Consider the following 143726-nt stretch of genomic DNA (forward strand, 5'->3'; position numbering starts at 1 on the left):
TCCTGCAATTAATTCATTGCACAGTGATGTCTTCTGTCCTGTAATTCTTAAAATGGTATTGACTGCTATTTAACAATGTCCTCAAAAAGATCAAGCAGCTACAGATTTCTGTAGGTTTAACACTGGAAATGTTTCTGCGCTTCCCCTGGTATTCAACAGAAATGCCTTTTCACCTGATTTATTCAGTGTCAAAACTTAGTCCTTTTTGGCCTTCCATTCTCCTCTTGAGTACCTTGACTGCCTGACAGTTAGCTGAAACGAGAGTACTTCTCATTGGTAAGTTAATTATTCTCCACGTTTCCATGCTGGTTAATTATTTTCCATGTTTCCATGCTGGTTAATTATTTTCTGTGTTTAGCCTGAAGCACCTTAACTGTTTGTATTGACACAGAAAGAAATTATAAAATTGAGGATGTTCAATAAATATTTGTACACAGAAATGTAACCATAATAAATAGCTAATGAATGACCAACTTCGAAGTTAGCTACAGCTGCAGAGTACCCTTTATTTCATAGAAGCATAGAACAGTTAGGGTTGGAAAGGACCTTAAGATCATCTAGTTCCAACCCCCCTGCCATGGGCAGGGACAACTCACACTAAACCATGCCACCCAAGGCTCTGTCCAACCTGGCCTTGAACACTGCCAGGGATGGAGCATTCACAACCTCCCTGGGCAATTCATTCCAGTGCCTCCATTTCTATGGAAAAAAAAAAGAAAGATACATTTGTGTGATGCAGTTATACATAATTTCCATTGAATCATCAGTACAAAGCATGTGCTATTCAAACTTTTGAGTGGAAGACTTAGGACAAAAAAGGAGGTTTACATTCTTTATTATAGTCTTAATCAGAAAATATCTTTCTACAGTGAAACACATGAAAATGAAAGATGAAGTTTTATTATTTGTAAAAAAAAAAACCAAACCCAAACCAACAACCAACCTGAAAGCTTTTATTTTTTTTTTCTAATTTTTCTTTTTTTTTTTGGGGGGGGGAGGCAGGAAGACATTTCTTTTTTCCTGCCAGTGTGACTGGAAACAGAAAAAAAAATATTTGAACTTTAAACCATGTGGTTGCAGGATCTTTTCATTTATAGAAAAAAAAATAAAATAAAGTGAGGTTGTTGCTGCCTGTTGTGTGAGTTATTAAAACCACATTCACCCACCCCCCCCAAAAAAAAAAAAACAACAAACCCAAACAAAACAATTTGGCTATGTCAGTTTTCATGAGTGTTTTAAAATTATTCGACAATCAGTATTCAGATTACTTTTTTTTAACAATTCAAATGTCAAATCCTTGAGTGTAGAGTAAGTCAGCAGCTGATCAGTTGGGCAGTTGTTTGAAACGTGCAGTAATGGAATGAAGGAGACTCTTACTGTAGACTTAGGAGCTTAGTTCTCACAGTTTCTGTTGCCCTTTATTTTTGTAATCAAGTGAAATATTTGTGTAGAAATCCTCATATCTGCACCTATGGAACCTCATGAGATGATAGCAGATGCGCAGGCAGCTCTGCACTAACTTTAGTATGCTGTGAGCTGCAGCAGCACCACAAACCAGCAATTATTTTTAAAGGAAATTTGTAGTGGCAGCTTGACTCAGCTCAAATAGAAAACAGAGCAACAACATTTTGACAGGGATCAAAATCACTTCCAAAGGAAATTTTCATTTCAGAAAATACGGATGTTGTCAGAAAGTATGCAAGTGCCACTCTTTTCAGAATACATTGACAGTAAAAATAAATCTACCATAGACGCCTCAGGCCCCAAGAGATCAACGCCATAATCACATTAGAACTGAAAGACAGAGTCTAAATTTATATAACTACACATATGACAATAACTTAAGAAGTAATGGAAAATGAATTACTTCCAGCAGTTTTAAACTCAAGCATACTTTGTGAGTCTTGGTTGCTTAAGGTTGTGGATGCCCCATCCCTGACAATGTTCAAGGCTAGGTTGGGTGGGGCTTTGAGCAACCTGGTCTAGTTGAAGGTGTCCCTGCCCATGGCAGGGGGTTGGAACTGGAGGAGCTTTGATGTCTCTTCCCCTCGGTGGACCGGAGAGAAGGCAGACCAGCGGGCAGGGCGAGATGCTCCCTCAGCCAGCGCCGACGAGCAGAGCTCGGGCTGCCGACGCGCACCGGGTGCTGGCTGCGTGCTTCTGGAGACATCGGGAACGGGACCCCCGCCTCCGCGCACACCTGCGGGGCCGCCCGGCGGCTTCGGGGAAGGCGGCGCCACCGCCGCCGGGGTCAGGCAGCGGAAACTTTCCCCGCGCTCCCTCGTAAACACGGCCCGGCGCCTTCCCCCGGCCGCTATTTTGGACCGCCGTGATGTCACGGCAGCGGCACCTTCACCGCCCTGGCCGCAGCCCGCCCTCACCTGCAGGGACGGGGCAGAAAGCAGGGGCGCCCGAGCAGGGCGGCAGAGAGCTGTTCCCCTCCTCCCGGCGTCCGGCGAGGGATGCCGGAGGGGGAGCGGGGACCGCCGGCCGGGCTGCCGGGCGGGGCGGGGCCGGGTAGGGCAGGGCCGCCCAGCCACGTTATTAATAGCCGTGGCCGTGGCTTGTGGAGGGTAGAGCCGTGGGGACCATGCAGGGCAACGGGCAGCAAGCGGTGGCGGGGAAGGGCCATGAAGACCACCTCGGCGGGGTAGGGGCAGCTGATGGTGGGCTGCAGGGTGCCGCCGTGCCTATGCTGCCGGCCATGGAGGTGGCCGAGGAGCCGGAGAAAGCTCCGGGTGGCAAGAATAAGGACCCCAACACGTACAAAGTGCTCTCCCTGGTAAGGGCCGGGGTGTCGTAGGGGCCGGCGGCTTTCCCCGGGGCTCGCCTCGCCGGCGGTGCGTGTGAAGCGGCTCGGCTGCGGGCAGGTGTTTCGCCCCGGACGAACGGACAAGGCTCTGCCCGGCCCGTCGCGGATGGGGGAGGGGGCCGTGGTGGGGCCGTCAGGGTCTCCCGGAGGGCTCTCCCGCCGGTATGGGGCAGCCTCGGCAGCAGCGGCTCCCCAGGACGGCCGGGCGCGGTGCTGCCGGGCGGATCTCCCTTCCCTCCGCGGGAGTGCGCTCTGGGTGGATGCGCGGAGCTTGTGCGTGTTACCGCTGACAGGCGGCAGCCTGCCGGGAAGCGGGATTCGTGCTCTTCCACTTGGTTTATTTTGCGGTTTTCACAGCGCTCAGGGCTGAGTCGTCTCGATTCTTTTGTAGTGTTAGTGGTTGTCCCGTCTCCCACCGTGTCGTTTTAAATGGTTGGTGTAGAGGATGCCCCAGGGAAGGCTAAAGCAGGAAAATACGGTTGGAAATGCTAAGAAGAGTTCAAGAGCCAAAAGGCCAGAGAAAGTATAAAGGCTTAATTTGGAGTATAAAGTATAATAACTTAATTTGAGACACTTCCAGCCCTGGCTCAGAGGCCTTGATGGCCAAAGCCATTGTTAACAGGTAGGTCACTTTCCAGTTTTAGCACTGTTGCTGTATCATAATTATCCTCCCTGTAGAGATGTGAAAATAAGGCCTTCCAGACTGCCTGGAGTTATCATTATGATGCTAAAGTCATTACCGAGGTGAAAGAACTGCAGCATTCTTGGAAGGAAGCTTCAGTGGAGCTGCAGTAGACTTTTATTACATATATAAAAATATATATATATATGTCTCTATAGGTAGATTTCACTGCATTAAAGCTTAAGGATCAAGATGCCTTTCCAAATTTACCCATAGCTTTAGAATCTGGTTATCCTTTCAAATGAATTGTCTACCTCATAGCAACTGTGTTGGTTGTACTATCTGACAATGGATGATAAGTTGAACTTCCAAGTTTGTCAGAACATAAGGAACATACCGAAATTCATGTTAAGGTGTTCCATGGTAGTTTCCATGTAGAAGTTTTTTTTTTGGCAACTTTTCTTATGAAAAGTACTCTTAAATAAAAGCTTGTAGCTTGTTTCATTACTTTGTTCTGGGAAGGTTAGGTTATGCCATAAAAGCCACTGCAGTTGGATGAGCTTTTTTCGCCATCCAAAGCTCAGCTTTTTTCAGGCTTAGAAATAAGCGGTAATAGTGGAAATAGTGGAAAATAATCATATGCTATTAACAAACTAATGTTGCTCTGAGCTTTTTAGGCACTAGTACAGCGAAGTGATTAGAGATACATAGGCTCTTAAAGACTGGATCTGAACACAAGTTAAAATGTTTGCAGGCACTTATTCTTCTGAAATAAGTCCTTATTTTTCAAACCATAGCTGTTTGCTGTGACTTGGCAAAATGTTCATCCTGTGCTGACTGAAGTGCCAGGGTGAAATATACGTCATCTCTGAAGAAATAATTTAGAACTTCTACACATAGATGACTGCTGTATTATTTTTGGCAGTTGCAGGCAGTGATATAATTTAGAATATTCAGAGAGAACTTGAAAAGCTTTCTAAATACTACAGGTGTTACTGGATTGAGTAAACCAAGAATATATTTAATCTCAGGTTGCCCAAGGAAGTTGTGAATGCTCCATACCTGGCTGTTTTCAAGGCCAGGTTGGACGAAGTATTGGGTGACATGGTCTAGTGTGTGGTGTCCCTGCCCATGGCCAGGGGGTTGGAACTTGATGATCTTAAGGTCCTTTCCAGCCCTAACTAATCTGTGACTCTGTGATTCCAAGCCTCATGTTAGGAAGTGGAAAACTGGAGTTGGAAATGGACTTTTGTTCTTTCTCGCAAGCCAATGCATTGATAATGCCATCCCCATGTAAGAAGAAAGTGAGTAGGCTTACCTGCTTGGTGTTTTGGTTGGGCAATGTGAAACTATAAAAGTGACTAGACATAAGTAAGCTCTCTTTGCCTGTGTGTACTGTAGCTGCATGCACTGTTGCTTCCTTTATTTAAGCAGATTAAAAAATAAACCACCACCCCCCCCCCAAGAAAAAAACCACCCCCCCAAAAAAAAACCAAAAAACAAAACCAACCCAAAACCTGACTTTAGGTAAATTTATGATGTGTTTGGTTTTTTTTGGCTTTTTTTTTAATAAAAGCAGATGAGTGCATTTCTAGTGATTAGTGAATACTTGAATTACTACTTTTTCATTTTCCTGGGAAGCTCAGACTTTGTTTGCATTCCCCTCTTCCTGTTTGGGTACCTGCCACCCTGTAGATGCCTGTCTAATTTGTGAAAAGAACCTTGATGCTCTCAGCTTCTGTCCCTGAGCCAACCTTACCCAATTACAGGGAAACTGCAAAGTTCCCAGGTGCAAAAGTTTGTACCATGTGGACTTTACCCATGGGTTTTATTGGTTGTGCTAGAAGCCTCTGTGTTACCTGGAGGTACTCGGTGTGTTGGTTACGGGAAGATGTAAGTAGATGAGGAAGTGGTATGGAGTCACTTCCACTTCTAGCAGTGCTTGTTGTGGCAGGCATAATTTGAAGTTCAGCTGTAGGTTTTCATACCATGCAGATCGATCTTCTGTTGCTGCACAGGGAGAATTCTGCAAATGATGGGACAAACCCACAGTATTTACTAACCTCTGAGGCTAAGAAATCAAAGCATCCAGCTTTAAACAGTCATGAGAGGTGGTGATCCTTCTTCTCTCTGTTTATGCAGTTTCTGTGCACACCTTTTCATTTAGTGTCTTGCCAATTTCTGAGATTGTACCTTTGTCCCTCAAAGCCCAGTGAGTTGTCTGCAGGCTTCTAGTCCCTTCAGGCTCACCAGCTGCTGTTGTGTGACAGAGTAGTATAACTCTTGCTTGGGTTTGAGGCTTTCTATTCCAGTTTGCCAGTGACTCTCAGGCATTGCATTTTGGTTTGATTCACTCATCCATTAAAATAAACTTTTCCATGCATTTATAACAGCTGAAGGGGAAAAAAGTAAAAAAATAGACAAGGTTTCTTTTCAACAGTTTCAGGCTTCCTTTGTCAGAAGTGGGAAACTCATTTAAGGTAACACTTTGTTTAGAAAATTTCTTAGCACTTTTGCAGCTTCGTAATTCTTCATTAGAACAAAAAAAAAAAAATCAAAAAATTCCAGATAAGGTCCTGAACCCAGGAGAGTGTTAGCCTCCTATAAAGAATAACACTAGCATTTTGGTGTGTATAAAGGTAATGAATTGTTAAGTTTTAAAAATTGCTGTTGGAATACACTTAAAACTATTTTTAAGTCTGGGATATTTTTTCCTTGTACTTTTTTCACTAAAGCAGTCCAGTCTTTTTTTAAGACTAGCATTTGATGCATGTGCCAAACACTAAAGTCTTCTGAAATATTGTTTTGTTCAGTTACCTTCTGCAGCTTGCTGAGAGGGTAGATAGAACTTGTATAATAACCGTAAATTAGAACAGTTTTATATAACAAATTAAGACAGTGTAGCTCTTTGGCATGTGCTCTCAGAAAGCTGCTCTGTGTTTTACAGCTGGCTGCAGGTGCAGCAAGAAGCAATCCAGGGTATGTGGCTGCACTCCTGTAGGTTTGCTTACTTTCTCTTTTGAATGGTTGGTGAGCTCTTCATTAGCCTGATGGTCATACTAAGGTAGTGCATGGCATGGACAGGGCCTTGTAATGAGCTGTGATCTGAAGCCAGTGAAGGGTATCACGATAAAGATGACATCTTTGGAAGCCACTGCACTAGTCTGGGTTGCCTTTTTATCTAGCAATTAAAGTGTGCTGGGCTGTATCCAGTTGCTGGTAAGCCAAGAAAAGCTTTTGCTTTGGTGGTATTCCATCCCACGTGGAATACTGTGTCCAGGCTGGGGCCCTCCAGATCAATTCAACTGGAGCAAGCTCAGCAGGGTGCCACCAAGGTGGGCTGGTGCTCTCCTTGTGTGAGGTGAGGTAGAAGGCCCTGGGCTTCTTCAGCCTTGGGAAGAGGTGGCTTAAATGAGGAGCACCTGATGGCAACTTTCCCACAGTTGAGGGACAGCTCTGAGGTTGTCATCAAGAAGATGGAACCAGGCTTTAATGTAACTCATGTGAGGAGAGGAAAGACAATGAAAAGAAAGTGTTTGTACCCAAACCTTGTGATTTGGATCATAGTTATTCACTCCAGCCAACTTTGGCATAGCTGTTTTTATGAGTATTGGCCAGTTCTAAAGCACTGGAATTAAGGATTAAGTATTTTGTGCCTGAGTCTGGGAGATGTGGGCACCATGTTCAGTCTCTCCTCTAAACTTTTTTGGCCCATTTTAGCCTTTTTTTTAACTGTTTTGCTTTATGTGCCTTGCCTTTTTTTTCCCTTTTCAGTAAGTCCTGAAATGACTTTTCCCATGAGAGTGCTGGATTGTGCTTAGATAGAACTTTTTGCGTTCCAAGAAACTCCACACAGACTAACAGTAATTTTGAAGTGTCTGACTGTTAAGCGATTTGAATTTTTTAGCATTGAACAGCCTTTGGTGAAATATGAAGTAGAAAATGACAGTGAGAGGATGGCCATAGTTTAAGTAGACTTTGAAGTGCTTTTTGGCTCAGAAATATTAAAGCAGTTCTTTGCCAATCTCCAATATTTTAATGTTTTGTAGGAAACTCTGTTCCAGTATTTAGAAACAAGGGTGTGTTAAAGCAAGTGTCTTGCCTGTCCTCCTTCAACATTACAGCTCTCCAGCTCCAGTGGTGGCTTGTTTTAAATTCTGAAGACCTGATAAAAACTGGTGTTTGACAAAATATTCTTTTATTATACTTGCTGTTGATGCAATTAGATGCATGTAAGTAATAATACAGTTGTAACCATAAATGCATACAATAAATATGTTGCTATCCAATTTAATTCATGAAAAGAAGATTTGGGGGTTGGTGAATTTTTTACTGTTTCTCTTCAGTCAACTCATTTTTCAAGGAAGACCTTGCAAATAATTCTTGTTACGCAGAGAGAACCACAATTTCTTTACTCTTCAAGTGGGTACCTTCATGCTGGGAACTGAAGACAAAAATCATGATCTTGTTCTTGTACAGTAAAAAGCTAAGGAATACTTAGTGATTTTTAACTCTGAAGGGATGCCAGGGTTAACTTGTGTTCTTGCTTTACTTGCGCTTTGCTTCACAGAGCTTGTCAGCATATCCTATCCTAGATGACAGAAGCTGATATAAGGTAAAAAAAATTATCCAAATAAACACTTGCAGAAATTGAAGCTTTGTCAATAATTAAGAAAAAAAAAAACCCCAAACAAGGCAAACACAACAAAAAATCCACTTGTGTAAAAATCTTCACAGAGAGAGAATAGGGACCACTTTTGTTTATAACTGTACTCGGAACTAATTTTTATTGCCTAGCTATGTGGACTTAGGGTGCAGCTGAGCTACAGTCAAAGGTGTGATTGAGGTTTTGCTGAACATACTTCAGCTCAGTTTAAAATGTGTAGTTTAGTATTGCTTTCGGACAAAACAATGTGGAGTTTAGGACAGACTGCAGGATACTCTTATGTAGCTGAGCTGGGGCCATTTTGGAGGGTTATGTTGACCCTTCCGAGTGCAGTCTGTGAATGCTCCTGGCTTCTTGGAGTCCAGCTGGAGTGCAGAGTTTGGAACAGGCTGAAGTACACCCAGCTGTGTGACTTGGGTGCTTCTGTCAACACTGCTGTCTGGTTGGCTGCCTGAAAACATCCACATTGTGCCTAGCAATTTGAGCGTAGACTACCTGCTGGTGGGTTAGGCTGTAGTGTGCTAGGATCAGCTGTTTGGTCCATTCAGACAAAACAAATGAGCAATAGGGGCTATGATTATTATCAACATGTGCTCAGACTTCCTGCTTGGAGCGTTCAGAGATCTGTCTCAATCTATGCCTCAGGGTTTCTCTGTTTTGCAGTAATAGCCTCTGTCTACCTGTCAGGTAACTAGAAGAGGGGAGGCCCTACTGAAAGGGACATAAAGCCATACAGGTATGATAACGATGCAGATGCAGGCAGTGGCCTCATTGAAAAGGGACATTCTTACCATGCCTCACATGAACAAAGTGAGCAAAGCAGGTCTGGGGACTCTAGCTGTGTTTGGCCAATAGTCTAGATTGCCAGAGGTGTATATAGTGATGAGGCAGGTCCAAGGTCAAGGAAGGAAATAGTGTCTAAGTTGGGGTCAGGGTCAATGGAGTGCTTAGCCAGGATGGACACGACTGCAGTGTGGCTTTAGTTCAGGCAGAGGACAGAGGCAAGAGCTGGCTAAACCAAGGTGAGGAGTGACTGCTGAGGCTTATTCCAGCTTTTTGTTGAAGAGCTGCCTTAAAGGCTGGTTGAGGTTTCACAAACAGCAGCTCTCAGAAGCTGAAACATGGGAGAAGTGGCAGCCAGACTCCTGGGATGTGATAGCGTGTTCTTGGTCTAAAAATAAGAATGAACACATTAATAGTTTAAATGGGTAGGCCTTTTGTAGAGACAATAATTAACTTGAATTTGGAACAGCTTAGTTACTGTGCTAAAACTTAAATTCAGGCAAGGTCAAAGATACAAAAATTATGCAAGGCTTCCTTCCAACTCCTGCTTTTTGAAACTTTTTCTTTAGCATTCTAATATCAGTAGAATTACACAAGGAGTGAACTGTTCTGATTTGATTTGCTATGGAAGCTGCATTTCTGTTACTTTTGGCTGAAAGGAGGAGTGGAGCGAATTTAAGGCTTTGAAAACATGGAAGGTATGAGAAGTTTCTCACTTTGAATATGGTATTAGAAATTAATATATTGACTAACATCACTGTGGCAATATGGTCTGGGCAGTGGATAAATACTTGTTTTAAAGAATGTTCTGTCTGACAGAATTTGACAATCGCAGTAGTGTCCTGTTTGATGGAGCAGTAGTATGTATGATTTTCATAGAAGCTATTTTATAATGATCAGTATAGGAATGGTATTTTGACAATAGGACAGGAAATAAAACAACATAAAATGTACCATCTGCGCTGAAAAGCAAAAATACTTTTCTGCACATCTGTTGCATAGGTCAGTTGTATAAAAAGTTTCCTTTAAGGGTACTTATAAGACAGCAGTGGATTTTATTATAAATGGGATGTGGTGAAGGGTGAAGGAAAGCAGGGTAAGTAAGGAATTCTGGCAAATAGGCTGTTGTTTAACTGTTCAACACTGACTAAGTTAGCTAAGGAGAAAAGGGAAGTAGTGAGAAAAGATAAAATGTTGCATTTTCAAATGTATGTATGAATATTCATACATTCCAGGTATGTATGAACCTTGTCCCCGTTCTGCTGTGTAATGGCATATAAATAAATTAAGCTATATGAATGCCTTCTAATATGTGGTAGTATTTGTGTGCAAGTTTGTGTTTGGGTACCAGTTTGTGTTAAGTTCCTATTCTATGAACAACAAGGTAAGTATAGTGTTGTTACAGCTGTTTGCACTAAAGTTGATAATCAAACCCAGCCATTTATCTTCCATTGTGTTTATCTTTGGCATCATCTAGTGGCCCAGTTCTTCAGTCCTCTTCTGACTGCAACAAGTTTCCATGTTGTGAGGCATTAAAATTTGATAGTCTGCCTTTTGTATCGTAAAGGGCTGTATTAAAAGGGTGCAGTGGGAAATAATGGTCTCTCTGTTAGCCCTGACATCCATTTTTGGAAAATGGCCAAAGAATTCAAGGCTAAGGGTGTGCCTGTGATTGATATCAGTGTGCTTAGTGAAGACCCATGGTGAATAGCTTTGAAACCTTTTTTGTCCCATCTTCTTACCTTACTGCTTTGTGGTTCTACCATTTTTGATACTCCTTACATTCTTTTTACATTTGTTTTACAGGTTTATTTCACTTGCTTTATAAGGTTGCTCTGTCTTCCTGCTCAGCCTAATCTTGCTGTCATGGTGGCAGAAGCAACAGCATCTGCTAGGGAAAGGTGGAGGTGAACGTAGGTTTCTTTGGTATACTTAGTGGCATTATCAGTACCCAGGAGAAGCAGCCTCCTCTTACACTGTTCTTGTTTTGTAACTCTGGTGGTACTAGAATCAGAACAGCTTTAGCTTTATTCTTGAGAAGGGATTTTTGGAATAGGAAGTCCTGTTTATGATCTGTTGTGCTGAATGAAAGAATTGTATTTGCAAGTACAATATTTACACTTTTTCTCGTAAATCAAGATCAGTTTTCAGTCCTGAAAAAAAACAAACCCTACTTGCTGATTAAATAGTCTGCTCTGCTGCATAAAATAGTGTTTGCAATACAGTATTTACACTTTTTTCTCATAAACCAAGATCAGCTTTCAGTCCTGAAAAAAACCCTAAACCCTACTCTGGTGAAATGGTAGAGTCAGCTGCTATCTGTTTTCTGGGAATTTATCCAGAAGTTATTTCCTTTTATTTTTGTCTAGCATATAGTTACACTTTAGTTTGTCTCTTAAATACTCCCATGATGTAAAATGCATTGAAAACCAGAACAGCTAGATGTGCTTTGAGAACAACTGATGTATTAATACCTTCCAGGAGAATATGTACCTGTACAGTTGGACAAACAACAAATAAGACAAATATTTTAGATCCTAGCTGGCAAGTGCTAAGTCTTTCCTATCTTTCTGTCTCTTGTTAAAACCAGGTGCTCGAATAGTTCTGGAAGGTATTTAGAGAGCTATAGTATGATAATTCCCTGCTGAATGAACAAGTATCATTCTTTGGCAAGCTGTCCATAAAGGATTTTTATAGTATCTTACAGTTGCTCAAGCTACCTTTAAACTGTTTTTGTCTTTTGAATGACCTTAGGTTGCAATAGTATATAACATTCTTGAGAACATTCAATAAAAACAATGAGAGTAGACCTGCTGTGTGCTGCTATGGGAAGAAAAATCAATAACCCCTATGCATTTTTATAGCTTATCTTTTTAGCTCTGAGAAGGTTTTGGGTGTAAGCTCCAGCTTTTCCATCCACTGACTTAAGGATCATTCAGTCACCTTCAGCGTTTCAGGACAGCCAGGACCTGAGAGCCTCAGCAGCTCTCCTCCTGCTGAGCTCTAGCTGTGGAATGTGGGTCAACATAGTAAGTCTTTGAAGAGCATAAAAATATTTACAAATGTGGAAAGAAGAGATGGGTGGTGCAAGAAGAAGGAGGTGGTACACTTGTTACAGTTGCCGATAACCTGTTATTTTAAGTGATCTATTTAGGTATGTGGCTGTGTTGGTGTGAGTGAAAGTATCCATCTCTTTTCAGTTTAGTAAACATTATTAAGAATCCCCTACTTTTGAATAAAACTGAGCTGTTGGGCATTTATGCCTGTTTAAAAAATAACTTTTACAAGCATAAGTAAGTGTTCCATTGCTCCTGGCAAGTGTAGATATTTTCTTTTTTCTCTGTACACTATGCTTTCTGCATTTTTAACAATGACGTTTTAAACTGAAGGTAATTCGCTTGTCACTGGAAATTCATTATTTATTACTGTGCTCTTCACACTTTTGCAGGTGAATATCTTTCTCAAAGATATTTCAATGTGAAGGTCCAGGTCGTTAGTCATCTATTCTAGGTGCACAGAACAGTGAAAACATAGTATACCCTTCACAGATCCCAGTGGTTTTGGAAAATTCCATGTTTTTTTGTAATACTGGCATTACAGATCCAGTCTAGACATTCTCCCTTCATGGACAGACATGACACAACTGTGGGAGTCAATCATGGAGTTTGGAATGGAAAACCACTACTTTGGACTTTTTGCCATGTTAATTGCATAGTAGTTAATAGAAGTACCTTAAGTACTTAATAAAAGTACTTAAGAGACAAGGTTTATTGGCCGTGGAGCACCAGGGGTGAAGAAACAAAGACAGGAAGCAATAAAGTACGTGGTAGGTGAAGATTGAGTAAAATCAACACGGGAAGAAACGTAGTTCAGAATTATTATTCCTTGAAAGGAATATCAGTGCATTCTTCAGGAATTCTGCAAAGAAAATGCAGAATAGAGGAGTAGAGGGGAAGTAGGGGAGATGGATATAGCTGGGGAAGAGTAAAGAGAAAGGGACAGTATAATTGACTATGTAATGGAAGGAAGAGTAAAATACAGCAGCAAAGGGTAGACAACAGTAGCTAAGGCTGGTGAGAGCTTTCTTTGTATGTCACCAAGACCTGTATAGTTGACCAGTCTCTGGGCTCCGGTGTCTTACTGCCTCTGTGGCCCTTCCACCAGCCCCCAAAATCACTGCTGGGATATTCTCTTCTTTGCAGTTCTAGAGATGAATGACGGAAATAATTCTGCTCTCTAATCATGTTATCATCTTTCCATCTGCCCAGCTCAAAATAAAAGGCTTTTGAAATGTTTTCAGGATTACAGTTCTCCAGACACTCAACCACCTATTCCCAGCCACTATAATGTTTACAAAGCAAAGCTTTTATTGCTTCCTCCCACATAAAGGAAGCAGTGATGGGACAAAGATTCATCCCTAGATGACAATGTTTTTTTAAATTCCAAAACAAACTCTCTAAAAAATATTTTAAAACAAAAAAGGACACTTTCTTCTGTACAGTTGTTACTGTGTTGATTTAAAAGCTTTTCTCAGATACTATATTAAAACCACATCTGGCATTTTGTCCTACAAATGTCTCAAGTTAAAGGACAAAAAGTTCATGTGCTACTTTTGCATATAACAAGTCCAGTTTCTTTTATTTGCCTTCCTAGCAAGTGTTGGATTCACATATTCTTTCTTAATTGCACCTTTTCTCGTTCTTGAGTTCTTGCTTTCTCTTTTGAGGGGAAGAATTTGAAGGGGGGAGGGAGGGGGGCATGTAGAGAGAGAACTGGTAAGATTTTCTCCTTTTGTTTAAAGAGAGACTAAAGGTTGAAAGCAGGCAGTGTGGTAGTAACTAGAGACCAGTCTAGTGCTTGCCACAGGACGCTGCAGGGTTCTCATGAGGTTCTTGATAGTAAATCTTAAACTACATGTGCAGCTACTTGTTTCTATATAGATTTAAAAAAAACCCTAATCTTTACACAGCAGACTGTAGCATCCCAAAACTGAGCTACGTGTGTGTGTAAAATAGTTTAGGTAATATTGGCAGTCTGCTTTCTGCAGTGAAGTACCACCTAGCAAGAAGTAAAATGAATGAGTCCACATTGGGACTGCAGCAGTGAGATGAATTTCTGTACCTGGGCAGCCTTTAAAGCTAGCACAAATATTCCTTGTCTTCTGCAGAACTGATCATCTTGGAGCCTTTCCACCAACAATAAGTCAACTACTAGTGTGGCACCTCTTGCTGTGCCCAGTCAGGATGACTGCTGCTGTTGGCCAGTATTAATTGTTCCACATTGTTCCAGCTGAATGTTTGTGCTGTTTGCATCAATAATATCCACGTGACTGAAGTCATTCAGGCTCAAGATAAAGCTTTGATTGAAAACCTTATACTATGCAACCGCAGTTTAATGTTTACTCCACTAGGTTGGAGTTGGCTGTGCCAGACCATTATCAAAAGGTTTACCTCTAAGCTTGCCATTTTTGTGAAGCTTCTTTATTAAGCATTGAAAAAAGAAAGAAAAAAAAAAAAAACAAAACCAAAATGGGGGTGGAGAAGCTTTAGTATTTTGCAGTAAAATATTTTAAGACTAAAATTTAAGCTAGTAAGACCAATGTTAAGAAAGCAAAGGCTTGAATGTGACGAGTAAATGGAAGTTCCGGGATCTTCTTTATTATAGATGGACATAACATACCAGGTAGGGACCTGGACCATGTTTTCTCTTGTATGTATATATAAGAAATCTGAAAGCAGAACTGGTTTGTACTAGAGACGCAGAGAGCATTTTTGTAGTATGATTGTAGTATGCTGTTGTCTGTGACTGTATGAGGTTTCCAGAGTATTACTTGGGGAAACAAGTTGCACTAATGCCTCAAGTAGCATGTCCATTTTGTAGTGTTTCCTAGCCAAAAGAAATATGGCTCAGTGAACTTAATCCTTTCATGTTTTTGCTTGCTGTAATAAATTATGTTCATGGAAGTGTAAAACTGAAAATCTGGAATACAATGCACAGCCATGATTTTATAACATTTGATGCCAAAATATCATGAGTTATTTGTGCACTTCAGTGAGGATGTACTAATTTTAATTGGAAAGTATTGCAATGATACTACTTTGGGGTGGCCTTTATTTAGATTATTTTTGCTTTTTTTTTTTAATTAATTTAATGTCACAATTAAATTCCTGTTTTAAAAGTGCATTACCTACACTGAAGCTCCATGGGGGAATAGTAATAGTTTATTTAGCAGCACTGCAACATGTTTTTGTTATGAGGATGCCTTAAGTGGTTTAAGTGTCATAAGTCATGTAGCTGTTTGAAAGTATGGGATAAAGCTCTTGCAGGCAGAGTAGGTTTGGCTTTTGTTTAAAAGCACACCTGTGGTTGTATGTCAGAGGATGTTCTACTCCTTGATCTTAGTAGCAGAGCCTGGTGGGAGTTGAGAAGCAATATATTGTCACCCTGAAAAAGAATATTCCCAAGTTGCCTTTTTAAAAACAAAAGAATCAATTTGTAATTTCCAAATAATAATGAATAAGTTAAAAGGATAATAAGAGGTTTTGCTCTCTCCATGGATTTTTTTTGCAGGGCCTTAATATCTTGCATCTGATGTGCTACCTACCTAGCTGTGCATGTGCCCTTATCTAGGTTCATATGGAAGGTTCCAAGGTCTAGAATGATTTATGTGGATGATAATACTGTTGATACTGACTTAACAGTTAGTATGCTGCTTTTATTTTATTTATTTATTTATTTATTTATTTTTTTACAAAGTACGTAGCTGTGCAGTTGTGTTCATTCTTGACAGCCGGCTTAATGGAGACTTGCACCTTTCTTTCTATCAGTTGTATCCTATCTTGGTGCATTAATAATGCCAGGGTTTTTTGTTTTTGTTTTCCTTATTTTTTAATTTATTTTCCTTCTTTTTCTATCAATTCAAAGATAGATTTGAATTCAAAAAGTACTTATTTCTCTGCTAGACATGGTATTGAATAATCTAAGATTCTGGGCTTGTGTGGTTCAGAATTCTAGGCCATAGTTTCATCAGATTGAGTCTATAATTCCATTTCCTTGTGAATGTTATATATGTATTATTTTTGTTGTTGATTAATGTTTCGTATTTTAATAGTCACACCAGCCATCCTCAGGGTACTCAGTTCCCTGAGTTGGATGGCAGAGATGGGGAGCCGATTGAAATCCCTATAATTCAGGAAGAAATGATTGGTGTCCTCCTGTTCCACTTAGACATACACAAGTCTATATGTCTGGATGGGTTACGTCCAAGAGTGCTAAAGGAGCTGTCAGAGCAGCTTGCTAAGCCACTCTCCATCACTTATCAGTGGTCCTGGTCTAGTGAGCAGGTCGCAGGGGACTGGAGGTTGGCTAATGTGGCACCTTTCTACAAAAATTACAGGAAGGATGACCCTGGGAGCTGCAGGCCTGTCAGCCTGACCTCAGTGCTGGGGAAGGTCATGGAGCAGATGATCCTAAGTGAGATCATAAAGCACGTGTGGAAAAGTGGAGGGATCAGGCCCAGTCAACATGGGTTCATGGATGGCAGGTCTAACTTGACTAATCTGATCTATGATAAGCTGACCCACCTGGTTGATGAGGCAAAGGCTGGGGACGTTGTGTATTTGGACTTAAATAAAGCATTTGACTCTGTCTCCCAGAGTGTTCTCCTAAACAAATTGGCTGCTTATGGTCTGGATAGGTGTATTCTTTGCTGGGTTGGAAGCTGGCTAGATGGCTGAACCCAGAGAGTGGTGGTATATGGCATCACATCTAATTGGTGAATGGTCACTAGTGGTGTCCCTCCTGGCTTGGTGTTAGGGCCGGTGTTGTTTAACATCTTCATTGATGATCTGGATGAGGGGATCGAGTGCACCCTCAGTAAATTTGCAAACGATACCATGCTGAGTGGTGTTGATCTACGGGAAGGCAGGATGGCTCTGCAGGGGGATCTGGACAGGCTGGGTTGATGGACTGTGGCCACTGGTATGAGCTTCAACAAGGCAAAGGGCCAGGTCATGCGTTTGAGCCACAATAACCTTGTACAATGCTACAGGGTTGGGGAAGAGTGGCTGAAAAGCTGCTTGTTGGAAAAAGACCTGGGAATGCTGATTGGTGGCTGTTGAGCATGAGCTGTCTTGTGCCCATGTAGCCAAGGCCAACAGCATCCTGGCCTGTATCAGAAATAATGTGGCCAGCAGGACTAGGAAAGTGATTGTCCCCCTGTACTGGGCACTGGTGAGGCTGCACCTTGAATCCTGTGTTCAGTTCTGGGGCTCTCACTAGAAGAAGGATGTTGAGGTGCTGGAGCAGGTCCAGAGAAGTGCAACAAAGCTAGTGAAGGGTCTGGAGAACAAGTCTTATGAGGAACAGCTGGGGTAACTGGAGTTGTTTAGTCTGGAGAAGAGAAGGCTTAGGGGGGTCCTGATCACCCTCTACAACTACCTGAAAGGAGGTTGTAGTGAGTTGGGGGTTGATCTCTTCTCCCAGGTAACAAGCAATAGGACAAGAGGTAATGGCCTCAAGCAGCACCAGGGGAGGCTTGGATTGGATATTAAGAAAAATTTCTTCACCGAAAGGGTTGTCAGGCATTGGAACAGACTGCCCAGGGAAGCGGTGGAATCACCATCCCTGGAGGTGTTCAAAAATTAATGTAGATGGGGCCCTCAGTGACATGGTTAGTGGTGGTCTTGGCAGTCCTGGGGTAATGGTTGGACTTGATGATCTTAAAGGTCTTTCCCAGCCTATTTGATTGTATGATTCTATAATTTACACTTCACAAATCCAGAATATCTGAATTGTAATGCTGTACATTCCAGAAATTGCTTTCTTGCTGTGTTTGTTAGCTGCTTAGTGAACAAAACTGTCTAGTGAACTGTATGCTTGTTAAAGCCAAGACAAATAGTTTTATTTACTGAAGTGGTCACAGTCTTTAAGCTTGAGAAATAATTGGGCGTTTTTTATAATATGATGTGGCAAAAATTCATCCCAACATGATTCAGGCATTGTATTCATGACTCAGCAGGTTTTTTCTGATGAGGAGGAGGAATAAAGGGAGAGACTTTGTGTAGGCATGTACAAAAAAAAATCGTTGAAATATTGCTTGAAGGCAAGCTTTCCTCAGAAAATGATGACTGGGAAGGCGGTATCTCCCCAAATACTTCTGAATAAGAAAGTCTTCATTATTACAGTGCCTTCTCTTTCAGGTCTTTTGGCAAAGTACTGTATTATCTTCTACACTTGAATAGAATAGGCATTATAACTGCACTGTTGGCTTTCCTAGACTCTTTAATTATTCTATATGCATTGATAGTACATGCACTTTTCCTGAAGAGTTTATGAACCCATTCCAGTACTTAAGAGGTTAAAAGGAATCTTTCCCTGTGTATGAGTAGGCATTAGGTCTTGCCCTAAAATGCTGTGTTAAGGACAGTATGGTGCTTGTTTGATAACACTAATGCATTCAGAATCCAAAATAAACATGGCCATACTTTCTGGTCAGTGTCAGACATTGTGGTCAGTCTAATGTGACATCCCACAGTTGCTTACCATGGGATGGACCAACATCTAGTATGAACTGGATACTAGGAAGTGGGAAAAGGTTTTCCTGGCTAAGAAAATTTTAAGTATCACTTAAGGGCTATGCTTTCTGTAGCTTGTGGTCAATGGCAAAGCTTCACCTTCTTAGAGCAACCTAGGAGGAGGGAAGAAGCGGAGCAAAGAATTTTCTATGAAATTGATGTGTAACAATAAACAATTTACTGTTCATGGGAAGCAAGCACCATTGTGTCTACAGTAAGTAACTTTATAAAAAATTAAATACACAGGCCAAGTCCTGGGAATATCCATGTTTGTGCAGCAGTAATTAATTGCAAGCGATGTAACTACTCGTGCAAGTGAAAAATGCGTGTAAAAGCAATGAAATCAGCCTCCAAATCTGCATGTTTATCAGTTTGGTTACATTTATGTAGCATTCTAGAGAAAGTGAGGGCTTTCAAAAGCATTCAGTAGTCACTTCAGATTACCGTCTTTTTTTTCTGTCCCACAGGTACTCTGTGTTTGCATGTTAACGACAATCCTAGGATGTATATTTGGCCTGAAGCCTAGCTGTTCAAAAGATGGTAACTAATTTGCCTTTTATGTAGTAATATTTCTAAGCAATTCCTTTTTGGTTTCTTTTTTATTTGTTGGGTTTTGTGTGGTGGGTTTTTTTTTTTGTTTGTTTTTTGTTTTTGTAAATTAGCCTTGATATTATCAGAATGCCACCCTTTCTTGCTGCAGGACGAGGATGGGATGCATTGCTGAAAGCAGTTTCAGTTAGAGGGAAATGAAAATACCAGGAAATAAACCTCAGGTGTGCTCAGTACTTGTGTGTACTCACTTGAGAGGTAAACTGGCGCTCTGTGTGTGGTCTGGCAGTTTCCACATATCCCAGCCGTCACTGTGGTGATGTCGCATGGCTGTCTTTTCTCAGCTCACCGTAAAAAAACCAACCAAACAAAAAACCCAACCAATAACTTCTATTTCATGTTGTCCTGGAACATTTGTTTTTCATCTTTTCCAGTCAATGATGGTGAAAAAGTTGTTTGGTGTTTTGTTTCCATTTTTTTTTTTTTTTACTGTTTAGAATTGTAGTCTGAAAATGTTCCTTGTGGAATTCCTCTGGCTGTTTTCTGTCCTGAAAAATACATGCTTTTTTCAATGATGAAGTTTCTTCAGGTGGGAGGTTACAAAAGATGTGTTAAAAAATCAAGCTTTTCTTCGGGAGCAGCTATGTAGAATAATTTTAAAGTTGTTTGACAAATAGTCCTACCTACACTGATATTTTTTTCTTTTTTTTTAAAAAACTAAAAATCAGGTTATTAATTTCCTACTACAACTTGTTTGAAGTATTTTTCCTCATTTTGTTACAGCTTTGCAATACTGGCTCATTATCTCATTTTTCTAATATCACACACCTCAAGTTTGTATCTGGTTTGGAATGACCCTTCCTGTGTCTTGAGATAATACCTTAATTATTGTACAGTGGGATGCAGAACTGGGGCTCCTTCAGCTCCTCTGATTTGTATGAGGACAGACATTCAAACAGGGCATGAGCATGTGGGAATTGCAAGCATAGCTAATGCAGTCTAGATTCTAATTAATGTTCATTTATAGAAAGTGGAACATTTATCAGACATGAAAATGAAGATCAGTGCTCTCTGTAAAAGCATTTTACTATTTAAGGCATCCTTACTGAAAACCTAGGTTTAAAGTTCCTCTGACAGGTCTTCCATATTCTGAATGACACTTTTTCTGGTGATACAGAGAGGCAGGAACAGTTGCAAATAGAATTGTAGTGTTTTGTTTCACTTCTCCTTCCAATAATGAAACACCATGATCCTGCTAAAGCAGAGCAGAACCCTTTGTTCAACATGATAAAAAATATTTTTGTTCAGTAAGAAGAGAAACTAAATGGTAAACTTTTCCTTTGGCTGTTACTGTGTTTTGCAGCCATCCTGTAAGTTGTGTGGAATGACTATCTGTGTCATTCCACATGCTGACTGTATTAATTTCTTTTTGCATGTTGACTGATGTGGGCTCAGCCGCTAATATCTAACACTATTCAATATTACAGTGAAAACCTGCAAAGGTCGTTGCTTTGAAAGGACCTTTGGAAGCTGCCGTTGTGATAGAGATTGTGTCAAGCTTGGAAACTGCTGCTTAGATTACCAGGAAGCATGTATACAACCAGGTAAGGATGGCGAAAAGTTGTGGGGGTGAACTCTCCTGTTCTGTGATGTGGGACAGCTCTGTGTATGAGTGTTGTTGTGATCCAGTGGCCATGATCCCTGACCACTTTCAGACAGTGAATGCAAAGGGGAGCTGCTCATCAGTGGGGTGTTTCTGGCCGGTGGTCTCCCCCTCCTTGTGCTCTCTCCATTGCAGCGCAGGTGAAGTTGCAGTGGTGATGGTGGTGCTGGGGACTCCTATGGAAACATCAGGGCTCTGGTGCAGCTGTTGTACCCAAACAAAACTTGTACTTTACGCAGCTGGACTCCATAGGAGCTTACATAGCCAGTCGGCTGGCTTTCTTATAGCTCCTAATGGGGGGAGAGTCTGTGAGGGACTGTGCTGCTGCTCTCTCATTTGGAAAGAGGAGAACAACTGTAACTTGAGGTCTCAGCCAGCTTTTTGTTCTCTGTCTGGGGGTGAGAGAACAGTGACCTGCATTGTCCCTGGCACTGGGGACAACTCCTACATTCTCAGGCAATCCAGGAATAGAAGTGCATTCTGCATATTTTATCTTTCTGTCATCGCCTGCGTGAAAAAGGGGAAGGACAGAGCAGCTCTGTGAAAGCTGCCATCTCTCCTTATCCAGCTACTCAGTCCTTCTGCATTGTTACTCCCCAGCTTGAGTGTGAAGCAAAGGTCATGTGCTGGCCTCTGGGACAAGGCAGGGTGACAAAATAGATTCCACGGGTGGAGAATGATTGTGAAGTGAGAAGCAGTTCTCATGGTTTGCCAGAAAGTAAAGGTCAGATAGGCAAAGGTGTGAAAAGTACCATGGAGAAATTTGACAGGGAAAAGTGTTAGTGTGGGTAGGAACACTAAGAACAGAACCTGACTCTTTTTTCTATTTTAGTTTTGCCTTAGTACTTCATATGCAGCATTCTTTTCAGTTAATTATCTTTCTTCTCACTCCTCTTTACATGCATTTGTAAAATTTATCAATGTATTCTCACCCTGAAATTAGAAATTCCACTGTTGACTTTTAAAACCAAATGAGGAAACTAGGCTTAGATCCCCAAGTCAACTGACTGTTATTGAAAGATCTAAATTCTGTAAAGCTTTGAGTTTATGGAATAGTTGCATGGGATTTGCTCTCCACTGTGTTTTATTACACCACTCTCTCTCAACTTAAGGAATTCTTTAAAACCAAACTGGAGAGTCTGTCTCAGCAGTAAGAATGGGGATTTATTTTGTGGTGGTGGTTTGTTTTTCTTGTGTGGTGGTTTCGTGGTGTGTTTTTTTGTTTTTTTTTTTGTTTTTTTTTTTTTGTCCTTTATTTAATTAGTCTTAACATCAATGGAGAATCAAATTCTAGTTTACAAATAGTATCATGTAACTAGAACCATAACAGATTATTCGCTTTCCCTCTCTCTCTCTCGCGCTTTCCCTCTCTCTCTCTCTCTCTCGCGCTTTCCCTCTCTCTCTCTCTCTCGCGCTTTCCCTCTCTCTCTCTCGCGCTTTCCCTCTCTCTCTCTCTCTCGCTTTCCCTCTCTCTCTCTCTCTCTCGCTTTCCCTCTCTCTCTCTCTCGCTTTCCCTCTCTCTCTCTCGCTTTCCCTCTCTCTCTCTCGCTTTCCCTCTCTCTCTCTCGCTTTCCCTCTCTCTCTCTCGCTTTCCCTCTCTCTCTCTCGCTTTCCCTCTCTCTCTCTCGCTTTCCCTCTCTCTCTCTCTCTCTCTCTCTCTCTCTCTCTCTCTCTCTCGCTTTCCCTCTCTCTCTCTCGCTTTCCCTCTCTCTCTCTCGCTTTCCCTCGCTCTCTCTCTCTCTCTCTCTCTCTCTCTCTCTCTCTCGCTTTCCCTCCCTCTCTCTCTCTCGCTTTCCCTCCCTCTCTCTCTCTCGCTTTCCCTCTCTCTCTCTCGCTTTCTCAGAAGTAAAGATTTACTGACACTGGTAGTTATTGAAGTTCAATATTGCTGAAAGTGAGATTAACCACCTGGGAATACTTGTAGGGATTTCTAGTTGCTAGTCAAACTAGCAATCCTAGTTTGGATTCCACGTCTCTAAGATCTTCACTTAAGCATTCACTCAGCTGGTAAATTCATTCATTTTTATCCTCCTTGACTGCAAAGGCTCTACGTGTGTTTACTACTGCTAACAAAATTATCTTCAAATTATACCATGTATTGGAATATTCTGTTCAGAAAAATCAATATGTATTAGGAAAAAAGTCTCGACTAAAAACAGCAACGAAGCTGAAGTCAGAGGTCTTCCTGTGAGTTTATGTGTGTAGTCTCAAATAGTGGCAGAGTGATGCTTATACCTAACACGTGCTGAAAAAAGTTGGGAGTGCCAGATGGTGACTGGTAAAAAAAAACAAAGAACAAAACAAACAACAAACCAAAAAGTCGGTGCAAGTCAGAATACTGCTTCTCAATATTTTCTGGGCATTCCAAATCTAGATTCGTTTGGTTTTTATCTGGAGGAGTTTTTTTTGGGAGTGTCTTTGTAGTTCACATTTACCAAATTTAACCCACATAAATGACCGTATTTAAAAGGATTCTTTCTGATCTGTGGTATTGATAACCATGTGCTGCATAATTGTATTCAGACAGCTACACACTTGGATTATTTAGCCAGGGTGTTGAACTAGACATTTGACGGTCCCTTCCAACCCAAACTATTCTATGATTCTGTTTTCTAAAGTGCCAAAACTTGCAGTATTACCCATGCATGAGATACCCTAGGGTTGGTTTTCAGTAAGCATGCATTTGAGATGGAACTTAACATGATTCAGTTAATGAAGTCTGCATTTAGACCGATATTAATCATTGTGCCGTCCTTCTCTCTCATCTGTTTTTTAGCCCACATATGGACCTGCAATAAATTCAGGTGTGGAGAGAAAAGGCGACTGGAGTATCATTGTTCCTGTTCAGATGATTGTGTGGAAAATAAAGATTGCTGTGTCAATTATCGTGCTGTTTGTAAAGGTAAATATCCTCAACAAGTTCCTACAGTCTCTCATATATGTACCCATATTTGTATGAAAGGAGCAAGGACATAATACAACTTCAAAGCATCCAGTAAAATGAAAAAAACCTTGCATTTATCTATGAGAATGTACTGTCTTAAATCACACTCCTTTGTTTTAAGGAGAGGCAAGCTGGGTTGAAGAAGAGTGTGAGGACATTACTGAACCTCAGTGTCCAAAAGGGTGAGGATATTGTATATTTGCATAGCTCTGCTCTTTGCTTATGTTTCATTTTTAAGATTATTTTCCCTAATGTGTCTTCCTGGGACCTGCTTGCCTTTCTTATCATGGTGAAAGCAGCTGTCAGACAAAGGACACCTGTTCAGCCAGCATTCGGTAGCACTTGCTAACAGATCAGGTTGCTCCATCTCAGCAGCACTCTTGTATCCCAGCACTCGCTTGACTTGCAAGACATGCCTGTTACTGAACCCTGCTCTTTCACAGTTGCGTGTACTTTGGGCAGCTCTGTCTTGTGCCAGCCTCATTATTGTCCTACATGTGCTCCAATACCCTTTCTCCCAAATATTTTGGGACTCGACCAGCAATCTCAGGCTCCTAAGACTGCTTCCCTCACAGTTGCTTCTGAAGACCTTTCCTTGCCTGTTCTAGCCCCAGAGCTCCAAACTATGGGCAGATCACTGTTTCAGTTTCATCAGCAATATTTGCAAGCCGTCTGAACAACTTTCTTTTAAAAGGTGTAAAATGCTATGGGATCCTTGTATTCTCTGGCTTGGCTCCAAATTGGGCCTGCTCCTGCAAGTTATGTATACACTGTGTGAGAAATGACTCATGTAGATAATGGCATCAGCTCTCAGGCTCAAATAGAACAGCAAAGCTCCCAGCCAGGAAAAAAGCCTGTGTTTCTTGTACTGTTTTTGCTGTGAGATCTTTAACGTTAAAGCTGAAGTTGACTGCAAGCTATGATTTTTATGTATAAGTTCTATTAATAGAAGTGACTCTTGATTGGAGATGTTCCACTGGAAAATAGCTTGTAGATATGTTGTGGGCATGAGTTGAATTCAGTTATGTTCATGTCTGAGAAGTGTCAAAAAAATCAAAACTATTTTCATTTTGATGATTTTGAAATTATGGTGTGCTGTGGATATTTCTAGTAAGGTAAAACATTTCAGCCTGTTCTTATAACAGTACTTTTTTTTTAAACTTAAGATATTTAAATCATGGTATACTTATTCATTGGAGTTACAATACTGTCAAACAAAATACACTTCCTTTTGGAATATTTTTATACCAAATGAGTACTCTTCATTCTGATTCAGAGCAATAACACTGGCACTCCAGAACCTTCACCAGGACAGAAACTGGAGCTTCTGTGCAGCTTGGAGTCCAAGTCCCGGATAAGTCTCCATGTAGGAGGGAGGTAGCTGAGTGGTTCTGGAAGCTTTTGTCATTAGCTCCCGTTCTGGGGTCAGGGACCATTCGGGACTGTTTGCTGGGAGCTGGCTCTAGGATGCTGATATCCCTAACACAAGATCGGAAGTGTTACTCCCAAGGGGTGGATAAGCAAGCAAGAGCCTTGTGCAGATTGAGCAGCTCCTGTTGATTAACTTGGTTTTTAGGGTTTATTGTTTGTTATTTCTGTTCAGCCCATGAAAAGAATACGCAGTTACTCTACTAAAATTATTTTAATCCTGGCAAAACCAGAAGTGTTGCAATAAAACCCAACCCAGGGAAGGGCGATGTGTGGTCAAAGTTGAATTGAGCAGGGTTGGCCAAAGCCTCATCTCAGGCTCTTAGCACACAAGCTTCTCCCAAAACGAACAACTCTGTAAACAGTCCACTTCTTCCTATGGTGGGGTGGGCAGGAGTGCAGGTAACTAACACAGTGCTCATTTTCAGGCCTCAGAATAGCAGTTCTGACTCTGTACATATTAATGCAGCATGTTTTGTGGGTTAAAATTGCTGGTTTCATTCCATTTTGGGTTTAGTTGCATTTGCTCTTGTAGTGCAGAATAGATGAAAGACAATGCAGTATTCATTGAGGTGCTTAATCTGGGAAAGCCCAATGATTTCAATGAGACTGATCAAATCTTAAAGTGAAATACACACCTAAGTCTTTCCAAGACTAGGCTCTGTGTTGTTGAATAGGATTATACAGTTAATGGGCTAGAAGATTTCAGGCGTGATCTAGTTCTTTCCACTGGTCTAAGAGTGAAATAATACTATAAGAATTTAAACCTGCTTTGGCAGTTTACCCTAGTGCTTAACTAGATGGTTTTCCTTGGGTTTGATTATGTTTCTCTGTACCTTAAGGCTCATGCTATTTATTCTGTGTTCAGTAAGCTGGAAGAGCAGCTGATTTGTTTCCTCTTTGCAGATATTTCTTGTATATTTGAAGATTGCTGTTACACCTCGTGTTGAGGCTTTACATACATTTACCAGAAAAGAAAGCTTTGCGGTTTTATATAGGCAGTAGTGCTTGGGATAGGAAGTTTTGTGCAGTATGTCTAGCTTTTCAAGGGGACTTTCTTCTTTCTTCCATTTCTTTCTTCTGTTTTTTTTTCCTTTAATTGTGGTCTAACTTGCCTGTGATAATGCAGGTCAGCTTGGCAGTGTGGTCTGCAGTTCTGGGCTCTTGATCTTCCAGGCTGGTGAACCTACTAGACCACAGCAAGCCTGTGTTTCCTGCACTTAGTTTCCATAGAAGCCAATTTATAGGAGTGGGTAATTACCACTGCATTTCCTTCAGTTTGGAGTCAGGATGTGACTGTGGCATACATATTTATCCAAGAGCTGTGAAACACCCTTGTCATACTGTTTGGACACAGCCAGCATGAGTCACAGGTAGAAACAAAACTTGAGCCTCCCAGGCTTGCTTGTTCATGGTGGCACGTTTTTGAAGCAGCAAGTGTAACCTTGACTACTGACAAGAAAACGTCATGGAAATTGCTGATGTATCTCAGAACTGAGCTCAGGTCAGTTTGCCAGGGGATTTTACTTGAAGCTGTTCCAAAGAGCGCAGTTCCGCATTGTCTGTCATGCTTTGCTTCCCTGAGCACAGGGCAGATCATTTAAGTATATGAGTTTCAGCATGTGTAGAGTATAGAAGTGAAATGGCCAGTCTCCCTGGTTGTGGCAATGGTCTGTTTTGCCAGGTTTAATATTACATGTGTGAGGGGTTCAGTAGCTGGATTTGCAGACAAGCAAAACATGTACTTAACAGTTGGTTTACTTGTAAATGCCAAACCAGAAACAGTTGCGTAAAGTGCCTTTCTAAGGAGTTGGTTTTGGTTTTTTTTTGAAGTTAGACTTGTCAGAATGTAATATTGAAAAGTTTGGTTTATTGCAGGAAACTTCTCAATGAAGGTTTTGAGATTTTTGCAGTGGAGGGAATCAATTTTATGGGGGGAGGGGTGGCAGAGAAGGTATTTGCAGAAGTTGCAGCAATCAGAATCTGTGGCACAAACAATACTTGTAATATGGGTGAAGTCAGTACGTGACGTTTTCCCTACTGTTTTCTGCCAGAGGACTTTGATCTGAATGATCTTGGTCTGAAGATCATTCATTTCTTCTTCCCAACTAACTGCCTTTACTAAGATTTTTCAAAACATAGTATTACATATACCATAGAAATAAAAAGCAGTCTGCAAACATACTACCTTGTTTTATTCTGTCTGGGCTGTAGGGTAGGTTATGTAATGATTATGACTAATTAAAGCCTTTTGGCTGAACTGTTGTCCACATTGTTGATTGAAATTTTCTTAAGATAGACATGTTTTGGTTGCCTGACTTATCTTCAGTTTAATATAGTCATGTTTGACTGAACTAGGAGAAATAGTTCACTTATAAATGATTGGATTTTTTTTTGTGGGGTAACTCACTAAAAAAATTGTCAACACTTTATAAATATTTGTCTTCTCACTGTTTTGGGAAACTGAAGTGCAGCAAAGCTTTAAACATTTTCATTTTACACTTTGTAAACATAAAAAGGAAAACTGAGCTTGCAACTGGCATGTAAAATACGTTCAATCCTGTGATATGAATCTGTATTTTCATTGTTTTTTGCTGCACTGCAGTTTTTATTTTTTTTTTTTTTTGCAGTCTCGCATGTTTTCACATCTATGGGTCAAACATAGGGTAGTTTTTCTATGAGGAAGAAATCACTGGTGATTATTCCTGTTCGCGATGGGATTTTTTAAGTATTTACAGTTGGAGAGAAATCGTTGAATAGGGCTGAAGCTGGAAGCAAGTCAAAGCTGGAAAACATAGGTCCTGTAGGTCCTGAAAGGGGAGAATTTATTATTGCTAGTTCCAGTGGAATCGCTTCTGAAGTTCTGTCGAGTTCCAGACAGAAATACTACTGCTACAGTGTTCCAGTCATAAGGCCACATTTTTCAGTGTGGAGGTTGGTAGTACTTCTGGTAATCAAGTTCTTTCTGGTTAAATAATCTTTATAAGATAAAGGGGAAAAATCAGTGTTATAGTTGCTGATTTAATGAATCCTGTACATGAGACTTTGTTACTTTTTTTTTATGCACTGTATATGTACATGTAAAAAGGTAACTTCTCCCCCTCTGCCAGGTAGATCATGAATTTTTCAGGAGCAAAAAGAATAAGGGAAAGCCATGGCTTCACATTTTGCTCTTTCCCTGCTTTTACCTTGGGGTGGGAAGCAGGGTTGGAGTGGTTGAGTGTTGCTCCATTGGGACTGATTTCAAGATCAGGAGTTCCAAACCCACCAGGCAGATTGCATGAACATCTTGGCTCATTTCTTTATGAGTGCTTGTGAAATCAGGCTCTGTGCATGTAATCCTCAGCCTTTTTGGGTAGGGTTGCTACACCAGCCTGTGAGGTGAGGGACTAGGTGGCTGGTCTGCTCACAGCCTGCAAGCCTGCCTGTTTTGGAAGATTTACTTCCTTGGTCTGATTTATAGTCCCATAATGAGCATCCCCACTACGTGAGGGAAACTTTCTTGAAATAAGTGGTTGGAAATTACTTCTTGGAGTCAGTCTTCTAATACTTCAATTTCTGCTTGTTCAGATTTACCAAATCTCCAGTGTTACTATTTTCATTGGATGGCTTCAGAGCAGAATACCTGCAGACTTGGGGCGGACTTCTACCTGTTATTAGCAAATTACGTGAGTAGCTTATTTGTCTAAGCAATATGATGATATCTTGTCCGAAAAATCAATAGCAGCTTTGCTTGCTCTTTAAAATCCTCACTCTTCCTCCATGGAAATGGAAGTTGATGCTCTAAATAACAGCCATGCACAGAGAATTTGAAGTGTGGGAGGGTGGAAGGTCAAAAGATAGGAGAGGGCATGAGGAAAGGGCGCTTTGGATTTTCATTGAAACCTTAAAAATTACTGAGAAGCCCTTCTCTACTTATGAGGTGGATGCTTTTTGCTGTGAGTTTATTTCTTCAAAATAGAAGTAGACCCACTTTTTACTCTCTATATTGTCTCGTATTCAGATGGAATAGCTTTGGAAAATGGTAAGCAAGGTAGAAAGCATTTGATTATGTTTGTAAAAGAGAAGGAAGAGATTAGGAATAGGTGATATAGAAGGGCTGGTAGAAATGTGCTGAATCTGAGAACCTTTATTTAGCAACCATTTGCAGAAGAAATGAGAGCCTCATAAGCACATATTTTTTTCCTAGCTTTTGTAGTGTCTTACTTAACTTTCCTAGAGTATAACTAACTTTGCATTTTGTGTCTCTATTTTGGCTGTGGTCTATAAAGAACTGATGGTATTTCTTGAATATGCCAATCTTCTTGACATTCATAAATTACTACATGGGGTGACTGGCTTCAGTTTGGCTTAAAAATAAATTGGTAAAAATACTTGCTTTTTGTACAGTGGTTGTTACAACTTGACCTGTTCCAGAGGATAACAACTCACAGATGTATTTGAGGTTTTAGCTTTTTTTCATTTTGATCCATGTTAGAATAATACAAGGCATTTGAAACAATTTCATTAAATATAGTTACAGAAGAGTTCTGTTGAAGAAGACTTCTTGAGCACTGCAAGAAGAGGCTGGCCTTTGCAAATGGTTATAGCTCTGGCTGCAGTACAAGATAACAGTGCTACAAAGCATCCCTAGGACTTCCAGGCTGTGACATCCATTTATACATGTGAAGTTTCTGCATTCTTTGGACTGGATGCACTACAGTGCAACTTCTGTCTTTGATTTCTATAATAAACTTGTATTTCTTTTTCCACTGAAACCATGATAAATTCTGACCACTAATAAATACAACTAACATAGCAGCCTCTTCAATGTTGCTTTACTTCTCCAGAACCATGGAGTTTTTGATGGTCAAAACTTGCATTTTTAAAGGATTCTAAAATCAGAATGGCTAATGCAGGCTTTGGACATGGCAAAATAAAGTCTTGTCTGGGGGAAAATATTTCTGCATTATGTCAACAATTCTGCATTATGCTGGAGCATGTTATGTAATCTGATAAAAGACATTTGTGATGGGATATACTACAAGATCTTCAGGTCCCCTCCCTATCTCCCAGTAAAATGCTGGATGAAAAGCCCAGATAACACAAGCTTTCTTCAGCAAGAGAAAATCTCATGAATGAAAGTTGGTGTCAGTGGTATGTATATCGCATGAAGCTCGGGCACGTGGCTTCAGATCTCAAGGCGCTTCATGTTCTATGTGTCTAAGCACTGAAAATGGTGGAAGGAGTCATATTGTAAAGAAACATTGCTACAGTACTTTACTGTGCAGGAAAGGGTAATGAATCTCTGGTACACAAGTAACCATAATGGATAAAGTGCTTGACTAAAATTGAATCTTTTTGGAGTTCATAGTTATCCATTTTACATGTAGATGTTCAGAAAGAGAGACCATCTATGAATGCCTATTTACAAAGAAGTGAACAGTTACTTGCATTAAGTAACTTCTCAGACTGCCCAGTTCTTTATTAAATTAGAGCCATGCTAAATCTGGAGCTTTTCTTTAAAACACTTGATGACAAGTCCAGCATTCTGTTAGTTAGAAATGTTCCCATTATGTAGTCCTGTTAATTCAGCCATGCCCACGGTGAAATTCTGTTGTCTCCTTGAATAAATCTTCGGAACTTTTTAGCAAGCTTTATTATGCACTCTCTCTCTGCTACCTGCTGAAAGGTGGCAATTCAGCGTGGAGCTGAGACGTAGAAATAATGTGTATGTATGGGATTGAGAGAAGATGTTTTCATATACTTCTTGGCTGTGGTATCATAAGTTTAAAATAAATCCTTCTTTTGTCTTAAGTTGTCTTTAACCAAGGCAACAAGAAGAAAGATAATGCTTATGGAAATTCCCAGCAAAACCCCCTAGGATGTTGGCCAAGCCAAATTTTTAAGCACACTTTTCTCTTACTTTAAAAACAGTAGGAAAAAAAACCCGAAACAAACCCAAAACCCAGCTTCCCACTTACCCCCAAGGAAAACCAAAAAAAAATTCAGAAAACAGCCTTAACAACAGATTTAGAAGTGGTTGAAATGTGTCAAGTGTATTGCAGTAGCAAAAAGGGTACAAAGGACGATTTGAATGCATATGTGGAAAGGAATGTCTGTGTAACTTGAGAGGATTTACTTTTCCAGCTTCGCTTCTTTATATGTTGGTCAGCTCAAACTGATGATTTCAGCTGAGATCTAATCCAAAAACCCTAATGCCACGAGCTCAAATTGCCCTGATACAACACTTTTTTTTATCAAACCTTGCATTTTTATTTTCTTTGTATTTTATATAGTGGCCCTATGATTTGTATATCAAGATAAAGAAAAATTTGAGATTCACTCTAGACTAAGAGTTGATTTTTATTAAAAAAAAAAAAAAGATTGCAAACTGCTAAGTAAACAGTGATTTGATAGGTGACTGAGAAAGCCAGGGCATGACTGTGTTAGCATCCACTTCATCTCTGAGAGCGCCCAGGGTGAAGTAGCTAGTTGGTCTCAAGCTGCAGACTTGACTTAGCGCATACCAGGGCAATTTTGGAGGGTGTGATTTCTTTGATAATTTGTTCTTATCTATGCATGTTTTTCCTAAGGACTGTAGGTTTTGCTCATATGACCATTGAAGTCAGTCATTAGAAGTATGTAAAATTTGTATCATATCCTTTTAGTCAGCTTGTAAATGGATATAGAAATAAAAATGAAGTGTTAACTCCTAAACTTTGAAGTATAAAAATGTTCTGGAAATATTTTTTTTTTTTCTTAATGGATGTATATCTTCATGCGAGAAACTTGCAAGGGTTCTTAGAGGCTTTTATTTCTGTAATTTTGCTGGTTTTCTTTCTTCCTCTCTGTAGAGAAATGTGGAACATATACTTCCAGTATGAGACCAGTGTATCCTTCAAAAACCTTTCCCAATCATTACTCTATTGTCACAGTAAGTATTCCTGTGTATTATGTTTTGCAGTATTGAAGAGACTGTTCATTATCAAGTTGTCTCCAAGGACATGATGTATTTTTTAGTATTAAAATAATAGGATTTCCCTTCAGAATATGAAACGGATTATAACTGATAAAGACAGTCATTATATAAAGCTACAACTCAGTGGTCAAATCTAATCTGATTAAGTAATCCAGTGCTTCCAAGACTAGCTGCAAGAATTCCCGTATAGGTGGAAGGACACATCACTTTGCAACTCCTCACCTGTGTAAATATTTCCACTAAATTGCATCTCAGTCTCTCTCTGAGAGAGCAGCCAGACTCCTTTGCACAGCCACTTTTGTTCCACTTCTTTAAGGTAGCTTGGCATGATGCAAAGAAGAGTATGAAATGAAAGGCAAGATTTAAACATCACATTGATACTGACTCTGATAGAGTGTATCCAAACCTGGATAGGAATGTCACAAAGCTGATCTTGTAAATTTATCACCTTCTACATGTAGTTAAAAAAAGAAACAGGTTTTCAACACTGAATGCAGGGTTGGATTCCAGCATGTTCTTCTTAGTTTCATATGTCAGACTAAATTCAGTCAAATATGATGATCTACACCTTCTTTTTGACTTAGTTTGTCAGGACTTCTGATAAGTGAGGAGCACAGATTCAGGAGTGAGATGTTTAAATATGTAATCCTCACAAATATCCATTGTTGAATATGCAACTAAGAGGCATTAATCATGCCCTGCAGCCATGTGAAAGTGCCCCTAAATACAGTATAGAGCTTTGTCTCAGCTCTCCAGGAGTGGTGTTTATCAGGGTCCTAATAGTGATGATGTTACATGCTTTAAAGTAAAAAGGAGCCAGTCTCCTTGAAGGCAGAACACAAAGTCTGTTTGAAACTACCTAATATCTGGTGCCTCTGAGCACTTTTACTGCTTATGTAATGGCTTTCATCTGCTGATATGCAATTCTCCTTTGAAATCTTGGTTTTGGCCATGTGATGGAGGTTCAGCAGAAGTAGTTGCTTTGTCATTGGTACTAAAGATACAACAAATGTGTGAACTAAGAGGTTGTCTTTCAGTTTGATCCCAGAACAAGTTTCTTGCCTTTTTTATTTTTTTTATTTTTGGTTTTAAATCTCACTGAGAAGCAATTAAGAATTGTAAGGTAGGACTCAGTGGCAATGGTGGGTGATGCTGTTAAATTTGTTAATTTGAGGTGCTGGTAGAGTGGAAGTCACATATAGATTATTCACTGTGCATACTTGTCTAACGGACATCTGTTTATATAGGCGGAAGGTTCTTTTTCTTTATAACACTGTAACAAGGTATACTTTCAATTACAGGGTCTGTATCCTGAATCTCATGGTATAATTGATAACAAGATGTATGACCCCAAAAGAAATGCATCCTTCACCCTTAGAAGTGAAGAGAAGTTTAATCCACAGTGGTACCAAGGGCAGCCTGTAAGTATTCATACACTGCTGAGAATGTACATTGGCCTGTTGTTATGTTACTTAATATCACTTGGAGGCATAGTGATGTTGAAAGAGTACAGAGTCAGCCAAGAAGCATTACTCAGCATGATTAGGAACTGCTATACTAGAGCAGCAAAATGACAAATGAAACAAAGTGCAGCAGGCTTTATTGAACTTAAATGTAATTTTCTTTAAGGAGAAAACTTGCTTTAAATAACTAATAAGGATACCAGATTTTGTTCTGGTTTTAATATGAAGTGGACTTGCAGTTAATTTTTCTGAGGAAATTGACAAACAAATTAGTTTTATTAATCATAGAACCATAGAATAGTTAGGGTTGGAAAGGACCTTAAGATCATCTAGTTCCAACCCCCCTGCCATGGGCAGGGACACCTCACACTAAACCGTATCACCCAAGGCCTCGTCCAGCCTGGTCTTGAACACTGCCAGGGATGGAGCATTCACAACTTCCCTGGGCAACCCATTCCAGTGCCTCACCACCCTAACAGGAAAGAATTTCCTCTTTATCCAATCTAAACTTCCCCTGTTTAAGTTTTAACCCATTACCCCTTGTCCTGTCACTACAGTCCCTCCCCAGCATCCCTGTAGGCCCCCTTCAGATACTGGAAGGCTGCTATGAGGTCTCCACGCAGCCTTCTCTTCTCCAGGCTGAACAGCCCCAACTTCCTCAGCCTGTCTTCATACAGGAGGTGCTCCAGTCCCCTGATCATCCTTGTGGCCCTCCTCTGGACTTGTTCCAACAGTTCCATGTCCTTTTTATGTTGAGGACACCAGAACTGCACACAATACTCCAGGTGAGGGCTCACAAGAGCAGAGTAGAGGGGCAGGATCACCTCCTTCGACCTGCTGGTCACGCTCCTTTTGATGCAGCCCAGGATACAGTTGGCTTTCTGGGCTGCAAGCGCACACTGAAGCCGGCTCATGTTCATTTTCTCATCGACCAACACCCCCAAGTCCTTCTCCGCAGGGCTGCTCTGAATCTTTTCTCTGCCCATCCTGTAGCTGTGCCTGGGGTTGCTCCAACCCAGGTGTATCAGTAGTAGTAAAGGTTTATGCTGTGCCCAGATTACTACTAAACCTAAAAGATGCGTAAAGAAAATGTTTCAGTTCAATCATACAGCTATGGCAAATTTTCTGATACCATCAAGATGAAGTGGCATGGGACAGTTTGGGTGAGTGCTAACCTGAAGAATAGCAAGAAGTAACTTGCAAAATGTAAAATGATAAAACCAGTAACTATCATAACTGGTTTTAGTAATGTGGGTGGACCAATTTTTATTTTTTTTGGGGGGGTGGAAGTGTAGACTTTGCAAGCCACTGAGAAGTGGTTTGCACAAGTGAGGCAGGAAAACATGCAGAAGGCAGACAGAAACCTGCAAATCTTGAGATCAGCAGTAAAATCAGAAGAGCTGACCAAAGTCCTACTTTTATATTTCAGAGTATGTGGGACATATGTCTTCAGAACATTCCTACCCCTTCTTACTTCACTGTTCACTGTTCTTGAGACATTTCCCCTACCTAGGTCTGTACCCAGCAGAAAGGGTGCAAGTATTTGCCATAACGAATTAGGCTGCAAGGTATATCTGGACTGCAGATGACATGCAAGATTGACTGTATGGTGTACTCTACTTACATTCTTAGGCTTTGGTCTTGCTGAAAGGTACAGAGGTGGTAGTGGATTTACTTGCAGTTACTTGGTTAAGTTAGTGACCTGCACTAACGATGGTGATTGTTGTCCTGCAGATTTGGCTAACAGCTATGTACCAAGGTTTAAGAGCTGCTACGTTCTTTTGGCCTGGGTCAGATGTAGCAGTTAATGGAACCTTTCCAAACCTGTATGAAAAATATAATAGGTATGTAAATTCCTGTGTCTTGGATTAATATTTTACTTAAACTGTTGCAATGGGATGTACACCAGAGAAACCATTATTTCACCTTCCACCACCCTGCTTTTCTAAATAGCTGTGTGCAACATGTAAAAAGATAAGATACAATTAACTTTGTTTCAGTATAACATAGATTCTTGTCTAATCATGTTGTCATTGCTCAGCAAATGCTTTAAGGAAAGATGTGGAAAATCAGTTTTAAAAGCAGCCAGCTTTGAAGCTTTAGTGCTTTTCTGTTTCTACTTATGAACATCTTTTGTGGGTGTGTTTAGAGTCATTCAGCCCAAATGTCTCATACACTGAATAGATCATGGATTGTCATGATATTGTCCATGAAAACGGAAGTAATCTGAGGTAAATTGTTCCAATGTAAAATTACTTTCATTGCAGATTTTGAAAGTATTTCATATTAAGGCAGTCATATTTTAGTGATTGCTCTTCACTGCAGCTAAACCTTTTCTGACTAATGAAAATTCTAGATAAATCTATCACCTTTTATTTAATAATCTCAAAACTCGCCCAAGAAATCAGGCAATTCACTTTGATCTTCCTAGGATTATTTCCTATACTCTTCTTCTTATAGCAATCAAATTCTGATTGTCGCCTTAGATCTTTTTTCGTTAGGAACTTGTACCTCATTACTTGAACTTCTATGGAGTAGCTGAATTACTAATTTTGTGGGTGCCTCATCTTGTTCTAGGTCAACATGCATATTGTTGGTCTCCTTGATATAGAGCATCTACTTTGTGACATAATTGAGAACTTGTATTCAAACTGTTTAAACATTTAACAAAACAACAACAAAACTCATACCAAAACCCAACCAGCCAAACCCAACAACAAACCATCCCCAATCTGAAACTTTTTCAAAATATAGTACAGGAGTGAAAACTTGCATATGATTTTGCACCTCAAAGCCAATTATTCTCCTTGTATAATAAACACAATACTGAGAGCTTTATTCTAATCACAGTACAATCAATGGGGATAATATTCAAGGGAGCTTTAGATCAGGCCGTTAACTTCTGTAGACTCGTAGGCAATTAGAATAAACTTGCATCCTGCTAAATAACCATTAATGGTGTCTAGTTGAATTAAAATTTCTTTGCTAAAGTACATTGACTTTGTAATGTGTGACTAAAATTTTTTAGCTTTTGGAAGTACAAGGTTGGTTGATCTTCTGTTGTTCTGATACAGCTCAATCCCCTTTGAAGAAAGGGTGGTAACTGTTCTCCGCTGGCTGCAGTTACCTGAAGATGAAAGGTACATATGCAACTGCAAATTCCCGTTCAAGTGGTGTTGCAGTTAATCACTTTGTAAATATTATTTCTGCTTCAAACAGTATCTTATACAGTATTCTAACAGAGTTAAAGTATTTAATGCAAGCCTGTTTCTATGACTGAAATCTGTTATAATTAAGTTACATTTCTCTATTTCCCTTTAATGTGTCCTTCCTCTGACAGTGTTATTTGACATCCATTGTTGAAATATAATCTCTTCAAACTGTCTCAACATGTATGTAAAATATGACGTTTTTGGTACTGTTTGATATAGACCACACTTTTACACTCTGTATTTAGAAGAACCAGATTCCTCGGGCCATATGTTTGGACCAGTAAGCAGCGGAGTAAGTAGTTTTGTAGTTTCTTAATTTTCTTGGTTTTTTTAAATGTGGATCTTTGCTCTGACTCTATAATAAACTTTCATGATTCATGTTAGGTTAACCAAAACCATGTTCAGTATGCTTATGAGGAAAAAGAATTGTGAATAGACAGTCCATCCATAATTAACACTGATATCAAAGCATGTAATAAACAGCCTATTTAGTAAGTGTAATTCCTATTTTATTTATTTCAATAACTTTTAAATTGCAAAAGCATTTTTTGATATGTGTTGTATGTAGTTTTATCTATTGTTACTAATTCTTTATGTTGATTTGGGGTGGGGGAACCACAGAAAGTTTGTATACTTTCAATTTAGCAAGAATAGAGATTTTTATAGCAATGGTCCAAATTTTGGTGGTTAAGCATTCATGTTGTCATTTGTTTTCCCACAGTCTCTGTACAAAGGTTAGGTGAATATTGGTTTTATCTCCCTGTGGTTAGATTTTATATGTTCTTGGAAAGAGGGTGATAAAAGGGATATTCACCCCATCACAGTCTGTGCTGTACCAACTTTATAAATAAGAATGTTTTTTGAGACAGCTACTATTTTCAGAACTGCTAAACAGCACTACCTTTTAATAAACCACAGTGAAAAATGCAAAGGAAAAAGCTCCTGGAAATTCAGGAACTTTGTAAAATTTTCTTGTCTTGAATGGTCAGGAAGTTTGGGCATCTTAATCCGGTATTTAACCTCAGTGGTGACAACAGTAAAAACCTCTTGCCAATTTCTAAGGTATTAACGGTTACTTTAAGGAACTGAAAGATGAGTGTAAGTGCTCAGTGAAGTATCAGACAACTAATTAGAACTGCAGTATAGGGAAAGTGTTGAAATTGATTATAGTTTGACTAATAAGTGGATCTGAAGTTCTGTATGTCAGGAATGCTTTGGAGAAAAAGATCCTGAGGGTTTGAACATAGTCTCCCCAGGAGCATCTCATCTTTGTTCACATAAACCCAGACAGCTTATACAAGTAGCATAATGAGGTAACAGAATAACTTAATTAAAAAGTACTTTTTTTGGGGCATTGTTTACTTGGCAAGTATTCAAAAGTAGCTCCAGTGGCTGTACCTGTGCAAATGAGCTTGAACGCCAGACCCCTGATCATGAACAAGGCTAGGCTGGTAGTTTGTTCTAGGCTTTTTCAGTCCCTTTAAAATAATTTGAGACTGATATCCAGTCACAATTTCAAGGACAGTTTACTCCAGGGTTTCTCTCAACAGGGATTCTGAGGAAGAGTACTGAGGCTTGGCTTCCTCTATTCTCTTCAGCCCTCTGGTGTTCTCCCATCAGCATCTGCACTCTTAGGCAAGACATTCCATGTTGCTCTTGGTTGTACCCCTCATAATGCAATAAACATCCTCTATTTCATACTTTTAAAACCACTCAAACCACCCTCACTGGCTATAACATGGGAGTTGCTGCAGTTTTAGGTCCCCTGTGTCCTTCATACATATCTGGAATGCATCTAGCTTTGAAGTCTGTAAGAAGAGCTCCTTGTTCTTTATTAGCACAAACTGTTACAGTTAAAATTTATTCACTCTCTAGAAATAAATTCAATTCTTAATTGAAGTGTTAACACTTTACGTTCCAATTTTGCCCTACAGGTCATTATGGCATTACAGAGAGTGGACAACATAGTAGGGATGCTGATGGATGGTCTCAAGCAAATGAACTTGCATAAATGCCTGAACATTATTTTCATATCAGATCATGGTAAATTAAATTTTATAAAATAGATCAGAATTTAATACCTGCTTTTATAATAATATTCTGAGTTTATACTTGCATGTTTCTGGCAAGGTTAATGATGCAGCCAATACCTGTAGAAATTATGCTCTGTACTATCAAGATCATGCAAGAGATAATCGGTGTAGGTGAGAATCAGACTATTTTGGCCTCAACAAGGTTTTTCTACACTGGTATTCCCATTTTAAAATGAACTTTATTTCCCTTTGCAGGGATGGAAGCAGGGAGCTGCAGAAAAACAGCGTATCTGAACAGCTATCTGGACAATGTTCAAGATTTCATGGTAGTACCTGGTCCTGCAGCTCGCCTAAGACCTAATAATGTTCCAGATGAGTATTTCTCTTGTATGTAATTGCTAAACTAATTTTTGTTACTTGGTTATACACTTTTGTACTTTATGAATACAGTCTTAAGATTCATATATTCCATTGGTAAACCTGAGTGGAGGTCAACTAGGTACAACCTGGGTAATGATGAAGAGGAAATAAGAAGTAGTGCACCTGTGTTTTTTAAAGGCTGGGCTGAAAGTTCATTTGAATCCTACAGATTGCTTTTGGTGGCTGCCTCGGAGTGACCAACTGCAAATGCTTTTGCCTTGTGAATGGCATTCCTTTGAACCAGATCTTCGGTGCTCAAGACAGCCCAAAAATGCCCCCCTCATGTTTCACCTCATTTTCTGATTTACCAGTTTATATATGAATTTGCTGTATTTCTGTCTTAAAGGAATGTTAGACTGTTACTATCTTTTACGTGAGTATTATTTCCTAGTATAAAAAAAAATGGTCAAATGGCCTGACAGCAGCTGAGTAAACTACACATAAGCATAAATAAGAAAATAATCCTGAATAAAAATCAATGAATGCTTTAAAAATTTTAAACTTTGATTCATAGAATTCTAGAATCACAGAATGGTTTCGGTTGGGAGGGAAATCAAAGATCATCTAGTTCTAACCCCCTTGCCATGGGCAGCGACACCTTCCGCTAGACCAGGTTGCTCAAAGCCTCATCCAACCCATGCAGTCTCATTTTAGATGAACACTTAATGCCTGCTGGTTTTAATACTTTTTAATGTTGGATACAGGTGTTCCCTTCACACCTGATAGTGTTTTTTTTGTCTGTCTAGATTATTCTTCTCCATGCCCTTTAAAAGTTGTAGACCTCAACCCCAGTGACTTTAAGTCCTGTTTACTTTATTGCTTGATGCTATTCCAGATTGGTTTAAATGTTTCCTTGGAGAGATGGGAGTTCTCAAATGCAGTTCCAGGTTCTCCCTGGAGAAACAAGCTCAGGAAGAAGAAAAGCAGAGCATCTCCTGCTTTTGAAATGTGCACTGTTTTCACGAAGGAGCATAAGTTGTCTTTGTAAAACTGCTATATCTATGTAGGAGTTATTAATAGTTTCCTTGCCAGTGTGATCCTTTACATGCTTTGGGTATCAGACTCAGGACAGAGTAACTGTGTGAAATGTAATGGGCCTGTGTTATACAAAATGTCAAACTAAATGATGTAATGGTCCTTTTTGATTTGAGTCTAAGTATCTGGATCTCAGCCAGCTTGCACTTGGCTATCTTTCTAAGGATGCTTGCCAGATAAAACTGCTGCCCTGGTTGTTGTATTTGTTTCTTTTTCCTTAGAAGTTTATTAGCAAGAAGGAAAAATCCAGCTTGATTAGTGCAGCCTTTAGTTGCCTCTTTTGTGAAAATGTACTTCTTGGATTATTTTTCTAACTGTGGCTAACATAGTTTAAAATTTTAAATCTTTCAATAAGTAAGCAAGGGGAGGAGAACTGTGAACTAGAAGCTCATAAAAGCAGTAGCATGACAGTTTAGTGATTGTTTTGTTCCATGTGGTTTTCATTCTGGAAAAATAACTTCTTATGTCCAGATTTTTTTTGAAACTCAAGCCAATTATATGATGTGATGGGAATGCTTTCATTTTACATCTGATTTTTTTTTTTTAACTTAGGTGTCTAATTCTTACATATGATTCTTCCAGTTAATTATGAAGGCATTGTCAGAAACCTCACAGTAAGTGTCTTTGTGTTTGTTGTTCTAGCTTAATTTCTATTGACGTTTACAGTATTTTATAGCATCAGCTGTTTGCTGGGCTACTTGCATAGCATATGGACTTTGAATTGGTGACCTTCCATACGCAATGCAGTTAACAACAAAAGTAGTTCCACTCAGGGGAAGGTCAAAATTGGGTAAGGTGTCATATGGCTTTTTGGTTGTGCATTAACTAGGGTTTTGTGCTCAACTCTTTTCACTAACTGTATCATGTTGCTCTTCAAACTGAGAACTTGTGTATCTGGCCCATACTGGCTGAGGGCCAAGTCAGTGTAAAGCTCAGCTCCATTTCCTGGACAAGCATGAGATTTTCTTGCCCACACCTTTTAGATAAACAGCTTTGAGAGAGATTATAGATTTTTTTTTTCCCTTTTTTTTTTTTTTTCCTTCATCTTAAGAAACTTGCTTTTCTACTCTATACCTGTTCTTATGCCTGCACCACAATCAGTTTGCCACTCGGTTGTGCAGACACTGCTGGTGGTGAGAGCAGTACTGTTTGTATAGATACTTCACTTTTCAAAAATTCCAATATTACAGTAGAGGTTTTTGTTTGGTGGGTTTTTTTTTGGTGTGTTTGTGGGTATTTTCTTTTTTTTGTTGTTTTGGGGGTGGTTTTTGGTTTTTAAATCATTAATGGGTCTTAATTGGTGGAAAAATCTATTTGTCCCTGAGGGATCAATCTGAAAACCCTTTGAATGTCTGTTATTTTCTGTATTGCAGAGAGGTAGAATTATTGCAGTGGATAGTCTACAACTTGTGAATGTATCATGATGTTCATATTTTGGTGTAAATCTTCATTAATTCTAATCCATACTGTTTGGTTCTGTATAATTTTCTGTAAAAAAAAAAAGTTGTGTCCATAATCCAATGTAAATATTATTCCAATAACTACTGAATGCAAAACCAGACAGTATTTGTTATTTAAATGGTTATTAGTCGTGTCCCCAGACCATAAGAATCTAAACCTGACAGAGTCCTGTTGTCCTTAGTGGAAGTTATTGCAGGACCTTTGCTATTGAAGTGCATTGTAAGAACTGTTCATGACATAAGCAAAAGTTTGGTGAAGCATACATTTTATACGTTAAATTTTTCAGTGCCTAGAACCAAATCAGCCTTTCAAAGCTTACATGAAACAGATGCTACCCAAACGTTTCCATTATTCATATAATGACCGGATTGAACCATTGCACTTCTATTTAGACTCCCAATGGCAGCTTGCTAGGTAAGTTACAGTTTTCAGTACTTGATTATACAGTAAATAATTTAATAATTTCTTGTTTTCTCATAGCATTTCTCTTCCAAATGCTATTCTCTTCTAATAGCTATCAGTGATAGCTATTAAAGCATGGTATTCTTGTTTGTCATAGCAAAAGGACATTGCAAAGAAACAGTGCATACTTCAAATGTTAGAAACTTTTTCAGATACTTGAGCATGCCTTGCCATGCTTTAGGAATTTTCAAAGTGAGTGTTGAAAGCTAAGCATGTGCTTAACTACTTAGTCGAATCAGTCTTTTGAATGATCCACTGGAATGTATTGAATTTACTGGGCCTGCTATTATTAGTTACATGTTCTGACCAATGACTTTACAAGTCCCAGAACAATAGCATCTGCTATAATAATATAATTTTGAACACCTCTGTTCAAAAACCAAAAGGGTTTCAGTCTGTGTATTCAGTAAGTCCTGTTGTCTAACACTGTGAGCAAGTTTTTATTAAAAAACAAAGAAATATTAAGAATCTATTTGTATGAAGTACTGTGAAGTTCTGTTACCCGAATGACAGTGAAAATCTGTTACCCTAAGAACAAGCATTTTGTTTATCTGTAATCTGATATTTGGCTTTAAATTACTCTGAACATTTGCGAATTCCAAAGGGATAACATTTGCTGAGGAAACTATCTGCAGATAACATTTGCAGAAGAAGTTATTTTCAAGGCATTCTTTTCCAGAGCTTTCTGTTCTTTCTAAAGACTTTCTATTCCCTATGGACAAGCCTTTAAGAATCTTTAAATAGATACATGGACAGTGCATTACTGAATGCAGTTTATACTGATATGATTTATAAAGTGTGAGTTACAGAAACTGTGAATTTTTAATAGGAAACCGTTTGAGATTAAAAGATGTACAGGTGGATTCCATGGTTCAGACAATCGCTTCCCCAGTATGCAGGTGAGACTTAAACTTACATTAGCTCTTATTTTTAGCTCCTTTTATTTCTGAATGTTGTGTTTGCTGGTTGTGAGACTTAAGTTTTTAAAGATATGTAACATTATTCCATCTGCGAATAAAGAAATCAAGCATTTGTAGCATTCCTATTACGATGTGCTGGGTAACCAACAGAGGGTGGGATTCCACTGTCATAAGATTTGGGCAAAAACCCAACAGGACTTACCCCAGAGATTTCACTGTACTGTTAAGAGTCAAAATTGCACCAGTTTGGTTGGTTGTAACATTAAAAGCAGGAAAAGAGAGAACTTACCGAATCATCAACACAGTAATTGTAGGTCTTAAGAGAATTCAGATTGGAAGACCTCAGTAGGTCCCTAGTCCCACCTCTACTTAAAACACAGTCAGCTGTGAGATCACACCACGTTACTCAGGGCTTTACACAGTTGTCTTTGAAACTGCTAAGGATAGAGGCTCTACAGCTTCTAACCAACTCATTCCATCGCCCGACTGTTCTCCTGGTGTAAATCTGTTTAGTTATAGCCAGCCAGAACCTTTCTTGTTTCAGTTTATGCCTATTGTGTCTCTGCCTCCCACTGTGCAGCACTGAAGTGGCAGTCTCTTTGATGATGGGGGACTGCTGTTATGTCCACCTGAGGCAATTTCTTTTCCATTCTGAGCAAGTTCATCTTCCCAGGGCAGGAGCTTCAGCCCCCAGCCATCTTGGGGGTCCTCTACTGAATTTGTGATGATTCTTTATTGATGTCATTCCTTTATGTTGGAGGTGCAGAATCCTCATATGGCATAAAGAAATGCTGAGTAGAGAGGGATAATCCCTTACCTCAACCTGCTGGCTCAGCTTCTGTTTATACAGCATGCGATACTGCTGACCTTTGCTGCCAAGGTGTGCTGCTGGCTCATGTTCAGCTTGCTGTCCAGTTCTTTGCAAGCAAAGTTGTTCCCTAGCCGACCAGTCTCCATGGGCTGTACGGCTAGTCCATTCCTTGTTTTCTGGGTTGCCTAAGAACAGAAGTAACAAGTTTAAGCTGCAGTAAAGAAGAGTTGATTTGTTTATTAGAAAACTTCTTTTTTAAACCATTAGCGAGTACAACAGTTCGCCCTGGAAGTCTGTGGAGCTTCCACTGAAGGTGTTACTTAACAACTGGTCAGACAAGCATCTTTTGCAAAACACATAATTACTTTTGATCCTGTCTTTTGTGAAAGTTCACTAGATTATCTCCCAGCTCCGTAATTCTGCTGTGTCATGCTAGATTATGTATCGCTGTTCTGAGGTACAGGAGAAAGCATGTCAGTTGTTTAAAATAAGGAGAGTCCTGAAATTCTTCTCTTTAATGAGAAATGGGAAACATGAAATCAGATTCTTAGGCAGCTCCATCTAATTTGGGGAAGTCACTTAACCTATCCTCTGCTTTAGTTTCTGCTATCAAAACAATGAAAAGCAATACTTTTCATTTGAAATAGCTGTTTTTGAGGATGCAGTCCACTAACAGTTATGAGGTACTTGCTACTATTACAGTTAATATGTGTAAGCACATCTATATAGAGAGAACCCTCTATTTAAAAAATTACTGAAAGCAACTTTTATGAAGAAACCTACCTAGGCTATGTGAAGCATAGATTTCACTTAAAAGCCTAACTTTTCATGTCTTGTAGAATAATGTAGTGTTGGCATCAAACTGCTAGCCAAAAGCAGTGTTAATATTGTATCAGTTTACCCTTCCAGGCCTACTCTTTTTCCCCGATTTGACAATGAGAAACCTGTTGATAGGGTACCTGGTAATGGCTTACAACCAACAAGGCCACGTGATACCAAATGCCAGTTTTAGCATATTCTCTCTGCTACAGTTTGACTTGTGTAATTTGTTTTGTTCTGGGTTTTGTTCTGGTTCAAACTTTTTCCAGGCTTGTGATTGTCAGTTCATAAAAGCCCCAACTGGTCTTAAACCAAACATATTTTATCCTTTTGCGGCTAACATTATAGCAGCATGAATTTCATGCTCTGTAATTAACTAGTTCAACAGAAAGGAGGTAGCATGTTCCTGCCTCATCTGGTTCAAATTAGGCTTGTCAAGTAAATTATTAGCCTACAGTATCAACAGTTGCAGAATGTCAGCCTGAATTATGCTTTAATGTCAAAAAAAGAAGTTAGAGTTGAAGCTTTAATTTTTGCCATACAGCTATGAAGCCTGAGACAATTGCGTTGCAAAGAGCTTTGAGATCTTACACAGGAAGATGCTATGGAGTGCAAAACATCTATCACTCATTCAGTATCTTGATACCACAAATAAGATGAATATCTCAGGATAAGTTTAAAAACAGGTTTTTTTTAGGGGGGCAGCAGTTGAGTTAAGCATTTGCTACCCTTGCCTCCTTGTTCTTACTCCTGCAGCAAACCCTGCTCTATGCTGGTGTAAGCTTTGCATGGCTGCAGTGGTAAGTAGGTCGGAGAACTGAACCAGAAGGAAAAGAGACAGCAGGAAAGAAGTTTTTTGAGCTGGCTGTGTTCCTGGATCAGGTTTGCTGTATGGCTACACAATAACTTGTGCCAATACAGCTCGGGAAGTGGTTGCAAGAAGAAAGAACAGCTGCAAACCAGGCGTAGAAGCCTAGGATCTTGCCTTTGCTTAAACCATTTAAAGCATTGCTACCAACAGATGTTTTTATAGCCTTAAGTCAAAAGCTTCCACCTTGTTTATAGGGCATGAAATGCGATGGCTATTTTGGGTCAACTTTTTCTGTTTATTAAATTCCTTCAAGCATTTAAGAAAATGAATTTAACTTCCTTAAAAGCAAAGAAGAGCAAGGTACATCATAAATGGCTGAAGGCAATTTTTTAAAGGCAACAATGAGACAGTTTCCTGATACTCTTACTACTATAAAAAACTATTCTTACTTTTTTAAAGAAAAATTTGTTTTTTGACTTGATCCGTACTATGCTGGTAAAGGTTAAGTTTTTAGCAGAAAATGCCCTCTGAATATGAAGATATTTTCCATTTTAACTTGTTCTAAACAGAGTTCCACTTTATTTTTCTCTGTAAATCCTAGGCTATCTTTATTGGGTTTGGACCAGGATTCAAGTTTCGTACTAAAGTTGATCCATTTGAAAACATTGAAGTATATAATTTAATGTGTGGTAAGTACAATTGATGGGGGTCATCTTTGTTCAGTAAAACATAATATCTTTTGGGCATTGTAAATCTTCTAATGGCAGGTTTTTAAGTGTCCTTAGAAATTTGTCCTTAAAACTCACTGCTCATTTTCACAAATAAAAAGCTGATTGTTTTTTGAGAAAGGTCCAGCCTTCTAAATGACTAACAGCTGTTTAGGATCTACTGGTCAGGCCACCTTACATCTCTCCTTTCCGCTGGTCACCCTGTGTACTCCTCTGGCTGCTCCAGAGCTGGTAGTTTGACTCACCACTACTAAAACTGACTACTTTACAAGACTTTGAGAGACAAAGTTTTACCAAAGGGTTTGATCCAGAAAGCACAGGGATCACTGCACGTGCTTAAGATCAGTGGCAATATTCAGGTATACCATGTTTAAACCACGTGTTTAAATTCTTTGCTGGAATAGGAAATAGGCCATTGTCAGGAAGCCTGCCTTTTGCAGTCTTGCTTACTTTGCTGTCTTAGAATCATAGAATAGTTAGGGTTGGAAAGAACCTTAAGACCATCTAGTCTTCTTATGTCACAACTGATCTTGAACCTCCTCATGACCCTGATCTGTGTATTCTGCATAGGAGGGGTAAAGTCCTTACTGGCATCCCAGTGAAGCAGGTTCAGTAACAGATCAGATGTTTTTTAAGTGCAGTCGTCGAGGTCTAGATTTTCTATCCTGTATAGAAAGAATAATAGGGTGTGCAAAAGCCAGCACATTAACTTCCAGATAAGAGAATGAAGCAAGGTGACTTACTCAACCCTTTCCTTGTGCAGGGCTTAAATGCCTTCTGGACTGCAGAAAGGCATCTTCTTTCACATGTTTTTTTGGGCTCTAGTGTTTCTCTTGGAGGTGGCTGATTACATCTTCTTGCAAAATGTAGCCTGAGAAGAGAGTTTCCCATTTGTCCAACATCTCTCATCACTTAAAGTGCAAGCACCGGATATGTGCAACTGTCTTGTCTAAATAGGGGAATTTCAACTCAGGTTTTCCATGTTGCCAGACTTGGGGATTTCTGGGGCGTTGTGAATTCCTGGATACTCCACTTAAAATAATAGTAACGTAACCGTGTAATTTAGCTGCTGAAGTGGTGACCTGAGTTCCGGGACTGGTTCTGATTTGGTTTTTTGCAGCTTTGTGTGATATATTCATTGGAGCAGGGACTGCTAGGATAAGAAAGGCTGTTTTATTCTTCCAAAGAAAAGCAGCTTCATCTGGAGGAATGTCATTTCCTCCAGCTGAAGCTGTTTTGTCTGTTACAGGAGTGGTGCTGAACTTCCCTTCCTGCATGTGTTCAGTTCCCCATGCAGGAAGGGAAATTCAGCTCTAACTCTTGTGCTGTAGGTAGGTGATCTAGACACCAGCCTTTTGGATACAAGTGTGCCTGCTGTGTTTTGAAAATATCTTATTTCGTGGATTCCATATGAGTTAAGTGGAGAAACAACAAAACTATGAATGCTAGTGTGGATTAAGCGTGAAACAGAGCTTGAACTCTTCAGTATTTTGAAGGTGTCTGAAATATCTCCAAGCATTGGTGGTAGGCAGCTTCCAGTTGTTTGAGTTACTTTAATGGCAGATTTAGGTATTTAGGGTAGAGATGTTTTTCTGGTTAGGCTCCTTTTGTGACAATTTTGAATCTTAAAATTTTAGATGCAAGTGATGTTTTAGATGTAAGCAGAAACCTGTGTTCTGCCTAGGCTCTTTTATGGCTTTACTCTTCAGTGGTGCTTATGTGTTTAGTATTCATATAAGTAAAAAAAAATAATCCAAAACTAATAAACCAAAAATCCCCCAGACTTAACCCCCAAAGCTCCAATGTTACATAGCCATTAGTTTCATGTGTTTGAGACTGCCGTTCTGTCCGCCACTGCAAGTTTGGATTCTGGAAGTTCATTTCTCCTCAGATGTCAACCTCTGCCACTTTCTTGCACTTGTTCTGTCTCTTTTTACAAGCAGACTAATACTATCCTGAGCTCTAGCTGAGAACATGTGTGCTTTCCCTTTTGGGCATTGTGATCAGCAAGCAGGGCAGCTTTATTGACTCCCCCATCCTTGTAATCACAATAGAATCAGCAGTGTACCACAGTCTTTCTAATCCTGCTAATATCACTTGAATTCTTCATAGATTTGCTTGATTTGAAACCAGCCCCAAACAATGGAACTCATGGTCGCCTAAACCATCTGTTAAGGAATACTGTTTACACACCCCAACATCCCACAGAAACAAGCCATCCTTCTGAATGTTCTTTGGTGGGACAAAGAGCCTTCTCAGTGAGCCTTGGCTGCTCCTGCAGGACAGGGGTAAGTACTGAAGTTGTTAAAGTGGAGGCAGACAGCTGTGTTGTGTTCAAAGAATGAAACTCTCTGGATTCTCCTGTGTTTATCCACCAGCTGAGCAGTTCCCTATTGGTTTCAAAATCAAATCTTGCCTAGCTTTAGTGGGTACCAGCCTTTATTTGTATATCCATTTTTGCAGTCTGCTTATGTGAAGTCATATTCAGTTCTACAGAGCCTGGAAGATGCCGTAGAAGCAAGCATTGATGGGGAAAGCATTCAGTTCTTGCTTGCTTTACTGAATTATGCTGAAATTTCCCTTCTGTGAATGTTGTGCATTTGGGCTGTGGTTTTCAAGACTGTAGATTTGCCTTTGGCAAAACCAGTTTGCTTCTGGAAATTCTCCATAGCCTCTAGCCAATAGATGTCACAGTTATGTACAGTGCAAGGCAGATGTTACACTCAGTACTTTAAGTGTAGTAATGGCTCATAATATGCTTTGTAGGGCACTGATACTTAGTAGAATCTCACTGTTTTTGCTTTATAATTACAGGGCTTGCCAGTAAAGGATTTTCACCAGCGTTTAAATCTCACTGAAAAAGAAGGTAAGAACTTTAGCTATTAATATAAAATGTTAAAAAAGGTAGGAATTATTAAAATATGAAGTGTTTGTTAAACTTCTGAGCAACTCTCAAGTACTTTTAAATATTTGCTAGGGCTTGCTATAGTTCTGAGGCTTTCAAACATCATTTTACTGAACCCTTTGTTCTACAAATAAATGTGTATCCTACTCCATATGTCTTTATGGCATACATATTATCTGATACTTTTGACTTTTCTATCACTGAAGTAATGAGCATTTCAGGATAGGAAGCAAAAATGGTGTATAGGGAATGTGCATGTATGCACCTGAGAAGAAATCTGTGCAAATACTGACATCACAATGGCAGCATACTTTTAATGGAGCAAAAGGGGTATTTTATGTGGTTGAGTTATTATGTGGTTTGAAGCTTTTGCTTGTTTTATGTATGTTTTATTTCCATTTATTGAACATATCATGTTTGCGCTGCAATTTGCAAGGCTGTAGATGTGCTCCTGATTTGTAAAGCAGAGTAAACTATTTTGAGCATGTAGCAGGTAAGACAATAAATAAATCATGACAATTGTAAGCCAAAATAGAATCTAGCCCTTAGTGCTAATGCCTTAAAAGAAAATCAAGACAATTAGGCTGTCAGAAAGAGAAATAGGCTGAGACCTTGCCTTGTGAGTGTTCATAAAACCTTGGTTTTTATGCAGATAAACTCTATTTGGAAACACCTCACTGTAGGTCTCTGGTCTTAAATGCCAGTAACAGACAAGATCCAGTGCTTGCTGCTTATTCAGGGCTGATTTAAGGCTTCTGTTGGCTTGTGTAATTTGTCCTGGTAGAAAGAGCAGATAGAGCTTTCTTGAGTCTTTTCCACTAGCAGCACATCTCTTTAAAATGCATCCCAGAACCCTTTAAAAATAACTCTTTTAGAATTAACAATCATGAGAGCAGCAAGATGAAATCCAGTTAGTACAGTACAGCGTGCTTTCCCTGAAGCATGTAAGATGGATTCACAGGAACAGACTGCTGATGTGTAGGTGGATGTTTGAGTGCCTGCTGAACCTGGCTTTGAAGAAACATGGCAAGGCCAGGTACACAACCTACTTCGGTTCTTCTGTTTGGTACAAATAGGAACCTAAGTCTCTAAACCTACGATTCTGAAACAGTAAGAATTTGGCTTAGGTTATCAGTGAGAAGTGGCTTAGCACTAGTCTTAATAATTTCTTGAAGATGATGAAATTATTACTTTTAATTTGATATGAAAAGCACAATTACAGATAAAAGAATTATAGTAACCAGTTTAGATGATTCTTAGACTATTTAGAGCTTATTAGTTACCTCAGTTTGCATATTCCCTTATTGAATGTCATAACCTGACGACCTGTAAGAACAACATAATATCAACTGCATTTTTAATCTTATGAAAAAATGTTTAGTTTTTCCCTGGCGGGTTAGAAATAAATGTAATAATCTTGACATTTTCTTGTGTTGCGGAACTGCTGTGGAAAAAAACCTGCAGCATTCATTGCTCAATTTATTTTCCCATTTAAAACAATTATCTTGAAATTGTGGTTCTGCATAACTTGTGGATGGTAGTGACCTATTTAATGGACTACATGTTTTTACACCTTTGTTATAATTCCAGTTGTGTAATGATTGGAAATACTTGCATTTTCAAAGGCAAAGTAGTATTTTTATTTTAACATATTTCCATGATATGCTGGTTTTCCTCAAGTTTGTATTTTACATCAGAGAATTTAAAACTTGAAAACCTTCTTTTTGTTTCCAGTTGGCAAAAATGTAAATATTCAATGTTTTGATGAAATAGAAATGTACCTTGTGGGTTAAAACCCAAAACATTCTACTGATATTTGACTGCAGCAAATAATTGCAAGAGCATGTGTTTCTCATGACTCTATTTTGTCAGTTGTTTTTTCTTTAAGATAAATGGCATTGACTCTAAAGTAGTTATGTTGCTAACTGCCTTACTTTTCAGGTTCTAATGACATACCTTCTGCGAATTTTCAAAAGAAAGTCTTTACTCTTCATTGGATGCAGTAGTTTGCCAACAAATAGCCCATGCCTTGGCAAGGGTCTGCGAAAACCCCTGTGCAGTATTATGCATAAATATTTGGAGATCTCTATCTCTGTATACAAACTTTATAAAGAGAGGTGGTCCATGAGAAAGAGGGAGAAGGAAGGTTTTGACTATCACATTAATTATAAAGCAAGTCCTTGCATATCAGAAAATTCACCCAGCCCTTCACTGTATCGTTTATTTAAATCTCTATTTCTTAGTCCTGTAAATGTCACTTGTGCATATGACTTTGTGTTTTCTACTAAAATAGTCCCCTTAGCAAATTTCAAAACACCACAGTTGCTTTCTGTTCTATCTGAATGTTACTTAAAAGCAGTTCCCACATTGTATTTAAGTTGAAACACAAAGTCAACAAAGATTCTAACTTAGATCCATCTCCTGTTTTAAATGGCAAACTGTTTTGTTTTAAATATAAGCTTAATTTGTACAGCGTAAGTTTAAATGATTGCTTTATACTTGCTTTGTCATTTATTTTCTTAGCATAGAAACTCTTCCTTTGACATAAGAATGACAATCTTTTTCTTTAGTTACTGTGCCTTTTCTATTTGAAAATTGGAAATTGAGGCAAACATATTGAGGGTGTATAAAAGAGGAAGATGCTTAATAACCATTATTGATTGAAGTGTAACAAGCACTATTTCTGCCACAGTTAAGAAGATAGAGGAGCTTACTTTGCCCTATGGACGGCCCAGGGTTCTGCAAAAGAGCCATAATTACTGTCTTCTTTATCATTACCGCTATGTGAGTGGGTACAGCAAGGACTACAGGATGTCTCTGTGGAGTGCATACTCTGTTAACAAAGATGTAAGTTGTTCCTGAATGCTTCTTAGATCTCACGATACTGTCTCCCAGGGAACTAAATAGAACCATATGTGATAAAAAGAGGAATTGTGTATGAACTTTACTGTCCTATGTTAGTAAGGACTGTCCTTGACTATTTAGTGCTTCTTGGAATGAGATGCAGTTTTGCCTTCAGAGGAAGCAAATCCTCCAGTAAGTGAGGAGCCCATTGCCTTTCATAGAGAAGCCCTATGAGTCTGCACTGGCTTACTGATTGGCAGTGTAGGTCTGCCATAGCAGTCTGCCAGTGCTGTTCTTAAAGTCTGGGCTCAACACCAGTTTCATGGTCTTAAAGAAGTGTTTGTAATGTGGCAGGGCCGTTTGCTTGATGCTAAATATATTGAGGTTAGTGGCATGAAGCTACCAGTTAATCTGAACAAGTGGCCTAGTGGAGAGAGATGGTAACACATCTTGTTGCCTCTGCTAGCCTGAATGGACAAGTACATTTACAGTGTATCAGGTTATCTTTAATGGGCACCTCTAGATTCTCATTTGGAAGATGATATTCTCAAGTTGAGTAAAATGCTGCAGTTCACTTTGTTTCCAAAATATACAAAATAGATGGGAGGGCTCATTTTCCACTGACAATAGAGGAACATTTCTTGCATTTTAGTTAACAGCCTTCATGTATTTAAAGGCAGTTGCAGCTAAATACTGAGCATTCTGCAGTCCCCCACACTGAAGAGAATTATCGTATGTCAACTATCTGTTTTACTGTTGATACTTTCTTCTCATCAATAGGACAAATGGGTTTCTGATACAGAAAATACCTCCAGTTGTTTACACAAGGATGCTCGTATTTCTTTTAATCATAACCAGACGTGTTTGTTTTACAACAATCATCCTCGCCTAACTTATGGATTCCTTTCTCCTCCAAGTAAGTATGTTGCCTTCATTGTACTGCATATCTGATTTAAATGATTTGTAATGTAGTAGGTATAGTCCATTATAGATGTTCCTGATAACTAATCAGAGTATAGAGCAGTAGTTGCTGAATTGTTGCTGTTCAGCATATGCAAAAGAAGAACATTTTAGGCACTTCAGCAGTTAGTGGGTTGTCCGAGGTCACTTAGTACTTTCCAAAAGCTTTGGAATTTACCAGGTTTCTAAAGTGGCATCTCATAGAAGAAACTGGAAGGAGCATCTAAACCTTGAGTCAAGTCTGACAAGCTAGTAAATTGCAAATTCACTTTGTGAGAGGGGTGTTACTTGGAAACACCCAAAACGTGTTTGGATGGAAACATCCAAAGTAAAATTTAGGGATGTTTCACTTAGTAAAAAACCTGCCTTGATAAGTTTATTTTCTATTTGAAATATACTGTTGTGTGCCATATGTGGTCTTTAGTAAAGCAATTCATTACTGATCTGAAGAACATAGCTCTGATTCTCAAACATGTTACAAAATATTTATCTGTTTGTAAGTCGTTATATTGTTTGTGAATTGTTGCTGAGCTGGTTTGGAAGCAGTTTACATTGACTTTACTGCATAAAGTATTGAGTAGTAGGTTATTTAAACATCCATATCAAATGTAATTTGTTAAGGTCTGTTAGAGCTCCTATTTTTATGCCTAGATTTAGCAGTCAGAGCAAATTGGTCTGACACTCATGAAGTGAATTTTACTCCCTTCCCCACAATTGAAAAGTCTGTTCTGGTATTTTTAAATCTCACAAAAACTTGTCCATTGTACCTCTGAAAAGAGCAGTTGCTGCTGCTGGTGCTGCTGAGATTATTTATTTTGGATGGGAAACAGCATGTACTGAAGTTAGCACTTAGACCCACATCACCTTTGGAAAGTGAAGTTAGGTCAGCTCCACTTTAACTTTTACACTTTAACTTTTTACACCAGTCTTTTGAAGCATGAAAATGCAAGCTTAAAGTAACAAATCCAAGTAATTAATTGCTTTTTTTCGTTTTAGATTTCATGGTAGATAGAAAAAAACATCAGTATGATGCCTTGCTTACTAGCAACATTGTGCCAATGTATCCCGCATTTAAAGGTATTTATTTATATGCGTATTTTGTATGCACAGTTGAATCTTAGAAAGACTACTGTTTTTTTATTGTTTGTTTTTGGTTTTGTTTTTTTTTTTGCTTGCTTCCAAACCATGCAAATGATTCCTGCTTCAACTGTCTCTGTAAAATAAGATCTCCCTCAACTGCGGGCTTCTTACCTCAATGAAAAGTTCCCAGAAGTAGGATTATCAGTTTTGTGAAAAAGGCCCACCATTGTGAGCTTACGATTCCTAATCAACTGGCTCATTACATGGGAACATAGTGCAAGACATTTAATGTCTGACATCTTACCTTTTCCTGCCTACCTAAACGGGGTTTTAAACTGAATATGCTCTAGAGAACCCCAATGCCATATATAATTGTGTGAGTTAAATTACTTTCAAATTCAGAGATGTCTTCTAAATTCAGATGGGCTTCCAGGCAAGAGTCTAGGGCCTCAGTTACTAAGGAAACAGGATAATAATGATGTCTCAGAAAAAATATGAAGACCTGGCATTCTTGGGTGAGGGGGATTAAGCATTTTCCTAGTGAAAAAAAAGGGTAGCATTTCCTCTGGACAAAGAAATATCCTGTTTTGTAACAGAGTAGAGGTCGACACTTAACTGTAATTAAAAATATCATATTGGTACTTCACAGCTCATAGGTGTGGGTGACAAAGCTATCCAGGCCAATTTGGTAGTGTGGCAAGACACAGGTTGCCTTCCCTCCTCTAGCTTCTCTGCAATTTGCATTCCAGTGACAGAAACCCAAGGACACAAGGGAGCAGCATCACTATGACTCAGTCAGGTTTGTGGTTAGGGTAGCTGTGAAACCACAATGTCAGGAGATACTGCAGTGCATGCTGCTGCTCAGTTAGATGCAACCTTTAAAAACTATAAACAGCTGTATAATTATTTTCCTAGCTTATCATGTCTATTTATATTCCTGAAAAATCTGCACAGTTGTATTAACAGATTCTACCTTGGATATGTGTTTCCCACTTCCATTACTGTGTTTCAGTGTTATGGAACTACTTTCATCAATACCTGCTACCTGAATATGCTGCAGCCAGGAATGGTATCAATGTAGTCAGTGGTCCTGTGTTTGATTATGACTCTGATGGGCTCTATGATACTCCAGCAAAAGTGAAAAGGTGGGAACCTTTCCACATTCTAATGCTTTGTTTCTTTCTCCTATTAGTGGTCAAAAAGCAATTATATTTGTTATCGAGAAAAGCATCTTGTGGAGGTGGGCCCTTGTCAGGTTGTATCAGTTCAGAGGGACAGAGACAAATAGCCCTAAGCAGGTACGGAAGTGTAAAGCTTAAAAATAAGCTGCAAGCACATAGAGAAAATGCACCCTCAAAATGTGTCATCCTAAACTCTGAAAGTGAAGTGTAAGAGCAGCTGTTGCATGTGGAAAAATGTCTGCTAGCCTGAAATCTTTTGATATTGACTCTAGGAGCAGACAAGGCAGGGGCTTGTCCCTGGTGGCATGGTTGGCACTTCCTGACCTGGCAGCGTTCCACTACAAAGCTGTGAATGCAAATAAACTAGTTAGCAAAATTGGTTCAAGCCAGCAGGCAGGTGGTTTTCTGGATTCTGGCTGAACTCTCTATGTACTGTGGATTCTTAAGGCATTTTTATGATAAATCAGTTTGTTATACCTCATCAAACCTGTTACTCAGATCAGCCTACAAGCCGAACTGAATTTGCAAAATAGTAATCTGGAATTTTCCTTCCTAACGGCCTAAGCTTTCTTTGGGCTAAAAAAGTGGATTGCTAAAACTGATATGGCAGAATATACCTGATTTGCTGTCATTGTTCTTGGTGCAAGTATGGTTTGATGAATTTTACAGAGCAGTCTTTTGTGTTTCAGACACCCCAGTAATTCAGAAGTTCCAGTTCCAACTCACTTCTTCATTGTGCTGACTAGTTGTAAAAATACTTCTGAAACTCCTCTGGACTGTGAAGGGTCTCTAGATGTCTTGTCTTTCATTGTACCTCACAGAGAAGACAACAGTGAAAGCTGTGCAGTAAGTAGTCTATTCAGTCCCCACATACATCTGAAGTCAGGCTTGAACTTGTTTTGCTTGGAAATTAACTAGTAAGACTGTAAAAATGTGGCAGTCTATCATGATCATCTTGAGAGAGAAAACAATAGTTCTGTAAACAGAGGTATGTTGAAGCCTGTATATATCTTCAAATGTGAAAATAGGTGTTCCCTGTTTAAAGAGCAAAACTTCGTGCTATCAGAGCAGAGTCAGAGTATTTAGAGACCATTGTGATACACGCACAGACTTCTGCAGCACAAATATCCAGTCAACAGCTGAGAAGGATGAAGAACTTCTGGGATAAGATGAGTCATCCACAAAGGAAGGTCAGTGCTAGGCCAAATGTGTACTCAAAGGGAGAAGACAGATGTTCCTGAAGAACATCGGTTGCTTCTAGTTGAGACTTTGAAATTGTGATTGGAATGCACACAGCTATGCTCCACATAAGCCAGAACAAAGCATGGAAAGTGTGTTGACCTATCCTACAGCAAAGTATGACACAACTTGCTGCCCAAGTCAGGCTCAGAAATAGTTTTATCATAGATGTTGGATAGATGCTGGACATCACCTCCTATTCCACATTATTGCCAACTTCTTCTAGTGCAGCAACACGGTCTGTGTAATTAAGGAAGTAACAACAAGTATTAAATTCAGGCAAGCTTATAGCTATTTTTAAGTCAGTGTTCTCTATTTGTTAGATGCTTGCCAACAGCGACTGCTTTCTGTTTCTATGAAATGTCAAAATGTCTTTTGCTAACTTATTATATATATGTAACAAAAAAGATGGTTTACAATCTCTTCTTTTCCTCCTCTGTCCCAATAGGATGGCAAATCTGAGTCCATGTGGGTTGAAGAGAGAATGAAGTTTCATACAGCTCGGGTCAGAGATATAGAATTACTTACTGGACTCAGCTTCTATCAAGACAGAAAACAGCCAGTAGCTGAAATTTTACAGTTAAAAACATATTTACCAGCTTTTGAAAGGGTCTGATTTTTTTTTTTCCCTATGGAATGTTGTTATCCATTTCACAACTGATTTGTAAATAGACTGGTTTTAATTAATGAAAACTTTTCTTTTTAATAAGCTGGAACATTTATTGAACTTTTGACCAAAATGCCAGTAGGGAGGAGAGTGGGTGCCGTATTTCTATCTCAGGGACTCCTGGTGGACTATGTGTGAAACACAGGATGGCAGCTCCTGTCATTCCCACTTGAATGTGGTAGAACCATGTCCATTATTAAATGTTAACAGCCTTTGATCATCACAGTCTGAGACACGAACAAAAATGTTATCTTTTATATGCACTGGAGAGGGAAAAGTTTATAAAGCATGAATTATGATCAGTATTCTACTTTCAAATATAAATACTTAACAAATACAGTTCTGGGAAATAACTACATTCTTGGTGACCACTGAGTCACCACTAGTGACCATTGAGTCCTCACAAGGAGTGAGGACTTCTCACTCCAATTTTCCTTGAAGCATGAATTATATCCTGAGCTTTGGCTCTTATAAAATAATGGTTTGATGAACTAATGCTAAGCTAGTAGGATTGGCAACTGAAACTTCCACAGCGCAGAAAAGATGCCTGGCTAAAGTTGTGTTGTCTGGGAAGCCTTGATATGTTGCTGCCCCCTGGTGTCTCCGACACCTAAGGAGAACTTGATGCACAGTTTGCATGTTGTTCAGTGCATCCTCAGGTTAAGCAGGAATTGTATGCATCAAGTCACCTGCAAATCACAAGAAATTAATTCAGGAATATCTCTGAGCTCCCAGAAACAATTATAACGATTCTGTGATCTTACTTCAAATTAAACTTCAATTCGCTGCAAAGATTTTGCTTTCTTGAAGCAAAGATGTCTTTCTCAATTTGGTGAATAATTTTGTCAGCTGCAGTTCTGAAAACCCATTTTTGTCAAGAAAAGGTAATTTTTGCCCTGATTGTTTCTTTATTTAGACTGCTAAGATTGTCATCTGTAATGGCACGTCTCATCACTGCAGTAGATGCTCGCAGGCCATTCACTTGTCTGTTGGTGACAAATGACCAGAACAGAGCTGCATTTGTAGCTGTCTTTAGTGCACTATCATCCAAATTACAACTTGCATAAGTTTCCCATCTTGAATGCAGACATGGCCAGATGTAAATTCTGAAGAAGCATGTAATGAGCTTTCTTGGAAACTTTCAGGCTACACAATCAGCTGCTACAGGCACTCAGGAGTGTAGGAACTCCCTCCTTTTCCAGTACACATGCAATCACCTTCATAATTCTCCCACTCTCTCTAAAGCTGATGAGCCAAAATTGGCTCTGTTTATATATAAAGTTTGGCATAGTCAATTACACATTTATGCTCTTATTTAAAGAGAAGAAAATACGTCACGCACAAGTATGTTAGAAGAATGAAGAGCCTGTGACTGAGCAGAGAGATATTTTGCATTGCAGCTTGGTCAGGGGATGTAGAAGGCTAGATTCGAAGCCTGTTGGAAGTCAATAGAAGCTTTTCCATTAGCTTCAGTTTGAGTGGGCTGAAATCCTGGGACCATTTTTTCTTTTAACCAAATGTATTTTCTTTATCTTCTGTTACAAGCTTGATATTTTTTTTTTTTCCCCCTGAAGTAGTTTCACTGTGTGAAATTCAAATGTGTTTGTAGCAACCTCACATTATGATATGACTGTGACAGCATTATTCAGTGTAACTGCTTTGTAACATTGCCTGTGACCAATAAAACCATCGGAAGTAGTATGTTGTTCATGACCCTTTCTGTACCAAATGCTGCTGGCTAGCTGAAACAGTGGTGCAGATATACAGCACTATTTTGCATTATTTTGGAGGTGTGTGGAGGGAGTTGCTTCAATGCCTGCTCTTTGAGTTGAAAATAACTTCTCCTCCAGCTGGAATATTGAGGTTATTATTGAAAGCATTCATTGTTGAAGGGGAAGGTAGGAAGAAAGATGGTGAAGATGTTCTTAAATTCTTTTTAGAACTGGCAGTGTCTCCTGAATGCAAATGACAGATGTTAACATCTTCAGAAAGTGAAGCATTGCCAGTTAAGAGGCAGGCTAGCCTAGCTCTTGGGTAAAGATGGAACAGGGTAGGCTTCAAGCAAGTGATTTTGGAAGGGAGAGAGCTGTGAAACCTACTATGGTCATCAAGAGAGGGTACTGGCTGAGAGGGTTTTGGCACATGGCTTTGCCAGAAATTGGCAAGTCAACTTGACAAGGAAGAGAGCTATCCTGTTTTAAACTTAGTGCAAATAGTTTTGCTTCTTTTATTTCTTCATCTTTGCTTTTTTAGAAACATCTGTAGTAGTGGTGGCAGAGCACTCTGAATAATTGCGGGTGCTAGTCATGGTGTCGAGTGGCTGGTGACACCCCAGGATGGCAGATACTGAACTGTGGTTTTGAAGTCCAGTGGGCCCCAAGGAGCATGCTGTGGCCACTGTCAAACTCATAATTCTGCAAAAAAATTACAACTTTGTCTATCTGGATGTAAAATATTTTGTTTCAGTTGAGGTATCAGAGCCCCAGTGAGCTTTCTTAGTAGATGACGCTGGAAGGTGTCAGAGCAACTTTGTCATGATGTGACTGTCAGCATTATTCAATGTAACTGCTGCTTAATTTCAGCTGCTGCATCGTCTGGCCTTCTTTGGGGTAAAAAAAGATAGTGGAGGAGCAGACTAAAGGTCATCAGTCTGGATGTGCCTACCAGTGTCATGTGTCACCAGGCCTTCCCAGGGAAAGCACTAGGAGATACTGTAAGCTGTAGTTGGTGCCCAACTATTACTGTGAAGGTGCTGACCAGTTTCCATGTCCTAAGCAATAATATTTGCTTAGGATGAGGAAAGGATAACTGAAGAAGGGAGTAATAGGAGCCTTCACAGACATTAAAGATTGTTTCAGGGTCAACAGAGTGAATCATGGAACACTAGGCTGGGAGGGACTTCAAGGATCATCTGGTCCAACCTTTCTAGGCAAAGCATGACCTAGACTAGATGTCCCAGCATCCTGTCCAGCTGAATCTTAGAAGTGCCTAGTGTTGAGGAATCCAACGCTTCCCTGGGGAGATTATTCCAGTGGCTGGCTGTTCTGATTGTGAAAAATACTCCTCTTGTGTCTGGTTGGAATCTTTCTAGGAGTAATGTGTGCCCATCACTCCTTGTCTTTTCCATGTGTCTCCTTATAAAAAGGGAGTCGCATTCTTTTCTGTAGCCACCCTTTAATTACTAGCTTTGCTGCTGATATAAATGCATGTGGAGTTGTGCCTTCAGAGGTATTCAGGTGGTACAGATTTATATTGCTGGCTGCTCCAGTCAGTAACAGCAAGGTAATTAATTTGACTAATGTGTTACAGGCTTCTTGCTCTTATTTATCTCAGGATTCACTTGTCTTTTAAGAAAATGAAGCAATACCTAACTGCCTGTATTTGAGATGGTCCTGTTCTGGTAAATTCTCTTTTCGATGCATCCGGCATCCACTAAATGACTGTGTCCAGCACAGTGCACAATAGCTGTCTGCTAACGGCACCTCCCAGAGGCTGCCCTGTCTCATCCGGTGAGTGGGTGGCCTGGGCTTCTTCCTTTCCTTAGTCTGAGGAGGCTCAAAGTACAAAATTATCCCCTTAAATACAAGGTTATAAACTGGCCTTGGCAAGCTGGGAGGAGCTACCCCTCTGTTGCATGTGAGGGCACCCACTTTTCCAGGAAAATGAGATTCATGGGGATCAGAAGGCAAAAAGGAATGTAAGAGAAAGCCTAAATCTGTGACTCTGTGGTTAGGGCAGTCAGCTGGGAGGAAAGATCTCATTTCTGTTGCTGAGGTGGCACCTGTGCCAGGATGAGTTGCTGATCGTACCGCTTGGGAGTGGATGTTCAGGGGTGACAGCACTGTAAGGGACATCTGCTGCATGGCCACAGGACAGCTGCTCTAACAGTTTGTGCCCACAGCAGCACTGTTACCGACAGCCGGAAACTATCCCAGGACTCAGGGTGAAGGCTTTGCTCAGCTCTTTTACTGCTGTGCAAACTGTTTGCCCCTCTGAGGAATTCAGGGATAGCGTCTGTGTGAGCCCAGCAACTTGCTAAAGCAGAAGTTTCCAAATATTTTTGTTTGGGTACCACCATCGCTAGTGGCAGCAGCAGCATCTGCTTGCCTTCGTACGCCTGGCAGCAATGTCTGGGAGGTGCTGGAGCACCAAACTGAGGTGGCTTGTGTACCATGAGCAGTATGTCTACTGTAATTTGGGAACCTCTGTACTACAGGAAACCAGTCCAGGTTTGGCATCCTGTGACTCAGACTCCCTTGGAAAGGAGTCCAGTGCCTCACTGAACCTCTGTGAGTCACCACACAGGCCTTGAGACTCAGGAAAGGCTGCTATGGAGACTATGGACAAACTTGCAATAATTATGGAAGCTTGGCAACAGATTTTAGAAGATGCCATTGCAAATTACCAAATTCCTACTCAGCCACAACATGTGTTAAATGAGTGTTGCCCTTTATTGCAGGTTTGGTCCTTTCTATTTTTAGTTTCTCTGCTGAAATAAATACAGTGGGATGGAAAAATCTGGAGTTGCCCCAAAGCTCATGATCACTCTCACCTGATGAGAAGACAGTGGAAGCACCCTTTGGTCATGTCCATAAGGCACATATGCATGGCTAAAAGTTGGCCTAGATGGCATGAGACTGCGTTCATGGCACTGGCAAAGCTGTTCTTCAGCACCAGTATCTGGGGCTTGAAAAAGGATTTGTTTCTGTCTCTTTGTATCTCTCTGTGCTGGAGGCCTTACCTTTGCCATCTGCATCTGTACCAGAGCTTTGAATTTCTGGGTGGTACAAAGGAGCTGCTTGAGGATGATGGATTCACTTTAAAAACTCATGCTTGCTGGCTGCATAAGATGGCACAGTCCACTACAAAATTTCAATTATACTCTTTGTATAGTGCTATAACTAGGTTTAAAACTTTACCTAGCCTCTTTACACTGGAGAATGTGTACACTGGGCTCTGCTGTTCAAAATAAATTATTCAGGGAGGTGAAAAGCTTGATAATCACTTATGAACTCATTTAACTTTGAAAAAATTGTGAATGTAGCTGCATTTGCTGGTGATATCTGGCCTTCTTCTGGTCTGATGTGAGATAACTGGGAAATGATCTGTTTTGCTCAGTGTACGTTTTCTATGGAAATATGGGCCTGTGGCAGTAGAAATCCAGGCAAGCCACTTGGAGATGAAACAGCCTTCCTAGGCTTTTTATGAAGTATTTCACATTCTTGCAATTAGCAAACATTCCTGCTACAATTTTTAGGGACAAGAGTACTGGGAAGACTAAATTGCTGAATTACAGAAAAAATTCTGCAGGAGAAGGTTATGCTATGATTATGGGAGTTATGCTAACTCCCACTGCTGGCTTCAACAGAGTAGAAATGCACTGTGACTCTGTATTAACCTCTTAATCACTGCAGGAATAATTGTTCTTAGGATACCTCACAGAAATAGACGTCATCTTGGAGCTTACATAATACAAACTAAGTGTCCATAGCTTTCTGCAAAAAAAAAAAAGGGAAAAACAAGAACAGCAAGTGTTTGACTCCAGGCCCCTTCTCCCCTTATACTACAAGATCAGAACACATTGCAGCCAAAATAGCCTGATTCACATGGGGGAGGTGGGGTGGTGTTATAACAATGAGCACTCAGAGGGAAGTCAGCTAATGGATTGGATGGTAAAGACTGTATTTTGATTAAGACAAGAAGTTTGGCTGCAGACTTCATGTTCCAGAGAACAGGACTTGGACTGACATGCAGTTCATATGGAGAAGAGTTTTCATTTGATAGAATACCTCTCAGTCTGTGTATAGGGCAAAACAGACAAACCTGGGGAGATCAGAAAACACCCCGAGAAAGAAAATTGTTAAACATATCCAGTAGCTGGCTTTAAGTCCTTATCAGGAGTTAGAATGACTTGCACACTCTGTCATCTGAGGTCATAGATAGCTTTAGCTCTGGGAAAAGAGTTGGTGACAGCAGTTCAGGTTCAGCAGCTTATGAAGTTTGCATTCATGTAGCCCCTTGACATGTAGCTCCTTGAATACAGAAAGTGCGGAGATTCCTGCAACATCTGGAATGAATCCTGTGCAATGACAATTTGTCAAAGTACCATGCATGCCAAACTAAAACTTATCAAAGATGGACATTTTTTGGCACTAAAGACATAATGGTGAACCCAAAGTATTACAAGAAAAAAAAATACATACAAGAAAAAGCCATGTGAAGCTTAATGTCAGAGTCCACAAAAGCACAGAGCTGTAGGTATTTCAGCAAGAGTGCAGCTATTCCGTTATTGAAAGGACATCAGAAGAGGGGCAGTGGTTTGTGAACTGGAGGGAACAGATCCACTAGTTGAGAACAATCATATGGCTTTTTGGAACAGAAAAAGAAATAAGCCTGGTTTGGCTGAAAAAACTTGGATAAAAACATAAAAAGGAAATTTTTCCCCCTGTTAATAAAAAGGTAAATTCTGCGGAGTTGGTAGATGGCAAGCATCTTCCTAAAGCCACATGTTTAAAACCAAAACATACATTAATTTTAGGCCTCTCTTTAGAAGATGGTTTTCTTAAAGAGGTAATATATATCATATTTTGATGGTATAAGAGGTGACACTTTGTGTTTATAGTTTTGATGGAGTGTGTGGATGATAATAATTTCAAAGCCATTCTGAAAATAGCCAGAACAGCAGTGCTAAGGCTGAATCACAACACAAAATACTTATATGGGGAACACAGTGATTGGGAGAAGTTTACCTGAGTATGCGTAGACCTAGATCGTTATTACTACTTAATAAAGGTGTTGTTCAAAAAGTTGTAAAAACCTTGCTTATTTGTGAAAGAAGCGTATGCACCTAACAAACATCCAGCATTTTATACTGCTTTTTTGAGCCTAAGTAATGTAGCTGTCCACGTACCAGACCCTGCTCTGCCATTCAACTGGGGGGCCAACTGCAGTAGAGAGGATCTGTAGGTTGAGGCACAGCAGCCCTCTTGCCCATTTGTATGACCAAACCAATTACACAGAAATGGGTCTCAAGTGAGGAGCTGGTTCTTACAGTAGGTTTGGGTTAGATTCAGAGCATCAGACTCAAAGTCCTATTTACCAGACCAAACCAACACAAGATGAACGCGACTCACTGTCTGTGCATGTTGAAGAAGTCAGGAGGGAAATGAGTTTCTCTTTCAACACTTTAACTCAAAGGCTTATTGTACCATAATTAGTCAACCAGAAAAAGAGACACAATTACGTAAGCTAATTTCATGGACTTCTAACAGATCCCTGACGCCTACATGTGAATCTGTAACCACCTAAGGAGGAGAAGAAAGCTCTGCTCATCCCAAAACTTGAACCTTGGAGGGTAGATTAGTTTTCAAGAAGCACGCAAGGTGAAACCCAAGACATTTAAAATATACTCTTTATTATTGCCTCTAATAAACAAACATCTCTTTTGGATGATTTTTCCAAGTACCTGTTGGTGGCAATTGTTGCGATACATTGTGACGTATTATTGTGATCTGTTCCTTCAGGATGGGTGCCATTGGGAAGTCAGAGGCTGCTGAGGGAGGGTCTGCAATGGGCTCCTCTTCTGCTGCTTGCTGCCAGTTCAAAGAATAGCAACAGCCCAAAGCAGGAGATGAAGGGGATCAGTGAGACCTCATCCTGTGACTTGTAGCTGGTTCCAGAGGAGTCTCAACTGCATGCATGGGTGGTTTTTTTTTTTCTGTATCTTTAATATAGGTAGCAATGATGTGCAAAATGTATAAGCATATGTCTAAGTAATGCATGGTGCTCAGACAGACCTGTGTAGCTATTATTTTAATACTTTCTGAGAAAATAAGAACTATTCCCTATATTCCAAACAATATGTTTAGCTCACACCATCCTTCTTAACAAAATATCATGAATTATTTCAAGTGAGAAACTAAACACCTACAGCCAAAACAAGCATAATGACCTTCCTTACCTTTATTTACACAGAGGGGAAGTTTTTGTACCTGGAGCACAAGGCTGCTGCTTTTGCTGCAGAGGAGCCACACGGTGTCAGTGTGATGCAGAGAAAGAGCGTCATCATCATCGCTGAGACCCGGCGCTAGGTCTGGCAGCCCTCTGCAGCACAGCCCGATGGCAGCCGGGTCCCGACACGGCCTACGCAGTACCCAGCACAGGATGTATTTGCTGTTTCAGGAGCTGCTAGCCTGATGCTTGTTCAGGTGGTGTATTAAGTACTATCTAGGTTTATTACTAGACTACATTGCCATACTTCCTACACCATCAAGAGCATCATGTAAATTAAATTATACACTCCAAAACTGCCTCATCAAAAAGGCAGTTTTTACCTAAATGCACTCATGAAATAAAATGACAGACTGACTTTTCCTTCCTCCTTGTTTTGAAGAAGGAGATAGACAAAATACAGGTGGCAATGGACAGTTCTTCACTTTCTGACTAAAGGACAGGCTGTTTCCTACCACCCCACAAGTTGCCCTGGTGTGAATATGCAGAGTACACACACACAAAAGAAAGACTGGTTTAGAGTAAGTCTAATAAATAATCTTTGAGACATCTTAGTCGAAACTGTTAACTATTTGGAACGAGAACATGCTGCCTCTCATAGTCAGCAGTCACTGTACAGCACAATGAGATTTTATCAGCCAGCATTATGTTTGCTTGTTTTGCTCTGATTTTAGTTGAGAGGGGCATTACATATGGCTCTGTGGTTGCTAGCAAATATACAGTTTCTAAATTGTTTTGTGATAAGGGCTGTGGAGAATGCCATTCAGGAGCCAAAGAAAACATTACATAAATAGCCTCTTATCTGCTTTATGAAATTAAAGCACTCTTAAGGATAGAGGAGTCTTAATTTCTGCATGTAAAAAGTCTATTAGTTCTTCATTCAGAAAGCAAGTTTTTATCCAGAGAGTCCTTGCATTCTACAGGCTGGCTGTACTTCCAAGCTTTGCAGAAGTCAGAAAAGCCAGAACTGAAAATTCCATGTTGACAAGCTCTAAAAGTCAGGTACTGTGGCTGTTAAGGAAAGGCAGGTAACATTGCCAATGCTTCTCTAACAGCATTTCATTGGGTATCTAGTCAAATAACTGTAAAACAAAACGGCACTTCCACAATGCTACCCATTAGTGCTACAGAACATAAGGATGAGCATCAGCACTAGGCCTGTAATGCAGCAAGCAAAGCCAAATGTTGCCTTTCCTTGCAATGCTGGTTCCTGGTGGCCTCTTGTAGGCATAAGCCATGCTGAGATCCATTTGGGATCACTGTCAGGAGCATGTTCTGATCTATGTAGTGCTTTCTAAAGTGGCTACTTATTGGCTGTGGACCTGTAGCTGGAAGAAAAGAAACATTTCATTCCTATGCCATCTTATAAAAAATCTTTGGAGTCACAGGCAGAAGAAAAACCTGTTGAGCAGATTTCCCTCAGGTGGGCAACTACAGCTATAATGCTGATGGGAAAACCCATTGAGAGGCACTCAGGGCAGTTCCTGAGACAAGATGAGCTGGCCTTCTTCATTAACTCCAACCATGTTAGATTTCAGAAGCTTGATTATCTTACTGAGACTTTTTGACCTCCGAACAAACCTACAATTAGTACATGTATATATGGAATATGTATACAATTAGAACAATATGTATAAATGGAAAAGGCTAAATTAGGGTGGCAGAAATTGGAAATTTCTGAAAATTTTTTCTCAGCAAGAGCATGTGCTTTTATTACCTGTGTGCTTTTTACTTTTGCATTACATGGTGTAGTTGTCCTTAACTAATCTGCTTTTTTTCAGATACTCTCTTACTCTGGATTCACAGTTAAGAAGGTGCAAATTTTGCACAGTATTATCTTTCTGTCTTGCTCTTGTTGGCTATGATGCTGAGCACCAGAGTGGTTCATTTGTTTAGCTGATCTGTTTTGTGTCGTTTTACCAGTCCTCTGTCCTGGTTTCAGCTGGAACAGAGTTCTTTTCCTTCCCAGAAAAATTCCATCATAAACCACAACACTCTCCTGCCAGGGTCTCCACCTGGGGCTGTAGCTGTGTGATAGCAGGGTGCTGTTACAGATGTCAGCTGGACCATACCCATTCTTGGATCAGCAAATGGCTCTGTGCATGTGATGCACCTGAGAGTTAGGACAAAGTGAGTCCCTTTAGAGCATGGTGTTGTGTCAAATTACAAAGTCCACAATGAGATGGTCTCTCATCAGAAGACATCAAATGTCTTCTTTGGTTAAGAATAGACTTTTTAGTTGTACAATTTAAGAAATATGTAATTAAGAAAGCATAATTAACACCATACTGTATCACAGTGTATAAGATTATATCTAATACCTTCCCAGATGTTATATTGGCTAAAGCCTGAACAGTATTTCAGGTCTATTTTGTATCCTTGTCTATCACATTCATTTACTATTTACACTGGCTTATCACTTCCTTAGTAGGTTGTATTTTTAGCTGTTTACAGAATACTTTATTGTGCAGTTTGTGCTCCTGCCACTGTTTATTGCCCACCAAATGCCACAGGAGCCAGGATGTGTCCTCTTGGAAGCCTTCCCAGGCACACAGCCTTGTGCAGTTCCCCTAATGCTGTACAGCCGCAGGACTTGGGGCCACAGGTGGTCTAAACCAGTGTGACTGCAGTTATGTCAATTAGCTAGGCTGACCCAAGTCCTGAAAACTGGCTGGTTCTTAGCATTTAGGGCAGGAGCAGGAAAACATATTTCATAGCTGCTGAAAGCTGCTAAATACCTGCTTTTAATAGGACTAATTAAAAACCCCAAACATTTCTTTGGATTGTGCATTTCTTTCAGCAGCCCAATTAATGGGGGTGAGTAATGAATGGAGGCACCACTGGATTGCTTTTACACTGCGGTACTGTGTTAGCAACCTTTTGGTCCTGCTCAGGAGGCTGTAAAATGCTTTGTTCCTCACAGCATAAACGCTATTACACTACTATTAGGGTTGGATTTACTCACCATTAAGCAAACGTAAATACTCCTGCATTTGGCACTGCCCCAGTAACAGACAGGAGCTCAGGAATACTTCTACAACATGCCGCCAGGGGTTTCTGGGGGGACTTCTCTGAATCATCCCAGATTCACTATTCTGGGGGGCTGGGCTCGGACTAGCACTGAGAGGAACTGAAATGGACTGAGCTAGGGTTAATGACTGCAAGCAGTCATTCTCTGCAGGAGCAATGCTGGATGATGCAGTGGAGATGGGACCTTAGTCATGCTTCTAAACTGTGTTCAAATGCTAAATGTGTTGAAGGCTTTAGTACAGTTCGGGAACAGGTTCCTTGAAGAAATTCCTGGTATTTCCTGGTTCCAGGCAGGCTGAAAAACACTGTGAGAATGTGGTGGCTTTTGGTATGTCCATTTATGGGCATGAATCAAAGGAACTGCAGGGAGGAAAAAAAGTGGAAAATGAGAGGAAAAATAAGTTAACTGAGCTACTTCCTCTCTCGGATTCTTCTTGGGTTTTGGGCAAAGCCTTCCACTGGTATTTCATCCCAATTTCTTGCTAACTGCTTCCATATGTAGGCATAGTATAACATCAGTTAAAGCCACATTTAAGCCCTGTTTTTAAGGAACTTAGGTTTTTGGTGGTAGGATGCAAAGTCAGAATGTTTGAATTATTATATGTTTAGGTAAGAATATTACCATTCCTTCTTGCATTTAATGTCCTTCTCAGTGCAATGGTACGAGTACTTTCTGCAAGCACAATGTCTGAAAAAGCCATGCTACATGAAAAAAAAATACAAATGATCTAGTTAAGAGCATGCTATTTCTAGTGATGTCCAAAAGTCAGTTTTCTCAGCTGAGTCCCCATCTTCGTGAGACAAACAACTGGATACTGTTCAAAGACTTATTTGTTCCTCTGTGGTTATGGATCATTAAAAGTGGCTCATTCTTGAAGAGTTTCTTAACTAGTGCCTTTTGGATGTTTCTTAGCTCTGAGGAATCTGACAAATTTCCATCTGGAGAGCAGAGCCTATTTCATATGAAAGGGCTGTAATCCGTGTCTGTTGTTCACATCTGTATTGTGTTAGAAAGCTAAGCTGCAAATCCATGCAAAAGTGTTATGGTACAAAAATCTGAAATACAATGACTTAGAGTTATTTCACAAATTATTTGATACTCTGGTCTCCAGCCACCTTGAATTCCTGTTTAATGATTAATTGAGTATCATGTATTAAATGATTACTGACTTTACAGTGGTCCCTTACCAACTGTATCATTAGTTTTGCTGAAGATCCATTTTAAGGAGCTAGTCATTTGAATTAATATGCTTTCATATATTAATAAAATGCTTTAAAAGTACAGTAGCAAACTGCACGATAGGATTTTATGAGGATGCAAATATCTGAAAGCAACTTCCAAAAGAATGTATTTTAGAAGCAATGTGAACCAATGTTGTCTCCCATGTAGGTGACTTTGGACTGCTGAACACAAGTTTTGATTCTTGCATCTATGCATCTTAGGCACAAAGAATGAAATCAGGAAATACCTTTACAGTTGAAAGGCTCACATTTTAACCATCATTTAAGATGGCATGAATTCTACACAAGGGCTCCTTCTTCCCAAGATGCCTTTGAAAGTCTTACAAACAGTATGAGGCCTATTTACACTTATAGGAGAACTTAACAACAAAGTATTTAAATTTCTTTACCTTCAGAGGTCTAACACCTGAGGAGCGGTGTAAAATGCATGCTTCTGTCAGAAGAATACACGTGTTCCTGGGAGAAAAAACAGTGAGTGCAAATCATTATAATGCTGAGGTTTATGATCCTCGAAGTGATCGAGGAGAGCAACAACTTACTAAACTGATCTGCATATGCAACATACTTCCTTATTATAATTCACAGTGATAGAAGCAAACCACCATTGAAACATTGTGACAGGAGGCCTCTTCTGTCCCTCTCCCCTGGGCTGTGAAGCAGTGTGGTAATTTGTCAGATGGCAGGCAAAGCAGCTGCATCACTGCATTACCAGGCAGAGGGTAGGTCGTGGTCCTGAGCTGTAGTGGGGGAAACCCTTTGTGGGTATCTAAATGCAGATGGCCCTTCCTAAACCAGACCACTGCTGCTGCTTTCTGGCCCTGCAGCCTTGTACCATAGGCATAGCTGGTGGACAGTGCCCAGATTGGCCAGAGCCCCGTGCAGCTTAGGTGTCTGAGATGCAGGCCATGCTGCAGAGGACTGGGTGCAGAACCTGGGTGAATCTCATGAGCCAGTCATGAGGCTCAAGATGTTGATGTTATAAGGATAAGGAATGGTCATTCATTATAATGTCTGATATAAATTTGTAAAAGAATGCAGAGCAGTTCTGTTAATAAATGGGCTTGAGCAGCATCATAAACACCACGTCTCTTAAAGGCATTAATCCCAACCTGCCAGGTATATTATGCTACCTTCTGTTCTTCTGATCCTGATAGCTTCTACAGTGATGGCTATGACTGGAGTCCATGTACATCCTGTCCTTGCTGGAACTAGAAATGACAGTGTTCTTGTTATTTGGGGGTGGAGCCACAGCAGTGGTTGGAAAACCAGTCCTTGGGGCTGTAGGAGTGTTTGAAGTGTTTCCAAGGTGAACTGCATGGCCACATCATATTCATAACCTGAAAGAAAACCCAAACAAAAAAAAAACAAAATAGAGAAAAATGCTGGAGAGGCTCAGGGAGCGTAAGAGCCAAAGGCTGCCCAAAACTATTATTTAATATGGAACACAGAAAGCCACTTCCTCATGCCAGGAAAATTCCTTGTATTATTTAGAGGAAGGGGAAATACTTCTATGGCCTTGTGCAAAGCCTGGTGAGGCCACTGGCAAGGCTCCCATTGACTTCCCGTTAGTTTAGGGCTCTGTTGTCCATCATTAGTCAAAGCTGGTGTTATGCTGAAATGCTAGCTGTTATGCTAGCTGAAATCAATGGGATTGGAAGGTGCTCAGGAAGGATGGACATTTTTGTAAGCTAACACTCTTTCATCACCAGGAAATTCCAGATTGAACTTGTTTTGCTGAAAAGGATTCTTGTTGGAGAGTTGTTTTTTTTTTTTTTTTTTGAAAACAAGAACTAATTCTTCTAGTGCAAAGGTTAATTTTAAATTCAAAGAATTCCCTTGTCTTGATAAAGGGACCAAAAAAAGTCTGTTATTAATGTAGGACCTAGCACAGGACTGAAGCTTTCCTTTTAGCTTTAGGGGGATGAGGTAAGTGAATCACAACTGTCCTTATACTGTTTTTTGGTTATCTGAGAAGAATGTTTGGACTGTTATCAAAATGTGTAGCTCTTACAGTACTTCTCATCTGTGGGCCTGGAAGAGTTTGAATCAATGGATGCGTTACACAGAACTGTCATGTAAAATGATTTGTTCCTAGTGACCAAGTAGGAAGGTATTTGCCATCTGAGTTCAGTGCTCTGTCCACCATACTATACTAAGGTTTTGATTCAAGGAAAACCATATCTAAGTTAGCCCTACTCTGCATGAACATTAAATCATGAGATCTTAAGAGGCCATTTCCAATCTGTATCATTCTGTGATTTTTATGATACAAGTCATTAGCTCTTCACTGAGAATTTTACCAGATTTTGGGCTTCTGGATTTGACTTCAGAGTCAGGAGCCACTTCCCTGCAGACACTTTAAAAATGTTTCTCACCTTAGTTGGAAACAAAATTTAACCACTGGAACATGTCAGTGAAATTAAGCATGTTGCATGGTGTGTTACAGCAGGAGCTGAATGCTATGGTGACCAGCTGACTCATTTTAAAGCCACCACAAGTGATGCAATTGGAACCTGCTGCACTTTCTAATGCAACACTGGGCTTGCCAAAGCAAGCCTGGCCCTGCCCTCCATTCCGAAGAGTAGCAAACTACAGTTGGTTCACTAGTAACAAAATAAGTAACCATAAATCATTAGCTTAGTGGCAAGTGTGTGTGCTTCTTGACAAAAACCCTCACAATGCATTACTTGATTTTCATCTAGTGCAAAGCCAAGCCGTTTTAGGGATATGTAAAACAGTAGCGAAGACTAAAGGTAAATGAAATACAAAGCCATTTATATAAAAAATATAAATACTTTATTTTCAACTAAAAAGGTGCAAACATGTAACTTTTGGTCACACTTCTCAACAAATAAACTGTCCAAAAAGAGCCATTGTCAAAGAAAGAAACAAATGCTCGAGTGGAAAGACTGATGAGCTACAGAAGAGCCTTTTTTCTTAAAGCTACTTGTCCAATAAAGTAGAAGTACATGTATTTTGCCAGATGATTGCTTTGTAAGGATGCGGGCACCTCAACTCTAACAATCTCCATCTTGTTCTCAACTCGCCATTTGGCCCTATCTGAACAATTTCCACTAGAGTATGTATTTCATGCTTTGAATGCATTGTCAAACAAGCTTTAAATCCTACCTATCTTGTTCCAAAAAAGAAGGCTATCATTGAAATTTCAAAGCATTAAACAAAGGCACAAAACTTTAAATTAATTTAGATAACTGTACAAATATATATATACACACAGTATTTACAATATTAATAAAAAGTAGCTTGTTACAGGTAAATTAACTGCCACAAGCTGTCCAGTCTAACAGACATGATTCTGATTCTTGTTGACCAAGCCATATGAATCAGAGCGTCAGAGCTGAAACATTACTGTCCTAACAGAACACCTTCTACTTAGCACTTTGCTGCGTGAAAGTTTGCCTTCCAGCTGTTGCTGTTACTAAGCCAACACCAGCAAACATGCTAACAGACTCCTTCTGAATTGCACTACTACATGAAGCACGCTGTACCACATTAAGGGAACATTTGCCTGAATCTGCTTTTCCTGCCTATTTCCCTTACACCCTTCACATCACCTCATGAACAACGTGTTATGAAGCTGTGTCTTGCTGTGGTCTCACTGTCCATCTGTTTTACCTTCTTCTTCAAACCGCCATTTGGGGTCAGTAGAAAAATTGTCTTAAGTCACATGGAACAGTTTGTTGACATTAAAAAAAAAAAAAACTGATTTAAATACCTTGTGCTATTGAATCATGTTTACAAATTGAGATGCAGATCAGTTCAAGTCGGGAATTTAGTTAGCTTCTCCTTCTGGCTTTATGCCATGTCTCCATACATCTTCCTGTAGTACAGAGACTCAAAGATGTCATTGTCTCCGGGGCAGTTGTAGTGGCACGCGCAGGTCTTGATGAACATCATTTTCCTTTTCATGATCTCCCCATCAGGGCACTTGAACTCCACGGGGAGGGTGGTGGTTCTGTGGGGTGTGCAGCAGCGCCCGTCAGTGCAGACACCACAGAACTTAGCTCTGTAGGTCTTCACGCTGGTGCAGCCGGACAGCTCAAACTTGACAGGCTTGGAGATTTTGGGGGTGCGAATGCACTTTTTGCCTTTCTGTTAGGGTATAAGTGAATACAAAGTGTTTAGAAGGTAGGCTTTCACACAGCACTAAGTTTGCAAGCTAAGGGCAGCAGGCACACTAACCCTTTACATCTTCACTAGGCAAGTGTCTTAGTACCATAACACAGCACGAAAGGAAAATTCAGGACATTTAATTATAAACTGTTCATCACTGGGATGCAACTCAAATTTCAAGGTAAACTACTTGAAACTAACTACACAGTTTTTGGCAAGACACTGTTTTTTAGTTAGTGGATGGAAGCATCCCTGTAGGTTATACATAAAGATTAGATTATTTACCTTGATGTTCTCCTCCAAGTCTGCTTCACAAGGTCTGACCATGCAGAGTCTACTCTGTTTCTCCAGTCTGCAGAAGGCATTATCATTGGTGACCCTGGTTGAGATGCCCATACCACAGGTCTTGGAGCAAGCACTCCACTCCGTGGTCTGCACCAGACAGTTGGCACGCATCATTGTCGGGTCTGGACCGTAAGTGTCTTCCAGTCTGTAAGCTGCAGGAGACAGACAGCCAAAATGAGACCATCATCTGACCTCATGCCCTGCTGAAGGCTCTCTTCCCCTTCCTGGGAAATTTGAGTATCCACACTTACTGCAGCACTCCAGCTGCCTGGGTGCCCTGTGTCAACCCATCCCACTGTCTTCAGCCTCCATGCAGGGTATCTCTTCCCCCCAGGCTGCCACCCACTGAGGGACCCCCACTCACCAGCAAGTGCAGGTCCCACAGCAGTCTGCTCTTTGGTCTCGTCGCAGACCCACTCCTCGCAGCACTTTCCAGGGAGCTTCACCCGGCGCGGGTAGGGGCAGTCGGGGCTGGGCAGGCGGACGTCCATGCTGCAGAGGGGCACGCAGCCCACCGCCCCGTCCAAGCAGGTGCACTGGTACTTGCAGCTGCTCTGGAAGGACTCCCCGCTCCGGTACACCATACCGCCGAAGACGCAGGGGGCACCGTCCCGAGCTGCGAGGGGCAGGAGGCGGAGGGTGAGGCGAAGAAGTTTCCCCGGCTTCTCCCTTTGCTAGACCCCAGCCCGGCGGGAGGCTGTTTCTGTCCCGCGGCTGGCCCCGTCCCCGCTCACTCACCGGTGCAGACGCCGATCCTGCGGTTGGCGGGTGAGCCGAAGTCGCAGAAGAGCCCCTTGTGGTGGTCGCAGGGGTCGCGCTCGGTGCAGAGCTCACCCAGCTGCTTGGCGCAGACGCGGCAGCAGCCGCAGCCGTCGAGCACCAGAGAGACTCCGGCGGGGCAGGTGGGGCCGGGCCCTGTGCCGCACTGGCACTGCCCGCTGCACTCCTGGCTCTGCGCCTCCTGACAGCGGCGGGGAGGGAGAGAAAGAGAAAGCGGGGCGTCAGGACCGCTGCCGGGACCAAGCCGGCCGGAACTGGGGCGGCGGCGCCGCGGGCCGCGGCACTTACCAGGCTGAGGAGGGAGAGGAGAAGGGCTACGGCCAAGCTGGCGGAGGCCATCCCGCGGCGGTCAGCGGCTTGAGAGCGGCGGCGGCAAGCAGGCAGCGGAGTCGGGTTGCCCGGCAGAGAGGGGCGGTGAGGTGAGATGAGCCGAATCGAGGTGAGGCGAGGCGAGGCGAGGCGATGAGCGCTTCCCGTCGGGCGGGTCTTCTCAGCAGCGGTGCGCGGACGGGCCTGTCGCGGTAGGCGCTGTGCAGGCTGCTACTCGGTGCTTCGCTGCTCTGCTCCGCTCCTTGTGAGTCCGGTGGGAGAGCGGCTGTGTGAGTGCTGCGCAGTGCCGGCAAGGACGCCCCTTTATACACGTCTTCGGCTCAGCCTCGCCAATGGGCTGAATGGGGCCGCGGACAAACAGCGACATTCCGCGCATTCCTGCGCGCCGCGCCGCGCCGCCCGCCCCGCCCCACGCCGCCGCCGCCGCCCCGGAGCGGCCCTGACCCCTGACTCCCGCATTCCTCCGTCTGTTCCCCCCCTCCAACGCACACCCCTTTCACGTCTTTTTGTTTTTCATCCTGATGTTTTTTAAGTGTGGGTCCTCTCCGGAACCAGCGGTTTTGGGTCCCCCCCGTCCCGTCCTACCCCCGGCAGCGCGTTATTCCTAGACGGGCAGCGGGAAGGGGCGAGGGGGGCGGCGGGGCGGTTGCCAGGGGCGTCCGGGGGAATCCGTTATTTCTCTTCCTCGGTTCTCCCCGCTCGCCTCTCGTCCCTCCCCCGGCAGAGGGGACAGGAGGCCAGTGTTTTTGGGGTGGCCCCATCAGGACCCTCACGTCGGGGTGCCTGGTACCCAGCAGCGAATGGTCCCGGTGCTTTGGTACCACCAAAAAAAGGTATAATTACGCTACCGGGTATAAATTGACTCTGTGTACCACTGAATCATACTGGATATTTGTAATGTGTTCCTTCCCTAATAGATGCTCTCTATGAATAGAGAGAGTGCCTATTTACCCTGAAATATTTGGCACAGCGGATGGAGTCTGAAGCATGGAAGAAGTGGCTATTATTTTCCCACTGCCTGTGTGCAGCTGTCATTTCTGAGCAGCACGTTCCTCGCACATCCCTGCTTCCCAACCTCCCTGATGGTGCTACCCAGGATTACAAGAAGAGGGGACTGGCATGTTACTGCACTCAGCCAAAACCTTAACATTGTAGGTTGTATTTGAACACAGGACCTAAGCATTGTGTCTTGTATTAAATCACTGCAGAGAACTGTTATGGCTTTCTGTTTATTTATTTATTTATACCAGGAGGATGGTTCTTCCCTCATCTCCCAACATATCATTTGAATATTCAGTGATGTCATGTTGTTTGACCTCAGCTTTAATGCAAGGAATGCCAGACTTTTGGCTTTTGACCTGTAGAAGTATGTTAGTGTTTAATGAGAGAGATCAGCTTAATTCATTTTATCAGGCAGACTGAAATCTGATGCATATCTCAAAAGATAACATCTTTTCATGCAGGCTTTCTCTCACTGCCATACCCCGCTTCTTTCCATCCCTGCATATGCAGGAATACTGCTGTACTATGACGTAGCAATATGTGTGAGGGAAAAAGAAACAATTTCATGTAAAGCCCTGGTAGGTTATATTGTACTGTAGAACTGCTATTTATTTTCTGCCAGCACTGTACTTTGTCTGGTAAAGTCATTTGAATGTCATTTCTTCTTGTTGAAATTCTCCATTAACAGAAACGAGATTGGCTCTGAAACAAAGAAAAAAAGACCTCAGGGGAACAGTTATGGTAAATAATGTATGTTCCCAAACTTTGAGGCCTCCCAAAATCTGTACTTGAAAGACTCTAATGGCTTCAGTGCTGGGTAAATAATATGTGTACCAAGCTATGTATGACATGCATAACAAAATCCAAATGTAACCAGGTAAACAGAATGCCTTTTTTGAATGCCTAAATATGGTAGGAGAACATCAGAGAGGGAGAAGCTCTAGACATGTTTTATAACTTTCCATGTAAGAGTATTTTTTCAGAGAAACAATTTTATTAAACAAAACAAGAATCTTACTGACATAAAAAGTATGTTTAAAAGTAACAAATCACCAGAAAGCAAGGAAATACAAAATTAAAGGATAAGTCTGTCCTAAGTCCTCCCACTGCAGGCCAAGCACAGCAAGACCCATCCGCTTGCTGCCTTGAGAAAAAAGACTTAAATAAGCATTTGGACTTCAGAACTGATTCTGGTCTTGCAGCGCTGTATACTGGGCATTAGCCCCCTGAATTGCAAGGTGTACCAGCCCATGACAGTGGGTAAGAATCAAAGTCCGTCAGGTTTACATTTTGTCATTCTGGCTTCTGTGCTGTCAGATGTGACTCATTGACTACCTCATATGTGCATGTGTGTGTATGCACAGGGGCAAAGGGAACCTAGAAGCAAAGGTGGTTCTTTCAGAGTCCCATTGGTCTTCAGTTTATCCTTTCTGATGACAATGTCCTGCGTTGGAGAAGTATGGCATTGACAAATGAAATGGTTAAAAAGCACTGTTTTTGACTTCCATGCAGGTGTTTATACAGCACATGCTTTTATGATAGTATATTTTTTCTGCTGAAACTAGGAATTCACTACATTGGCCTTGCAGACTTGTTTACACAGCTATATACAGTATGCATGTGTCTACACCGGCTTCAGTTGGTATAGCTCCTTTGGTGAAGTCTTGTAAAACGTACAGGTGTGGATAGGCTGCATTCCTCTCTTGTGTTTTTCCTTCTTGTTTTTTTTTTCCTCCTTCCCCCCAAAAAGCCACTTGATCAGGTATCAGACATACTGAAAATCTGGCAAGACTACAGGAAAGTGGCTAGACTTGGAGTGTTTGTGTACTTAAAGAAAGAATCTTGCACATTTTCAACTTTCAGTCAGATATTTTTTTATAAGAGCAATTGGAGGTCTGAGCCAGCCCTCAAAGCGGAAATCAAAAACTCCCAGAGAAACATTCCCGAGGAATGTGAATCTGATCCAACAACCATACGCAATGCACATACAGTACTGTCAGTCTTATAGGAAGTCTTGCCATATATGGACAGCTGGACCCTGAGCTGTTTATCATCACGATAGGCTTGTAGCTGGCTTCAGACATTTCTGTCTTGCCTCACGTTTGGTATGCCTATTAGTTCCTTTCCCAAAATGCTCACCAGGATATTTCTTTAAAATCGTAATAAATATATCTCAAAATCCCGAGAGGTCCAGTTAAAGTTATGTTAGCAGGCGTTTGCTTAAAATGCAGATTCCAAGCAAGACTTACTCTGCTAGCTCAGAAATAGACACACAATAAAGAGATTTATTCATCGTTAATGTGGTTGCCTGGTATTTGCCTTTCTTAGAAGTCATTTGGTAAGTTATTCTATGTATCTGTAGGCATAGAAAGTGCTGTGAAGTAGACTACTCGCTGGACTTTTACTCATCCCTTTTTGGAGGGATGCGTGAGCTCATGAATCAACAAAGGCAAAGTGAGAACTACTTTTTCCAGGAGCTGTCAAGCAAGTTATCCAAGTTGTGCCATTTGTATTGCTTTGTTAGAGTGAGGCACGTGGTGCAAGCCTTCCGCTTTGGAGCCGTGACAGTTCACGTCAGCTAATCTTACCAATGAAAGGCATTAGCTCTTCTCCAGAAGGAACCAGGATATGAAGGCTGGGCAATGCAGAGAATGGCAGAGAGCCTATGGAAATGTTTGCTGCTGAACTGGTGGACCTAGTCCAAGTTCCTTGTGATACTGGATCAGATTCTCTGCTAGTGTCATTTGGGCAGATTCACTGAATGCACTGTTGGCCATCAAAATACTTGGACTTGAGAAGTCCAAGTCTATTGAGCTAAAGCTACTTAGTGCATGCTTTGGCAAAGCCATCAGATGTGATTCCCTTTAGCAGATCTTGTTGTTTTCCATGATAGTCATTATTTAAGAACTTAACATTCTTTATGTTCTGACATGTAACATTTTGTACTTCTAGAGTCATTGAGAATGCTGATTGAAGCTCTTGGCTTCATCCTTAAAAAGTAATTGGAGTTTTTATGAATGTGTGTGGTCTTAAAGCAGCAAAGTGATTACTGGAAGTAGAATAATCTAAATGAGTATTCAAAGCACATATATAACTGTTGGTATGAGAGATTATATGTAGCATGAAGCCAGGGATCCTTTACCTATCGAGCCTCAGGTTCTTTTATTCTGAAGAATTTGACACAGGTCTTCTCAGCACTGCAGAGGGAGCAGCATTCACTACATCTGTGCAGAGGTTGGCTGTGTCCTAGGTTTTTGTGGGAAAGCACAGAGCCCCTCCACAGCTTGCAAAGGTGACTAAGGAGGGAAGAGACTTTCAGTTATTGCCTCAGATTTAACTGAGGTTCGTAACCTCTTGCAGTAGTAAATCAACTACTGCAGGAATGCAGTGAGTCACTAAGTGCTTCTTTAACAATTGTTCTGTAAACGGTTAACAATTCATAAAAAGTAAGTGTCACTGGCTGGAGAGGAAACTTGACCAGGGACTTGATTCAGAACATCCACCAGAAGTCCTTTGAGGTCTGTCTCTTGAGGAACCACGTGGGAAACAGCTGGAGGAGCACTTCCTCCCACTCTGTCAGGGCATTTGTGGGCAGGAATAAATTAGATCTGCTTATTCTAAAATGCATGTGATTTTATTTTCAGTTTTCAACCTGCTGCTCTCAGAGCTGTCAGTATAAATTTTGAGGGTTTGTGGGTTATTTTACCCCAAGCTGAGAGACACTGATGTTTAATTAAGCCTTCACCTAATAAATGCAGTTTGCTCTGTCTTAAACTGTGGGATCTCTTAATTTATGTTGTAGCTGCTCTGGGAGAAGTAGAGGCCTGTAGAGAATCCTGTGGGATACATATCTATGTTGTCCAGTAAGCTAGGATGGATATTTGTATATTTGGGGATGATGAATAGAGTGTTTTCTTTGGGCAGACAGACATCCCTGTTTGTATAATTTTCCCCATTGCTGATGGAACCTGAGTTCACTGACCTTGGGATAGTGTAGCATGGGCTTTTCTTTTACACAGGCCTTCCTGAAAAAGTGGAGGAGTTGCATTATTGTATAGCTCTATAACACCTCTGGAGGACTTGATAAGCACGCTTCATGAGCTGACCTACAAAGGAATGTGATGTCCTTAACATAATAACATCAGATTTTAGAGGTTGCTTGATTTTCAGGAAAATGGTTCCCCATGGTTCAGCTGCCAGCTTGGCTGGCTCTTTTTTTCAACAAGTGTTGCATGGTATGTGACCTGTGTAAATACATCTGTACAAGTGACGCAGACAGGGAAACTAGGTTGTGACCTACAACAGCCAAAGTGGCTTCCTTATTGACCTGTGGATGTGTGTGAAATTTAGCAACTACAAGACCAGGTCTGAAAGCCATCTTACAATGCTAATCTCTGGTGTGTGTGGGAAATTCTTTGTCAGACTACTTTTCACATGGAGCTGAGAAAAACAGATGTTCCAAGAAATGTGCATTGTTAGAGAAGTGAGGATATTTCTAAGATGCTTTGATTTCCTGCAGGAACTAGTCGAGGAAATGTAGTGTTTTTAAAGGGCAATGGTCCCAGGCCTAGAGTATACAACCATGCTGGTACAAATGTAGTAGTGATGCCTGGCTTTAAAGTGAAAAGCATGAAGTTGTAAAAGTGGTTGGACTCATACTAACAGCAAGAGTTTCTGAGCATATTACTCCGTTTATAACCCTTTTATTATAGGGGTTTAAATAGAAATCAGGGTTAGGTTTTCACTGTGTTTGTTTTGACCATTTTGGACAATGGGGTCTTTATGAAGATTGAGTCTGTGAAGTTATTTGTGGTGCATTTCTTGTGAGGAAGTTACCTGTGATGAATCCTGTGGAAAAGTCTAACCTTAATAGCATGGTAGATCTGTATGATTATTTAAGATTCGATTATGACATGGGATGAAAAGACAGCCCATCAATAGCCTTTTTTCATTACCTAAGATTTGAAAGGTATTTGAGAATCCTAAAACTGTCCTAACCAGTGTTCACCCTGTGAGTTAGGAAGTTTGTAATATTCAGGTGAGTGTTAAAAGCATATATAAATTGGCAACATCTTTTCCTTTCTCCTTGTGTCATTCCCAAGATACAGAGGGTTGAATTTCAAATTCCCTGGGCTTTCTTATTTTACCATCTTAAATTTTTTCTTTCAGCTTTCTTATTTTTCCATCTTAAATTGAATGAGACCTGGCTAAGGCCTTCATATATCATTTTTTTTCCCCTTCATAAATGGCTTGCGAAGAGTGACAGAGTACATGTCTTGGGAAGCGTGCTTTGCATTTCTTTTTTGCCATCAAGCTGCCACAGGGGGGAGTAGAAGTTTGGAAAGGACTGTGCTGCCCAAGAAGCCACCGAGGCGAGTGTTGTATTCCATGTGCGTACCCTGGCCAGTCTTTTACGGGGAGAAGAGCAGGCGCAAAGAAGAGTGGATGTGCTAGGAATGAACGTGTTGGTTGGGAGAAGGAGCTGGAGGTTTTCTGCATCTGGGGCAAGCCGAATGGTTCACAGCATGCAAAACCACGCTGTTTTTCTTATTCATTCCAACCAGCGTTACTGTCCAGATGTAAGGGGAATGTGACTGAATTGTTTTCCTCCCTCAGGAGGGAAGATGACATGTGGGAGTTGTACAGTACTTGCAAAATCCCTGTTGCTCTGACGAAAGGCTTTTCCCACGTTAGGTCTATTGCTAAGGAAGAAAAAATGCTAGGCAGAGGCAAGGCAGCTTTGCAAGGCAGAGGACACATCGAGGAAAGTTTTAACAACTTGATAGAAAAGGTTTGTTCTTGTGGGACTGTTAGTGATGGAGAATCTGCTCTATCTGCTTGATGCATGAATAGCTGGACCCTGTGGGTCCTTCGCAGCAAGGGTGGGGAAGGGGATGCGTTCCTCATGCCTTAGCCCCAGCTGTGAGAATACTCTCTCCTCTTGTGTCTGCCCACAGTTGCTTTTGCAGCACATGGTCTGCGGTAGCAGCACGGCTGTCAGCAACTGTCCTGCCCTGCCAGTGGGCCTGGTGCCCATTTTCCTCCTTATTTGAGGAGGAAAGATGGGGACAGAAATGGGGATGTGGGTGTGAGAGCAGAAGGAGTGGGCTAGGATTTTGGGGTAGTGCAGCACAAGAGGGTGGAAGGGGGCTTATCTCTCCTCTCAGCTTCCCACCCACGTGCCGGATTTTAGCGTGTGCCCTGTGTCAACCAACCATGGTGCTTAGTGAGAAAGGGTAAACAGGGCTGAAGAGAGCAGCTCACACACGTGTTTGTGTGGGAAGAGCTTAGGAGAGAATACAGAAGGAAATGGAGGAAATGGTGTGTGAGGAGAGTGGTGAAAATGAACCAGCCAAGGATGAGGTGGGCTTGGCAGCATCCTTCGCACCACCTTCACAGCATTTTACCACCAATAAACAGTGTTCATCTGTTTAACCACGGGCAAACTCATTCGCCAGAAGAAGAAAAGACGTGTCTGCAGGGAAGTCTGGGTACTGCTGTTGGGAGCACCTTCAGATGCCAGTCTCCATTTTTCCTTGCCCTGCTGTACTCAGGAACAGGCTGCTTTTGGAGTCTGTGTTGCAGATTTTTATCATTGGACAACCTGGTCAACAATTTTTGGGAAAGAATGAAGTAATTTTCAGGAGCTACTTAATGATCAGGAAAGCAAATGATCCAAAATGAGCCAAAAGGAGTGAATCAGGCACATTTTCATTTATAAAATCCTCCTGATCTCAGTGTACAGATCTGTAACAAGACAGTGAAGCAAGGAAAAAGGAGGAATTAAAGGAGAAATGCAAAAATCATATTTATGTTTCTGTAACCTATCATGAGAAATTACAATGTTGTGTATTACTTATTAAATGTGTTTAGAATGCAGAGGAAAATATGGCAAGCAGGTCATTGCTTTTGATTTTAATGGCAAACATAGGATGGGAAGGAAAACAATACTTTGGGTGAATTTTTTCTGGGTTTTTTGTGCATCTGTTATTCCTGGACTGTTGAACAGTCATCAGAAGTAATCTGGGAGAAATCCACGTTCTTTGTGTATAGTATATTGATAAATTCAGTGGCTGTTCCACGACCTTGTGCCTAACATACACAAAAGAAGAAAACGGTCCAGTTTCCAAATAAGACATAAGGAATTTGGTTTTGCTTTCAGGAGGTAATGTATTGAGGTTTGAATGAAACTATGGTGAGTATATTAGAAGTCTCAAGGAATGCAAGGCTGTTTTTTTTCAACAATAAACATCTAAGATAACAAGAATATTTATACATTTGGCAAAATTGTGCCTAAACCTCATGTTTCTTGTTTATTCTTAGGGCTGGTTGTTACAAATTAATGGAGTTAACCGGAGATAAAAATAAACTGAAAAATAGAAAATGAAATAAATTCAGAGCAGCATCAAAATAGCCCTTAGTTCAGTGATGCAGGAGTTATAGAAGGTATTAAAGTCAGAAACATACTGAAACTTGTACCACAGTTTGTTGCACTCACCTGGACTCTTGCAGGAATAAAAAGCTGGAGAGCACTGAACTGGGTCAGTGTCACAGTGTCACATAAATCACTTTTAAAGACACCTACACTTTTGTTCCACTCTTTCTAAAGCACTTTCAGCTTGGTTTGTCAGTGCTTCTTCCTAGAACATTTGCTGAGGAAATTGGCAACAAAGTATGATTGATTGTGTGAAAGAAGAGAATCAAAAGGTAGGCAGCTAACAATATAAAAACCCAGAGTGTGATTAGAGTGCTTTTGCAAAGCATTATGTCAAGATACTAATTTTGGACATGGTGTATGTTTCGGAATATTTGAAGAATCAATACCTGTACAAAGACAAAGCCAAGAGTCAAACAAGCATTAAGTGGTTTATAATTCCAAACCTTTTCTATGTTTTTTCTGGTTTCATCACTGTATCTTTTCAGGGGAAAAAAAAAAAAAAAGCCAAAAAAGATTTTGATGTTTGAGGGTTTAAGGCATCCAACACTTTGACTAGATGTGTTTTTCTATTTCTGCTCTTCATTGTGGTTTAGGATGAATGGGCAGCATGGTTACTGTTGAATCATTCTTTTAGCTGAAAATGTATAAATGAGTGTTTCTGGTGCTAGAGGTCACAGATTTTTTCCTGCAGAGGCTTCATTTTACATTGTGTCCACAGCAGATTTGTAATACTCTTTTGACATATTAAAAAGGTTATTTTATTATGATATAATTCCATCAAGAAAACCACATATGCTGTATTTCAAGCCAAATTTATTGATGAATGGATGAGGTGTCTAATTTTTGTTTCTCGAAGGCTATCAGAGCAGATCTTGGCAAAGTTATGTTTTTACTCAAAATTCCTTCATTTCTCCTGCTTTTCCAGCAGACCAACACAGAGCAGTACATTATCATCACTTAGTAAAAAACCCCTGTTAATACACACACACACACACACAAAAAGCCAAGGTAACAAGAACTTGTGTCCCACACATATTTACCAAGAAAGCCAAGCAGGAATGTAGTTGCAGGACTTAAAGTACATTTGGTAGTCCTAGACTAAGTGAACCAATGCATTAGGGGTTTGGGGGGAGCTAAGGTGAGAATAACAGGGAAGTTGGAAAGAAAAAACCTCCAAAGGTTAAGACAGTAGAGTGCCAATAATTTATGTGACATGGAGCCACAGTATTGATGCCAGGAGACTTCTGGTGAAGTAAGACCCAAGGTCTGTGATCCTCTTGGCTAATGACTGTTCTTGCTTGGAAGGAAGTTTTGAATTGGCAAGTAAGTGTAGGAGCTGAGATAATTGTTAGACATAATACAATACCCTATACATAGCTTCAGCAGATGGACCATAGGACAGTGGTGGCATTCTGCCTGACCAGCTGTAGCATGTCATCACCAGAGCACGGGGTAAAACTTTCTTCCCTGCCCACCTTTGCCCTTTGGAAAGCATTCACTTACTTTTGCATCACTTGTGTATTAAATCCCAGTTCATTTTGGAAGCTTTCTCCTTTTCCTGACTGTTATTTTCTCATTCCTGAAGCAGTCTGATTCTCAGTGCCTTTTCAGCACCTTTCCTTGTTTCTGCTTGGGTCTTAGGTGAATTGCCTCCTCAAACACAGAGGTAAAGCTAGCAGTTGTTTCTTACTGCCTGTAGCTTGGGTTCCCATGAGCATCCTTTTCTGTCTTCAGAGCAGTGCTCCCTCTTCCTTGATCTGCTTCTGAGTATGAGCTGATAGTTAAGACTACCTTTGGTAACCTAGGTGAGAAGTTTTTATGGGACAGGATATAGGTGAATATGGGAGGCTTTTTGGTAGGCCATCGAGGGGTCTTCTAGATTTATCCAGCCTGTACCACACATTGGATGTTGTTGTTAAAGCATCTCTGCCTTCCAAGCTGGAAAGGTCACTGTGTTTCTTTAGAATAATTCTGGAGATGTTTCTGTGGTTTATCAGATCTAAAAATAAACTATGATCAACACACTTAAAAATTATGACAGGATTATTTTTTTTTTTTCCCCAAGAGTATATAAACCAGTCAGATATTTGTTTTCCTCTCAGGGAACCAGGCAGAACTACAGACAGGCTACAAAAATCCCCTTCAGATCCCCATTCAGATCTCCATCTCTCTATTTTTGATTGTGTGTTTAAAGTTGGGGCCTCTGCCTGCTCATCTGCTCAATGCAGTTTATATAGCTTATCATTTTCTCAACTGAGAAAAAAAGTCACCAGGAACATTTGTAGTCTTTTCTCCTTAAATTTCTCTGTCAACTGGGAAGCTTTAATTGGAGCTTGTTTTCATTAGGAAGAGGCATCCTGATGAAATAGACCTTGTGCATCAGTTGCATGAATTTTCTGCAAAATAAAGCTTAGAAAAACCTTGGCATTATTTTGTTTTTAAACGTGTCAGTGTTCTGGCTTGGTTTTGGAAGGGAGAAACACTGGGGGAGTTTAATTTTAAATTCTTTTTGTGTCAATGACCTACTGGTCTTGCTTGGCCTGAAAAATGATTTGAGTGAGATTTTATAACGTCTGCCACTGTAACTGGGGCTGGAGAGACATTTAGAAACCCAGTGTTCTTCAAGGAGCAGAAAATCCATTTTCTGGCCCACATCAAAGAATACTTAAAAAGTATTCTATGATTCATTTAGAGTTATTAAAGCTTATTGTGTAAAAGCAAATTTAATAATGCACTTTTACTGTTTTCTGCCCTGTAATTGTTTCTAAAACAAATCTCGTTGTTGTGAATGTCTGCAATACAGAGCCTTGGATTGGGTAGTTCAAAGGGTCAGTGTTGGATAACAGGTCAGTGAGCCCATCAGGTAAAGGACTTCTCTGGAGACCTACAGCCATCATTCTGCATCTTCTGTGATTTTACTTGAGTCCTGTGCTTGAGTACACATTATGGTTGGGAGTGTTGGCTAAAGCTTCACTACTTGTACAGAATCAGCAGTTGCATGTTGTACTTTTTCAAAGCTGGGTTTGCAAGGGAGGTTCCTGAGACACAGAGCAGGAGGGTTTGAGTCTAGTGAGAGCTTCTTTGGAGACCTGGGGGTACTAAACCATTCTCTCATGGCACTCACACACAAAGGTGTTACTTCTCACAGCTGCTTCATGACCATTTTGTGTTTATCAAGTTTCATCTAAGTGCCCCTGCAGAAAGGATCTAACACTGATCTAACACTTTCCAGAGTAGCTGTAGTTCGATTTCTGCCATAACCCTTCAAGCATCTCCCAGAAGGGTGATGTTCCAGGGGTGCTTTCAGAGCACCCAACTGTGGGCTGCATTTGCTGGTGCAGGTTATTCCTTCAGAGGTTTTCCTGCTTTTCGTAGCAAAAAGCAGTAGCATTAAGCACTTGTCAGTGTTACCAGCAGTTGCTCTTTCAGACTCACTGCTTTCTAGAATGGGTTGGGGAGGAGCTGATGTGGGGGCCTTATTAACCTGATCTATCACCTCCCAAGTGCACAGGTTAGAAAAGTCATCTTTGCATTTAAGAAAAGAAGAAGCAGCAGCATGACCTTTCTTTCTGTGCACGGATTATATCCCATTTTATTTTAAACTCCATCTTCGTCAGTGAGTCTTATCTAACACTGGAAAAAAACAGAGTATGTTGTTTCTCACCAAGATTGAGCCTGCATTTAGCTTTATTTGAAGTGGCGCAATAAAATATGGGAATAGGCTTCAGCTTCCATGTTTTAATTCTTCTTTCTTAGTCCCTGTTTTCATTTTCAAAACTATTTGGATACGAGAAGACATTTTTTTTTTCTCTTTCCACTTCTGATTTGTTTGTTGGAGCACTGCCTGCTCACCCTATTTGGATGTCAAGAGACTCTCTGTTTTTCCATTTCTGGAATAGTCATTCACGACTCAGTGTTTCTTGTGCAAACCGTCAGAATTTACAGTGTGTTTATTGGTCTCTCACCAAAAGCAGTTTCTTTCTTGTAATATTTTGTTTCAAGGTTTATCTCAGATGCCATTATATAGATTTTGTTCACAAAATAGTTCTAAGTTTAAGCGACTGTGTCCCTAAAGGGTCTAAGTAATTAGATAATTAAAATGTACGGGATTTATCTAACCTATTGAACTAGCAAAATTAAGACATAATTGATGGGGTAATGCATTTTTAATAGTAATTTAGTGTGCAAAGGGTATCAGTTGTGCAGAGTGTTGCAGGAATGCACAATAAAACAGTCACTGTGTTGAAGAGACCACGCTCATGTTCTGTTTTTTGCCAGTTGTGCTTCACATATTAAGGGCATCTTTGTGTAAAAGAGCTTGTAAAATCTGGTAAAACAGGGGAGAACCAATAACCCAGAATGGGTGTTTCCTGAGAGTGCAGGTTAGGTGGTTTGAGTTTAGGGGTGTTGCAGTTGAAAGGATAGTGGAGGTTAAGTGCAAGATGACAGTAGCCAGAGCATGGAGACCGGAAAAGGGCTGAGCATTATGAAGAAGGAGGAGTGAGGAAGAAGAGGTGTGTGGCATAAACTGGAGCAGAAATGGTAAGAGAAGAAAACACTGAAGGGAAGATAAACAAACTGCAAAGCAGAAAAACATATAGACGTATGACTGAAAGAGCAGCCTGTGGTAGATTTTGTACCAGGGCCCATTGCTGTTCTGCCCAGTGCCTAATTAGCTTCATACAGGGAAATAATAATGAACTTCACAATTGTCTCCTTTCATTTTTACAACTATGGAAGTTGAAGTGTGAAAGGAAGCTGTAGAAGCAAATAGAGATCTGGGGTGTGCTACATGTACGGGAGCATTGCCTGGGCCACTGAACAGTGCAATGACGCAGGAGCTATGTATGGGAACCAGTATTGTTACTCCATGAAATGAAGTATCTGTCAAATCAGACTTACCCTATGACTGCTGTTCCTATTTTACTTCTTCTCTGGCTTCCATTAAAGTGTACATCTTTAGGGTAGGCAGTTTGGGGGGGGCTGGCTCAAAAAGGAAAACTCCCATCTGTCTTTTGGTTTGAGTGCTACCCTTCAAGCCTAATGAACTGGTTCATTAAGTTAGTATAATAATCATGTTTTAGACATAGCCTAGTTTTAAGACCAGGCATGAAATAATTCTTTGCTGAAAATCAAGAATGTTTGGGAATCTTTCTTTTCTTTCTGTGGTCCTTGCTGGGTTTTGTCCAGGATGTCCTTGGAAATGTGAACTCCAGATATATCATGAGACAACCTGTGTTTTGTGCCAGCTGCATGTTTCAGAAGAAAACACTGGAGGAGATGGTTGAATGTGCATGCAGACTTCTGGATGCTCATCAGCATTAATTCCAAACTTCCTTTTTGGTTGCTGATTGCTGATCAGCGCTGTAAAGCAGCACAAACAAGACAGACAGCTTTAACCACTAAAAATGCTCCCTCTTCTGCTCTCACAGTCTCTGTAGACCAGAATTTTGTAAACAGCCAGATGCAGTTTTGCTTCCAGAGATATCACAATCCAGATTTTGGTCCAACTAGCTATTTCAGGCCAACTCAGACTCTACTGAAAGATGGATTTATAAGGAAAATGTTGTCAGATCCTGGTCTTTTGTAACACCGGTGGGAGCCACGATAATAATAATGATTTCCTTTAACAGTCTTCCATCAAATGTTCAAAGCAGTAGCTTTTCCTTTGGTACAAACATCAAAAATGTGGACAATTTTGTTTCCTAAGCTTGGACAACATCTGTGTTTCCACCATTTCTATGGGAATGGAGTACACCCCCAATTTTATTTAAAACCACCTTTTTGGCTAAAGTGTGTGGTATTGGAAGCACTTTCATTCTGCCTCATGTATCTTGTTCTAGGAGGTTGGAGTCTGCCTGTTTCATTCCTCCAGGACTTTTTTACTGTGAAGAGTGTAGATGAGAACAGTGTTTTTCCTCTCAGAATTCCTTCAAGTTGTTTGCCTAACCTAGACACCTTAAGTGTATCTAAGTAGTTAAATGATTCTCATTGATAGTAATGTTTTACTGCTGTTTAAGTTGCTTGTTGGCCCAAACCAGAATCAATTTGAGAGATGACTGTAGTGAGCTCGGACATCTGGAAAAAGTTAAACTGTAGCCTGGCTGCAGTTTAGTTCTTTACCTTCTGGGACAAGCCTCTTGCTTTGAACTGGGTTGGAAATCTCTAAATCAGTTCTGGATGTGTGTGTGGAAAGAAGGATATAAGAGAAAACGGAGGAGGATCTCACTGTTTCCATTGCATTTTTCTGAACTCTGCCCAGTTGGAAGGAAAGCACCTATCTAATGTCAGTTTAAAGACTGAGAAGGCTTGTCAGTGCACAGTAGAAGTTACATCTTAAAATGTGTACCCATATCCTGTAGGCAGGCAATTTGTTCATAAAATGGCTGACAGGAAAACTGAGGAGAGATTTGTGCTGGCTTATGATATCCCACACAGAGCAAGAAAGTGCTTTCCAAAGAAGGAAGTAGCTTTTCTCTGAGCAAGAGAAGGGTAAATGTTACACTCCTGTCTGTTTTGCTTTAGAGATTGTAAAAAGGATTGGCCTTCCTTGCATGCCTCTCATCAGGAATGGAAATAGGCAGGCTGTCTGAGGGAGTGGTCTTATGTACATGGAAACTGTTTTACGCAAGAAGAGGAGGCTGGTCCAGCAAAAGGTGTGGTTTTATTTACATCCATGCTCTTCCCTCATGATTGGAGGGTGTTTGGAAGGTGTGGTCTCATTTACATCCCGCCTAGGCTGCCTTTGGCTCATCTAGTTTCAACCCTTGTCTGTGGCTGGAAAAGGAGGGAATTGCTGCAAGCAGAATAAAAACTACTGTGTGAAAAAATGTGACTGGTTTCTGCCTCTGTTTCTTCAGTGTATGCATTGCTGCTGGTACGTATCTGAAAAGGGAAGGCCACATTCCTGGGGAAAGGGTTTTGGGTCTATGTAGGTATGTGCAAGTATGTTTCTGTGTGTATATATTTGTAATGCCAAGGAGAACATACCAGGTTTTGTGCTGCCTTGGGTGTTGGAGGGTCAGAAAAGCAAGTCCTTATTCATTGCAAATGCTTCCCTTTCTATTTATTTATTTATTTATTTATTTATTCATTTATTTATTTATTTTGCACTGTTGCAAAGGTGCTGTCGACAGCTCTAGAAGAAGGCCTTGTCTTTTGTTTGTGTGTGATATTTCATATAGTCCCTTGCATCAAAGTGAAGCCAATGTAAACATGGTAACAGCATTTTACACAGTCTCTGAACCAGAATAGGAGATTAATCACAGAATATGCAGGGCAGTCAAGAATTGGCTATGCTACATGCAGTTGCCATGCAATGGTCTGTCCCTTCCTCAACATATATATAACATACATTCAACTGTAGGGGCTACTGTACATTATGGTTAGAAGGCAGTTCAGCTGCTACTGGCCTCTGTGTTAACTCTGGGATGCAGGTACATTTTTAGCAGAAAGTGGACTGGGGGTACTCCTTGCATGTCAATTAGGAAACATCTACGAAGCCTTCACACTGCAGTTGGCTTGTTTGGATTGAATTTACTGTGATTACTCTAGTCCTTCCTTATTTTCTTCTTCCAGCCATGATTGATCAGGCACCAATCTTGGTGAATTCCAGGTAATAAGAACGGCAGAAGGCAGAAGAGGTAGTTTGCTGATTTATTTTCTCCCTTTTTTTTCTAAATAGGAAATTAAAGCATCTTGGATCTGCAACAGCTTGACAATTGGTCCAGACGCATGTACATGAGCATCCATATTACTTTCACTGAGAACAGAGCTATCATGTTGCTTTGGTTGAGGGTGGAAAGTGGACAGAGTCCCTTCAATGTGAAGCTCTGATTTGTGGCTGTGTCCAGAAGCTCTGAACGCTGAAGGAGCTGCCACCAACATGCTGGGACTGGCTGGGACTGGCTGTCCCTGCCATGGCTGGAAGGACAACTTGGCTGCAACACGCTGTTGCTCAGTGCAAGAGCAAGATGTTTCCAAGAAGATAGCCTTGTGGGATGTGCAGGTCGCAATCCATTTCTCTAATTCTCACTGCTGCCTCTGATTATACTCCTGTAACTCATGGTAAAAATCTAGGTATGACAACCTAAAGATGCTAGCATTTTAAAGTTACTCAGAACTCATTTTTCAACTTTAGATACCACTAAATGCCTTCATAGACATCTGGCAATGAGACATTTCTCCTTTGCCCACAAAAACTTGGTGAACCTGGAAGTGCAGCTATCTATCACACTCTGGTGCAGAACATGAAAGTTAATCAAATATCTCCCTTCTTTTCTGTAGCCAAGGCAAGCTGAAGTGCACAAAAATAATTGCATGCCGGTCCACCACAGGAGGAAAAGTGTCTGGCACTGTGTCCCTGGATTGCAGAAAGGAAGGAGAGCCAGAAAGTTTGTTGTCAGGATTCCTTGCACGTACTCTGGGACTGCAGCTGAAGTTTTTAAGTTACACACACATACTTCTGAAGACAGGTACTTCAGATGATGTAGCCCAAGTGAGTGATATATGCTAAGGATCCCAATGTAAATTTACCTTTCTACACCTGAGGAGCTGACCGGTCTAAACTGCCATCGCAGGAGCTGTGTAAGTTACCCTGGACTCTGTGCTATGCTGTTTGGCTTCTCTAGAGCAAAACTAGGCTGTTTAAATGAGGCTTATGAATTTCTACACTGCCCTGCATTCATGGCTGAGACTGCACTAAGAGACATATGCCTCGTTTTTAAAATTGGTATAGGTTCCAAAACACAAGGGTGCTTTCTGAAATTTTCTGGTTTCCTGATCTTCCTCTCCTACTTGAACTTTCTTCCTCAGGCTTAGCTTCCCTCCCTCATCCCCAGCATTGCGCCTGAGCAAACACTCTGGTTACACCTACGTGGGCAAATGAAGGTGTCTGTCTCCAATGGCAGCTCTCTGGTGAAAACTCTGAGCAGCTGTTCCCTGTGTCCTGAAGGATGTGACAGCCCTTTGCTGGTAGGGCTACACTAAAATAGATTGTTTCTCCTGTCAGAGGAGAAGACGGCAAGCTAATAACTTAAGGAAAAGACATCTAAGAGAGATAAGAGTGTAAGAAACATTGCTGCAGTTCTATATTTGGAGTCAGCTACGTATTTGTGTGGTAACCCAAATGATGGGTGGACTGCACTTTCCCATTACTGTAATTACATTTCCTTTCATAGCTAGGGCTGGGGATGCATCCAGACATTGCAGAACACATCAGTAGATTTAGTGTGGCTTACTCAGTCTCCATTTATCAAACTATGTCTCAATTATGTTACATTTAGGAAACAGAATAATTTTCTGGTTATAGCACAAGGATATTTGTGGCATTCTAATCCTAGTCATCCTGCTGTATGACCTTGAAGAAGTCATTTTACTTCTCTTTGATGGTAAAAAATTAACTCACCCCATGGATGGATTTTAATACCATGCCAAGTTTTAAAAAAACCTGAAGCTAATTTTAGCCTTCTAAATCTCTATTTAGGGGCTAAATGGGGTCACTTGTTTTCCACAACCCTGAGCACCCAGTAACTGTCTCCCACCAAGGCCAACTAGAGATTTTGGGTGTCCAGCAGTCTGAAACATGAAGCAAAAGGAGAGTGAAAGCAGCCTTTTGTGTGCACATGAAGAGGAGCTCACTGATGTGGTGTGGTGAGACAGGGACAGCCGTCTGTCTTTCCTGGGTGGTTGTCACAGTGGTGTGGAGATGTGGCTCGGATTAATCTCACTAATTTTACTCTCTAAAAGTGGAATGTCTGCCTTAGGCTGGTTATTCGAAATCTCTTCAGTGGACCTCTTGGTTCAGTGGATCTGGAGCCGCTCTCAGTGGGGACAGATGATCAGGCCTGGATGTGTCATCCTGCCCATCTATCCAGATGTGATCTGAGTTATCTTATCTTCTGTCAATGCTCAGTTTTGTCCACAGAGTAAAGTGCTTCATAAACGCTTAAATGGCATCCTTGGGCTTTGATGACTGCAAAGTCAGCAGGTGACTTACAGCACAATAGGTAAGTCCAAGGGTGTAGCTGAGCTGCTCATAGCTGCAGAGAATGGTGAAACCCCATTGCAGTCCTGAGGAGTTTGGTTGTGAAAGCTATAAACAAGTGAAAGCATGAAGAAGTAGTTGAGTCTTGTAGGGAAAAAGAAATATAAACTTGACTGTAGTAATTGAAAACCTATTCCATATTGATTGGGTGGTTTGTTTCCACTGGAAAGCTCTGTTCTTTTGGGCACTGTTTGAGGAGGAAGATTAATTTTCCCACGGGAGAAATAAGCTTTGAATAAGTCAGCTAAAATGGATTGTTCTTATGTGCACCGTGCATCTATAGGAGAAACAGAAGACATTTACATGCTCCCTGAGGAGGAACCATGACAAGCAGACAATTAACCAATTCCCCTGGATCCCCAGATTTAAAGAACCACGTAATGGCTTAATTGAGTTGAGTGGCTGAGAGTGCGGCACTGCGCTGAGATTCGTGCTGTGAAGTGCGCGATTCCCAGAGGCATCCATCAGGTTTTAAAGAATTGACTTTCCATGCTAATTGACCCAGATGTGCTTGATTTTACCTCACAATCTCCACTTCATTCAATTACTGTTAAAGAGAAGGGAATGAGAAAAAAGGGGTCCATTTGTCTCATGTACTATATTAAAAGGAAGCTTTCCTAAAGCAACATTCTGTAGTGCTGAACAAATTGTTCAGCTTGAACTGGAGCAGCATTTATTCCACTTCTTTTCATTTATTTCCCGAATGACCGAGCATGTATTTTGTAAGGACTAGAGACTATTCCTTAAGCCACTCTGCTTGGCAAAGGAAGCATAGGCTTCATCACCAGAAGAATGAGGGCAGTACAGATGGCTGGACGGTGTCTGGCCTGTCTGACGAGGCAGGGCTGAGCAGCACAGCATGAGGGCTGTGCACTCTCATGCCTTGGTGGAGTGCTGGCCCACCCGAATGATCAATAAATGAAGCAAAAATCACAGTTTAACTATTTTTATCTTCAAGAAGGCAAGGAGCCAAGTTTGAGGAATAGGGTTTGCAATGTGAATTAGCAGCTGAACTCTTCCATGTACCAGGCTGGTAGGCACCTCATTTTGGCAAGCTATGGTTAACTTTTATGTGTGTGCAAACATCCCTGGAGCACACAGAGCAATTAGTGTAGGATTGAGGTTCCCAGTGCATTCTATGGGTGTGCAGAACCAGGGGTTTTGTTGCTTGTCAGTTCACAAGCCTTAATTCATTTACAAATCAAGTATCTTTGTGTGGTGGGGACTGAATCCACCTCTCTAACTGCATTCCTGGAATGCCACGGGAGGCTTTCTTAGGTAAGGAAGCTGCTGTCTACCTGGTTAATGATTTCAGGCTTACTTCAAATAGCACCGGCAAGAGGCATGTCGAGGAGCTTCTGTATATTTATATTTAAACAAGATGTGTACCACTGAAATTAGTGGAGTTCATCTGAGTTTGCATAGTTCTGCATGGGGAGCAGAATTCAGCTCCTGATGCATGTGATAAGCTGTATGTTGTACCAACCAGTCAAGTTATGGAGCTCTGTTGTAAGGTGAAGGTGCTCAAGGAGTTGACTTCTTCGTTAAGAGTTGTATGCCATATATGGTCAGTGTGGGACTTTTTTTGCTGCTGTTTCCTTTTTTTCCCTTAGGAAGGCTGTCCTCCAAACTGCTGAATCATACTGCAACCATAGACCCAGAGATTTTTCAGAATTTGAATCATAGTTGAGTTCTCTGGATATCAAGCTGTGAAGCCACACGTGGGCTCAGCAGTTTGGCAACCACCAAGTGCAGCTTTGGCAGTGAATATTCACAGTCCAGATGTTGGCAGGTTCAGCCACAGCATACAGCGTGTTAGAACAGAGCAACAACATTACTGAAAATTGCTGTTTACTCTTCTTAACTTAAATACCATGGTTTGTACTGTTCTTGATGATTTAGCCTGGATATTAAGAACCAGACTACTTGAAATCTGTATCCCATCCTAGAAGAAAGTCTCATGTAACAATCCCACATCCAGTGAGAAACCTTTTTTTGGAGATTTTGCTTTTGCATTCTTCCTGCCAAGGTCTCCTGTGTGCTGTCCCAGTTAGGCTGACTTCTGAAGTCAGTTATAGACACATTCAGGATTAACAAAAACATCGTGACCCTGTGAAACCAGAAATAAGAAAGTCAGGGTGGTATCTGAGATATGTGATATGATCATGTCACAAAAGGAAGAAGGACTTGAGGAGTTAAGGACAGGGAGAAGAGGTGTTGCAAGACAAAGGGCTTCCTAGAGTCCATACCATGGAAAAGAGAGCAGTTCTGTTGTCTTGGCATGGAAGAAGACTTGAAAATGAGAAGAGCGGCAGAAAAATATGAAGGAACCAAGACAATTTTTTTAAATTTTTTTCTTTTTTTTGCCTTGTTTTGTATTTCAGCAGCTACGCTAAAGCTGAGTTCTCACAGGGGAACATTAACTGACCAAAGCAGCACAGGCCCTTGAAACAGAACAAAATGGCTGGAGGGAGAAAAAGACACAGGCAAAGAATATGATTAGAGGGTTCAATGACCGCAAATTGAACTGGCCAAAGAACCTGGACATTTTACAGTATATTTTTTCCAAGGAATAGATACGTACAGTATTTAAATAGAAAGTATTATGGTTTTGCACTGATACTTGAATGCTCACTTACTGGGAAGAGTAGAAAAGGTCTGAATAGGGCTTTCGATGAACTCTGTATTATAGGATGTCAGAGCTAAAAAGGAGGAACTGCAAGAATTTGTACCAATGAAAGTGTTGTCTCACAGATTCATAAAGGTTCTTTAGTCTTCAGATGAGGGAAAACTACCTCAAATAAGACGTGCAAGTTCAAGTCAGAAAACTCAGTGGGTTTAACTGTCAAAATTATCAAAGCAGCCTTTGTGATGTGTATTAATTATTATTTCTGTCCTGTCCAGGAATCTAGCAAAGACCGAATGAAATCTCTGATGATCAGCTCAGTAGTTAAGTTGTTTATTATTGTAGTCTTATTTTTGACAGAAGAAGGTTGGATCAGAGATTGGCTGGTATCTTAAGTGAGAGCATAGAGCACATACAGGAAAATAGGGGGATCAGGGCCAGTCAACATGGGCTTATGAAGGGCAGGTCCTGCTTGAATAACCAGATCTCCTTCTATGATAAAGGGACCCTCCTGGCTGATGAGGGAAAAGCTGTGGACAATGTCTATTTGGACTTAAGTAAAGCATTGTAACACTACAGGACTGGGGAAGAATACCTGGAAAGCTGCTTGGTGGAAAAGGACCTGGGGGTGCAGATTGATGGAACTGAACATGAGCCAGCTTGTGCCCAGGCAGCCAAGAAGGCCAACAGCATCCTGGCCTCTGTCAGAAATAACAGCCAGCAGGACTAGGGCAGTGATTGTTCCCCTGTACTCAGCACTATTAAAGCTACACCTCAAATACCACGTTCAGTTCCGGGCCCTTCACTACAAGGACACTGATGTGCTGGAACGGGTCCAGAAGATGGCAGCAAAGCTGGTGAAGGGTCTGGAGCACAAGTCTAACGAGGAACAGCTGAGGGAAATGGGGTTGTTTCCTCTGGGGAAGAGAAGGTTCAGAGGGGATCTTACTGCTCTCTACAACTACCTGAAAGGAGGATGGAGTGAGTTGGGGGTTGGTCTCTTTTTCCAAGTAACAAGCAATAGGACAAGAGGTAATGGCTTCAGGCAGTGACAGGGGAGGCTTGGATTGGATATTAGAAAAAAATTCTTCACCAAAAGGGTGTTCAGGCATTGGAACAGACTGCCCAGGGAAGCGGTGGAATCACCATCCCTGGAAGCGTTCAAAAACCATGTAGATGGGGCCCTCAGTGACATGGTCTAGTGGTGGTCTTGGCTGTCCTGGGGTAATGATTGGACTTGATGATCTTAAAGGTCTTTTCCAACCTAGTTGATTCTATGATTCTATGTTGACAGTTTATGTTAATACTGTAAAATGCAGCTATTTTGTTTTTGCACAGTCAAAAATAATGCTCCCAGGAGGAAGTCACAGAAAGTATGTGGCAATTTTATGCAAATGAAATATATCCTATGAGTTTTTATAACAAAATTGAAGAAAAAAACCAAGCTTTTAAAAGCAGAGGATTTTGTTTCTTGGGAACCAGAACAACTGTAACGGAAGCAGATACTCACATGGCATACAGGATTTACCACTTAAAACATCCAAAAAGCAATGCAACAAAAGGCTTGCTGTGTTCCTGTAATTATGAGATACACATTAAATGCTTTTAAAATGTTTACATTAGTCAAAGACTTACTCATACTGGGTGCAAAGAAATCTGTGTGCTAGTTCATCCCTGCCTAGCTTCAGGGCTGTTAAATGTCTTAGATACTGTTGATCCTATTCTGCATTTTAGTTCCACAGCATAATATTCTCATACTAGAGGAAATTGACATCTTGACTAAAATGTTTCATAGTGTGCAATTCCAGCAGATTTATGTGTGTACTTAAAGACAGATGCCATCACCTTTTATCATGTGAGAAGGGGAAGTGCTAACTGTCATCATACCCTGTGACACTTTATAGCAGGCAGGAAAAACAATGGTATTATTGAAATGTGGAGTTCAGAAACAGTAGGAGCTGGTTACATCGTGTGTGTTAAAATTTTAAGTTTTCACACATCTCCAGTGGAATCCCCAGAAATACCCTCACTTTCCTTCAGCACAGTGCCTGAAGGTGTTACACCAGGTGCAACACAGGATTTAGCAAGAAGCTTTATTCTCTAAGTAATAATTGCCAAGTACTAGCCAGATACCTCAATTTAAGTACCTTTTGAGAGAAAAAGCAAATCCCAGAATAATTTCTAAACTTTACCACAAATTCCAAACCCCACAGTATATTTGGAAGAAAACCAGACATAGCTAAGGGATGGAGAACTACACAGAAGCCGTGAAATGACACCCCTCTCTCCCTGAATTAACAACCAAATTAACAAATTGCCTTTGGTGCCTCAAGGCAAGAAACATACGGTGTCTACTGAAAATGCTTAGCTACAGAGTGGAATTGAAATGCCACAGTGTTTTTCACCCTGGCAAGGAGGAGAGCTAGTACAGAGCTGAGAGGGGATAAAGAGAACTCTTCAGTTCATTCCGTAATACATGAAGAAGGGAACATTTCTTAGCAAATATGTCATATTAGTGATTGTTATATTTACCTACATACATATATCTTGAAATGACATAGTGGTTTTCTCACTGCTAGGGTACAGTACAGAACAAATATTCACCTATTTATCTAGGGGCAATTGGGTCTTTGTTTTGTTTTTGCTTTATAAGAACAAAATATAAAGTAATTGGTTTGGGTGCTTTCTGAAACCCCCAATTTAACTGATTTCTCCCTTCCATTACGAGGATGGTAAGAGGTATAATTTTTTTAACACTTGAACCTGAGAGAACCTTTGATGTCCCAACCCCTCACAATCACCCAGTGAGACCTTACCAAGGCTCTGGGTTTCTTTTCCTTGGTGCTTGGACTTACTAGGAGTCTTTGAATAACAGCAGTTCTTCAAGAATGGGATACAGATAAAGAAATCCAGGATTGACAAGTTTGCATTCAGTGAGATCAGAGTCAGTGCAAGACTGAGTGGAAAAACAATGGCTAGGAAAATAAGGAGAGAAACAAGGAATGTTAAAAGAGCTGTGCGAGACAGACATTCGCTTTTCTAATCCACTGAGAATGATGAGTGTATTTCCTGGATCCGTGTTCCCCCACCCACGTAGCCAGAAAATAAACTTCACGGATTAATTTCTAGGAGCATGGAATGGTTTCCAAAGAACATTTTTAGCTGGGAAATAGATTCTCTTTTTCAAAGTACACATTCTCTCTTAGACCTAAAGAACTTGTCTGGCAAGCAGATGATTTTCTTTTACATTGGTATTACAAGAATTAGTTCAAATACTTTTTTTCTGTACTAGTTCTGTTTCTGTAGGCCCTGTAGGAAGATAGTTGTCAGCTGTTTTCCAATATACAGTGGTAAAATAGCTTTTTCAAGAAAGTGAAATCAAGAGCTTTCTCCTCCCTGACTGCTAGAATATTTGTCCTAAAGAAGAGGATGTAACATCAAAGGAAAATGAAATGCCTGATTGTAAGTAAATAATGAATTCACAGATAAAACTGTAGATGCTGTAGCTCTTTGCTTAGACTCTTCATCTCCCTGCAAAACCAGTAATTTTGTCTACATTGTTTGTGACTTTTCTGTGGAAAAGAGTAGGAATTAGATTCTCTATTCTATTTTGATGTCGGCTGGCAATCACCTTCAGGACAGGTTTCATTAATTACTTTATGTACTTGAAACCAGCAAATCTTCTTTTCCATTCAGAAGACCTATACTGCATGTTGCACTGCTGGATCTCCTGGATTTGTAGGGAAGCTGGTTTTCTGGATGGTATTTGTGAAAACTTCTGAGCCATAAGTACAAGTGAATCAAGGGAAATAGCATAAAATCTTCCATTTCTATTCAGAGAACTTATTTATCTGGTGCTGACTGTATCATCGTGCATGAGTTGTGTGGCAGGTATCACTAATCATGCACAGGTTATATCACCATCATGCTTTCTAGGCATGGATTTACTCTAGGGCTGGGAGCCTGTCACCTATTTCCCCTGCCTTCTCCCTGTGCTGCTGCCACAGGAGCCCTTGCTGCTGAGATCATATGAGGCTTCCGCTGTTCTCCATTCTAATACCACTTGCAGCTGCATGCAGCCTTTCATGTTTACTTCAGCTTGGAGTTGTGTGTCTGCTGGGAAGGAAGTCCAGCCACGAGACACTTTAAGTACCAGTTTGATCTTTGTCAGTGAGATCGACTCAATTTAGACACATACTGTTGAGAGGTCAGATCTGGACTGGAATATGTTAAGAGCTGTCAGAACATTGTAAGTGGGAAAGACAGCCACCAAGGGTGTAATTCCAACAGAGAGTCTCGTAAAAGGGGATGTTTAATAGACCGTGGAGAAGTTAAAAAGAAGGATTAGACAACTTGTGGGGTCAAGTGCACTTAAGTAATCATAAATCCATAGGGTGGTGCAGTAATTAAAAATGTTCCTGCACTCACTTGGTTGGCCTCAGTTTCAGAGCTGTGCCTAGTACAGCTCTGACAGAAGCCCCTTCAGTTCCAAGGGGCTTTTGCAATTGGTCCAAAACATATGAAAGCTTTAAAATTTATACATAGGGTTAAACTTCAAATGACCAGTGGGAGAAAATACCCTATTTATTCAGACTCTTGAATAAACGAATTTAACTGCTCTGTTCTCTGAAGTGAAAGTATTTGTGATAGCTGTCTGGAAAGCAAAACTGAAAAAAAAAGAAGTTTCAATTCTTATATTATCATGTTCAAAAGAGACTATTTTTATTAAACATGATACCTTAAGAGCCTTGATAATGGTTTTCAAAAGCACTTTGATGCTAAATATGTGTAAAAAGCATAAGCAACTTTGTTTCTTAAAATAATAGGGCATTAATTAATTGGGAAAATAAATGTTTCCCTTGGCTATTTTTACTACCTCTAGTAAACACACAAGAGTTTGCAACTCCATTAGATGCTTAGAACAATATTTCCAGTTCACACTTTGCTTATTAAATTAATAGAGTGTTTTCTTACACACCAGGCCAGAATCACATGATGAAATTTGAACTGATTGCTTTAGGCTTTCATTCTCTTTGCTTATTTGGGTCAGGCATTTAGGAAGAAGATAAATCTAATATAAAAAATGTTAACCTTCTCCTTAAAAACACATCTTAAGAACTATGAGAGTTGCTGTTCTGTTCTTTGTGATGTGCAGCTTGCTAAGTTCATGTTCTGATTTACTTATATCTTTTAAGGGAAGGAAAGTTGACGCCCTCCTCAAAGCAGCAATGGAACTGTATGAACCTGAGGTCTGTAAATGCTGGAAAGAAGAGGCAGGAAAGGACTGCCTGCTAATAAAAGGGTAATTCAGAATACGATACTTAATGTGACCCAAAATAGCACTGCTGTTTCTCTCATATTATATTTCTTGTATTTGGCATACAAAAATTCAGCCGGGATCCTCGCTTCTTAAAAATCCTTTTTACATGAAAAGTGACCTTTCCTCCTTAAATGTCCTGCCTCTCTTCTTCCTTATACAAATTTCAGTCATGTGGGGTGGAAGAAAGTAGCTTGTCCTGCCACCCTAACAAAGGTTTTCAGGAAAGTGAAGCTAGGACTGGGTCTGGAGTTTATATGGAAAGTGATGGAGCCTGATTTGCAGGAATAAAACTGATGAAGTTAACTAACAATGTACTACTAAGGATGTTTTTTTTAATATACTTATTTTAATACCTTTTTATACTGAAGGCAAAAGTCAAAATCACTAATACAGACACTGCCTTGAACCACAAGTGAAATGCCTCACAGGCATTTCCAGGGTCTGGGAAGGATTTCAGAGGGTAATGGTAGAGCTGCCATCCTGGATTCTTTGCAGGCAGCATCTTCAGGTGTTTTGGACAAACATCTGTTAGGCCATCAGTATAGGGAGAAAAAGGAGGTGCAGTTTTGGTAACACTTGGGAACTCCTTTGCCAGATGTTGGTAGTGACACTTCAGGTATTTTAGCGTGAAGCTGTAATGTGATATGTGAAAATCCAGAATCCTGCCTTCCTGCATGGATAATAAAGACCCATATTTCTTTCCAGTGTTATGTGCAGAAAACATTTATTCCTATATTCTGTTCCTGAAGTAAATATGTTCTCTTATTACCATACATTTTGAAATTGGGCATGAAAGCAAAATAATGAGAAGCTGTATTTCTGCCTGTGTCTAAGTAAGATAATAGGGAGTCTCACAGGGGATAAAAGTAAGCCACTTTGTTACTTTCTTTCTTAACATTATTTTTTGTTTCGCCCATTCTGAACAGTACAGGCAGGGAAACAGAAAACTGCCTTTCTTCTTAAATTATTTCACAGGCCACTGACAGCACATCTCCTTCTGCATTTGTATAGCACCAAGCACAGGAAGGCCTTACTCCATGACTATAATTTCACCCAGATAATTCACATTAGTGATTTGTTGTGCAAAAGCAAACCCGTTCTCCACCAGTAATGTCCTGTTCCCTGCTGGGAGGAAGATGGCAGGTTGTTCTGTGCCCAGTGGGCATGGTGGGGGTGAGCCCATGGAAGCACCCCCCCAGCTGGAGCCTTTGGTCTTCCTTCTTGCAGATGGGTGCTACTAAAGATGCCCAGCCCAGGCAGCACGGAAGACTGGAGACGCTGGCCTTGCCTCTCCTAGCAAGCTCTAAAGCTGCTGCTTCACCCCACAAGCTGCTATAGGGTGGGTGCCGGGAACTGGTCCCATCATGGTAACATGCTGGGCTACAGGTGCTGGCAGTTGGAGGCAGTCTGCCAGGGAAAGACTGCATCATGAGGCCTCAAGGCAAGCATGGAAGCAAGGGTTAAAATGGCTGGAAAGCTTGCCCACTGGAAAACAGGATTTTTTCCATAGTCACTTCCCAGTCTTGGATATACAGTCTCTAGTTGCAGAAGGGATTCAGAACTGGCACAGGTAGCCTCTTAGGTATTAGGCTGCCCTGTGTGCTTGGCACCAAATTCAGACAATTTTGAGAACAGTTCAGATCTTCTGGCAGTTGTTTTATTATTTTTTTGTTTGTTTGTTTTGGATTGTTGGGGTGGTTTTTTTTTTGGTATTTCTTTCCATAAGAAAGCAGTTCTATTTTTAGGACTTGGCCCAAATTGTTGAACTGCACGGTTTGAGCTTTACTGTTGTTTTTCCTCTCCTCAATCAAAATGAAGTGGTTCTGGCTGATCCAAGCTGATCAATGCTGCTGCTTCTCTTAAAGTTACATTTGAGGAGATTTTGTGAGTGCATGGATCCATATGTGGGCATGGAAAGTTTCTCTGTATTTCCTGGAATGAAAGGGGTCTTTGCTTCCTCCAACTATACTCTGTGCTTGTAAATGTCTCTGTTAAGACTAGTTTTATAGGATCATAGAATCATAGAATAGTTAGGGTTGGAAAAGACCTTAAGATCATCTAGTTCCAACCCCCCTGCCATGGGCAGGGACACCTCACACTAAACCATGTCACCCAAGGCTCTGTCCAGCCTGGCCTTGAACACTGCCAGGGATGGAGCATTCACAGCTTCTTTGGGCAACCCATTCCGGTGCCTCACCACCCTTACAGTAAAGAACTTCTTCTTTATATCCAATCTAAACTTCCCCTGTTTAAGTTTTAACCCATTACCCCTTGCTCTATCACTACAGTCCCTAATGAAGAGTCCCTCTCCAGCATCCCTATAGGCCCCCCTTCAGATACTTGAAGGCTGTTCTGAGGTCTCCACACAGCCTTCTCCTCTCCAGGCTGAACAGCCCCAACTTCCTCAGCCTATCTTCATACAGGAGGTGCTCCAGTCCCCTGATCATCCTCGTGGCCCTCCTCTGGACTTGTTCCAACAGTTCCATGTCCTTTTTATGTTGAGGACACCAGAACTGCACACAATACTCCAGGTGAGGTCTCAAGAGAGCAGCGTAGAGGGGCAGGATCACCTCCTTCGACCTGCTGGTCACACTCCTTCTGTGGATCATTGTGAAGGGAGGCCAGCCTAAAATATGATATGTCATTAAAGTGAATTATATTTGAAACTTGTCTCCCCAATCTCTTCTGTTTTCTTTCTTGCTGCAACTGTATACCATTGTGTTTCAATGTATAGTGTTTGTCTTCAGCCTGTACAGATGCCAGACCGCCCCGTTTTTATCACCTGTGGAAAGTCAGACAGCGTAACAAACAGATGACCAGAGCAGTGATTGAGGCCAGGTATCCCTATCCCCTCTCTCCTTTGGCTCTGGCACATATGTAGACCATGCACACACAAGTTAGCTTCTGCATGAAAGGTTAATATTGCTTTGTGGTGCTATGCTTCAGCTAATAAGCTTTTTTTACCTCTGCTGCTTCCAGGGCCCTTGTGATTAAAGTTAACATGGAGAGCTACCCCTCTTCATCCTCTGTACATAATGTATAGATTACCAGTCGCTCTCCCTTTGTCCAAGAGCATCTATCCTTCTGTTGCACAGGGTGTCTGAGCAGGTGGGAGGGCACATGCCTGTTACTGGCTGGATTGGGAGCTTTGCAAAGAAATAGGAAAGGGCAGAGTCTGTTTTGAATTTTGAGCCGAATTTTGAAGGACCAAGGTGAGTAAGAGTCAGCCACTTCCCTTCCAACAGCAAATGTCAACCAGGCCACTGTAGACTGTCCTGAGGTGAGTTTTGCAAAGCAAACCTCTGCCCTGTGTTGTAATTTAGGCTGCTTTCCCACAGGCTGTGAATTTGAAGAGGGGAAGTTTCCTTGCAATAACTGCGTACAACACATGGGCCACAGAGGACAGAGTTAAATCTGTACCTCTCCTTCAGGGTTTCCCTGCTTACTAGCTTGAGGAACTCTCTAGTGTTAGTCTGGCAGCACACAGGGTGAATACCATTCCCTGTAGCCACCCCCTGCACAGTGCCTGGTAGTAGGAGCCCAGCACTGCAGGGCTGGGTGCCGGCTTTCTAAACATGAGGCATTCCCACAGTGCTGCCTCTGAATCACTTTCTGGATGGAGGATTCTGCTCTTACTAATGAGCGTAGAATTAAGGTCTTCTTTCCAGGACTTAAGGGCATCCAAAAGATCCCAGGTCATTTTTTTTAAACATTTGAGTGCCCTCATCAAAACCCTAACAAATGGCCAAACCATTTTTAGCAGTTTCCAAATGTAGGTCTAGCCCCAGGTCTTAAATCCTATGGGGAAAAAGGCATTTGTGTGGAGTTTAGCATTTCCTGGGTCAGAAGTGTCCTGGCTTCTTTCTGCTTCTGTCCCTGGCTTCCAGAAGTTCAGAAATGTGTGAAGGTCAAAACAGATTTTATTTCCCCTTTTTCTTGATTTCCATTTTGTTTTCCTTAGGCAGCTGTGACATTTTCTTTCTTATATCAGCTTGAAATTAATAGATATTCAGGAAACATTCATTCTGTTGTATGTGTTGTTTTTCTCCTAACTTTCCTGCCAACACTCTAACAAAGCAATGTTCACCTAGCAAGGAAACTGAGGTGATTATATGATAAAAGGTACATTTTTCAAAGGAAAGGGGGTGTTGGATTCAGTTTTCTAGGCAAATTCTCATGCAAGTAATTACATTCTTCCTATTGCATTCCTCTGCCACTTCAATTGGATATGGTGTTCTTCCTCAGCTTGAGCCCTACACTTTTGCACAGCACTGTTGAGTACTGTTAGATATTTATTGTCCACCATTCCAGCAACCATTCCTTCACTATAGAGGCAGTGATTAAGCCACTGTACAAGTAAAAATTGGTAGCATATTCTTGTGGTATTAACCATCAAAAATACTTATTAGTCCAAAACTTTCAGAGTAAAACATGTTTTTAACCATGAGTAGGTAATACAATAACTTGTGATGTAAATCAGTAACGCAATTAGCTATGGTTGCTTTCAAATGAGGAATGTTTGATGGTGACTTTGGTACAGCAATATAAGAGAATCACGGTAGGCCACCTGTATTGATACCTTCAAACTGTGATCACTGTTTTACAGTAGAAGCTGACAAGTTATGTTGGTGGGTGAATTAGAGTGTGTTTCTGTAAGCAGAGAAAGAAAATGGTCAGGGCCATCTGGCCCGCAGCAAAAATCTGGAGCAGGGAAGATGACGGCTGTTCCCTTGGTGTGTTCACAGTAGGTATGAGAAGTTCAGGTGTTAATTAAAAAAGCCCTGTACGTGACCGCTAGCTAATTACAGGGAACGTTTCCGCTACTCCCTGATAATCATGGCATTTCGCGGCTCCCTACCAGTAGCAAGTTTTTTTTTCCCTCCACGTTTCAGCTCATTCATTCAATAGTGGCAGAACCGGGACCTGCGAAGCTCTTGTTAGAATGCTGATTTTAACTTCTCTTTAATTTCACCATGTTACAGAAAAAATATCCCTTAATTTGCTTGGTCCTTATTCTTGGTAACTCTCAGCCTTTAACACATTCAGTGTAGTGAACCAAAATCACTTGCTACCTGCTTCCACTGAAAGTTTACCAGTTTATTTCATTGCACCCACCCAGGCTGTTATACCCTGTAAATTAGCTCTGAATGTCACAGGGAAGTATGCCAGACCCAGTGATCGTGTAAGTCAAGGCTAGGGCGGTGCTGCCTTCCACCAACCAGGGCCACCTGCTTGCCAGCTGCAGTGGGGCTGAGGTCAGCATGGATCTAGAGAAAGCCACCCTCCAAAACCTGAGATGTCATAACTTGGTGACTGAACCACACCAAATTCCTGTCTTGGAGAAGGTGGAGAGTGTCTGTGGGAAGTTTCTGTGGGAAAGAAAGCAAGGCAAGGCACAGCAAGAACATTTTGTTCTGGGGGCTGTAGTTGTGGAAAAATAGCTGAATATGTCAAGAATTTACAGCCCAGACACAGGAAATTCAGCTAAACAAATCTAAATGTTACCTGACAGAGATGCTATAAAACAAAAATAATGAAGTGTCTGACCTTATTGTGTGTGTTTATAGTTGGTGGCTTTGAAAGACAGTGGGCTGTTGTCTCTTGGTTGAGCAGTAACGGCATGACTGGGAAGCAATGGAAAAGCTCACATTGGAGTGAGGACTGTAGCCTTTGATCTTATCTTTATTCCCCTACCAGTCTTCAGGTTTGTTTAATAGCTGGGTTTTTTTTATCTGATAACTCATGCCACTATGTGTCTAGGTTTATGTTGCATTGAGGTAAACTGTTACTGTTGCTCCATGCCAGGAAAGAAACAGGGGCAGCCATTGGCCTGTACTTCCATAATGGAGTTGGGCAGGGAAGGAAGGTGAGGGTGTCTTTGAGCTAGAGGAAGGAAAGGACCCCAAGTCTGATGGTTTAGTTGGAGGTGTCCTTGCCCATGGCAGGGGGGTTGGAACTAGATGATCTTAAGGTCCTTTCCAACCCTAACTATTCTATGATCCTATGAACTATCCATGCTTTTAAAAGGAAATGGATTTTTGACGGTTTTGACTAAAAAAATTAATTGCCTCTAAATGTTAAAGTCTGGTTGCTACCAGCTCAGCTGCCAGATGGTGGATGCTCACAGATATTCCAGTCCTCCTGGTTGTTTTCCTCTCTTCTTTTTCTTTTTTCCTGAAGGAGATGCCAGAGCTCATACTGGTCTTAGTATATTGAGGGCTTCAGAAACTAACCTCAGCAACAGGTTTTGAACGCAGAACGGAGACAGAATATTTTTCTCAAGTTCATAGTCGATTTAGAAATGTTTATCTTTTTTTGCTTAATTTATTTAATTTACACATGCTACGTATTCTGCTACTTTGAGCAGAACAAATGTTCTGTTACTTGGAATAATTTCATGTACTTAGATAATGCAGGAAAAGAAGGTAAAATATCATTAAGACTTTGCTTTCTTCAGTTACACCATAACTTCTACACACCAAACATTCTAATTTTGTAAAAAATGCTTAGCTTCATCTACGTGTCCCCTTTTTTAGTATTCCTTGAAAGATACTTGTACTAATGGATTTCATAACTGCATTGCTTCACAATTACTTCGTATCTCATAAATCAAATGCCTCTTCAATTTTCCTCAGTTGTGGATTATAGAAATGTCCTGTAACTACCATTGTCTCTCACTTGACAAACAACTGGAAAGTGACACATTTTGTTCTGTGAAGGAAGGTTGTTTCAATCAAGAAACCAAGGAAAAGCTCTCATGTTTTGGTGTTGGTTTTGTATTTAATGCTGCTGACAAGTACATTCCCATTTTGGGGATGGAAAGTGTAAGTACTGCTCTGTCCTTTGTAATGGCATTTTTTCCTGGCGGGTTTGGCCTGTGTTGGCTTGGTGGTATGTCACAGATGGGTGACAGTGGTGTTGTGACCGCCGGTGTGAGTAGCAGAAAGAAGCACAAGCTGTTCCCCCAGTAACATCAGTAGAAGCCAAGAGTCAGAGCAGTAGCTGGTCAGCAGGCATGAACCCCGTGTCACTGCAGTGGGAGATGATACTGGGTGGTTGGCCAGCACTCACAGAGGTGCTGGGAATATTCCCGTCTCTGTTGTGGCTGTCAGTGCTTGACATCAGGCCTTGTGAGGGGAAGCGAGGACTTCAGAGAGTGAGGTGAGATGCTGAGGCAGGGATTCTGGGGGCAGCTGGCCAGCTGCACCAGGAGAAGAGCTGTTCTGGTTCAGCAATAGCAGTCATTTTCCTCCTTCTTTTAGTAGCTGGTGCAGTGCTGTGGTTTTGACTTTCAGCCTGGGAACAGCACTGATAACACCGATGTTTTTAGTTGCTGCTCAGTAATGTTTACTCTGACCAAGGACTTTCTGAGCCTCATGTTCTGCCAGGGAGGAGGGGAAGCTGGGAGGAAACAAAGACAAGACACCTGACCCAAACTAACCAAAGGGGTATTCCATACCACAGCATGTCTTCAGCTGACTGAGATGTTCCCTTTCCCTGTTAGTCTCCATCCCTGCCACTCATACACTGCTGAGTCCACCATTTAATCACTTGCAGGGGAGGGAGGAGAAAGGGGATGCACTGGGTGAGCTTGGCTAATACCAGAAAAGAAAAAATCCTCTGTGCTTCACCAAAAAGGGATAAGGGAAAAAAAACTCATAAAATAAGGCATGATTTTTCTGCTACTGCCTTATAAAGGAGAATCTTGATATACTTTGCATCAAAACCAAATAGTGGATCTGATTCCTAATGAACAGATTAGCGACACCCAGTGCATCAGGGCACTGCATGCAAAACCGATAGCTTGGCCATTCTTCTGGCATCAGTGGGGCTCTGCTGGGATTTGGCCTGGACATAGAATCACAGAATCATTTAGGTTGGTATCCTAAGAGCTGCTGTTCCACTGACATCTCCTGCATGAACATGAATCTTTAAGAAGTGGGCTGTCTGCGTATACATGTGGCTAACTGAGTGCAGCTATACTGGCATTGATTCAGTGGCGATCCCGAGGCTCTACAATGCTGACTTTGCATTAGGCTCAGCTTTCAAGAGCTCAGTTGTCTGCCAGGTGTCATGGCACATGGGGAACGCAAGGCCAGCCCACTCTGCTCACATGGAAGATGTCAAGCTGCATTGCTACAAGGATTTTCTCAAGGCAAGAAGAACCTTCTCATGGCCTCAGGAACCTGCTGTAGGATAATATCCTAATATTGAATGAAGTTGCTCATGTATATGTAGATCAAGATCACAGCCTTCTTGTGTTCTGCTGAGGTCTGAGCCATATGATGCTTTCTGGCTCTCCTTTGACAGACGTTTAGAGACATGTCTTGTAGTGGAGCCATTTTCCCAAGAGGTTATTCTTTTTCTAAAATATGCCTCACTACAGTCCAAAAACCCAAATGAGCCAAGGTTTTATTGGAAGTACTGACTATCAGGTGAGACCAGAGAAAGTGAACTGACTTGATAGTAGCATGAAAATCTTGTGTTTTTTTAAAGAATCAGTTTACAAAATGGAGACTTGGGGGTGTGGAGGGGAGAATTAAGTTTAGAACTTAATTCCTCCATGATCAACAGCCTCATTTACAGGAAGAATACAACAAATCTCTTGTTTTTGCAGCACAAGGGTTTATACAGATAAACATGTTGAGAATGTTGCCTGTAGTGTTTGCCCAGCTAGACCATAAAGAATTCCTATGAGCTGGGGGAGCTAGTGCCATTGCACAGCCCCAGCAAGTTCTGCTTTCCTCCTGCCTTCATCTGCCTCAGTGCCAGGGAGGGAGACTCCTGGAGTCGTACTATTCCTGTGAAGCTCTCCAGCACATTTATTCTGAGTACAGGCACAGTGGTCTTCCATTTTGCAATTACAGAAACAAGAATATCCTGTCGAGCTTTCTCGCTTTCCTCCCATCCTTGCTGCCACTGCTTGGTATGGCTGTAGGGGATATAAATGGAACAGGAAATTTGACCGCGTCCAGGATCAATGTCATTAAAGACACATCTTGTTTTAAAATCTAATTTTATATAACTGCTCTGTTATATAATATGCTTTTGTTTGTCGTCTTGATTTTTATCGAGGTAGTGTACATTCCCCTGGACCTTTTCATGAAGGAATGTTTATACCTGTGGGCAAGCACTAATGGCAGTGAAAGGCTTGCATTCATGGGAACAGCATTTAGCAATTCATGGTTGCCAAGGTAAGCAGCAAAGGCATGCCCTCTGCCACTCCACTGCCTCTAAAAGAAACAGTCTCTAAGGTAACAGGCTAGCACCCCTTGAGGCCAAAAATCTTTAGCTTTTTAGACAGAAAAACACATTAAATAATACCAAGAAAAGCATTTTTTTGTCCCGGCATTTTTTCTTCACAACAGAAAAGGGGCTCAAAGTGTTCTATTTTTGGTTCTGCGCAGGCATTTAATTCAGATGCTGCCCAGTGCTTTGTGCACTCAACACCCCTTTGACAGTTTAGTTTCAGGGGCACATAGGACTAATGAGCCAAGACATGACTGCAGTTGGAGGCTGGCATCTCCCAGGCCTGTGACTGTTGTTCAAGTGAATAGGCAATTTCCCTTATTAGCTTGGAATTTGCAGCATTATCTGGATGGTTATTTGGCATGAGCACTTTTTCCAGGATTACAGTCAATGTGGGAGATTGAGTCACCTGAAGAAAAGGTCTACAGAGGCAGTGCTTGCCAGATGCCAGATGCTGCTTGTGATGGGATAGAATAGGCTTCTCTTCTTGACTTCATCTTGCTCTCCAGCCACTTGCCAACTACCTCTTTTATCTTACTATAGCAAAAAGGAGAAGTAGGTGAGTCATCACATTTTCCCATTGCAAGATTTTAATTAGGAGAAGAAACAAACAGTAGAGGGCTGTTTTTAAAACTGAGTTCTAACAAGAAGTAAATTGCAACAGCCAGATCACCTTTCTACTAATGCTGGACTGTCAGAGAACCATTGCATACAGAAGACAACTTGTCTATATCATCTGCAGGACATTTGTATGACTCTAACGCTGGTACAATTTGTTGGATGTGGGGAAAAGCAAAAGAAGCATTTTTCTGGATTTTTTTTTTTTTTTTTAATAAATGGCTCAAGCTATTTCAATTTCTTGACAGTTATAAAAAGACAATTCATGGGCTGTAACTGAGTAATACAGGACCTGCTGGTTGTCTTTTAACATCTGGCGCAGTTTCTGGAGTTGTAACAAAGGTGTTAGAGCTCCTCATGTGAGGGGAGATGCCTCCTGGAACCCTTTTAGAGCTTGCTCAACAGACTTAATACTGACATTAGTGCGTTTTACTCTGAAGAGGGGCAGTCTGTTATGATTACCTAGCCATATATTCAGGTGTGCAAAACAGGCCTCATATTTCAGCAAGACTTTGGGAATAAACTTTACGTTCTTGAGCTATCAGTGCGAGGGGAGGGGATAATGATTTGCCTACTTTCAGTCTGACAGGAAGGATACTGCCCTGATTGCATTCAAAGAAAGGACATACATCACTAACAATTCACTTCTCTGTTTATTTTCATTCATGTTCTACAGACTAAAGTAATTATGGGGTAACTATGGACTTTCTAGTGATTCAAAGCGTAACAACACGAAAAAAGATTAAACAAGGAAATGAATTAGTTACGTCATCCACCCCAGAAACTCCCAAAATGTGACAATTTGTTATTATTCAGAAGATGCAAAGTCAAAGACAAGCTAGGAAGTATCCAGACACCATTTTAATTTCAACACCTTGTCATGTCCACATTTTGATGCAGCACACATTCATATGCTGTTATGAAAGAGAAGTCCTGCTCCATTGTAGACACATAATTGGCTTGGGCTTACTAAATAAGAAACAATTTGGTATTTGTTCATTGCACATCTTGCTCTTTATTCACATCCCAGATGCGCAAATGGACTTACATTTCACTTCAGTAGGATGGAGATATGTAGCTGCCAGAACAATTTGGAAGAAATTGCCTGTCTTTAGGGACAGAGTCTGCATCCACCTGAAGAGCCCCAACACAAAGCATCTCTATACTGCCTCAGCTCTGAGCTTCTCTGAAGATAATGGCCTCGTTCTGCTGTTTTGTAAGGTAAGCTGCCCTGTGCCAAAGTCCAATGGGAATGGATGTTGTAAGAAATAACTTAGTGTGCCTAGCACATGCCCACAGCACTGGGTTTAGCAGACCAAGCCACTTCCAGCTGAAACATGACCAAGTTGTGAAATGAGTCTGGTCAGGAAAACAAAAGCACTGAGTCTCTTCAGTTCTTGCATATTCTCAGGAACATCCATATAGATTTGGCTGAAACATTTCAGAAACATTCATCTTCAAGAAGATATACAATACCCAAAAGTTAAATTTCATACACTCTTAACTAACTGAAAATAAATTCTTGAAATGTGATATTTCAGATAACATTAGTAGTAGGAAGCAGTATTATATTCATCTATGAAATAGAAAATTTAAGAACTGGGGATTGAGTTATAAAAAACAGCTTTTTAAAATACTGGCTTTAGTTGACTTCTCTGAACTTAGTGTTGATATTTTTATTGACTCCCTGAAGTAGATTGTCATGGGACCTCCACTCAGTATCTATAATTGAAAAGTATTATGTGAAGTCTAAGCTATCATTATTGGCTGCACAGTCCAAAGTCTTTCAATTTCTTTTTCTTTTTTTTTTTTTTTTTTTTCTCCCCAAGAACTATTATGTTGTTACTATGAAAAGGCAGAAGCTTGGGAAAATTAAAGTAAAAACTGAACTGATTGCTCATACTTTGAAAATGTGGTTTATAAAGCCTGTCTTTCAACAGCTATGAAATACTTACATTCCTGTGTTAGAAAGCTGAAAATATGGAACTGCCATTTGCTTAACAGATCTTAACTACAGCTGGAAAATGTATTAGTTTCGTCTGATTTAATTACCATCACATTTGTCTTTCGCTCCAATCTGTATTTTTTGATCTGTACTTTTGCAGGTCCAAAGGCACAGTGTACACATGCTTTTATATAGCATTTGCCTTCCAAACTACACATGAACTGACATCTTAGGGTCTGATTCAAGATTCAGCAAGGCCTCTAGAAAGACTCCTAGCTAAGCATCAGTCAGTTGCCCTGGAGATCTGACCAGGACTTTTCCTCTTAAAGTATTCCCTAGATTTCAGTCACTGCTCCCAGAGTAGGTACAGGGACTGAATTAATGAGATTTTTTTCTCAAATTCAGGTTTTAATCGATCATTTAACAAAAATATGAATGATGATGGAATTTCAAACAATTAGAGTTTTATACAGCAGATGGATATTGGAGCTTTTAGAATATGTTTCCTATAATGTTTAAACTTACCCAGTGCCCAAATATTTTTGTCCCCAAAGGTTGGTAACTTCACTTTAGTTTGTTTTCAGTTTGGACAGATATTGGAGAGCCCAGACTCTTATCCAAGTACTTGATTTACTCTGAGTAAATCAAATGTTTTGATATTGTGAAATTGAAAAGAAAGTGATTTGTGTAGAAGTTTCTCAACAGATTTTCAATATCTCAAGTCCTCCTTGGCGCTGCCACGGTTTCAGCCTTTCTTTTGTGGACATTTATTTCCATGTCTATCTTAGATCTGGAAGCACAAAAGTAAAACATTTGTAAAAAAGGTCAACCTAACATTTCAGGAAGCAAGGCAAGCCTTGAGCAGTAGTGACTCTAAGAATAGACAAAAATCTTTTATTTTACTTGAACTGCTTTGTCCATCTTCACAGGACCATTTCCCAGGAAACATCAAGATACTAAAACGCAGACCTCTTACATGAACACAGACAAATGTAGTGATGCCTAATGATATATGTATTAGCAAAAGGAAAATAATGAACTCCATCAAGAATGGTTTATTTGCTAGATAGTAGTAGATACTCATGCAAAGGGAGAGAAATCCTCCTCTCATAACAATATATGGCTAGACTGACTAGAAGTCTAACTTCTGAAATATTTCTCTAAAAATGCTGGTATAGGTCATGGGGTTTTGTTTCTTTCTGGCTTAAATTTAAATGCATTTACAGGTAAAATACCATATTTCTTTTGATCCCATGGGTCAGGTGTGTGGTTGATAAGTAGAAGCTAGCAATCGTATCCTTGTGCACTGCCACTTGCGCCACCACAAATAACATGCCTTGTTGTTAGAAATGATTTGCATGCTATGGTGCCTTCCTGGCATGTGGGCTTCTCAAGGTCTCATTTTTGACAGTAATGTCTTACTGCAACTGGGACTGGTATAGAGATGATGATACATTCATTGTGGAATCACTGTCATTGGAAGTGTTCAAAAGCTGTGTAGATGAGGCCCCTAGTGACAAGGTTTAGTGGTGGTCTTGTGGGTCCTAGGGTAATGGCTGGACTTCATGATCTTAATGGTCTTTTCCAACCTAACTGATTCTATGATTTTGTACATGATCTGGGAAGATGCCACCTTGTTTTCAAACCAAGAAACAGCTCGTTGGCCTCATAGCTAAAACCACTAGCATCCTTTCACTTTTAAACTGAGAAAAAGTGGGAAGTCACTGAAAGACAGTAAACATGAATCACCCTTAAATGCCAACCTGGCTTTAAATAGTGCTTTGACAACACACAGAAAACTATTTATTTTGAGACTTACAGGACTTCTGGAGGAGTTGATGCAAATACAATGAAAAATGTAATGTTTACATAATCTGTAAATAAAACAGTAAAGAAACCCAAGTCCCACCAGGTTCACAAGTTAAAAAAGAGTAGGAATCAACAAAGTCATTAATATATGGATTAATTTTTTCCTCGATAAACAATAAATTCATTGATATACACGTATCTGCAGATATGTATGAACATGCAAAACTTTTCAGAGAAAATGAAAATGTTTATCAAGGCCCATTTCCCAAAATACTAGTTACGGGAAGCAGTCATAAGTTTAACAGAAAGGAACTGGTTTCTTGGATTTGTAACTAGTGTTTTTTAAGAGAGTGAGTTAGATCCTAGAAAGACACTAAGGACATTCGGATAACATTTTCTAGAGCTAAAATGATTCATAAAATACAGCCTAATGCAGACAGAAACACAGCCTGACACTATGTGCCTGAAATTGTCCACAGCTACCTGTGCATGCTTGCTCACTCAACACAAATGTAAAATCTTCTCTAAAAAAAAAGTTACCTCATTGTCATACATAGGAGAAAGATAACTCTTGATAAATTGGAGAGGAAAAATAGCAATCTCAAAAGTTTGAGGGGGCAGAGGGAATTATAGACTGCAGTTCTTAACCTTCTTTGGGATTATTTTTTGACAGTTCCTCCAAAATGAATTGAAATGTTTCTTCTTCCTTTGGGTTCAAAGCAAAAGTCACTTTCTCTTCCTCAGAATCTGTCACCTATAAAAAGTCAACATTTCCATTTCTAATCTTCAAAGTAAATTACAGCTGATGGACAGGCAATGCAATAAGCTTCATTAGCCTCATTTCCGTTGGCACAGTATTAATTGAAGTCTATTTTTCTTGTAGACATACTAATATCTTTATACTAATGAGATAAAAAATAATCTTATTTTTGCTGAAATACACTGGTGAGGGAATAACCAGCCACACAGATAAAGCAAGGTTTGAAAAATGAAGGTAATTTTGGTACAATTTAAGAAGTCTGCTGTGGGATTTGAGGAAGCTGAAGTTAATGATCTAGAATCTTGAGAAGTTACCTTCACTTCCCACAATGTTGGCAGAGAAGAATCAAAATATATTTAAAAAGTTACACACACAATCCTGTTCCCCCAGTTTTACACCACAGGGAATTGCTGAGCTAACAGTGAGTTTCACTGAGTAATTTCCCCCTGTTTTAAACAATCACTGGTATTGGGGTAACTATGGTTTTGTTCACCTAGACATTAGATAAGGACCATGGCTGCTGACTTTCTGCCGTTGTGTTCTTGCAACCATTTGTAATAGATTGCTATGTGGATGAGTTAGAAATAGTGAAGCTCTTTAAAGAGCTACTTAACCAGGTATCCCAGCTCATCCTCCTGCAGTGTTCCTGAGTGCTTTTCCCTTTCAGAGCACTCCTGGGTCCTCATGCCGTGACAAACTCCAGGTCATGTTGCCTCAGCACTCTTGGCACATGTCTGCCTCCATGGAAGCACCTCCTCTCCAGGCTGTCAGAGAACAGTGTTTTCCAGATGCAGAGAGCCGAATGTAGTTTTGACATAGTAATTATGGGGATAGAAATATGCTTGAGGGGTCATGTAATGGAAAAAGGTGGGTGGAAACCCCTTAGTTTGGCATCAGATCGAACTGTTAACAAGAACTTTTTTGCACTGATATACAATGTATGTTGGAAAGATACTTAGGGAAGGTGTCAGAGGACTAGTGCTAAATGAAACTAATTGCATTTGCAAACTTTCATAAGAATTGGAATAAAAACACCTTTTCTTAGGCTAATACCAACAGAGAAGAACAGATGATGACAAGCTCTCTAAATAGCTTGAACCATTTGGCCTAGGAAGCTTACGAAGAGCTTGCCAGGTGTTTTAAATCCCTGTCAGTAAGTTTTCCAATATCAGCAAGGAAAACTCTTAGGCATTGAATAAGGATTTTAGTTTTCTAGGCCTTATCAGCAAACACCTGCTCTTGAGTAAGTGTTTAGGCTTTACACCTTAGTTAAGTGATAAGTGACTTCCAAAAGCCCCATGTGACACCCTGCTCCCACTTGCATTGCTGTCAGTGGAGACTTACCATCAGTTTCGATGGGCCCTATACAAGGCTGAGTTAAGGATCCTCCAGAACCCTCTGGTCATTGTTTCTCCAAATAATTTGTTTTGCTCAACCCCCAGTGACTTTGTTATGAAGTGTCTGCTTTGACCCAGATCAAGCAAATGTGGAAAGGAACAGGGCTGTTATCACAAACTTTGCTGAGCATACAGTCAGGCGCCTAAAGTTTTTGGAACTGTCAGGCCAAAACTAATGTGGCTGAGACAGCAGAAGGCCTGTCAAGAGATCTCTCCCAGGCTCTCAATCCCCTCTCACCAGAGCAGATTGCAAGACTTGCTTGTGCAGTAGTGAGCAAGTTTCAAATGACCCTACTGAGATAAACCAAACTAACAGGAGGAGGGCTTTGTCACACCAAGTTCTAATCAACTCTTTCATTTAGGATATGGTAAAAAATAGTAGCAAATCCCATTACTTTTCATTTTTGCATTGATAAGAAGGAATGAAGCACAGGCAACTGCTCTATCTTCTGAACCATCTAACCTCTGGAAACTTCCAGAAATCATGCAGAGCTTCTCAGCAGATAAAGATATGCTCAGCTGTCATTTGCACTGCCACTTATGTCTAATTAGGAAGAAGAGTTGAGAGATAAGGGGTTAGTTAGAAATACCAGAGGCTGTGCATAAATTTAGTCTTCCCTGAGACATGCATGCTTCTACATGCAAAATCCACAAATAATTCTGGGGCTAATTTACGCCCAGAAAACATTAGTTTGGCTTGTTCATGTCAATACAGTTTTTCTATGTTATTCTAGAAAACTCATGCTCTTGAGTACCCTCACACAGACTCATACCATGCTCCATGGTGTGCATTAATTTGACATCATGCTGTAAAAACATTGCTGCAGTAGACTGAAATATTCTGAAAGGTCACAATGTAAAATAATGATGTCTTAGGGCCACAGGGGTTTCCAGTGGGCTCCAGAGGAGACAGAAGGTGAGGTGCTCACAGTATAGCCCTGAGCAGTATGGATGCAAGTCACCCCGTGCTATCTGGTGTAGGACCACTCCCTGGGGGAAACGTGCGTGTAGCTGGTGCTGCAGAGATAAAATGGAGAATTCCTAAAACATGGAAGAAATACAGGTATTTTTAAGGCTTCTCAGAAGAATGAGGAAAACCTAAGGAGAAAAATTTTTACAATCTATTCAGACAATAAGAGGGATGATGGATGAAAAACACACTAGCTGGATAAAAGAAGCTCATTCTACTTCTGCCAATAGTTCATTGTAATATGCCTCAGCCAGGACCTAAATAGTGATTTGCTCTACCATAATTCCTGCATTCAGTTGCCAGTGAAACATATTTATTGCTGGTGGTTAGCATCCAGCCTTTGAAATGGTGCGATAAGTGCCTCGGTTTTATATTATTTAGTCAGAAAAAGTCATAATTTATCTTTGTTTTGAAAATATTCTGACAGACAGAGGAAGACTTTTTATTTTGCTGTCTAGAGGTTGGGTGAGTTCCTTGCGTAATTTTTGGCATACAAAAAACAAGAGTTATAAATGCAGCATCTTATCTCCTTGAGCAGGGTGATATACACTGAAGGCTGAGCCCTCCTTCCTTCCCTGTATCCCAAATCTCTGTAGGGAGAAAAGGCAGAACAGTTCCTTAAACCAGCATGAGGCTTTGCTCTAGAGACACTCTAGAATTGTGCCATTCTGTCAGGAAACAAGGGAACATTTTTTCTTGCTGTTCTTGAACCTTCTCTTCAGAAAAGGCAAGGACCTGGGATATGAAAGATCTTGAACTCTAGACCCACTGTGGCCAGCACAGAGCAGAGCCTTCTCACCACACCACCATCTGGGATATGCCACCAGCTATAGGAGGGAACTGCTCGCAGGCCTACGGGAAAATGGAAAATGTGCTACAAACAAAACAGTCTTTTCTGAGAGCTTCTGCTTCCTGGAGAGCTTTGACAGTCCTGCCTCAGGCCCAGCTGTTGCATGCCTGGCACTCTGGTGGCAGAAACGCAGGCAAAAGCTCTTCAGTCCTCTGGTTGGCCCTCTAGCAACAGTGCAGAAGTGATGCTGCATGGTGGTCCGTAAGAGTTCACAGCAGCAGTGATTTCTTCTGGAGGCATAAGTCCTTGTCAGCCTGTGTGTTCCAGCCACACAGTCTTGAAGTAATGGGGATTGGTTTGGACAGATTTTGTGGGTGCACTGACTATTTTATTTGCCTCTTGGGTGATCTTAACAATAGAGGTACAAAGAAGTGAAGGACCTGTTGCGCATACAGAAGAAATCATATGTATTCCAACCCTAACTATTTCATGGTTTATACTAAATTTTAAATCTAAGGCTATGAAGATAAACACTTTGACCTCTAAAGGAAGAGCAATTCAAAACAGAGCAGTGGTATTTTACATCACTTGACCCCCAGTACAGCACATGAGAAAAGGCACAGCCTCAAGCTTCTTCTTGGCATATTCCCTTCCATTTAATAGCTTGGACTTTTTTATATTGAGCAATATCAAAATGCTGGGACTGCAAAAGAAGAAAAGCCTCAAACTATTCTAAAGGCTGTTGTAGTCTTAAAAATTTGAGTACTGAACTGAACTGAATAGCATGCCTAGAAGTTCACTTTAGCTGTGATAGACATGTATAGTTATGCGCACAATGGATTTCATTAGCCATCACTTTACCTCCCAAGAAATAAATATCATACATATACTCAAAATCTGTTCTAAACAGTGGCCCTAAAATAAAGATAATAAAAAAACCCAGTTCTGCAGACACTCCCTGATTTGGTTTTAATTGCAGAAATCATAGTTTATCTGCACAATTTTATTTTAAAATGCTACAGTCCTTGTTCAAGAAGGCCTTTCTTCCTCTGGGGTGCCAACTCCCTTGCAGAGTACATACATAAATTCATGTGTGTATTAGACATATAAAAGATCTGTGACTGGCCTTATTTTATTTTGCTTTCTTTTGTTTTCTTTTGCTTTATTTTACTTAAAAGGCCAAGAGAAAGGGGCTGGAAAAGGCTAGTCAAATCTAGCAAATCAACAAATTGCTATGGGACTTGTGCCACAGCCAGGGGTTCAGCAACTTGTACCATGGGACTCGTTTTGAGAAACCTGGTCTTTGCGGGGCTGATGAGATCCATCTGTCAGAGAAGGGGAATCCTTCTATCATAGGCTTGCCAAACTGGTGAAGAATGCTTTAAAGTAAAGTTGTTGGAGGAGGGGAACATCAATCCATACCACTTCTACCAGCTTGATGCCAGAGAGCGACTTCTTACAGGGTCATGCATGTAGTGATAGGATAAGGGGGAATGGCTTTAAGCTGACAGACTGGAGATTTAAATTAAATATTAGGAAGAAATTATTTACTGTGAAAGTGGTGAGGCACTGGAACAGGTTGCACAGAGTAGCTGAGGGTGCTCCACCAATGTTCAAGGTCAGGTCGGATGGGGCTTTGAGCAACTGGTCTAGCGGAAGATGTCCCTGCCTATGGCAGGGGGTGGAGCTATATGATCTTTAATGCGCCTTCCAACCCAAACCATTCTATGATTCTGTTATTCCACAATTCTATGATTCTGTGATTCACTTTATTTTAATTTTACTCTTAGCTGCTCATGCTTCTACATGCAAGTATTTCCAAACTAAGCAAAATTGCTGAGATGGGTATCTCGTTTTGAGAAAGTAAAACATGCATAAGTTCACTCAATGTTTAGGGGATACTCTGCAATGCCACTGCTTTCCCTGTGCCTTCTTCCTTACCTTTCTTCAACATATAGCGTGGCACATCCTGAAAGAAAAGTCTTCATCCACCACTCCTTTGATATTGCTATAAAGGCAGCTTCACCTCCACCCAGATTCTTCCCTTTTCCCAGTAACCATGAAAACACAACATACATCTTTCCCTCTCTCTCACCATGTCTTTGGACTTTAAGCCAGGTAAGAGTATGAGCTATAAATTGAAATGAAATATACAGCTGGGTAAACAAAATGAGATGAAAGGGAGAAAAAGGGAAATGTGTTTCCTATCACTGAGTTTAAAAAACAGACTTGGCATACAAGAGGAAAAAATAAAACAGGAAACAAGGTTCTACATATAAATTAAACTTTTTCACCCTGAACCTTTTTAGATAGCCCAGGAGTAATAAGAACGCGTGTTTCTTGGATCGGCAAAGCAAGCATTCCAACACTAAATGGCTTCCTGTTCAACATTTTCAAAGCCAAAGACTGTTTTTGGGGGTTGGTTAGAAATATGTGTGAAGTATGCACCTTTACTTCAGGCCAAATCAAATGTTTTTAATCTCCCCCCACACCACCTCTCCCCCCACAAAAAAAAAATAGGAAAAAAAAAAAAGGAAAAAGAAAGAAAAGGAAAAATGTGACCAATGTGACCAAACTGTGTCTCCTTCAGTGAGGAAGTTCAATGATTAGCCTTCAGTTAATCTGCAAACATTCACACTTCCTGGTAAAGATACTTAAAAAGGAGCTGGTCAATGCCATTCTGCACTGGCATTTGAGGCTGTTGAGCTGTAATGACTAGATGTACACAACAGCTCAAGAATTTGGCCCCATGTGAAACCAGGGAAACAGTGAATATTTGAGGGTGCAAAGTGTATTACAGCATTTTCCCCCATTTGTGTCTAACCTATAATTCATAAATTGCTGATCCGTTTTCTTCTACCACATCACCCTCAAATGTTATTTGGTACTGCATGTTCTTTGCAGATAGATCTCTAGGGTTTTTTTTAGGTTTACAGGTTTCGATTACATGGCCAAAAGTGAAAATACCACACATGGGAAAAAAGGCATTGAGCACCATATATCAGATGCGCCAAGGTAAGGAAGTTTTCCAGTTCCTCACTGAAGCCACAGGGTACTTTTTGCAAAAAAAGGATCACAAAAATGCACTTTTTTTTTTTTTTTTTTTCACAGCTAGTGGTCAATAGTTACATCTAACCAACCCAGGCCTCAATTTGTCCCTTTCAGTATAATTTCAGAAGTCTCACTAATTACTGCTTCTAGTAACATTTTTCCTCCCAACTCCAAACAAACAGAAGCCATGTAAGTGGTAGCCAACTATTTTCTTCTAGTATTTTCCTCATTCCAGTGTTTCTGAGCAAACTTCAGATCTAAACACAGTCCTGTTTCAATATTTGAAGAATGCTATGTACCAAGTACAGTCTAAGATGGTATGTTGTTGTGAGACATTGGTCTTGTCTGTTTCCGTTATGCCACGTTGAGTGAAACAAGCTGTGCACTTCGTTTTGGTTCTTTCTGCTTAATTTTTCAAAAAACCCCAAAACATTAGCAGATACTTATAAACATACATTCTGGGGCTTCGCTTGAAGAAAATGCATCCTAGGAATAGATCTAGATCTCCAGTCTCACCTCAGCCAGCAGAATCCTATCTATCTATGCTGATTTCCACCAGAGTAAGCAAAGAGTTTCTTTTCGCACAGACAGCTACAGTACTCATTTTCAGAGGTATTGCTGAAGGTAGAACTAACAAATACAGTGTTCTTTAATGAATATTAGGTAGATTCCACTGATGACTCACCCCTGGACCTCCACATACTTCAGTATCATATCATACTTGATATCCAAAGCTATTGCTGGGGCATAGTGAGGGAAATGACCAATGAATGGCAGTTTTCCCCTCTTTGAAAGTTCAGCTTTTCCAGTGAAAGTCTTTGGAGTTCAGTTTCTAGTGATTATGTGGTAGGTGCTCAGTGGCAGCTTCCACCTAACTAGCGCACTTAAATTCAATTTCAGTTCAACCGCATGTTCACATTGTCTTCTGCCCTTCAGACTCCTTTCCTGCAGGTCCATCCAAAAGAAAAGCATCAAATTTGTTTGTTATGCCTGAACCTTGCAACTTCCTTTTCCCTGCCCTTCACCATTAATGCATTTGAGTTTCCAGCTCCCTTGCACCTAATACCATATTTCTACATACCAGTTATTTTTGTCCGGTGTCTTAAATCAGTCATTAGCAAACTAACATGAATTCGCAGGAAGGGAAGTAGGTTTAGGTATGTCCCATGGCAACTGCAGGGTCCAAAATTTCTGCATAGTCATGTTGGTGAAACTACAGGCTCCCAGCTGTAGTCAGTATCAGCAGGTTAAAGCCCAAAGGCATATAATCTTGTGTTATCAACAAGTTTTCTTTACCTCAGTCTGTTCTTCTAAAATTGACTTTTGAAACATATCCTTTCACTTGGGACTAGGGGAAGTGTCAATCTGTGAAATACTATGAAGATACACATGAATTTTATCAGTGGGTCATAACAGTTATTCCTAGGTTCTCCCACCACACACTTTTGAGGAAAGACAGAAATAGAGCATGATATAAAAAGAAATGGAGGGGAGAGAAAGAGAAAAGAGGGAATGAATCAACGAACGAAGGAAGGAAGGGAGGGGAGGGAGGAAGGAAGGAAGGGAGGGAGGAAGGAAAGAAGGGAGGAAGGGAGGAAGGAAGGGAGGAAGGAAGCAAGGAAGGGAGGGAGGAAAGGGGAAAGGAAGGGAGGATGAGAAGGAAGGAAGGGAGGGAGGGAAGGAGGGAGGAAGGGAGGAAGGAAGGAAAGGAAGGAAGGAAAGAAGGGAGGAAGGGAGGAAGGAGGGAGGAAGCAAGGAAGGGAGGGAGGAAAGGAGGAAGGAAGGGAGGATGAGAGGGAAGGAAGGGAGGGAGGGAGGGAGGAAGGAAGGAAGGGAGGGAGGGAGGGATGGGAGGAAGGGAGGGGGGGAGAGAGGGAGGAAGGAAGGGAGGAAAGGAGGAAGGAAGGAAGGAATGGAGGCAAAAGAGAAAGAAAATAGAGAAAAGAGGAGAAAAGGGGCAAAGAGAGAAGGGGAAAAGAGAGGAAGGAATGAAGGAAACAAAGAAAAACAGTTGAAAACAGAAATCCAGCTAAATATGGAAAAGAAAGCCAACACAAAAGAAAGATTCAGGAATAATTTATGGTAGTTTAAATCCCTATTTCTTTTGCCAGGTAGAGAAGTCCTAATCCTGTTACATGATCCTAACATCTTTCCAAGTGTTTCAGTGAATCATTGCCATTACCAATATGGGCAGAAATTTACTATATCAGCTTCCCAGACACTGAACACAGTGTTGGCAGAGCTGACAGATGTTAATTCAGTGACTCAGATAGGGTGTTCTTTTTTTATCTCTGAAGCACACAGCAGCAGCTTCAGCTATGTTGCCACTGCAGCTGCTCCCGAAAGCTGGGCAGCCAATGTGATAAGAGTGGGATTGCTGATCAGTGGTACTGCAAGACTTGTATGGTAAATGCAAGCTGTCCCAGAAGGTAATGATACTGTTACTGACATCCAGGAGTACTTCCTCGAGGTCATGTTGGTCAGATTCAGGAATCTAGGGAAAAAAACGACAAATAGTACTATAGCTGTCGTTATAATGATACATAGTTGCAGGCATCATTATGTCATTTTATAAAGTTTGTCTTGAAACTATCTTTTTCAGTCTCGTAGTGATTCCAAGTCTCCCTCTCTGGAGTTTTGTACCTGTGACATTATTTACTGTGGAGAATTTCCATTTTACTATTGTTTCTTGTTTGCTTCTAACATACACCACTTTCAGGTACAGCTGCTTAAGAAAAGTGTTGATTTTTGGAAGTCATACATCTACTTTTAACACAGTGGGAATAGGTTTTCTTCAGCAGCAGGAAGGATTTTGTTTTTTTTTTCTGTATCTCTGCTAAAGAAATAGCTAGGGCTGAAAGTGACAGTGGTAGAACAAAACAAGGAATATACTCTACACTCAGGAGAAACACACCATGAAAGCAATCCTAAGGTGCTCTGAAGCAGTCACATATGCTGCGGAGTCATTATATGGTTGGCTTGTGCTGAATGGCATCAGTGGATGCTCGTGTTGCTCTTGAAGAGACATCAGACTTTGTTTTCTCTGTTTTTTTCCATTCTGCTTTCAGTGTTTCATCCTTTCAATCATTTAAGAAGTCCAAATTTATAAACCAAATACTGAGAAACTCAGGCTATGCTTATAGCTAGGAAACTGTCCATTCCTTCTACATAGGTGCATCACTCTATACATGTCTCGTCCATGTACTTTTCCCCAGGCATAGTTGGCCACAGGTCAAGAGAATGCTAGGGAGATGGGTACATGAACACCTACCAGGGTCCACCCCTTCTCCTAACCATACTGCATTACTCTGAAGTAACCTCCTTTGGGCCACCCCCATAGTCACCTCAGTTTCCATGCTATGGGGGGCTGATGCTCAAAGGGCTAGCAAAATGTTTGCACAAACATTGATCTCCAGCTCCGGTTTCTGCCTCTGGTATCTAAACATCAGAGCTATAGGCCTTGTCTGACAGTTTAGCAGAAGGGACTCTTATTTTCAACAGCAGTTGTGTTCATCCCCTTGGAAAGTATCACTTCAATGAAGTTGCACTTCAGGGATATTCAGGAACAAAGGCTGGATTCTTTAAGTGATTTATACAGTCTTAGCTACATAGTAACTACTTTTTTCCTTCCCTTCCCTTCCCTTCCCTTCCCTTCCCTTCCCTTCCCTTCCCTTCCCTTCCCTTCCCTTCCCTTCCCTCCCTTTCCTATTCCCCTTCCATTCCTTGTTTCTGTAGAATGAAAATTCAAGAAAATAATTGCAGACCCAGGAGTCCCTGACAGTGTTTCCAAGCTACAAGAAGCAGTTCTGTCAAAAGGCATAGAGAGTGGAAAAATACAAGTAGAAGCAAGTGAGAGGGAAAGAAACCCCAGAACACAACCCTTTGGTTATACTGGTGGTCCTTTCCCCTTTCTCACTGAGCATGCAGAAAGCAGCTGATCTGATACCTTCTGCAAAAAGATACAACTACATGCAAAGAAGTGGGAACATCTTGTACACAGAAGTGAGTCAGTACTTGGCAGGTGGCTGACTGGAGTCAGATTTCCCAGACAATAACTACATTTTCAAAAAAGAATTAAAGAAACAAGAGAAGAAACACTGATTCCCAGCAGTTGAGAGTATGAGCTCTGAAGTGAAACTCCCTTTTCTTTCCGCATAGTTGAGTCTACATTACTTCAGGTGTTGCCTGCATAAAACATCCAGGAAAGATACGAAAAATCTTACAAGGGCATCTTTTTCTAAATGGGTACAGATTAGACTTGAATAACTGTTTCTGACCTCCAAGCTGCCTGTCCCGTTCTGGTCTGAAAGCAGTGCAAACACAATATTAATGTAGTATGGTGTTCAAATGTGTCCTGTGCAAAGGTCATAAGAAGACCCTATTATCAGTATAGTTGGCCAAGGAGAGTGGCATGTGGTATACTGTTTGTTTTGTTATTGGCTGTGGGCCAGAGAAACATTTCCATAGGAAGACATCAAATGAACATCAAGGACTATGAACTCAAGCATATCTGCTTGTTATCAAATTTTCTGTGGGAAGTTTTTGCTACCTTTATTCCTCTTCAACTCCAGTTTTCAAGGAAGATCTGGATGTTTTCTCTGTTTAATGCAGAATAGAGGTAGGCCATGTTAAAACATGGTCCATGTAGGGTTGGATCTTCTCAGAAACTGCATCTGAGACAGTGTGAGCCACAGGAAAAGTGTTAGGCTCTTTAAAGGATTTATTATGCTCCAAGCTGCATTTTTGCCTGGATGTTATAATTTTTGCTGTAGTAATGTCCTTTAGCATGCATGAAGCAGTCCAAAAAAAATGGTGTGAGTAGGAAGCACATCTTCGTAAGAGCTAGATACCACCACAAAAACAGTGGGATGTAACACTTCCCAAGCCACAAAAGTGCCCTACTTTGAGACAGGACAATAGCTCAGAACAAGATATATTTTTTTTAAATTTTAATAGGAGAGAGGCGAAGTGTAGAAGCTAACACATAGGTTATATACAAAAAAGCTTCACAAAAGTACTTAGTTGGAAAAAGTGCCATTAAATGTTACAAGAGATGATTAATCTGTTATGATACTTGGAGGCTAAAATAAAGGATTTTTTTTCAGTATCCTCAGCTTCCTTTTCCTAAGCAAATTCCTGGGGATACTTACACCATACAGCATTACAGCTTCCAGTTGTTTCCCATGATCGAAAGCTTCCAGTTACCTAGCAGCTGTTAAAGGAAATGCTGCTCTTGGCAGCAAGCATTGCTGTCACTTCAGCCCTGACTACAGCCAGTGGAAATCTGGCTGACCAAAATGCACTTGGATTGGGCTCTCAGGGATGTAACTTTCTGAGGCTCATGAGGACACAGAAGTTCCTAAGGATATATTTGACTTCAGAACCATCATGAGGAGCGGCTGAGGGAACTGGAGTTGTTCAGTCTGGAGAAAAGAAAGCTCAGGGGGACCTTATCACTCTTTACCTGAAAAGAGTTTGTAATGAGGTGGGGGTCGGTCTCTTCTCCCAACTTACAATCAATAGGACAAGAGGAAACAGCCTCAAGCTGTGCCAGTGGAGGCTTAGATTGGATATTAGGAAAAATTTCTTCACCAAAAGGGTGTCCAGGCATTGGAACAGGCTGTCCAGGGAAGTGGTGGAGTCACTGTCCCTGGAAGTGTTCAAAAACCATGTAGATGAGGCCCTCAGTGACATGGTCTAGTGATGGTCTTGGCTCTTCTGGGGTAATGGTTGAACTTGATGATCTTAAAGGTCTCAAACAGAGTTGTTTCTATGATTCCATGTGCGTGACAGGTATCATAAGAAACAAGTTTGGGCTGATAACACCATCCCAGGCTACACCTAAGTTGCATCTGGTGGAGAATAGCCAGTCCTTCTGCATATGGTGCTCAGACCCCACCATGGTACTGTGAGGACAGCTTCCTGAGGTGGTGAGTTCATTCTGCCCAGGGAAAGGGGACTGATAGCCTTCAGAAAGCTTCCAAAATACTCACTGTATTTAGCAGAAAACTTTCACACTTTGTCAGCACCAGTCCCCAGTGCTGAGCAGAATCCCAGTGTGGTGGGCTGGCAGTGAGGGTCTGGCCCCACTTGTTGCTTGCTTGCTCTTGGTCTTTCTGAGGATGCAAGCTATTCAAAGCGAATACGTAGTCCATAGCCTGAAATAGCAGCTCTGTCACTGGACCACAGATACAAAAAGACATGATATAAAAAGTGTGTTATAAAAATAAGGAAATATCAATCTGTGTCTGTGGTGAATGAGTGCTGTGCTGTTAGTTTTGTGGATCTCTGAGTAGAGACCATTGTTTACAGAAACAAATAAACAAGCAAAGGGCTAATTAAAATTCTTTCAAATGTAGTCATATCTGAGTGTCAGAAGTCTGGACACCTGCTAGTTCTGAACTAGGGGTGCAGGGTCCAGTTCTGATTTAAAGCAACATCTTGTACTTTGATGGGCACTTGGGGTAGGATTTACTTAGTCCTCTACTACCTTACTTAGTCCTCAAGAGTTTACTTAATCTAATAGTACTGTTGCCCGGTTTGTGGGATGTCTGTTTTCAGACGTCCTTGAATTTCTTAATTGTCTGGCTTTTGGAAAACTTGTTTTCCACAGCTTCTGTTAAAGAGGAAACCTTATGTATCCAGCACTCACTGGGCCAAGAAGAGATGGAGAGGGAGCATGACACTTAAGTGCTAGCAGATTGCAGGGAAGTTTCTGTGTTTTACCTAATGTTTACATAAAGTGACTCAGGCTTCTTTGGGCATTAACTGAAAACTAGAGGAAAGCAGGTACCAAGGCTCAGTCTGTCCCATCTTACTGTCTCTAGGCAGCTGTGAGTGATGGAGCGCAGGTGATTTAGTGTTGAAGTCCCAGGCGCCCATCTCCACTGATGAGTAGTACAAAGGAAACTGGAGATCTAAGCTTTTGGAGAAATTGAATGCTGCAATACCTATCTTGCAAGAACTTACTTCTGATTTTGGATCTAGTGTCCAGTCTGATCTATACACTCTGCATGTGTTCCATGCCTTAGTTTGCACTTGCATTCATTCCTTCTATCCCCAGCCTTGCCACTCCTGCTCCCTTAGAGGATTATTTTTATTTTAACTTCTGCCCTTTAGCAAGTAAGTATTTTTGTCTGGGTTAAGTTCTGTATCAGAACATATTTTCCTTTTGGAATAAAAATAACTGAAGCAAATCTGTAATTCTCTTTAATCTCTTCCTCGGAAGTGGTCACTCAAAGGGTAAAATGCCCACTGGTATCAAATGGAGTTTTGTTACTGGGGTACTGACATGGAATAAATACTTCCGCACAGTGTTCATGTATTTCAAACCAGTAAAAGGTTTATTCTAAGTTGAGCATAAAGTTATAAATGGATAGCATACCATTAGTGTCTATTAATACCGGGTCAGATTCTACAGCACTTGATACATCCAAAAAGTGCTTACTTGTACCAGCAAGTTCTGATTAAAATAATGGTGCTTCAATTCATTTTTGGCTGCCTAATCTGACCCACATTTAGGGATGCAACAAGATTTTTTACAACATTGGTAAGATGATAAAAACATTTTATGGAAAACATTTTAAGCTCTTGAAGAAAGTGATAGCTGATGTCATAGTATGATTCTTTCCATATCCTTCTTATAGCAGTGAAGAGTGGGGATCTTCTGCTGAAATGGTTGCAGTATTTCCAGTTTCAAACTCATTTTCAAGGGGTTATGACCTTCCTACCGGTAGTTTGAGCAGAAGGTTGCTGTGGAAGTGCTTTTTGCTATCTTGGAAGAGTGACATCTGTTTTAAATTGCAAAATAAAGTAACTGTTCATGTTTGTTAGACACTTTTCTGAGACATTAGCCCATGTGGGAGCACTTAGCAAAATCTTCACTTTAAAAAGAAGGAAGCATAGATTGGATGGAGAGGTGATGAGCAGTGTTATTTTTTCACCCCTTTAACCACTGTAAGAAATCTTATTTTAACAGCAATATGTGTTGTGGAGGTACCAAAAAGGGGCTTGAGTACTATGTAAATTCACATGTCCACAGTACCTCTTTCAAAAGAGCTATCACTCTCTACTTCAACCTACTTTCTGTTAGACAAAGGGGTCTCAGGCTCTCTCCTGGGATCACACATAAAACCAAGAGTTAACCACACATCCACATAGCCATGCTGCTACACTGCTTCTACAGTGCCATTCTGACAACAATCCTAAGTGTGTCTGCAGTCTCTGTGTTCCCATCTAGTCCTTTGTCCCTGCTGCTCTTTAATTGAAATGTTCTTCCTATCTGTTTTTTATTTTTTTTTGGTCCTGCATTATATTTGCAAAATATAAAAAAATACTGCCTGTGCATTGTCTTGCCAAACCATCAAACCATGCTAACTTACCTTCTGTGTAAATTTTTTAGTACTTCTGATCTGTTGAAGAGTCTTCTTATACTCCATTTTCAATGGAATGTAAGTCATTATATCTACATAAGTGGCTGTAGCTGTGCTCAATATAGTTAACTGTACTCTTTCCTGTGCACACTGCAAAAGGATGCTTTAATGAAATTTATGCTGCCCTTAGCCCCATCACATTATCCCTGCAGATACTTTCAAATGAAATGACACGAGAGTGATGAAATTTATCATCTCTGCTTCAAAACACTGTTTCTGGTGTTATCTTTTCCATTCACTGTGTGCTTGGGAACCTCAACTCCTGCAACCAGAATTCAGGATCATTTAACCATTGCCACTTGAAAGCTGATATCTAGTTCACACTAACTGTCTAGGGTAAGGCTCTAAGTGGTGTAAGGCAATTCAACACACTGATCTTAAAGTAGAAAGACTTTTATCTTGACATAATGGTTTTTCCTCTTTTGACTACAGAAGAAACAAAAGGAATTGACTTGACTAGAGGCCATAACTTTGGGATAGTTATGTGAGATGAGTTCGACTCCAGGCCTGGATAATACTTAAGTATTAGAGATGAGATGATGCAGAAAGGTTTGAAGGAAGAGATAGCACTGAATGTTGCCAGTTCCATTTATAAGAAAGAGGAGGCGTACCTAGAGAAACTGCCCATAGTGCACGCTGTTAACAAAAAATTGTGTTCTGTGCTAAAAAAAGGTGGGGAGCAAAGAGACTCCTGAAAATACCAGTGGAGAGTCGAACAGAGAAATACAAGAGTTATTATTAGTTGTTCAAAGTTGTTTATCAAGATTTTTAAAGTTAAATAATCTGGAGATTTATAGCAAAGATTGTAATTCTGGCCTGAAGAAGGAGAAAACGTTAGTCTTCTTTCAATGTTAAAACACCTTTCAAAGTTCATGATGTACCAAAACTTCCTAACCTTATCAGGAGAACCTCAAAGAAAATGTTTGAGAGTGGGTGTCACCAGACAAAAAGAAATAAACAGGGACTAACATGAGATTCAGCATGTGAAAAGATACTAGGCAGACAGTCAAAACTACAAGAACAAATACACAAGAGGGCAGAACTCTTACTGCCAACAATTACAGCAGTATTACATATCACTTGTGTCCTCACATATGCTAATGTTAAGCTAGTACAGCTCATTTAATCTTTCTGGAACTAGTCCTGATTTTCAGTGATGTGAAAGCAGAATCATCCCACATGTGCCCCTTGCTTTTATTTCTCCTCATAACTAAGAGCTGAGGAAAGTGGAAACCTATTGTGACTGTTGATATACCGTACAGAAGGCGGGGCTGAGAAGTAGGAGTTGAATACCTTTGTATATATTCCTCTGTTACACAAGAAATTATTTTTGAATGCATTCAAAACATTGACCATGGATCCTACTGCACTTAACAGTGGTGCTAAGAGTTCTCTGCAAGCCATATGAAAAAAATAATGAAATACTAGTGAAAGTTCAAAGCCAGGCCTCTTGCTTCTGAGGGGAAAGTCCAACAGATTCTCCAAATCTTAGTTTTCTCTGGTTATGAATTTGATGGGTTAATGTTATTCAAGATATTTTAAAACAGTTTAATTGTTTAAATTGTGCATTTTTAAATGCCAATTGTTTTCTTATGTGAAATAATAAAAGAGTATTAGAATGATAGTTTCTGAGTGTAGAGGTTATTTTTTACTTTTTTGTGTTTGTTTCAGTGCTGATTGATAGGCCAGGTCTACACCTGGCTTCTACAGTTGCTATAGCTGCTACAACTGCGGCTATGCAATGGAGAAATATCTTAAGAAAAGGCAACAGCTTAATATTTAACATAAAGTAATATTTATACTTGAAGGTCTTTCTAAGAAAAGCAGGAGCAGTACCACCTTCCCAGTCTTAGCAGGCATTCCCAGTTGCAGTGTATGATAGATACGGAGAAAAAATGTCAGCAGTCCAGGGAGCTTGTTTTTCTTTCTTCTGAGAACTAGAGCAAAAGACCAACTGGGCTATTGCTCGTATCCTGAACCACTGTTTTTCTCCGAGTCTCATTAAAACAAAAGAAAACAAAAACAAAAACCCTGCCTTTGTCTCAGGTCATTCCAGAACATTCGCCCTCCCCTGTTATGTATCCAGGCAGGAAATGTTTTTCTTCTTTCAAAATGAGCAATGCAAGGGTATTGTGGAGAATGCATGTAGGGCAATATGCTATCAGCACACTCCAGTTGTTTATCGTGGCCATTTTCAGCCCAAATGGGGACATTAAGTTCTCTTGGATTCTCACTGCTCTGGCAAAGTCATCTGTGTGTGACAACAAAAACAGCAACCACTTCCTGGTGAGTTTCAGAGGATTGCTTTTCTCAGCCTTATCTCACAGTTTCATTCCACTACTGAAAAGAAATGCAGAGTTTTACAGCAGACTTGCCACTTAACTGTATATTTGTCAGTCATAACTGTACAGTTTTGCCTTCTCACGTGCTTCACTTCTCTCTGGAAGAGATAATAAGGAGGACATACTCTTCTTTGCCCTATGAATGGATGCGGCCCAAGCCTAAGGTCACTTCAAAACAACGGACCCTTAACTGCTCTTGTGGCTAGGGGCCTTTTCTATAAAAACACATTGTTTTGCTGGAGGCAGCAGACTAGGTAGGGTGATGGCATGCCAGAGATGCACAGGAATGTGAGGCTACTTCATAAGCTCAATTTCCAATATCAGCATGTCTCTCCACAGCAATGCTATGTTATGAAATTAACACAGATGTTTTATGTGGAAAGGTTTAAGTTCTGAATGGCCAGCCATGGTGCCACTTAGGTGAGGAGGGTTTCCTTCTTGGGTCATGAAGCCAAGAGCACAGCAAGGTGAAGCCTCCTTTATGCACATAGAAAAAGGAGAGAACTGCCAGCTGTGAAAAGTCATCACACTTCATCAGTCTTTCGTCTAGAGAAAGCAATTTTCAGGGTATTCAAGGCTCAGTGGTGTTGGCTGCTTAGTTATTTCATTCCCAGCTTGTGAGAGTTCTTCTCTATGCATATTTTGTGTATATCCGTAACAACTAGCATTTTTAATCGCACCCTGAATATAAAGCAAAGCTTATTTTTGAACTGTGGGTGCCAGAGTAAAGTGGAGAGTACAGGGCTTGTTTTCTTTCTAAAACATAGATTTTCTTTTTAGCTTTAGCAACTACCTCCCACTTCCTTTCCCGATTCATGTTTGATGCTTGGTAATGATCATTCCGGTGATATTACTGATGGGAGGAAAAGTCAGGAGGATGGTCAGGGTGATAGCTGTAAATTTAGGAAATCTAAATTAAAATCTCTGTCACAGACTTCCTGTGTTATCTTGCCCAAACCGCTGAGTAACAGAGCCACAACAGGCTGCATTTGCCTTGCACTGCAGTTTCACATCTGCCATATGTAAAGCATAGAATTTCTGTCACATAAGTTTATATAAACTCAGATTGTGGGGTTTCTAGATATTTGCTGTATTAGGGGCCACATTACTTTTTAAACTAATCCTTCTGAAAGGGATCATGAAGATATATGGCAAGAGGTCTTGCTTTTAATTATTTATTTATTCTCATCATGAGGAAGCTCAGTCTAAGCACAAGAATTTGCCCTGTGGAACTACAGAGGAGGATTTCTTCTTTAGGAACAGAGGAACAGCTCCTTGGAACCTTGTAGAGAGAAACTGCTCCTCTTTCCTTGGGTTTTACAGAAAAATAAGTGTAAGAGAAAGGTTGAAATAATACATTCTCACAAATTAATGTTTCCTCTTGTGTAATCAATACTTTATTGTTTCTCAGGAAGCAGAGAGATGCAGCCTCTTAAAAATAAACTTCAAAAACCAAGCCACTAGTTAGCACAGACCAACACAGTAACTGTTAACACTTAGTCTCCATTTCTTGACATGACACTGGAAGTGTAGTTCTTGCCACAACAGATTCCCCAATTATAGTTTACTGATCATTTTTTGTTTCTTTTGGGGGATTTAAAGTCCATTGATATGAGGTGTAACTTAGAAATACAGGAGAATAAGAAACAGTCAATTTCATTAAAATAATTCTTTTACATTCTTCTTGTCAAGTACCCCTCCAAGTCTATCAACAAACTGATAAATGTAAGTCCCCGTCCTGGGCCCACACAGGCAGAAATAGGAATTATTGCCTCTAATCAGACAACGGGCTTTAGCAAATAACAAAACATACCCAAGCACTGTGGTCATGGGGCTTTTTGAGTGAACCAGCATAAGGATCAGTTTGCAGTTACCTGATGTAAGGGCATGGTTGTTGTGGGGAAATAGTCCCTGTGAGCCAGGGGCTGAACCTAGGTGCTAAAGCCACCAGCACATCGTGTGAGTAGCAGAACAGAACCGGCTCAGTTTTTCCCACAGCTTGACCCAAACTCAGCCACAACTACTGGCAGGAGAGGTCATATTTCAACAGGACAAGTTATTCTTCAGTTTTTTAATTAAAAATAATTAATGTTAAAGTTCTAGAGCAGTGCAAACATAAACTCTTCTGCAGCGGTAACAAGTTCAGAGTGAGCTTTTTCCTACCCACCAATGTCACTTGCAAAGTTTTTAGCGAGCTGCTGCAATGAGAAAGCTTATGAGAACAGAGTTACTTTAATTAATGGTTTTCTTCTCAAACCTTAATGTTGTTAACTTTAAGAAGTCATTAGAATGCTGGCATGAACAGGAAACAATGCATATGGTTTTTAATGAATGCAAATGTGGGGAGGAACCCATATTCATCTTCTAAGAAACAGAAGGGATTAATCTAAAATGACATAATTATTCCAATCAGGCCTTCTCCAGTGAGAGACAATAAAGATAAGATCCTGTGATTATTTCTATATTTCTGAATAAAAATGTTGACGCTATTAGCTAAGAAATATTTCAGTGACAGTTTGAAACAAATGTCTCCAATACACTTTTAATGTGGATTTTAAAGGTTCATTATTCTTGGCTAATTACATGCCAATTGATCATTAAAAACAGTTTTGGTAAAGCTTAAGAAGCATGCATCCTTTTCATGAATATAAATCCTCAATAAATGTGCTTTTAACAATCACTTACTCTATATGTATAGCAGGGAATTAAAGTCACAGAATGTTGGTAAGATGCTTACTTTAAAGTACTATCATTTCCCTGCTTATTCTGTACTTTCTTCTCTAATTAAATGGAGAAAAGGTTATTACATAGACATTAGACACTTTTCTAATTTGGCTTTTGCCAGATCTCTTCTTTGCAGAAGTTAATTTCTGACAGATTGTCCTAGTTTAATGTTGAAAATGCATAAATAACATGCCAGAAATAAAGTTTCCCAGAAACAAAAAGTGCACCTCTGATTCATGTGGAGAGCCATTGCATATAAATAGAGATATATTTTCTGAAAGGCATTGTTCTGCCCTGAGCCTAGTGACAATTGATTCAAGCCTAAAGGGTTCAGAATGGCCTCTCCAAAGACTGGAGGGAGATTACAATTTGTCTAGTGTCCTGTTACAGAGAAAATTTCATAGTATAGATTCAGTCAAAGATTTACAAACATCTGCAGCTCTTAAAATAAATTGTATATATATATAAAAAAAAATAAAGTCTCACTCCAAATGCTCTTAAACTTTGAAGACAAAAGCGGGTTAAAAATCCAGATCTCAATTTTGTAGCTCAGTCGATCTCCTCCATTACCTAAGGCATAGTTGAAAAGTGCTTTCAGGTAGAAACCCTCTAAAATCAGGTGATGTCACATTAAAATTAGGCAAAACTTGCTATTCTACCTTAATTTGATTTTGGGTTCTTGCCTTTATTTAAACATAAAATTCAAATAAAATTAAGATTTGATAACATAAAGAATGAAGCAGATACAAAGCAGACAGCAATCTTCCGCTCATTCCAGAGAAAGGCCACAAAGAGGATCAGAGGGCTGGAGAAGCTCTCTTGTAAAGACAAGCTGAGAGAGCTGGGCTTGCTCAGCCTGGAGAAGGCTTAGGGGAGACCTTAAAAGCAGCCTTCTAGTACCTAAAGAGGCTATCAAGAAAGCTGGAGAGGGATGTTTTAAAGGGCATATAGGGATAGGACAAAGGGGAAATGGCTTTAAACTGAAAGAGGGTAGAATTAGGTTAGATGTTAGGCAGAAATCCTTCACTATGAGGGTGGTGAGACACTGGTAGAGGTTGTCCAGAGAAGCTGTGGCTGCCCTATCCCTGGCAGTGATCAAGGTCACGTTGGACAGTGCTTTGAGCAGCCTGGTCTAGTGAAAGGTGTCCCTGCCCATCCCTGCCTGTGGCAGGGGGTTGGAACTAATTGATCTTTAAGGTCTCTTCCAACCCAAATCATTCTATGTTTCTACGATTCTAATTCCAGTCATTTTGTGAGAAGGAGGCTGTTGAGTTCTTCCTCTCGTTCTGATACCTATGTGTCACCCATGCAGTGCTGGTTATTTTTGTCTCAATTCTTTGTATATTTTCTGAAATTGTGAAATATATGTGTTGAGCTATATATTCAGCTATACTCTTCTGTGCCATCTGTGCATTTTCAATGTGGAATTAATTATTTTTGTTTTCAGATCTTTTGATAACACAAGATCTACAAATATCTTTGTGTGTTTGTCCCCTTATCCCTGTGGGAGGAGAATGCCACATCCTTCCGCATGCTGTTCGTTCTGTTAAAGACTTGTATGGAGGCTTGTAGGGCTGCCATGTAAGTTGCCCTAGCACTATTTGGTATAATCAAGCTGACTATATTGCCTGTAAAACCTGTTAGCATATAATGGAAAAATGCATAATGGGAGACTCTAGAGCAAAGCTTTCAGAGAGTCACTGATTATTGTAGAGAAATTGTAGAACTTGAAGCTTTTGCAAGGCCAGGGATTGGAACCCTGGCTTCATTTAGTGAAGGAAGGATTTTTTTCAGTGATGCTACCAGGTCAGATTCTGGTCAAGTGAGATGCAGGGCCTTTACTTCCAGCAAACCCCTAGGTAACGTCTCTAAAGAACATTTTGTCTTTTCTCGGGGAAGGCACAATTCACAGCTGAATGATCTGCAGGAGGTGGGATTAGAGAAAAAAATATCTTTTCTCTAGTCTGTTTGGAGTGATCTGTGGTTATGATGCAGACCAAGCAAATGACATAATACTGTTTGCCTGTAGGTATGCAGTTTGCTTGTTAGTTTTATTACAAGGGATCACAGGCTTAGCCATCAGTAAACTATCTTGCTCCGCCTTTCTCTGCCTTTTCCTCCCAGAATAGCTCAGGCCTGAAATTCTCCAAACCATGGTTACTTCACAGGGCTTTTTTCTATCCAGGCCCCTGGGCGAAACATCAGGTGCACCACTGAGGCTGAGAATAATCCCCTGGGCAAAATGCTATAATGGTCAGGTTACTGACCCACTTTGTACAGCTGTCAGGTGCATGCTTCCTCTGAGGATGTCTCTGCTGCAGAGAAGATTTGGGCTGCCTGGGTGGGATAGGTTCACAGCTGCTCATAGGAAGTGGAGGAAAAGACCTTTCTTGTAAGCAAGTTTTCCTATTAGTCCCAAATCTGAGATTGATCTTTTCTTTTCTGGTGCAAGCTCAGACTGGGTGGCCCTTGGCTTCTTGAAAATGGACATTCAGTTATGAACAGGGCTCTTGTGATGATATTAAGGGCTCGTGGTTACTACAAGGAAATGCGAGGCACATGGCCTGCTCGATAGGGAGTCATCAAGCTAGACATGGTAGCGGTATTTCAAGAAAATGCCTAATAGCCTGAAGGCTTTCTAATAGCATTAGAAGTTTTATGTTCTGGAGTAAAGTAATCAAATCTCATGCTTTGGGGCACATGCTGATCTCCACAGGAACCAGGAAGGCATTTCCCCCCATGAGAGCATTATGCAGTTGTCTGGGTGGTTTCCATCTTTTCCCAGAGCGATGGTAAATGGAGGCTGCTGGAGACAGGATGCTAAAATGCATGGAGTGACGCTTACATATCTGTGTCCCCATGTAGCTTTTTAAGGATAAAGGTTTTGAATCCTATAAAAGTGAATGCATTATGACAGGAAAGCTCCAGCAAAATGCCCTCAAAGTGAAACCCTGGGCCAGCTTTCAGCCTCTATTAGATAGGTGCAGTACTCATTGAATTCACTCCCAGAACAGAGAACAATACTTGGCAAGCTTCTTCTAGTGAGAAAAAAATGATTAATGCCGTGTGTCAAGTGCTTGTAAAATGATGTGGTGCTTGTACACAGTGTCTTTTCTTAGGTAGGATACTAGTGACTGCATCAAAGCAGTGTGTTCACAGCATCAAGTATTTGTTCTGTCATGCAAGCCAGTTTTGCTGTATGCCCATCTGATAAAATCTGTGACCTGTTTTGGCTGCCTTCCTCTCCTCTTCTACTTTTAATTGTCTCTGTGGCTCCTTCTCTTCCTTGTTTTGTTTTCCTTTTCATTCTCTTCTGTCCAACTGAAGGAAATAAGTTGTCAGCTGTTACTGAAATTTTTACTTTGATCTGGCTAGCATAAAATATTTTAATCCAGCACAGAATATGATGCTGCCACTTTGTAATTACCAAAATGATTTTTTTTTTTTTTTCTCATGGGTGCATTTCTGTACATGTATATATGTACTTAACAATAGCATGGACAAAAACAAATTGCGACAGCAAGGCAACTTTTGCTATCGGTTCAAGCCAAGAACTTGCTTTTAAAGTTCTTGCTCTTTTCTTCCTGCAACATAATGTTTAAGTGTATTTTTCTCTTGATATCACAGTCAAAGTCCTTTTTGAACCCATAGCCAGTATTTCTCCCTGCAGATACCCCATATTTACTGTCATTATTTTTCACAGCCTTGTAAAAGTTGTGATAGTGCAGCCAAGGAAGAGGTTTTACCTGCTGCATATCAAACACTGAGGTCTAGAAAAATAACTGGCTTCTCACCAAAACTACTTGAGTTTTTCAAAATTAAAGCTAGTTGTCTACCTGGGAAAAGATGACAAAGTAAAGAAACTAATCTGTCATTTCTTTTTTATTCACTAATGAACAGGGGAAAAAAAACCTGCCTTCTGTCCTGTGCAAAACATGGAAGTAGTAAATGAGTAGGTGCAAATATAATTCAGAACATAATTGTTACCTTTGTCATTCTAAATGTAAACAGCAGAAAAAGGCAGAACAGTTCACAGAAAGTACTACTGCCAAAGAAAAGCCTTCTCCTTGAACACAGAGCACTGCTGCATGTTGGGATCTACCCAGACACGCTGGAGCGCATAGGCTTTCAAAACTGTGCACCTTTGAGGAGAAGCTGGAAAAGGAGTGATAGCATGTTTCATGTGATGGTCCCTTGTTCCTGTTTCTCCAAACAGGATCCTCCAAAGGGGTCCAACGGTGATTTGATTCTGCTTTCCACATCCTTGTGAAGTTGTTTGACTTCTAAAATACCGTGATATCTTTGTTCTTCCTGAGGGTTTGATGCAAATGGCAAACTTGAGAAGAAGTTTGAAAGAGATGAGGACTATGGATTGAAATAAGCAATTTCGGGACTGGAGAGTGATTGACCTGAAATAGGAAAAGACTGAACCTGTGACTTGTGATGCAAAAGGAAAAAAATAGGAGGGACAGAGTTTTAAATGACCTTGGAGTAAAGACAAGAATTGTTACCCTCATGCAGGAGAAAAAGTATGATCAGAGCTTTTTTTTTAGTGGTTTTGTGTTTGGTGAACTAGAATGCTGCAATACTGAAAAGTAGAGAAAGCAAAGACTATGACAAGCACATCTGCAGATACACAGAACACAGCTGCAAACGGCTTCAAGAGGATGTTTTAACTGGTCCACTGCTGCAGCAGAAGATAACCATGCACTCGGTGACAGAGACTAAAAGTGGTCTGTGATCGTCCGTCAGTCAGTCAGGCACAGATCTCTTGGGCAGAGTGAGAGGAGATGCACAGCCTGCAGATCTGTTGGCGGGTTTGAAGGTAAGATCAGATATCTGGGCAGGGAGAGGAGTATGCAGAAGGGTGAAAAGTATGCAACATGTGAGAAGGTGAGTCTGCTCCACCTAGAGTGGTTAAAGAGCCAGCTTTGTTGCCATTGCAACATCACTTACAAAACATGAACCCAATCCCGAATGAGCTTAACATTAAAAATAAGAGAAAGCCTTTCTTGCCTCAGAGTGCTTGTTATGTGCTCAGAATGTGCTGTTCTTTTTCCAAAAGCTTTTCGTCTTACAGTGAGTTTTTGCCAGCTGGTCTGAGACGGAGCTCTGTGAAACAGCATGGCAAAAGAACAAGACTGAGTGCCATTCAGCTTTAATAAGTCATGGGAGAAGATATTGTTTAACCTTGCAGAGTTTATACTCTGAGATTTATAACTGTAAGTAATTAAAAGGAAGCAAGCCATCTTGTGCCTGCCAATGCTACAGCTCTTACAGGGCCCAGTGTCCTGCATCTGGCACAGGTCAAGGGTTTGTGTCCTTTTTGAAACAGAAGGGACTAATTGGGTTGGCTGCTCCTTGCTAGCTGTTCAGGTGGCTCTGTAGGAGGTGGGGGGAGTTCATGGGGTCTCCAGGCTGGTTAGGGAAAAAAAGGAGCACTGCTTAACTTTTCTTGCAAAGCAGAATTTTTGGTCTGTTGCCATCAGAGTGACTCCAGTATTTTGGACTCTTGTGCAAAGCTTTTGATCCCAAAAATCGGGGATTGAGTTCACACATGGAGCTACAGCAGAGCTGAGGTACCACTGCCTTTGGGAGGCAGGCGTGACCAGTGGCTGGGAGCAGGCTGGGGAGGTCCGCAAAGGTGGCAGATGTCCCTAGGAGTCTGGGCTGCTTTGTAAAATGCATCAGGCAGGATCCTGGAGTCCTAGTCCTCATAGACACCAAGGGCAAAAGGAGGGGTGGGACATAAATTTGGGAGGCTAAGTCTAGGTGCCTTAAAACCAGCAAGGCTTCTGTGGCATTGCTCTCTGAGAGGTTTACAGCAGTCTGTGCATGGCTGGAAAGAGAAGACAAAAGGCAGAATTTTAATGTCCAGCAGAAAAGATGGTAGAGGAGCAGACACTTGTATTCCAGGTCATAGGAGTGGGGTATCCTTTTGTCATATGGGAAATATATACAGATACAGGACTTCGAATAGACATTAAAGAAACCAAACTTATAGCACTTCGGGCTGTGAATGAGCTTTTAAACTGAAGAGCATTAAAAGAAGCTGATGGGTATGAAAGAGTTCATGGTTTGGAACAATTCTTCTTTTCTGGATTCTGTATCCAAATAGGAGACAGATCAGAGGATCAATAGCCACGTAAGAAATGGAAAATTGTCATTTGGAGTGCCAGGAACCAAATGAGCAGTATGAATGCTTCCAGAGGATTACAAGGAGTTTAATAAAGAAGTTGTGAAAACTGGAGTACATAGGTCTTCATGAAAATATTGACAGTGGGTATGCTGGGGGCTTGGTGGAAGAAAGATTAGCACAGTACATAGTGGTACAAAATATACCTGAAAACATAGTAAGCTCTTCTGGCACTGCTGTCATATTAGAGGTCAATGAGAACCTAATAAAAAAGTAGATTGACAAATTAACTGCCACAATGCGTAACACCAAATTTGTACAGGCTGAAATTCCTGTAAAAAGGCCTAAATATGTAGAGAAATAAACCATCAGGTCCCTATCTGCTGCTGTTTAATGAAGTAATCAACAATGAGGGTGATGGAAATGCAGAGCAGGTTAAAAGTTAAGGAAGTTTAAATAAAGTAGGGAACAGCATTACACTCTTGCTTACCCACACCTTGAATGCTGCATGCTGCTCTCATACTGTCATCTGAAAAATGGTGTATCTGAACTAGAAGGAGTTCAGAAAAGAGCAACAGGGGTGGCTGGAGATACAGAATACCTTCTGCATTAAGTAAACCAAGATTTTTTTCAGCCTGGGAGAGAGATTACTCAGACTGATGTATAGTGGAGGTCTATAAACTCACGAGTAACACAGAAAAAGTAAGTAGTGGTGGTTGCGATTTAAGTATCTCTTCCAGCAGTAAAACTACAGGACATCAAATGCAGGAATCAAATAATGCTAGTAAGAGCCAGATTCAGGGTGGAAAAAAGAAAAGGCTGTTAACACAGTTGTAGTAGTACAAGCTGACCTAAGTTCAAAGGGAAACTGGATGAATTCAGGGAAATTTGTTGGGAATTTCTAAACACACTGAAGTCCTATCTGCTTCTCAGAGGCTGTGACAGAATAATGGGGAAACATCATGGACACTTGACTTATTCTTAGGACACTCCCCTTTGCATTTGCTTGAAGACACTACCAGAGATTATGTATACGGTCCTGTGGTCTGATCCGCTGTAAGCTCTTATTTTATTGAGTGAGAGTAGTTTTTAATCCAGATCAGTGGTGTACAGAGTTCTCCCAAACTGGGCCTGACATGTGCATACTCTGATGGGGTTTAGGTCTGGGTTCGATCTTATCAAAGCATAGAATAAATCTTTGAGGGTAAAGATAAATGAAATTTCATGCCCACTGCCTTCCCCATGATGCAGCAGTTTCCTCCTCTCAGTGACAGTGCAGCTCTCTCTGCAGTAATCCATCCTGTGACACAAGGCAGGAACGCAACTGCTTCAGGAGGGGTGAAACCCACCCTTGCCATTTCAGTGCAGAGTTTACAGGGGAACCCCACAAAGAGTTGCCCTGGCACAGCTGTGAAGGCAGCTGTCCTCAGGCCCCACGGTCATACTAACAAGCCAAAAGTGGGAAAGGAGAGGGGAAAGTCTTCTCTGAGGGAAGGTAAGAAAAACTGCACTCTCCAGTGCGTTGATAAAGTTGTGGCATTGTGCTCTCGTCACAGTAACAATGTAATCTGGACTAAAAAGTGCACCTTTGTTTTATAGGGCTTTTGTTACATCTGCAGTATTTCATTCATCTTGGGCAGAAAACAGAAAATCCAAACCAGCTGAATTGCCTCAGCTGAGGGCATGACAAAGGCATGAAGAAGTGTTGGTTGTTTTTGTTGCCTGACAAAATCTAACATGGACCTACTTTCCATGAAACAAGGGAGCCGCTTAGCCACTGAGGGTAACGGCTGTGTACATGGGTCTGACTCTTAGAGATGGTCCTTGCAAGAGGTTCTTAAGACTCTTAATCACAACATAAATACTAAGGCGACAAACAGGAGGCAATAGGAACTTAAAAGAATTTCTGCTTTGTGTAGCCTAAATTCCAATTATGCTCCTCACAGAAGAGCAAACTGATGATCAAACAGAACAGAAGGTGCTGATGAGGGGTATTGTCATGTACAACTCAATCGCTGTATCCACTGCATGGTGATTCAGGCTTTTTTCAAAGGTTTGTACTGTCTTTGTCACCCACTGTTTGAGCCCTCCATATGGTTACACACATGTGTAGCTATAATCACCAGACCTGTCTACTCAAGTAGTCG

General features: G+C 40.8%; 2 protein-coding genes and 2 long non-coding RNA genes across 8 annotated transcripts in view; 2 read left to right on the forward strand and 2 right to left on the reverse strand.

The window, feature by feature from the left end:
• The first annotated feature begins 2546 nt into the window (after positions 1 to 2546).
• Positions 2547 to 57393, forward strand: ENPP1 (ectonucleotide pyrophosphatase/phosphodiesterase 1). 3 transcript variants are annotated; one of them, XM_062639560.1, is made up of 25 exons: positions 2552 to 2782; positions 18926 to 18998; positions 20495 to 20611; positions 23447 to 23572; positions 23736 to 23796; positions 28613 to 28710; positions 31879 to 31958; positions 33305 to 33424; positions 35201 to 35310; positions 36541 to 36606; positions 36898 to 36970; positions 38613 to 38721; positions 38967 to 39098; positions 40749 to 40780; positions 41914 to 42041; positions 42919 to 42988; positions 46052 to 46139; positions 48291 to 48466; positions 48993 to 49044; positions 51776 to 51930; positions 52708 to 52843; positions 53884 to 53964; positions 54980 to 55112; positions 55838 to 55994; positions 56836 to 57393. In XM_062639560.1, exons 1-25 carry the CDS (start codon positions 2591 to 2593, stop codon positions 57001 to 57003), a joined length of 2733 nt encoding a protein of 910 aa, XP_062495544.1. In that variant the 5' UTR covers positions 2552 to 2590; the 3' UTR covers positions 57004 to 57393. The 3 variants fall into 3 exon arrangements, with proteins under 3 accessions (XP_062495546.1, XP_062495544.1, XP_062495545.1); XM_062639562.1 differs by lacking the exons at positions 54980 to 55112; positions 56836 to 57393 and having other exon boundaries at positions 2547 to 2782; positions 55838 to 55978; XM_062639561.1 differs by lacking the exons at positions 23736 to 23796; positions 28613 to 28710 and having other exon boundaries at positions 2553 to 2782.
• Positions 57394 to 69330: 11937 nt separating this feature from the next.
• Positions 69331 to 71074, reverse strand: LOC134174533 (uncharacterized). Its single transcript, XR_009968679.1, has 2 exons — positions 70467 to 71074; positions 69331 to 69792 (listed from the first exon to the last, which is right to left on the reverse strand). It is a non-coding gene; the product is annotated as an uncharacterized LOC134174533 (long non-coding RNA).
• Positions 71075 to 72109: 1035 nt separating this feature from the next.
• Positions 72110 to 75281, reverse strand: CCN2 (cellular communication network factor 2). Its single transcript, XM_062639577.1, has 5 exons — positions 74884 to 75281; positions 74554 to 74776; positions 74180 to 74431; positions 73756 to 73967; positions 72110 to 73449 (listed from the first exon to the last, which is right to left on the reverse strand). Exons 1-5 carry the CDS (start codon positions 74932 to 74934, stop codon positions 73153 to 73155), a joined length of 1035 nt encoding a protein of 344 aa, XP_062495561.1. The 5' UTR covers positions 74935 to 75281; the 3' UTR covers positions 72110 to 73152.
• Positions 75282 to 86133: 10852 nt separating this feature from the next.
• The window catches only part of LOC134174526 (uncharacterized), a 68701-nt gene continuing 11108 nt past the window's right edge, over positions 86134 to 143726 (forward strand). The window contains exons 1-3 of one of the 3 annotated variants that reach the window (XR_009968672.1): positions 87145 to 90242; positions 91050 to 91951; positions 101232 to 101338. This is a non-coding gene — a long non-coding RNA (uncharacterized LOC134174526). Of the gene's footprint in view, positions 86229 to 87144; positions 90243 to 91049; positions 91952 to 101231; positions 101339 to 143726 lie in introns of those variants that run through there. The other 2 variants (XR_009968673.1, XR_009968674.1) reach the window with 2 other exon arrangements.

This window comes from Pezoporus occidentalis, unplaced genomic scaffold (assembly GCF_034315485.1).
Source record: "Pezoporus occidentalis ecotype Australia unplaced genomic scaffold, CSIRO_AGI_Poc_V1 ctg61, whole genome shotgun sequence".
Classification (NCBI taxonomy): domain Eukaryota; kingdom Metazoa; phylum Chordata; class Aves; order Psittaciformes; family Psittacidae; genus Pezoporus; species Pezoporus occidentalis.

Excerpts from the sequence above, each read along its gene's own strand:
- ENPP1 (XM_062639560.1), top strand. The coding sequence starts at position 2,591 with ATGCAGGGCAACGGGCAGCAAGCGGTGGCGGGGAAGGGCCATGAAGAC. Across the intron at positions 20,612-23,446 it reads GGAAGCATGTATACAACCAG|CCCACATATGGACCTGCAAT; the intron begins GTAAGGATGGCG and ends TCTGTTTTTTAG. Across the intron at positions 52,844-53,883 it reads TGGATTCCTTTCTCCTCCAA|ATTTCATGGTAGATAGAAAA; the intron begins GTAAGTATGTTG and ends TTTTCGTTTTAG.
- CCN2 (XM_062639577.1), bottom strand. The coding sequence starts at position 74,934 with ATGGCCTCCGCCAGCTTGGCCGTAGCCCTTCTCCTCTCCCTCCTCAGC. Across the intron at positions 74,777-74,883 it reads TCCTCTCCCTCCTCAGCCTG|GAGGCGCAGAGCCAGGAGTG; the intron begins GTAAGTGCCGCG and ends CGCCGCTGTCAG. Across the intron at positions 73,968-74,179 it reads TGTGGGACCTGCACTTGCTG|CTTACAGACTGGAAGACACT; the intron begins GTGAGTGGGGGT and ends TGTCTCCTGCAG.